A 144179-nucleotide genomic window follows, 5' to 3' on the forward strand; every position below is an offset into this window, starting at 1 on the left:
ATGAACTGCTTGCTGCATGCAAGGCAGCCCTAACCTGAGAGAACCAGATAATGCAGAATGATATCATCGCCACGACGGTGCACTATTCAGAGGGGCATATTGAGGCTTTTATTTTGAAATTGCAGTAAGCTTCATATTAAATGCCCACACTAATCCAGTGTCTAAGAGTGCTTTGGATAAACCAATCACGTCAAGCAAAAATTACTAAATATTTGATGTAAAATTGCCAAGGCTTTTATTTTGAAATTTTCAGTAAGCATCATAAGAAATGGTCAAACTCATCCCATGTGTAACAGTGAATGTGTTAAATCGCTTTCTATAATGCTCAAAACACAAGTAGTTCTAAAGGCCAGCTCAGTCCTCCTCTGTAGTAACTGACAGTTCCACCATGTTGTAGTTCTAACCTTCAGTCTTTGTAGTTCTAAAGAGCAGCTCAACTGTCATGACAATGAAACACAGGGAGAGATGGAATACTAATAGTTTGAAGCAGTTAGTTTTTCTGATCAAAGCAGGCCAAACATATCTTTACCTAAGTGTTGCCAATAGCATGTGGGGTATCATTAGAATGTTTTCTGTAATTGATTTACTCAATTCAGTATATTTAAAATGACTAATAAGTAAGTAAAATAGCTAATAGTTTATTTAAGGTAAAAGTCTTGTCTTAATGATCTGCCTTGCTTGCAAAGGCAGTTCCCTAACCTGAGAGAAGAATATAAAGCATTCTATTTTATTGTATCGCTTACGATGCATTAACCTGAGGGCAATATGAAGGCTTTTCTTTTGAAATATAAACATAAGCTTCATATTAAATGCTCACACTAATCCAATGCCTAACAGTGTTTGGGTTAAATTCCTTATTTACTGGCCTAAACAGCCAGTAGTTCTAAATGGAAGCTCTGTTTTAACTGAGTGTTAGTTAGAACTACAGATATGGTGTTCTGATAGTCCTATTTATTATCATTAGGTCAAAGGTTAATGCCATTGCACTGGATTGCTGCGCAAGCCAGTGCCATAACCTGAGAGGAAAAGATTATATAGGCAGAGACCTAGGCACTGACCTGACAGAGATATTGGGGCTTTTATTGGGAAATTTCCATTAAGCTTTATTTAAAATTGACACATTAATCCTGTGTGTAACAATGGTTTGTAAAAATCAGTTATAAAATGCCCAAAACACAAGTAGTTCTAAAGGCCAGCTCATTCCAGAGTGTCCTCCCATAAATCAGCTGCTCTGGCCTCATGTGTTTCCGTTATGGTAAATAATCCTCTCTGCCAGCTGTGAGTGAGACATCCAGGGAGACAATTCTCTGTTTGAGCCAGCCAGTTTGACTAAAAAGCATTGCAAAAACTGTTTCCTGCTCGGGAACCGTAATACATATTCGAAAACCGTTTGAAGCATATGAGAGGGCTATTTGTCGCCTCACATAGTCCCGCCATTCATATCTCTACCTCACTCACAGTATTAACAGCGATGAGATAAAAAAGTGTGTGCCAAGGTCTGTAATTTTTCAGAAATACATGGAAGTGAATCAGTGAGATCTGTCTGCTACCCTGGCGCATGACTTTGCTCTGAAGCACCTGGAGAGAAAACTGTAAGCTTAGATAATTTTGAAAACATTTGACCGGAGCAGGCACGCGTATCAATGTCATGACCAAGTTTGATACCAATCATGCAATATTTGTGAGCGTGAGGGCGAGTTAAAAATGATTTGGGGTCAAAATGTCGCTCTGACTTCACTCTAGCGGAGCGTGCCTTCACACTCTGATTTTCCAAAATCAAAAACTTTGGGTCGCTTAGAAAGAAGTTGTGGACAAACCATAATACATATTGACGTGCTGTCTTCACTTTAAAAGAGATCACGGACGTATCTACAAAATGAAGTTTGAATGGCGTTTCTACATGAAGTTATGACGACACAGAAAATCCTCAAAAATAGGGTATTTTTAAGATTTAGAGGTTGCTTCGTCCCCTTGACGCATAGATTTCACCTGGTGAGCTCGTTAGTGATTTTGGGGTCGTTTTTTGCTTTTTACGTCGCCATGGTAACTCCAAATCCCACCAGAAGTAATAGCACACCTCCCGGGATCGAGCCGCACGTTTTGATACCACTTTTGTGGGTGGGCTCGCAGCGGTACGAGCCGCATTCCGGGTGACGGAAGAATAATAAATAATAATACTTAAAGAGACATTCTATTGGGTGTAGAACAAAAGCCTGATGCATGTATAGTAGTGACTGACTTGTCAAGTCAGTCGCTCTCCTTATGCATTATATGGGCAGGCCCCAACTAGAAAATTCCTGAAGAAATTTAACTGGGGCCTGCCAAAGTGTGCCCGTCGGTTTGGACCCAGCGTTCTGATGCTAACAATTTGCATCAATGCTAAAGAAAGCTGCAATGTAATCAATAGCATGTGGAGAATCACAAGAATGTTAAGTAAGCTGGACATGCAACATTCAGTATGATAAAGCAAGTGCATTAGCTAAAATGAGCAAATATGCTAATATAAGCATAAATACTTTCAGTAGCATGTGGGGTATCATTAGAATGTTTACTGTCATTTACTTACTCCATTAAGTATACTAAACATGGCTAATAAGTCTGAAAAATAGAAAATAGCTTATTTAAGCTAAAAGGCTAATGCTAATCAACTGCCTTGCTAGCGCAAGGCAGTTCCCTAACCTCGGATAAACAGATAATGCAGAATGATATCACTGCACTGGCGTGCACTGTCCAGAGGGGCATTTTGAGGCTTTTATTTTGAAATTTGCAGTAAGCTTCATATTAAATGCCCACACTAATCCAATGTGTAAGAGTGCTTTGGATAAACCAGTCACATAAAGCCAAAAAGAGCAATTACATGATGTAAAAATTCCCAAGGCTTTTATTTTGAAATTTTTGTTAAGCTTCATTTGAAAGGGTCAAAGTCATCCCATGTGTAACAGTCATTGGATTAAATCAGTCATATAACGCTCAAAAAGCAATGACCTGATGTAAAAATTTTCAAGGGCTTTTATTTTGAAATTTTCAGTAAGCTTCATTTCAAAGGGCTAGACTCATCCCATGTGTAACAGTGACAGGGTTAAATTAGTTATATACAGCCCATAGCAGCAAGTTTTTCTAAAGGCCATCTCAGTCCTCCTCTGTTTTAACTGAACTAGTAGTTAGAACTACAGTGATGCGATTTGAAGTCCTCAGCAGCTCTCCCTGCTCTGGGTTCCGCCATGGTAAATAATCCTCTCTGCCAGCTGTGAGTGAGACATCCAGGGAGACAATTCTCTGTTTGAGCCAGCCAGTTTGACTAAAAAAGCATGGCAAAAACTGTTTCCGCTCGGGAACCGTACATATTCGAAAACCGCTTTGAAGCATATGAGAGGGCTATTTGTCGCCTCACATAGTCCCGCCATTCATATCTCTACCTCACTCACAGTATTAACAGCGATGAGATAAAAAAGTGTGTGCCAAGGTCTGAAATTTATCAGAAATACATGGAAGTGAATCAGTGAGATCTGTCTGCTACCCTGGCGCATGACTTTGCTCTGAAGCACCTGGAGAGAAAACTGTAAGCTAGATAATTTTTGAAAACATTTGACCGGAGCAGCACGCGTATCAATGTCATGACCAAGTTTGATACCAATCATGCAATATTTGTGAGCGTGAGGGCGAGTTAAAAATGATTTGGGGTCGAAATTTCACTCTGACTCTCATTTAGCGGAGCTGACCTTTCACACTCTGATTTTTCCAAAATCAAAACTTTGGGTCGCTTAGAAAGAAGTTGTGGACAAACCATAATACATATTGACGTGCTGTCTTCACTTTAAAAGAGATCACGGACGATCTACAAAATGAAGTTTGAATGGCGTCTCTACATAAGGTTATGATTTCGACACAGAAAATCCTCAAAAATAGGGTATTTTCAGGATTTACTGGTTGCCTCGTCCTTGACGATTTAGACTTGCACCTGGTGAGCTCGTTAGTGATTTTGGGGTCGTTTTTGCTTTTTACGCCGCCATGGTAACTCCAAATCCCACCAAAAGTAATAGCTCCCTTCCGGAACGAGCCGCACGTTTTGATACCACTTTTGTGGGTGGGCTCGAGCTGCACGAGCCGCATTAACGTAACGGAAGAATAATAAATAATACGTATTAAAGAAACATTCTATTGGGTGTAGAACAATAGGTGCCATGTATGCATGAGTAGTGACTGACTTGTCAAGAAGTCAGTCACTGCTCTTATGCATTGCTATGGGCAGGCCCCAATAATACTTAAAGAGACATTCTATTGGGTGTAGAACAATAGGTGCCTGCCATGTAATGTATGTAGTGACTGACTTGTCATAAGTCAGTCACTGCTCTCCTTATGCATTGCTATGGGCAGGCCCCAACTAGAAAATTCCTGAAGAAATTTAACTGGGGCCTGCCAAAGTGTGCCCGTCGGTTTGGACCCAGCGTTCTGATGCTAAGAATTAGCATCGATGCTAAAGAAAGCTGCAATATAATCAATAGCATGTGGAGAATCACAAGAATGTTAAGTAAGCTGGACATGCAACATTCAGTATGATAAAGTAAGTGTATTAGCTAAAATGAGCAAATATGCTAATGTAAGCATAAATGGGTAAGCATAAATTTTAAGCATAAGCTTAAAAACTTCCAAAGAACCATGTGGAGAATCACAAGAATGTTGACTAACATGGAAATGCACGATTAAGCATGATAATCAGCTCACTAGCATGTTGTCTATACTTGACTTACACCATTAAGTATACTAAACATGGCTAAAAAGACAAAAAAATACCCAATAGCTTATTTAAGATAAAATGCTAATGCTAATGAACTGCCTTGCTGCGCAAGGCAGTTCCCTAACCTGAGAGAAGAATATAAAGCATTCTAATATTATTGTATCGCTTGCGATGCATTAACCTGAGGGTCATATTCAGGCTTTTATTTTGAAATTTGCAGCAAGCTTCATATTAAATGCCCACACTAATCCAGTGTCTAAGAGTGCTTTGGATAAACCAATCACGTCAAGCAAAAATGAGCAAATATATGATGTAAAAATTGCCAAGGCTTTTATTTTGAAATTTTCAGTAAGCATCATAAGAAATGGTCAAACTCATCCCATGTGTAACAGTGAATGTGTTAAATCGTTTCTATAATGCTCAAAACACAAGTAGTTCTAAAGGCCAGCTCAGACCTCCTCTGTAGTAACTGACAGTTCCACCATGTTGTGGTTCTAACCTTCAGTCTTTGTAGTTCTAAAGAGCAGCTCAACTGTCATGAGAGTGAAACACAGGGAGAGATGGAATCCTAATAGTTTGAAGCAGTTAGTTTTTCTGATCAAAGCAGGCCAAACATATCTTTACCTAAGTGTTGCCAATAGCATGTGGGGTATCATTAGAATGTTTTCTGTAATTGACTTACTCAATTCAGTATATTTAAAATGACTAATAAGTAAGTAAAATAGCTAATAGTTTATTTAAGGTAAAAGTCTTATCTTAACGATCTGCCTTGCGCAGCAAGGCAGATCCCTAACCTGAGAGAAGAATATAAAGCATTCTAATATTATTGCATCGCCTTATGGCGATGCATTAACCTGAGGGCAATATGAAGGCTTTTATTTTGATGCATCGCCTTACGGCGATGCATTAACCTGAGGGCAATATGAAGGCTTTTATTTTGAAAAATTAACATAAGCTTCATATTAAATGCCCACACTAATCCAAAGCCTAACAGTGTTTGGGTTAAATTCCTTATTTACTGGCCTAAACAGCCAGTAGTTCTAAATGGAAGCTCTGTTTTAACTGAGTGTCAGTTAGAACTACAGATATGGTGTTCTGATAGTCCTATTTAATATCATTAGGTCAAAGACAAGACAGACTGGCTTGCTGCGCAAGCCAGTGCCATAACCTGAGAGGAAAAGATAATATAGGCAGAGATATTACGGCGCTGCACTCACCTGACAGAGATATTGGGGCTTTTATTGGGAAATTTCCATTAAGCTTTATTTAAAATTGACACATTAATCCTGTGTGTAACAATGGTTTGTTAAAATCTGTTATAAAATGCCCAAAACACAAGTAGTTCTAAAGGCCAGCTCATTCCAGAGTGTCCTCCCATGAATCAGCTGCTCTGGCCTCATGTGTTCCGTTGCTATGGTAATGGATCAGCTGCTAACTGTCAGTGTGTTTGAGACAGAAAGGGGGGAAAAAAATTCTATCTTTGTGAGACACCCAGCCAATTAATATGGAAAAAGCACTCCGAACAAACCTTTGCTGCTCAGGAACCGTAATACATATTCAAAACCGTTTGAAGCGTATAAGAGGGCTATTTGTCTTCTCCGATAGTACCGCAATTCATATTTTTACCTCATTCACAGTAATTGCAGTGATGAGACAAAATATTGTGCAGAAACTTTTCAGAAATACATGGAAGTGAATCAGGGAGAGCGTCAGTTACCCTGTCCCATAATTTTGCTCTGAAGCACCTTGACAGAAAACCGTAAATGCTAGAGAAATATCGAACACATTTTACCGGAGCAGGCATGCGTATCAATGTCATGACCGAGTTTGATACCAATCGGGCGATATTTGTGGGCGTGACAGCGATTTCAAAATCACTTTGGGGTCAAAAATCTGCTTAAATTCTCACTCTAAAAAAACGGCAGTTGGTGTCAGTTATGCTCTGCGTTTCGCAGTTGGAAATTTTGCTCGTTTTTCACTTTTTACTTCGCCATCGTAAGTCCGATTCCTTATAAAAATAATAGCACACCTGCCGGGAACGGGCCGCACGTTTTGATACCACTTTTGTGGGTGGGCTCGCAGCGGTGCGAGCCGCATTCCGGTTGACGGAAGAATAATAAATAATATACTAGAAAATTCCTGAAGAAATTTAACTGGGGCCTGCCAAAGTGTGCCCGTCGGTTTGGACCCAGCGTTCTGATGCTAAGAATTAGCATCAATGCTAAAGAAAGCTGCAATGTAATCAATAGCATGTGGAGAATCACAAGAATGTTAAGTAAGCTGGACATGCAACATTCAGTATGATAAAGTAAGTGTATTAGCTAAAATGAGCAAATATGCTAATATAAGCATAAATACTTTCAGTAGCATGTGGGGTATCATTAGAATGTTTACTGTCATTTACTTACTCCATTAAGTATACTAAACATGGCTAATAAGTCTGAAAAATAGAAAATAGCTTATTTAAGCTAAAAGGCTAATGCTAATGAACTGCCTTGCTGCGCAAGGCAGTTCCCTAACCTGGGATAAACAGATAATGCAGAATGATATCACTGCACGCGGTGCACTGTCCAGAGGGGCATTTTGAGGCTTTTATTTTGAAATTTGCAGTAAGCTTCATATTAAATGCCCACACTAATCCAATGTGTAAGAGTGCTTTGGATAAACCAGTCACATAAAGCCAAAAAGAGCAATTACATGATGTAAAAATTCCCAAGGCTTTTATTTTGAAATTTTTGTTAAGCTTCATTTGAAAGGGTCAAAGTCATCCCATGTGTAACAGTCATTGGATTAAATCAGTCATATAACGCTCAAAAAGCAATGACCTGATGTAAAATTTTCAAGGGCTTTTATTTTGAAATTTTCAGTAAGCTTCATTTCAAAGGGCCAAACTCATCCCATGTGTAACAGTGACAGGGTTAAATTAGTTATATACAGCCCATAGCAGCAAGTTTTTCTAAAGGCCAGCTCAGTCCTCCTCTGTTTTAACTGAACTACTAGTTCGAACTACAGTGATGCGTATTTGTAGTCCTCAGCTGCTCTCCCTGCTCTGGGTTCCGTTGCCATGGTAAATAATCCTCTCTGCCAGCTGTGAGTGAGACATCCAGGGGGAGACAATTCTCTGTTTGAGCCAGCCAGTTTGACTAAAAAGCATTGCAAAAACTGTTTCCCTGCTCGGGAACCGTAATACATATTCGAAAACCGTTTGAAGCATATGAGAGGGCTATTTGTCGCCTCACATAGTCCCGCCATTCATATCTCTACCTCACTCACAGTATTAACAGCGATGAGATAAAAAAGTGTGTGCCAAGGTCTGAAATTTATCAGAAATACATGGAAGTGAATCAGTGAGATCTGTCTGCTACCCTGGCGCATGACTTTGCTCTGAAGCACCTGGAGAGAAAACTGTAAGCGCTAGATAATTTTTGAAAACATTTGACCGGAGCAGGCACGCGTATCAATGTCATGACCAAGTTTGATACCAATCATGCAATATTTGTGAGCGTGAGGGCAAAGTTAAAAATGATTTGGGGTCAAAATGTCGCTCTGACTCTCACTCTAGAGGAGCAGCCTTCACACTCTGATTTTTCCAAAATCAAAAACTTTGGGTCGCTTAGAAAGAAGTTGTGGACAAACCATAATACATATTGACGCTTGTCTTCACTTTAAAAGAGATCACGGACGATCTACAAAATGAAGTTTGAATGGCGTTTCTACATAAAGTTATGATTTGACACAGAAAATCCTCAAAAATAGGGTATTTTCAGGATTTACTGGTTGCCTGCCCCTTGATTTGACGCAGACTTGCACCTGGTGAGCTCGTTAGTGATTTTGGGGTCGTTTTTGCTTTTACGCCGCCATGGTAACTCCAAATCCCACCAAAAGTAATAGCTCCAATGCCGGGTTCGAGCCGCACGTTTTGATACCACTTTTATGGGTGGGCTCGCAGCGGTACGAGCCGCATTAACGGTAACGGAAGAATAAGTTACTATAATAATAATAAAGAGACATTCTATTGGGTGTAGAACAATAGGTGCCTGACTTGCTTCGCAAGTCAGTCACTGCTCTCCTTATGCATTGCTATGGGCAGGCCCCAAATATAATATATAATAAATAAAGAGACATTCTATTGGGTGTAGAACAATAGGTGCCTGACTTGCTTCGCAAGTCAGTCACTGCTCTCCTTATGCATTGCTATGGGCAGGCCCCAATAATAATAAAGAGACATTCTATTGGGTGTAGAACAATAGGTGCCTGCCATGCAATGCATGGAGGCAGTGACTGACTTGCTTCGCAAGTCAGCCACTGCTCTGATCTGCTGTTTTGTGATATAGAAGTTAGATTTGTGGCAGGGTTTCTGCAGGTTTCACCAATTCAAATTTACAACCGTTTTAAGACTATTATGAATGAAATTTAAGATGCGTAACACAACAGAAATGTAAAAGAAAAAAAGTTGTATTTTAAATAGAAGCAGTGCTAAGCATTTTTGGACAGAATGCATGTAGCACCATATGAGTTGACAACAGATCCAGTGACAAAGACAAATTTATTGCCACCAACTTGACAATAAATATATATGTGTTCATGATAGAAGCAAAAACCTAGCCAGCTAATTAGCAATAATATGTTAGAAGTTAGTTAGCGAGTCTCCACTGATTGCAACTCAAACAATTGCCTGGCAGAAATGTCCCATGAGACAAATAAACTACACAAAATGAGAAAAAAACAGTCCTGCTATCACAAAGTTTAAGACCTGTGATTAGCATACTTACACTTTGTCTCATGGATTTAAGGCCTTACATTTACTAGGCCTCAAATTTAGACATGAATTTAACACTTTTTATGGACACCCTACAATGATTTCTACCCTGTGTAGAAATTTGTAGAATCTTTTTTCAACATCTATTGTTGAAATGTCATTTTTTTGACACATCTTCAAGATAAATATTCTCAAAGTAGGTTTCAAATAGTGCAAACTAGTAATAGGAATGTCATAGTAACCCACTAAATGTCCCAAAATGATATAGAAGTCATTTTTGTAATGCGTTTTTGCTAAATTACCAAAGAAAAGAAACTTCAGCTCACCTGAAAGCTTCATAAGCAGGTCAGTCGCCGTTTTGGTAGTGATGTCGGGGCTAAAAAGTGAGGCTGTGGTCGGACCACTTGGACTGGATCTCATCCCAACTCCAATACCAACTCCAGGTAGGTCTAGGGAGTTTGTACTGCTGCCGGGTCGGTCTCTGCAAATGCTGAACGGAGAGAGCACGGACAGATCCCTCTCCTGAGGCTCCTCCTTGACGTGGACATGGTTAGAAGATGCTTCGTTCAGAGGGGAGGTTTGCTGCTGGGCCTCGGCCTGCAGTGGCGATGCCTCGGCCGCTCTCAGGTCGTTGGTGCAGCCATCGCCTAGCAGGGATCCCTCGCCCTCCGTGTCGGTAGTGGGCTCTTCTTTCACCTTGACATCGGTGCGGGGGAAGTGCTGGTGGCAGCGCATATGAAGCTTCAGGCTGAAGTGTCGGGAGGAGGTAAAGGGACAAAGTTCACACTGAAATGTCTCGCCTCGATCCTGGTGCTGATGTACCTGGAAGAGGAAGACAGAATCAGGAAACAAGTTAATGGAAAGGAGCCGTTACTGCTCATTCAAACATCAAAACTCCACACTTTTCTTTCTGTACTCATTGCTTTTTCAGCAAATTTTGTTAACATGGCAGGATGGATGGAAGAAAGGATGGAATGATTGATGAATGGATGGATGAATAGACTGCTGGTATGATGGATGGATTGAAAAATTGATGGATTGATAGATATCCATCTAATGATTCATAGATTAATCCATCCAATAGATGGACAGATTAAATTATTGATTAATGGATGGATAAATGGGCAGATGGATGAATGAATGAATGAATGAATGAATGAATGAATGAATGAATGAATGAATGAATGAATGAATGAATGACAGCTAAATGGATAAATTGTTGGGTGGGCTGATTAATGAATGGATGAACAGAAAGATGGATGGATGGATGAGTGAACAGATTTATGGCTGATAGATAAATGAACAGATGGATGGATCTCTAAAAGGAATTTTATTTCTTCAAACATTTATAATTTGGCACCTTGAAATGAAAACACCAAGAAATAAGAAATCACTCAAAACTTCAGCAGGTAGGGAAAAATTAGAACAATCAACGACAGCCATCAGATATTATACTGGCAAACATATTTAAATAACTCTGGTGGCACCAATTTCAGAACATTTGAGATGTAAAAAAACAAAACAAAAACATAAGATCACCCAACCTTCATGTGAGACTTGAGATTGTCTTTGCGAGCACAGCGGAAGGGACACAGTGGACACTGATGGCTTTTCAAGCCTGTGTGAATGACCATGTGTCTCTTCCAGTAGCTCTTGCGTTTGATGACCAGACCACATACAGGACATTGGAAAGGTTTACCGCCATCCTCAGGAGAGCCTGAATGAAAGAGAAGAACACTGTTGGTGTTTGCAATTGACATGCAATTTTTATTACCGGACAAATGCTATTTTATTTTTGCAAAGACATTCTAGTAACCAGAAGTAGAACCAACAGGGTAAAGATGTATATCAGTCTTTAAAAACTGATTAATGGTTTTCTGAGAGTTTCTCAGATGTAGAAATTCTCAAAGATACTGAAAAACCAAACTGTTAATGAAATCAATTTGTGGAAAAGAAAATCCTATATTCTGAAATAATTGTTCTTAACAAAACCGCAAGTGGCACAATCACCCGTAACATTGCAGGAATTAAGTTTCTAGGAACATCTAATTAGTAATCCATAACTTTCTGTTTCCCCAGAGAAATAAATGTGACGTGTCACAGAGACCCATTTCTCTCTCAATCCCCTCTGGCCACAGGGCTGGATCAAGACCCAAGTTTATCTTACCACCACACAAACAGAGAAGGATGATAAGGGAGGTAAAAAAAAGTCATTTCCAAAAATCCTGAAGCAAAAAACATCAACTTGGGGTCACTAAGTACCACCAACAACCACATCTACAGGTTGTTTGGGTGTCCTACCATCACAAACTTTATGAAGAAGTATTTGCTAACTGGAGGAGAGATGAAGTTCACATCACAGGTCTTGATGCTCAATTCTGAAATTTTGCTCAGTGGTTCATGCTACTAATTAAATGCAACCACAATCAGACTTCTGTGTGAACGGTTTTCGATCCCAAAGCAACCTGCACCCATGTGCAGTAGAAGAACGTCACACAACTGTTTACCAAACTAATGGATGTTACCATTTATGGATCGATTTTAAAGTTGTTGATTGATGAGAGCTGACAGTATCGCCATAAGACCGAAGCAAGACATGGATTATCTTAGCACTGAGTTATTCTTTAAATTCACAGTTACAGCATCTGGTTTCGTCTGGTGATGAATTATGATGCATGTTTCACATCACTGACTTAAAAGACGAACAAAATGCGACATTTGTTCTGACTTGAAAAGTTTTCTACATGTAACAGATTTAGTACCACAAATGGAAGTGGCACAAATATATAACTTGATTTGTTTCACAACTTTGAAAATGATCATTCAGATGTAAATAATATTATTGTAATATTATGACTTTATTCTATTAAATAAAAAAAATCTTTGGCTGTATTTGCCGTAGAGTTGACCTGAATTCAAAGTCCAAATTAATATAAGCTGTAAAATACGCTTGTCAAACAAGATGGCGGTCTTGGGCGTGCTGACATCGCTCTGAACTATGCAATGGTGAAAAAAAAACAATCCAGATTTTCCAATAAGTTCATCAAAGACCCCTCTCCATGTTTGACCTCATGGAGTATTGTAGGAGAAAATTGAGAAGGGTACCAATAGTTGTGGTTTTGTTATTTCTAATCAAATTAAATAGGTATAATCCAATTAAAAGTGGGGTCTATCTCAAGGTCTAAGTGTGAGATCTTGCTGCTTCAATAAAAGGTGAATGTATGAGAGAGATTTTTACATTTCTTTATCAGTTGAGCCAATAAATGAGGCCGGCGCTGTATGTAATGAAGTAGGAGAATGCGTCTGTACACCTCATGATGGGATGCATCAAGGGAAATGCCAGCTAGAAGCAAATGGAACAATGAGAGAGAGAAAACTCAGGCATGTTTTAGTGTCTCGATTATTGTTGTTGGCTTCATATCCGGCATCCATTACTGTTTAATTGGTCTTATTAGAAAGAGGCATGATTGCATTACAAATTCTACAAGGGGCCTGTCAGGATGGCTTCATAAGTATTCCAGCGCCGTTTCTTGAAAAACATCTGGTAATCAGTGTTTGGTGAAATTACTGCGCTCAGCCATTCATTGACCTGAGGTGTAAAACCTCGAGACTGCCTATTTGCAACAATAAACCGCCATCTGCGGCCCAACCTCTCCCCGAGAGAGAATCAGGATGCAAAAAAAAAAAAAGGGAAAGAAGCCCTGTTTTCTTAGATTTGAGGTGACTGCAGCAGAAATAACACAGGAGGAGGAAAGTTTGGGAGTTTGGTCCTCAACATGTTTGGAACCGTAGCGTATCAGAGGAAGAAATGGTATGCTGTGACAAGGTTTTACAGTCAAACTGGCGAGGGATGACAGTAAAACAAGATACAAGAGTCGATAATCAAGGTCACATTTTTTCAGTCTGGCGACCAAACGACTACCTGCATTTTTACAGCGCTGCTCGACCTTGACGGCAGCCTGGGTTAGAGCAGGCCCACCCCCACCCCACCCCTACATCCTTTTTAGCATGCAGATCACAGAATATTACATCGATTGCTTCATCTGTCTGAAGTCAATTTGATCCAGCCATTTTAGGTTTGGCGGGGTTGCGACACAATCCCTCAAAAGTGCCCATCAATCTCTCTGAAAGCATTCGGTTCTCCCTTAAGACTACTTAGAGTCCCGAGTGAGATCCTTGTGTGCACCATTGTTTGGGTTATGTGTCTACATCTGAGTGTAAGCTTGCCAAGTATACTGCATGAGCAATACACACACACAGAGAAAGAAAGAGAGAAAGGGGAAGGGAAGAGAGGGCAGGGGGAAAAAAGTGTGCACGCATCTGTATCCAGTCAGTGGAAAGTATGATGTGTTTGGCCTTAAGTCTACTGTGCTGATGAGTGCAGAGGGCTCTGGTAAGAGGGGGGCTGCAGCCAGGAGGAGGCTGCTGAGATGGATATGGACTCCAGGGTGCCCCGCTGTGCCGAGCACACACTGACGACCCCCTTTTGGCAGCAGGCACATCCGAGCGCAAACGAACTGGTTTAGGGGAGGCAGCGAGGTCTCAGTCGGAACCCCCCGTTGCGCCCGCAGACCATTTCCCATACTGTAAGGTCAGCCAGGGCTGTTTTCTCTCGGTTGTGCTCTCTGCCCGGCTGACACTTGAAGCTGAGGCTACACTGCTACTGCGGCGCCGTTGAAGTGAGAGCAAAACTATGACAAAACACGAGAAAACATGTCAGAGAAGTTCAGAGCTGTGCTTTCTCTGGGAAACAGACGACAGTTTTAGTAGGAGTAAAAAAGATTGTCATCATCTTGAAGGTAAGGTCCATATTAGATGGAATCTATCATTAACAACACATTTAAATGTGTTAAATCAATGAATAAACATACTTAAGCAACTCAGACCAAATGACGCCGATTTGTGTTGCAAACACATTTCTTCTTACTGAATGTAATATTAATTATTCTTGACTTGAATCTGATAGAGATGGACCTAAAGATTAGGATGACAGCATTGGGACCTTCCAACTCAAAATCTTCTAGCTCATCCCCACAAATAAATGATTTTAAAAAACTGAGGAAAAATGCAAAAAATAAAATAAAACATTTTTTGCAAAACTTATTTGAATGATGTCTCTATCATTTCCTACCAAATTTCAAATTCCAATCAGTAATGGATTCAAGGTTTAACCCAAATAATTATGGGTTAAACTGTGGTTAGGTTGATATTGTGAATGATTGGAAGGTAGAAAATTCGCTATACCATAGAGACGATCTATAAGGTAGATTCTATCTATTGCTATTCTACGCTCTTCCACAGACTATCTGGAATAGTAATTCCCAAATATGGGGTCACATTTATGTAAATGCAGGGTCTTGAGATTCTCCTGAGACAATAACCTACATACTAAACATAGCTTTGAGAAAGCATGTGTGTCTTATAAATAGTTTAACAGACAATAAAAAAAATAAGACTTGAATAAATAAAAGCAACATATTGGTCAATATATTGGGTGCTGTTGCTGACTGTGTTTCCACTGAACCACTCTTTTACTGACTCAGTAGGAATGTTTGTCTTCTAAACCAAGAGTTGAGATCAAGGACCTCTTACACTTTTATTCTGTGGATCACAAGGCAGAGAGTTTGGAAATCAATGATCTCAATCATTTCAAAAAATAAATACGCTTTAAGCTACGCTATTATATCTCTGGTTGTGTGTTCAGCCTCCACCAGCTGGTAAATTAACATTTAGCCCGGTATATGGGGGATTTATTGTAGTACAGTTTGTCCATTTAACTCAGTATCAGCTTGGACTACAGGGACTGTAAATGAGGGTCAACTTACACTTTAAAGTATTTAAGTAAGTACACAAGGCTTTCGTTTGGAACAGTGTGACTGGTGTCTTTAATAAAATCAACACAGCAGGAAAACAAAGACAACTTCGTTCAGTACGTCACCATAAGAGTTTTAGTAATATAGACTGTGCAGTACTGAGTAAACTTACATAAACACTAGTTTTAGCTTCCACTGAAAAGTGTACTTGTGTAACAGAACTAAGATTTACAATTAGTGCTTTAGAGGTAACACATCTAACTTCTCAGTTGCATTGGCTAACACGGCTAGTGGGCTTGATGCTTAAATAACGCGCTGTGAAGCACTCGGAGATGTACAGTTCCATTTTCAAGCGTGGGACTCACGAGCTTCTTTGTGAAACTACTTCAATGAACACAACAGCCTCTCTATCATTTTGTATTTACTGCAGGCGTCTCCGCTCTGCTGCACACTTCACCAGCTATGGTAGAAAAAGCTAATGAGGTAGCACAGATTATCAGAATACTGGTGGAGCGGAGTAGTTCCTGACCCACATTTAGAGCATGGACATTGGTAAGTCAGAAACAGCCAGCAGACGTCCAAGTAAAAGCCAACAGGTCCCATATGTTTGTTAGCTGAACACAACGTGTCACTGGAACCTTTCAACATGAAAGAGGGCACCTTCACATTTGACAATTTCTCAATAAATGTGACTTATAATCTGAAGTGACATAGTCCAGAGAATACTGGACAGATCTTTCACCAATAGCATTGTCCTGGCGAACTGCCAGGTAGCCACTCCCCTCTGCTGCACCTTTCTGCTGCTCTTTTGAGGTTTTTCACCTATGTGCCTGGAAGGCTAAAAACTATGGTGACCATCATACAAAAATAAAGATGGATCAGCTAAATTGAAGGCTCTTTGAGTGAAAGTTTCATAGTAGAGACAATCCCTTTCAAGTGGGGAATCGCACAGTAAACCAAACTTTACAAAACTTGACAAGCATGCATAATATTATTTAACATTCAGATTACCTGCTTGGTTGTTTGGTTTGCCTCTGCCCTTCGGCGTAGACGGTAACAACAACTCTAAGCTTTTGTCGGGCGTAGTGGGCGTCGGTGCTTTCTGGTTCTTGTCCAGCAGGGGCTTCACGTCCTCTTGGAGGACTCCTACAGTCGACAAAGGGGAACCGTCCTTCTTCTCTGACAGTAGGTTTCCTGCCGCTCTGGCTGCCACCTCTTTGAGCAAGGCAGCAGAGGAGGTGGTAATTGACACGAGCGAGAGGAAGGAGCTCGCCGAGGTTTGGTTGTCCGACACTGTGCTGGCTGCCGATGAGCCTTGGGTCCTCTCGCTCACTTTCTTGGAAAGAGCGGCGAGGGTGGAGCTCGCCGACTGCGGGCTGAACGGAGAGTTGAAGGCATCAAAGCGCACCACATCATCTCCTCGACCACCCCCACCAAGCGCGGGCACTGCGGAAGAGGCAGAGGTGGATGAGGAAGAGGTTGTTGAGGAAGAAGCAACTGCATTCTTGTCTTGAAGCACGGCGTTAGCTGCCGCTTTTAACTTCTGGATTGCAGAATCTGGGGACAAGCTGGAGCCACAAGAGGGGGCCATTTGTCGGCTACGCCTGCCCACACAAAACCGCTTCCATTGGTGGGGGTGACAGAGTTAAAGGGGTCAAGGGGCTCTTGCTTTATGTTGGTGACTGAGGGTGCCAAGGAGGCTGGTGAAGCTGAGCCGCTGTTGTTGGCCAGTTTTCGAGCAAGAGCACTTAACTGTTGGGCATGGTGGGAAGATGGAGAAAGGGTCAAAGGTGGAGCTAGGGCGATCGGAGGGGACTCCCCGCCAGCATTTCCCCTAGATGACCGACCCAGGACCTCTCCACCATCAAGTTTCAGTGAGCCTGCCTCCAGGAGGCGGCGCAGGTTGCTGCTGAGTGGTTTCCCCAGGGCTCGAGATGCTGCCTCGCCATATAGCGACGACACGACAGAGGAAAGAGTGTCCTGGGCCGAGAATGTACTTCCATCCAGGCCAAGAAGTTCCAAAGAGGCACGATGGACGGGTGTCGGGCAACCCAGTGAGCTCTCGCCTCCACAGGTGTCATGATCCACGGAGCCGCCACCGATCCCGGACTGCTCCTCAGGAGAGGAACCTCTGTGCAGCAGGAGCTCGTCCTGCGTGTCGCCAAACGATGACGAGTCAGAGCGCGTGTCGGAGGCATTCCCATACCAGCCTTCCTCCTCCACCGCACCGTCATTGGGGCCCTCTTCTTCATCGCCGTCCACATCTGCAAAAAGACATAAAATGAAACCATTTCACCAGATGTAACAAGCAATTTGTTGGGAAAATAATTTACAACATGATAAGCATCTTTGAGTGCTTAGAAAATGAAATAAAATTAAATGCATTATTATTATTATTAATTGGGTTGGGTGATATGGCTTAAAATGTCTTTTAAGGCATGATTTTTTGATAATAGTTTATGCATTATTGGTGGAAGTGTAATGGATAATTAGTTATTTAAAATAAATTGCCTAAATTTAAATTTCTAGACTATTCAAAGTAAATTTTTTAAATTAATGTCACAGATTGTTTATGGATGTTTGTCTGTTTTGATTAGCATTGTTGGTGGTTTATATTTTGTTTTGTTTAATGGTATTTTCGCTTTGTAATATTTTGGGGGTTTTATTGTATGTACCTCACAGGCTGCCGTAACTAATGAGGGCAGGCCCTATAAAAGCTGGTAGAATCATTGTGCCAATGAATGACTTGAACTGTCAAGATGTTTGGCATAAAGAAAATAAATACTTAGTGTTCCCCAGTGAAAGCAGCAAGGTACGTTTTGTTTTGTTGTTTGTATTGTAAGTTTATGTTTTGTATTATAATATGTGTATATGTTTTAGATTTCACAGTGACTGAGGTAACTGTGTTGACTGTGATGATCATGGTGGATTTTCATCAGAGAAAATAAAACGCTAAATTCACTCGTCAAGACTGGCTGAGTAATTCAAGTGCTGGGGAGCTGCTACAGTAGGTATTTTGTGATGAATGGTACAAATGTACATAATTCCTCAACGTGTCCAAAAAACTTTCCTCAAAAATACAATTGAGACAAAAAGAAGTGGTTTTACTAATTCAGGGCGGTTGCACACCACACGTTTCAGATTGTTTTTTATACATCAAAAAATCATGCATTATTTTCATACCACTCCACAAATTACTATATGTTGTTTTGTATAACATTGAATGATACAATACAGTAAAGGTTGTGGTTTTCATGCAAGAAAATCTGCCAACATGATTTTTTTTTTTATTAAAACCAAACAAAATTTTGCCATTTAGAAACACAAACAAGTTAGTGATATAAAAGTATTCCAGATTGCACACTGGAGAATTTTTTTGTGTAATTGAGTTTTTTCAGTTTTTTTTTTTTTTTAAACACATTTTTCCCACCCTTGGTCAGGAAGAGCCTGGTAAAGGAGTTACCATGACAACGGGTCCTTCTGGGAGGCTAGACAGCGAAGATTAGGGTAATGGAGGTTACAGAACCAGATTAATATTCATGAGCCTGCAGATACCACCAGGGAGCCAATAAGGATAGGGTTAAGGTCACCAAGGGTCATTAATATACACTTCATGTATCAATATTCATAAGCAAAACATTACAGCTTGCCAGACAAGGGCGAACAAAGAAAAGTGAATATTCCTGATACATATTAACAAACCTCCATAAGAATAAGTCAAAAGCACCTAGTCTGGGTGAAGTGGGGTGTGAAATGAGGCCTTTTTATTATGGGTTACTGTACACAATCTCCCAAACATTAAACAGAAAACAATTTGCAGAGATTCATGAGGAAACTATAGCAAAAAAAAAAAAAAGGATTTGTTTTTTTTGCCCAAAATGTCTGAAAACACAAACATTGGTGTATCTGCACACCAAAGCTGGTCTAACCCTGGCGAACTTTACAGCGGCCTGGTGGGTTGGCTCTTTGTTTACAGGGAAAGGAGTTTCCAGGCAACCTGTTGGGATTCTTTTTAGAGCTGCCTGACATCTGGCCAGCACAGCTCACTGAGGTCCACAAGGGTGGCCAAAATCCCAACCCACGATGACCGCTGCTCTCCAGCTGCTACAGATATCAAACACACATTCTCACATATTTTCTCATCTCAAACACATTTACAGTCCCAATATATATGCTGTATTTACAGGAGAAACACTGGATCTCACTTCTGATTCCCTAACTTTGTACACAATGCAGCTTGTGTTAACAGGAATGATCACTGCTTGACCTTTCACTATTAGGAGTCAACATATGAGCTGAATAAGTAAATGCACTGATCCTGATCCTTTCCCATGCTCCTTGCAGCCATTTTACCACCTGAATATGGTTAGCAAGAGTAAAGAGAGGGGGAAAAGAGACAGTGAGTCATACAGGCCAAGCCTTGACCTATTTCCATGTGACATGCGAAAAGCAGTAAGAGTCACTAATGGCTGTAATATGGTTAGAGGGAAATAGCTGGATTGCTGACCTGAGGTTCCAACTTTAAGGCTGAACTCTCTTCCTTCCTGAGTTCACACTAAAATCCCGGGGTTAGGTACAGTGGACCGCGACGCTGTACCACCAGAATCCTGGCTGAGTGCTAAAGTGCACCGATGAACTTCACTAACGTAGCTTCGTGTGTCACAGGCAAGCCACCCCCGTGGGCAAACTGGCATTTTCCAGGGTCGAGGTCTCCAGCCCAACCTCGAAGGGCACTTCAGCTGAGCCTTGTGTTCGCAACTGCTGCTAAGAGTCATTCACATGCAAGGAGAGAAAAAAAATAGAAGCTATATGCAACTTAAATCTGGACCTTTATGCTTCTGGCTCGTTTTGATAAAAAAAAATGTTTTATGGTCTTGTGTCACAAACTTAGTGGATGCAACATTCAAATAGTAAAACTGAAATTAAATTAAAGGACTCAATGTTTTGAATTGAGTAAAAACATCAATTAAATAACATTGATTATTTAATTGAAAATATTTTTTGATTTAATTTTTTTTTTATTTAATTGATTTTGTTTCATTTTGATCAAGAGTGGTACTGAAACAGATTGAAAATTTTGACAGTTAATAGTTTGTTTGCTTTTTTAAACATACAAAAGTCCTAAGACGGAACCTTTATGGCACTTTTCTGGTACTCCAAAAAATCTGCCATACAAGCTACTCATATTCGCTGACAGAGCCACTTCTCTTGGCCTACTGGGGGTTAATTATTTGTTTCAGAAAAGATCTGACTGGATGCTGGAAAAAACTACTTTTGTGGTCAAGTTGTGCTAGAAGGAGGTAACCCATCGGCGAAGCTATTGAAGCCAAAAATACCATCTTTGTTCTAAACATTATGCAGCAAGAAAAGATGCTGATGACACTAATGTCGGCATCAAAAATCCACTTTCTAAAATATTATTTACAGGATTATTTTTTTAAAGCAACTTATAAATGAACAGGTGTTCCTGAAACACTTGAAAGCACGTCCACCAATCTGATTGAATAACCTAAATAACAAATCAATTTGTAGTAAAGCTCATATGTTTATTTCTTCAATGATTTAACAACAAGAAAGACTTTTTAAATTAAATATACAAATTTTTTCAATATATGGTTTTCAATTAAGACATAATTTATTTCGATTAATTAATTACAGACCCTGCAATTAACTTGATTAAAAATTTTAATTACATCCCACCACTAATTTGGATCCTTACAGCTGTTTTCTAAATGTATTTTAAGAAGTGAGTAAATACTTAAAGCTTTTGTTTTCATAATTTCAAATGTTGGGAGAACATGGCATATCATATTTCTTACCAGTATACAGAAAATTAACACAACCCCCCCCCCAGAATTTCACCATGAGATAATGATGTTTTGTTTCCTACAAACTACAACATTTACTGCATTAACTGAAAAATACTAGAAGATTTAGCTTCCCTGTGAATCACCGAGCTAACATTCAGTGGAATAACCACTGTGCTTCTGAGAACTGCTTCACATCTGTGTTGCATGGACCAACTTCTGGCACCAGAGAAAAGGTTTCCCAGCACGGGACGACTGGACTACATTCCACATTTCATCAGCAGTTCTTGGTTTTATTCAGCAACAGTCGGTGTGACCCAAGGTTTCCATCTGGATTAAGGTTCTGCTAAAGGGATGATCAACGTTAACAATGTCGGGAACAAAGATGATGCTCACAAGGAGGTGGGTGTTGTTGTCTGGTTGAAACAACTTTTAGGGTCATTTCCTTTTCAGAATAAGGCAACATACCCCTTAATGTAATTCTATGTACCAGTACTTAAAAACCCATGATACAGTTGAAACCACAGGTTTACATACATCATGGGTTAACGGTGGTCATTATGACCAAACGGTTCAACTGTAGTTTCATCAGACCAGATGACATGTTTCCAAAAATTAAGTTTTTTGTCAATGTACATTTGTAAACTGCAATCTGGCATTTTAAGTTTCTTTAGGAGTATTGGCTTCCTCCTCACTGAGTGATCTTTCAGTCCATGTCAACACATTCATTCACTCGTAAACAACATCTCAAAGAATTGATTCAAGACTACAATTTCTGGTGTTGAGTCTGTACACTCAACACCAGGAGGATCTTAAATGCCTTTTATTTTAAATAAAATAAAAATTGACCTGTAATTTGAAGCTTAATTTCCGGCAGAAAAATATCAGTAAGTATGGCAAGGCCTACGTTGCCCTTGGGTTTACTGTGAATGCAATATGATATGCACTTTCCATGTCTTCTGATAAGCTAAAAGATAATAAGATGCTGTAATTTTATTCACAAAATTCTTTAAAAAGTTTTATCTTTTTAGGAAAGGAATAAGCTGCTGAAGCTCACAAGTAATCAATGATTGCAGTTAAGTTTTGAATTGTACTGAGTTTGGTATAAAAATACACATCTCTGTGAATCATTTGGACTTTTTCATTTTTGAGAATCACACACACTTGAAATAGTTTTAAAGTTTAGCACAATAAAATGAGCTACAATTTAAAATTAAAGTTGTTGTAGGTCTAATTTTGAATGCTTGTGCAAAAAACACATACAGTAGATTGTATAGACAAATTCTTAAACTTATCAGCTTCTCAATAATTATTAAATTTAGGGAGGCATGTATGAAAATAATTGAGAACGACTGCTCTAAGGTTACCCTAACCCTATTGGTTGTATTTTTATGGCATCTCTGCTTAATTTTAAACATTACAAGTTCCACATGCATGATACTCACACATTTGTTTGCTCAACAGTGGTATTACACCACACAACTGCAGGGAAATCCCTGGAGCAGATGTTTTTCTTAAGTGTTACTCTAAGGCAGAGGGGCCCAGAGTCGGTCCTCGAGGGCCGGCATACTGCACGTTTTAGTTCTCTCCCTGGTGGCACCAACAACATTTTCAGCATGTCAGTGTTCTTCTTAGGCCTTCTAATGAGCCATCATTTGATCCAGGTGCGTTAAACCAGGGAGTGAACTAAAACATGCAGGATGCCGGCCCTCCAGGACCCACTTTGGGGACCCCTGCTCTAAGGTTATGCCCTCCCTCTATTGCATTGCTTCTGAGATGCAGTCAAGCGCTTTGCCTCTGGAACGTGGTTGGCGTGGTGACTGTAACCACACACCCCGACCGCCCGCCACCCCGGGTGATGGAGATGCAGAGAAACGGGCTGAGGCGGCAAGCGTCTGCCACTGAAAGGGGACCGTTTAGCTGTGTAATGGCGGGGATGACTTGCATGTTGAGACAAACAGCTGCAGGGTGCTCAGCAGTCGGGATCTGTTATCGCTCACACACAAATGATTCATTGGTGCAGCGCAGAAGGATGATCTTTCTGGGCCACAAATAATGCATAGCATCACTACTTTATAGACAAAGACACCTAGGAAGTCCAGACGGAGTTTATATAAATAGACTGAAGGGAATCAATGGTGACAACAACAAGCCATCTAAGGTCTTAAAGCAGATGTACACAAATCAAGTCATATATGTTGTTCTCCAACATTAATAATACAAAATTGTTGGATGAACCAATAGCAAAAAAGAAAGGAGCTTATTAGATTCCAGTGATTATCATTTTAGAAATGCAGAATATCAAATTTTTAATCAAAGAATTTTTTCTGTGTCTAAATATTTCTATACATCTCTACTAATTTCAAGTGCACCAATATACCTAAAGTAGAATTAAGACAAAAGATACTAGCAAGAATATGTGTTTTGCAGTGAAATATTTACAGTATGATTAGATAGCTTACCATCTAATTTCCATTGATCCACTTTATTATTCTGAGGTTAATTCTGCTACCAGCTGCTATGAAAAATGATATTTTGGGTTGTTAATCAAATATGTTTCAAGATCAATCCACCATGGAGGTTTAAATTAGTTAAAAACCATAAAATACATTTTAGTCATTGTGTTCTGGCAGATGAACCCATAAACATGTATGTGTACATTCTTCCTTAGCTAGGCATGGAAAGTGGCGTCAGCGACCCCAGGCAAGAACAGGGTGACAGTGGGGGGAAGGCAAAGGAAAGAAGGAAGAGATAAAGGGATAAATAAGGGAGGGGCTGATTTGGCTGGGCAGCCAAGAAGAAGAGGCCATTAGCCGATTAAGGTTGGAAGGGGATGCATCAATACTGCACCGATGTCAAAAGGAGAGTCATGCCCATGAGCTAATATAAGAATGAGGGAGAGACCCAGAGACAGAGAGAGGTAGTGTAGGTCAGCGAGTCAGTAAAATCTCAAAGACTGCTGACCGCAAACCGACCGCAGAGCCGTGCAGAGCGAGGCAACATAAAAGACTGCCACAACATACTCCGACTAAAGCCATCACATTTACATGACCAAAATGATTAGCCTCCCTCTCCTGCCAAGGCAGCAAGGGTGACAGTTGTGTGCGGGCACGTTTGTGCTTCTATAGCTGGGTTAAGGGTGTTTGAGCAGGGGGTGAGGACACGGGAAGGGAAGCAGAGAGTATGGAGGTAGTGCCGAAGAAGCTTTGACGGTAATTAAGTGTCCAGCTGAGCCCTACTGGGCCTTGCCACGGCCGCGGGCTATGCTAATGAGCATGCCCAGTGGTCAGGCCTGGCTTAATAAGCGCTCGCTGGACAATATGGTGGGAGAGATGCACCACGGCAGACTCACTTCTCAACAAATGACTAACAGCCTTCCCAAGGAGGAATGTAATTCCATTAATTGGGACACATTGGATAATGCTCACCCCCCTTTCCTTTTTTGCATAATCTGTCACCTACTTGATCCCTTTTGCACTCTTCTCAATCACTTCTCCACTTAAAACTCTTGCTGCCTTTCCATTTCTGCCAGAAAGCAAACAATAAAATACATATTGAACAAATTAAATAGATGTCCCTTCAGTCGTTTTACTGCCATTACAGCAAGAAACTCTAATAATTCTAGTTTATGTTCATGGTTATTTTCACTAGAAGGTAATGAAATCTGACAACCAAGCAATGGATAAGATCACTGAAGCAAGTTGGCATGAAGAACAGTGGGCATTTACTTTTAATTAACTTAGTGATTACACAGTTTAAAGCTTCTTGATAAACTATGGAAGAAAAAAAGAAAACTAAACTATTCACATCAAACATGACATCAAGATACTACAAGGAACAAACCAAAATAAAAAAAAGCAGTCAAATTAAAATCCAATATGTTTTTGACCTCTATTTACACAAGTTGTCTCACTGAGATCCAAGATCTCATTTACAAGTGTTTTGATAAAGACAAAAAAATTAAATTAAATACAGCAACAATTAAAATAATTAAGACATTTAATTAAATGAGGGTAATAAAATGAACTAACAAAATAGGCCAAGTTTCATAAGAAGTTTTCTCTTTTTGTGTTAAAAGAATTTTGAATTGTTCCAAAGGAATAAAATAATAATTTAAAATTGACTGTAAAATGAATGTCCAGTAAATAAACTGAACTCCTGGTACCCTGAACAATCAAATTGATGTTTTACTTTCACACAGTGTTCATCCTGAGGAAAACAAAAATCTCACAACTGTGTTTCTGTCAGGCATTAAATGTTCTGCCAAAAATAAAAAATAAAAAAACACACCAGAAAGCCCCATAAAATCCATTTGGTAACCACAATTGGACAATTTTCAGCTTAACTGGCTATGATCGGGAACAAGAAACATAAAAATCTAATCTTTTAGCAGTCAGTAAACGCACCATACCGTATCTTCAATATCAGCGAGATGCTTAACTGTCAGTGGAAGCAGAGAAGTACATGAAGGCATTTAAAAGGCAAGTATATTTTCAACATGTTGAAACATTTTAGGATATGTATCCAAGGGTCATTAAGTCTGGCTTAGTTTTTAACTTGATAATTGTATTAGGAGGCAACAACAACACAGCTAGTGGCAGATTCATGCATGACAAGTGTAAAAGTGAACATTTCTTCTGATTGGAGCTGGGAGGACTGTTGAACAAGGACTGGGCAATCTGTGAGTGCTTTGGTAGGACAAGAAGGCTGATTATTGAAAAGAATAACAATTATATGAGGCACTGAGTCATCAGAAATCTCCAGGTAATCTGATGGAAGAAGTCAAACTAAAATAAAGGAGTGGTTATTTTGGGTTACTTGGTAAAACCTGGATAAAAGGAGTAGGAGGTTTGCAGTTGTGACATTTCAAATAAAAAAAAGATCAAATAAATAAATAAAAAAATCTGAAAGAAAGTTCCTTTGTAGCTCTAAAACTACTTGGGTTGTTTTTGCCCATTCATATTTTATTTCATTCATATTTTGTTTGAATGAAATATTCAAAATTCATATTTTGTTTGAATGAAATATTCAAACAAAATATGAATTTTGTTTCATTCATATTACAAGACATTGATTGTCGTTTTCGTGATAATACGTCTATATCTGAAATACATTTGGAGCTCAACAAACAAATACAAACAACAGGCTACTTTAATACACCATATACAAAGAGTGGTGCTATTGCACTGACAAACAGTATAAAAAAAGAGCATTAGACCATATGGAGCCAAAAAAAACAAAACACAGTTCAAAAAGGAAAAGCTGATAAGTATCTCAAAAGCTCAAATAATATCTGAATTACGACCCCAAACTCCAGAGGAGTGGAAAAGGAGGTTTCATGGATGCAGAGCATCAAACCATCCACTGAACATAATGGCCAAAAAAAACATATCCCAGACTCCAATGTCTCTCTGCTTGGCTTTCCAATAATATAGCCAGACAGAGATGTAAAGAGCAGTAAAAGCAAATGAGGTGGATTAGCAGCACTTGATAACAGCTGCTGTTACGGCCCTGGGCCTTATGGGATAGGTTGCAGGTGTCTTGTTGTCTGTCTTTGTGCTCCTCCCCTTTACAGGTGCTGCTGATTTGTTAATTTGGAGCACAGAGCATTTAAGCCTGGCTGTCTCCACCTTCTGGGTCACGTTGGTGACCACTCTGCTGTTTGATGCTTGGGATGTTTTGTTGGCAGGCCTCAGCTGCCCTCCTTTTGCACATTTGAGTTTGTCTTTGTTTTTGCACTTCAACACTTCCACTCATACACCGCATCCAAGCATTTGTCTTACACCACTGATACTGACATCCACAATTCATTGTTGTTTTTATTAACAAATATTCCTTATTATGCATTTCAATTACTGCATGGTCTCCCGTTTTTGTTATCACCTTGAGCCAGTCGTAACAACTCGGGGCTCGTCCGGGATGTTATGTTACGCCCCCCAAGGTCTAGGGGTTCAGGGGCAGTAACATAAAAATGTGTCCAGAGAAAATAAGTGGAATGTAAAATGATTTATTACAAAAAGATGGTTTCACAAAACCAAGACACAATACAACTTAAGCCAATTAAAACAAAAGAAAAGGGCCAACAAATTCAAGAATAGTTAAGTGAAAAATAAATTACAAAATGTCCAAACAAGCCAGTCTAAAGTAAACTCAAAACAACCCAAAAGAAAGGACACAAAGGGAGCACCAAACCTCCCAAACACAAGCTTCTAGCTTGTATAAAGTCAGTCTAAAGCAGATTCAAACTACTTAGCAGAACAAGCAAAAACAAAGTAGCTCAAACTACCCAAAGCAGTTGTAAACAGCAAAGGAACAGCTTAACAAAACCTCTTCCTGCTAGCTGCCCCACTGGAGGAATGATTTCAGGAGCCTTTTATAGGAAGCATGTGGGCCTCATCAACGTCTGATTGGCTTGACAATCCTCTGCTGGTCCAATGGAGTAGCAGCTCTCCTGCAGCCAATCAGGAAGGTGTTCTCTCACAGCTGAACCTGCATAAAAAAAAGGAACCTGCACAGCCTCAAGAGGCCAGGGGCGGTAACAGCTGCTGATGTCATTCAGAACATATTAATGTGGAATACCATCTCTTCTACCTGAATATTGAGCTTTTAGCATCATGACAGTTAAACTGTCTTCTGTCAGAAACCTCCTCATATTTGTTCCAAGACTGACTGCTACTGGAGTTGCTTCCTTCCCACAGGATCATCAACAATTCTTTAAAGATACAGACTCAGTGTCTGTAAGTCGGCAACTGGAAATCATCCACAAACATATCATCAGCACATTCTAAGTTGTAATATTCAGAAAACTTTGAATCAAACTCCTATTCTCATTAAACTACCTCCTTAATCTCATCCAACTGTTGCCGTTGACAAAGACATAAAAGATCATCTTTTAGCTGGACTCTGAGGTGAGATGATCCTCTCGGTGAGGATCAGAGTTCAGGCAGCGCGGCTATATATACTCCTGGTTCGAGTCGTACTGAAATGTAGCGCAAATTACCATGAGTGTATTTTCGGCCTTGGCCTCCATGGTTTGTGGGTTCTTTGGGCCGTATGCCAGAGGTGAAACAGGAAGGAGAAGTGTTCTTGGAAAAGAATGAGACTACCCGAGACCTCTGAAATTCCTCAATGCAGATGAAGTGCACTTTAGCCCCCTACCCCACCACCAGCGGTTTATTTTTCCGTTCCTTTTTTTAGCTTCTCATAACATAAGAAGTGTCATCAAATCGATTGGCCCGCTTTAGGGGAAAGAAGTGATACATCTACTGAATCTGCACTTTGCATTCTGAACATAAATGCAAAGTTTATCATTAGATCTTTGGCTTTAATTCCTGTACAAGATGAAATTACGTCATATTAGAAGTGTTTCAACAAGCTACAGACCTAGTATAGGTCACATTTATTATTAGTTAAAAGGAAGCCCATACAATAAAAACCTAATGCAGGTTGGAGTAGATGCCAATAAGAATATTTATTTTTAAACCATCACACAATCTTCAAAATGAACATCTGATATACAGAAGACTTTCTTAAAAAAAAAAAAAAAAAAAAAAGCTTTCTGATTATCCAGCGGCTGAGCTGCTACTGCCTGTTGAGATCAGCTCGGTCCATCTGATTAAAGTTGGATTTCAGCCTTGATATTCAAAATATCTAATGCTGATTAAATTTGTGTCATGAGCACATGACTATGACTGAATGCAGTGACTGTTGACACAATAACCTTTGGTCTCACTTTTCAAGCGTTTTATTAAAACCAAGAAAACTAGCATAATTCACAGTAAATGTTTAGAAAACAATTCACAAAGAATAAAATCCAGATTTTTTAAAATTACTCTTAATAGTTTGCAGCTTTTGCAATCAATTTTTGAAGCTACATTTTCATGTAAGGTAAGGACAGCAGTACTGTCAGCGTCCGAGTGTAAATAGCTAAATAATGTACATAAAATATAATCAATGAATCAATCAAGTTTATTTGCATAACACATTTGAGCAACAAGGCAGCTCAAATTGATTTACATCATAAATCTAAAAACACCATAGTCACCAATTGTGAAACTAGTCACAGACATTACTTTGCCATCATCAAAACACATCAAATATGATCAACGTTCCAGTGGTTATGGTTCAAAAGAAACTAAAAATAGGTGGGTTTTTAGGCTTGATTTAAAGCACAGGTGTCAAACTCCAGTCCTCGAGGGCCGCTGTCCTGCAGTTTTTAGATGTGTCACAGGTACAAAACACTGGAATGAAATGGCTTAATTACCTCCTCCTCGTGTAGATAAGTTCTCCAGAGCCTTGATAATGACCCAATTATTCTATTCAGCTGTGGTGCAGCAGAGGCACATCTAAAAGTTGCAGGACAGCGGCCCTTGAGGACTGGAGTTTGACACCCCGGATTTAAAGGAACTCAGTATTTCAGCTTTTTTGCAGTTTTCTGAAAGTTTGTTCCAGATTTGTGGTGTACAGAATGGAATAAATATTATTCTAACAATTCAGAGGATGGTTCTTTCCTGATCCATCTAAGATGGTCTCACAGGGGAGAACATAGTAACAACAACTCTGACTGCATTTTGAATAGCAAGCCTTTGGAAGCAACAAGAGTTCTCCATTTATTCTGAGGAGTTCAGCGTTGTTTTGCTGTGAAAGACACTCCGCCAATCAAGTTGTGTAGCAACTTCTCTCCACAAAGCAGTTTAGATTTCTTAACTCTGCAGGTCAAGGATCGGGCACAGTGGAGGAATGCCCTCCAGTCCAAACGCGGTTGGTTTAACTGAAATATAGGATTTGTTTTCTCCTTTCTAGGGTCTACTTACACATGCTATTAGACACACCAGACAGTCATTAGACATTTAAAAAAATAATTTAAAGAAAAAAGCCAACACAGAGCTGAAGTGCTGAAATCAGTTCTCATTGTCGCAGCTGCGTGACAAAAGCCACGTAATTGTGTTCTCAGTCTCATGTTCCCCGCCCTTTTTGTCACAACTCTGCTGTCAAACTTTCCTCACCTTGTATGCGAAATCCGCTTCATTTTACCCATACGCAAACTATGTCCAATATTTTCATCACATTCTGAACGACCCAATTACAATCTTTTCACCCCATGTCTCCCACAAAAAAAAGTGATTTGTGCCACCTCCAAGTCTGGTACTAAACTGGATTCATATCTGATTGTTTTCAAAGTGCCGGCAGTCTAAACGGTCATATCACATTTTATCCAGCTTTTATGTCATTGATGTGAGACATGCATCATAATTTTGCACCGGAAAAAGCCAGATTCAGTAAATCAGGAAGTAAACAATGGATGAAAATTATAATTATGAACTTATGAAAGAAGTCTGTGTTGGTGAAGCACATCAGATCACAATCACACCACTCTTGGTTCCGACTACACATCCAAAACAAATTTATCTACAGAAATTGCAGTTATTGCTCCACAAAAGCCATTGCTACTAGCTGTAGTCTTTGTGTTGTCATGATATTGTGACAATACTGTTGCTGAATAAAAGCGATCTATGAACTACTCTGTCTATTATTACTTCTATAAACAACGCACTGCTGTGTGATCTCTATGTTCTGATTCTGCTCATGCGGGTTGCTTTGGGATCATAAATTGTTCACACAGAATTCTGAGTGCAAATGAGTTTAATTAGTAGCACAAATGTCCACATCAAAAAAACACACACACACACACACAAAACAACTGAGCATTAAGATCAAATAAGGCTTATTGGGTTTAAATAGAAGATTATAGAGTTACATGTTTCCTATACAATTATTCTGTGACAATTTTCATATTGTCCCATACCTATGTTACACAAATTCATTTTATAAATTTCATGTGGTTTCAAACAAAATTATTGTATAAGGCAAGTCAATAAAAAAAATGTAAAAAAATGTGAGTTTGTCAAATTTTCCCGCTGGCCAACAAAGCATCCATTGTCAAAGGAGATGTGGATGTTGCTCCAACGTTCAGCAGAAGACAGGGTGCATTCTTTAGAATGAGTGTGAAATGAACAGACTATCTCCCCGCTGTGGAGCTGTGCAAGAAAGAAGTGAGAGACAGTAGGAGGGTGGAAGGTTGCCGCGGACAGTGTCCATGTATTGTTTGAAAATCGTCCTACTGGTAAGGAGGGACGCTCGGCCCTACAGCGGTCACACAATCAAGGTCCAGTGGGAGGTGAGGACAGACTTGGGAGATAATTCGGCAGGTTAATAATGCAACATTAACAACAAATAAATACAGCAGGAGAGAAAGTGGGAAAAAGAGCAAGGAGGACAAAAAGCGTTTTAGTTGAACAGACTTGGCAGAAGGAACTCAACCCTGGGATTTTGGCTATAGTTAGTGAGGACGGGGTCACTATTAGAAACTGGTCCTAGTGAAGCAAGAGAGAGCTTCCAGGCCATCACTTAAAAAAAGAAAGGAGCGAGCAAAAGGGAGAGGAATTGTTGTGGCACAGCAGGAAATGCTCACTGCTATCTCATTTACATGCAGGTCCAGGGAGAATGACGGTGGGATGGTGGGGGTTTTGAGGGGCTTTTTCCATTTCCAATCTCCATGTTAAATGCTAGCCAGGGCGGCTGATGTGAATGGGAGGCGCTGTTTGCACCACGCTGCCCCTCTCCTCTCAGTTAGACCAATACCTGCCTTCCCATTTTCATGCTATAAAAAAGGGAATATTGCCATAACTGTTCAAATAGGGATATAGAATTTATAGCCCTAACAAGCAGCGTATGCAGCTGTTTACTTTACAGTCTGCAGCCAACCTCCGTAGGTCTATCTGTTCTGTCATAACCAGGTTGTGACCCGAGGCTGCGGCATTCAAAGCCATCCTTCACCCACTGAGTCTGTTCTGTGGCATAATGATTGCTATGACAACCATCACTTAAAGCCACGGGTAGGTGGAGGAGAGATGTCAGCTTCTCGTCTACTCTTCTGATGATCTCATTTCTGGCTGGCAGGTACAACAAGGTCAAACCACTGAAACTGGAAAAGTGGCTGCTTGCTACATGCAAATGACAGAAGCCAGCTTCCAAACAATTACGCTGACCGGTCCGAACCAACATAGGGGAGTGAGGGGGAGTTACGCTTTGAGAATCACAAGGTGGGTGGGGGTGGGGGTGGGATTAGGAAGTAAACAAAACAAAAAAATCAGGAAGTGGGGGAAGAATTAGTTGTCGAGGGAGGGATGGTCGTCATTGTCATTGGCCGGCTATGAGTCCACACGATCCGGCCGTGCGTGCCAAATGGGGTTTTTTAATGTTTTTTTTTTCGGGGAGGATTTGTCCTAATCTAGAAAACCTTCTGGAGTAAGCGCAAACACATCTGCCGCTGACCACTCCCCTGTAGAGTACGAGGGATTAATGACATGGCAATCTGAGCTAACATGGCCCCCATTCAAAGGACCCGTGTGGTGTGGGAAAAAAAAAACACAGGCAATTACCGAGCCGGGCCGTCTGATTCACATCTTCCTGTGGCCGTTTCTGATGTCAACTCTTTTAGAAACTTCACATTTGTCCCCCTTTGTTTGCTTATATATTTTAAGAATAAAAACACATGATATATTTCTTCTTAAATTCAAAAAACAGTGATTACATAACATAAGTAGCAGAAAAAAAGAAACTATATGAAATGAACAAATGTCCTTGGAAAGTAATGAAAGAGGAAGAATGGAGTTACAGTGCTGGCCACATTTATTAGCGTTCTTTACAATGATACTTCAGAAGCTCAAATTTATTCTTTTAGCAAAAACAATCTACGGAAAAGGTCTACTGAAGAAACAAGATTTTTTACTTTTATGTAGATGGGCACCTGGGAGTAACCAACTTAAGGTTTACAGGAGGAGAACTAAGTTTCTACCAGAAATAATTTTTAATATCAGACTTCTATTTTGTTTCTGGCCATAATCATCTTCTGTCAAACTCTCACAATAATAATAAAAAAAAATAAAAAATCAAATCTTTGTATCGTGCTCGTTTTTTGTTTTTCAACCTTGTTCTATTCTACCATCATGAATGTAAACGTGGCGTTTCTAAAATGTCAGCTGGAATTTTAACTGTAACCTTATGGTTTAGTTTGATCACACTAAGAATGAGCATTTCAACAACAAACGCTCCTGTTGGGGTTTATTTAAACAAAAAGATGAATATGCAGATAACTACCTCAAGCCCACTGTTAAGTACAATAGAGGATCTGTCTCTAAAAATAAAACCAGAACTAAAAATGAAGTCGTCAGTGGGTCTGTTTGTGGAACAGTGATCTGATGATCCCCGGTTACTCCAGCTTCCTCCTACAGTCACAAAACATGAATGTTAGTTTAACTGATCTTTTTAAATTGCCCTGAGGCGTGTGTGAGTGTGTGAAAGGTTGTTTCACCCAATGACTGCTGGAGACAGAAACCAGCTCCCCCATGACTCTGCATTGGCAAAGTGAATAATTCAACTTTGTCGACAAACTTATGTCGACTTAAAGAAGCATTTTTCCATATGTAATGTAAGTGCTTTTACATTCAGGTTACCAAACTTAAACCTTTAACTATATACAGAAGCAAATGTATATTTCAGTGGTTGAGAATGTGTTTCATCACTATAACTGGTAGTGAATAACATAAGATGATTTAATATAACTCTCTAAACAGAAACAGGTTTAAAAGTGGAGGTAAGTGGACCAAACAGGGCTGGTATGAATGCGTGCTAAATCTCTTTAAACGTGGCGAGCAAACTGCTTCCCTGCATCCTGGGGCTTGAAGTTCTTTTAATATTCCCTGATACCCTCAGGTAGAAGTAAAACATCACAGTACAGATGAATCTTAAAATGAAACTAAAGGGGAAGAAGAAATAATTTAAAGTAAAATATAATTGAAGACCTAAAATGGAAAATCTTATTTCAGATTTGAAGAGTGGGATTCGGATTTCTGAATTTGCAATCTTACTGATTTTAAGAACCCTTGGGAGATTAGTAAACACAGTCCTACTGGCAAAAGGGGGTTGTACAAACTGTTAACAGCAGGGGTTCCAATCATTGGGTTTCCAGTAATTCTGTGATTTTTTTTAGGCCACTATGAATCAGATTAAGCTTGGATTTTTGTAAAATACTCTGAAAGAACCTACACACCTCCCTTAAAAGTTACTGTTAAAGAATTCATTTTAGGATCCAGTCCGTCTTTGTTTTATTGTAACAGCAGCTCTGACTGCAGCATGCAAAGGAGGAGTTAACCTGACAATGAATCAGTCGAGATGTTTACCTGCATTTTCAGCATCAATAACTGACAGAGATGACATCATATAGAGGATTTTAACTTCTCAGGAATTTTGCACTCGAGCCAAAACAGTTCCACTATCCGTTTAGAGCTGATTTATTGTTTCCCTGGAGAGTGCCTGCTGCTTTATGAACACACACTGCTCCGTCTGTAACAACCCTCCGCACTTTTAATCTCTTCTCTGAACTGATTCCCGATTCTGTCCCTAAAACTCCAGCAGGGGAGGTGAAAACGCTGAAAACTCCTCCATGCCGAGGAGAAAAGACGGGGGTCGGCTGAGGCCCCCCCACCCCTGAGCACCGAAGGGAAACCGGAGCCAGGCTTCAGGAGGGAAAGTGTGTCTCTGTGCGCACGAGAGCACTGCTGCCCTCCTCTACCCACACAGGAAGTGAGGTCATCTCACTGCACTGCGCTGTGGAGGGAGTTCTGCGAGGGCGACAAAGATCAACATGTTGGCCGACCTCCATGCAGATCAGAGATACGTGTATAAAAGCATTAAATCTTAATTTTTCATGCAAAGTTAGTGTTTTATACAGTGAGGAGCAGAAAGTAGGAGAGTTTTCACATCTGATAATCCAGTAGACTCGGTCTGATTGAGGACCAAAGTTATTTATTACATTCTTAGCTGATGCAGTTTTCTTTCACACTGCTCTGTGGAAAACAAACCAAACCCTTTGAAAAAGCTGTGGCGGCCAGGCTGGCCCAAGCCTTTTTGGGACCCTAAGCACATTTTCATTTGGGGCCCAACATGTCGGCACCAGATGCTTCAACATTCCTACGCTGCTCTGTTAATTTGTGTGCAGCATACCTCTTATCATTGGCATTGTTTGTAATTAGCTTACATCATACAGATGTTCTTACGGATATTGATATTAACTCAACATTAGCAGCTAACTAAAAACAATTATTTGGATTTTGAAATGCAGAGTGGTATTTAAGTGTGGCATAATATTTTAACTATTTGAAAGTATCACCAGCAGAAAAACACTGAACTTACAGTAAGCAAGCTAAGACGTTTAATATCTTATGTTTCCCCAATAAAGGCACCAGCAGCAACAACAGTAATAGGAAGAGATTAACCTGTAGCTTGTGACGCAATCATAAAAATCTATAAATGGCTTTTCCATGTGTAATAGTATTTAGTTTGTATTATTCAATGTTATCCTTAAAATATACATGGTGCTGCAACACAAAACGAAACAACACAAAGCCTATTTGACCACAACTTGCTTTTTCAGAAAATGTAAACAGAAATGGAGCGTCTTAAATAGCGTTTTGAACTGGCCTCATGCTATTATTGCAAATTATGTCTGATCATGCACCAGAACTAAAAATGGAGACGTCACTGGGTCTGTTCGTGGAATTTATGTAACAAAAGCATTTAAGACAAAATACACACTGTTGGACTGACACACCGCCTCTACCACCAGGTTTAGCAGGTTTTATGGGTGAAACTCCAGGACCAGAGTTCACTTTTTTGGTCCACCTCACAGTTCAATTGGCATTTACACTTCCCCAAACTGTCCGGACTTTCTAGGCAAACAAACTAGTAGGATTAAAGTGGACTAAACAGGGCTGGTGTGAATGCACTGTAAGAACTGAAGCCTGTCTTAATGATGCACCACATCCGCAGCCTGCAGGGGATTCTAATCAAGGAAGTTCTTTATCTCTCAGAGTAATTTTAATGCCTTTAGTGATGCAGAGGCAAACAATAAATCCCATCCATGTTCGGATCAGGCGTCTGGTACGACCGGCCGGCTTCAGCTCCCCAAACCAAAGCTTCCTCCTACTCCTCCGCTGCATCCTCCTCCACTCCTCTCATGCTCTCCATCCCTCACGCCTGTTAAAGGCTCGTCCTGCAGGGCCTGGATGCACTTGTGTGGTACAACAACAGAGAAACCGCCCAAAGCTCTTAACAGCTCTTCCTCTCCACTTCCTCCCTCCCTCCATCTCCACCGGCCCCTCGCTCCCCTCTTCCACTCATGCTCTGTCTTTCCCAGCTGCACCGGCGAGCTGTTCCGTATGAACTGCTGCCAGCTGAAAGCCTGCTACTCCTGTGAGATTGCTATTACTCAGTGCAAGCAGGGCTCTACGTAGCCAAAGGGCTGCTCTCCGAGCTGTAGATCTCCATGTTGTGACTTGTCAACACGGGGGGGTAAAAAAAAATCGTTATCGAGACTGAGGCACTTCCATTCCACACAAAGGAAAAGGGGGTGGAGGTCTGATGGTGACCAAGCAGAGACGCAGGTACTGGCCCAGTGGTTTCAGGTTAGACTGATCTCTGATCAGTAAAATAATCTGCAGGCACATAAAGCAGACAGTGTGAGCATTTTCTGGTTTCCTTTTTCATCGTTTCTGGAATCTGAACTGGACTTTATCCAGCACCCAAAATGTAAGAGAATAAGTGCAGTAAACATAAAAACACCTTAGGTGTGGACAATATTTTGTAGTATTGTCATGATAACTCTAAAAGTGATGAATAAAATTTATGGTTCTGCATTCCCAGAACCAAAAGAGGAGAAGCAACTTTCAGCTTCTCTGCATCTCAAATCTGGAACAAACTTTCTGCAAAACAGCTGAAACACTGAGTTCCTTTAAACCAATGCTAGAAACTCCACCTGTGCAGAGCTGCTTTTGGACCAAAATAATTAGAACACTGACCAGCATATATGATGTGTATTAATTATTTTAATGATGGAAAAAATGTAATGTGATTTTCACAACTGTTAACTGAATGATGTTTTTATGTTTTTATGATGTAAAGCACTTGAACTGCTGCTGCTACAAAATAAACTTCACAGATTGATAACACAAATATATATTTATAGATATATATATATATATATATATATATATATATATATATATATATATATATATATATTTCTTTTTAGGTAACTGTATGGCTCTGACAGCAATTATAGCACCACAAACACTGCTCTTTAAAAAACATTGTCATTTGTAATATGTTTCTTTAGGACACCAGTCACATGAAGAAGTGTGATTTGTATCACTAAACCGCACACAGTAACTGCGCATTTTATCATATTTTCAAATTTTGTGATTTTATTGAAAATTTCTTTGGACAGTGAAAAAATAGTAAAACCAACAATCCCCAAAATATGGTCTTTTTTGTGAATAAAAACATCTGCAGTTTAGGTACTGTTGTTCAAAATGTTTTTAAATTATTATTAGCTGCCCTCTCATCCATAGTGCATGTATGATGATTCAGAGTTTTTGTATCCTTCTTCAAACTGATACTTTTATTGCAAAGGATTCTTTTAATCCTCAGCAATCTAATGCCTTAGCTAATTGATGTAAATAAGAATAGAAATTATGGATGTACCTCAAATTGAATGCAAAGACTCAATGAAAAGGTGAGCTTCAGGATGTGAACACTTATTCAATCATTTCAATTTTTTGTTTTTATTTTGAACATTTTCTCTTCCATAGTTTTGTTTTTCAGCTGAATAATAACTGAAATGTCAATTTTCAGAAGAAAAAAATACTTTCCTCTTCTGTTATACAAGATCCACAAAACTGCTGGGAGGGCAGCACCGTATGCTCTTGATCAAATGAAATTGATTCATTGTGCAGCGCGGGTAAGAAGTGACGGCAGGCAAAAATCAGAAACAATGTGCCTGTAATAAAGCCAGTAGCAGCAAAATCTGAGAAAATACTTTTGACTGTCTTGTAATAAGCACAATTGGAGAGGAAGAATGTTAGGGTATCAAATCCAGCACATCATCCACTGGGATGAGGCGATCACACAGAGCAATGGTTTGATGATGCTAAACTTCACTTTAAATGGAAAAAAAAAAAATGTTTCCCAGATGCCTGATGTGCAGCTTGTTGCAAAAGTGTTAATACCCACCAACTTTTATCTTATTAGGATTTTGTGACCAAAACAAAGAAGAAAATAATTGTGAAGTGGAAAGAAAACGACACAAGGTCTCGAAATGTTCTTTTTCCACATAAAAAATCTAAAAAAAAACCAAACAACAAAAAGAAGTGTGAAGTGCATTTACACTCTGATCCCCGTAAATAATTGCCTTCAGAATTCCCCTAAATAGTGAACAGAGTCTACCTATGAAGTTTTGTGAAGGTTTGTTAGAGAAAATCAGAGAACAACCAGCTTCATGAAGACCAAGGAACACAGCAGGTAGGTCAGGAAAAAATTTGTGGAGTCGTTTAAAGCTGATTTAGATTAGAAAATAATATCCCAAACTTTGAACATCTCCAATGTCTCTGTTCTAACCATCATCGGAACATGGAGAGAGGAAGAACCAACTGCTAAACCATCCAAACATGGCAGAACACCTAAACTTATTAATCAGAGAAGCAGCCGAGTGACAACCCCACAGTAACTTTGAAGAAGCAGCAGCAATCCTCTCCTAAACTATTTACAGTTCACCCTACAAATCAGGCCTGAAAGATAAAGGAAGTCCTGTTGGAGGTTTGCCACAAGCCATTCCATTTACTATGTGCCAAAAACAATGTAGAGGACACAGCAAACACATGTCAGAAGGTGTTCTGGTCAAATGAGATTGAAAACAACTCCATGGACTCCTGACACACACCATTCCCAGGGCAAAACACAGCGGCGGCAGTATCAGAACAGAAACTAGTGGGAGCTGATTGAGAGATAAATGGAGCCAACTGCAAGGCAGTGGTTGGAGAAAATTGTTGCAGCAAAAGTGGACACAGCTTTTGCTTCATCTTCCAGCAGAACATCAACCCTAAACATGCAGCCAGAGGTATGACGAAATGACACATTTCTGCTAATCTGCTAATGGGATAACAACAAAGTTAGCTGAGAACTACAGGACAAATAGAGTTCTACAGTATATGAACTTTTATTCACGGGGTAATTTGAATTAAGCTCTTGAAAGACTCAAATTAAATTGCAGTCATCCTAAGGCAGATATGTTTTGAATTGAAGTTAGAATTTTAGCATTAGCAACTGGATGTTTTGTTGGTAATTGCTTTAGCACTAGCAGAGCTAATGTTTATGATTAGCACTTTAGGGTTAACGCAGCTATATTTTTAGCTACCAGTGCTCAACAGTGGATTAAAGCAAATTCAACGGAACAGAATACTCAGTCTGAATGTTTATTGTTTCAACATGACAAAAAGTTAAAATTGCAGTCAAAAGGTATTAACAGTAATTTTAATAAATGTGGCTAAGCAACTACTACATAGATCACAACATAAACGGAAACTCTGAGTTAGATTTTTTTCCCATAACATAATTTTATAATGTGGTTAAAGAGTTTCTATAAACAAGGAGCTTTGTGTAAGAATAGGAACTGGCCTATTTTAATTTAAAATAACCAGGCTTTTATGCAGTTTTAGTTATGTGCATTTGTTTCAGATGCCACCTGATATGTAAGTTGATGAATCAGGCGAAGTGAGAGTTGTGAAGCAGGGATCCTGCACTCCATGCTTACAGAGGGGATAAACTGGATGATTATGCTAAATCTCATTTACACATGGAGAGAGAAATAACTACATTCATTTAATTAATTGCCAGTTTTGTGTCTTCTTAATTCATTAAGAACCTTGTCAGCATGCTGAAGTCAAGAAAAATTTAATTTCATGTTGCTCATTAATTTCTAGGGCTTAGTTTGCAATGTGAGAAATTCATAATGATCCCAAAGAGGGGGATTTCAAAAGTGGTACTCCACCTTTGACTCTCCAAGTTCTCCAAAGGCACATAAAATAATAATACGTTTCCAGGATAAAGCATATATACTTGGAGAATAAACAACTCAGATTTTTTTTTAAAACAAAAAAAAAATAAACAGCTTTACATTAAATGTCATTCAAAATTTGTAGAATCCATAAGTAGGAATGAATAATATCGGTGTTTCTCTGTAAATGTTAGAAGCATCAAAACATGATTTTATTGATTTGTGCATCAGGTCAGTAGGACTCAGGGAAAGAAATGTCATTTTAAAACGTCCTGAACCAGATTTTTTAAAGGGAGAAAATCCTAGTTCTTTTTTCTTTCTTCTACAAACTCTTTACAGATTTCCTCCTCCCAACTGCTGCTGGCAGACAAACCAGCAATGCATCTGTCCTCGTGAAAAGTTTTGACTTGGTGCCGTTTGTGGCAGAGTTGGAGAAATTACTTTTCCCTGTGAATGTTTGGCCACGCAGCAGGAAAGAGAAACACAATCTATTATTATTTGTTTCCGACTTTGCAAGCACCTGAACTGTGAACGAGTCCTGCTGGAAAGAGAAGTTTGTTGAGTCTTTTCAGATCTAGATCACCCACTGATTCCTTGTGTGAAATCTGGGGCCAAATGACTCTAATAAACATAGGCAAAATATCCCAAACTCGGCTGTTTGTAGCACAGCAGCAAGGAGGTTAGGAGTTTGAAACCTGGAATGTGTTTGAGGTTTTTCTTGCATGTTCTCCCCTGTGCTTGCATGGGGACCACAGAGGAGCTTCCTCCTACAGTCTAAAAACAACTGTTAGGTTCATTTGTCACTCAAAAAAACAAAACAAAAAAAAGTGGCAGGTATGAGTGTTCATGCAGGTTTGTCTCTCTGTGTTGCACTGAGATGAACTGGTGACTAAATCTGTCGCAATAAGCAATAACATGATGAATTAAGCTTGGTCCTTTCCATTTTGATCATTAATGTTTATTTAGAAACATCCTAATCAAATTCATTTATGATTTTGGTTCTAAGTGGTTTTTATTATGTTTTTATTGTTGTGTCTCACTATGCATAGTCTCTCGAAACAACAATATTATTGTTTAATACTTTTTAAACAAAATTACTGGCTCAGTAATTATCAAACAATTAAAAAGTGGTGTCTTGAAAGTCACTCAATTTCCACACAGGATAGGCCATACATTTCTGGTCTGTCCTACAAATGTATGTAAAGATCAGATGGCTCGGAAGCATTTAGGCATTAAATCTGTGATGCTGTGGGCCTGATTCAGTTCCAAAACAGTCCAGAGAACCTTGTTATATCACGAGCTCTATGAGACAGGAGAACAGTGTGAATAAAAATCTGATGGCCTCTGCCAGTTAACTGAAAATGGGTCACTACTGGGTCTTTCAGCTGCTCCTCTGTGCAGCGAAGAAGAGGAGGAGGGCAGAAAAAAAGAATAACAGCAAAGAGGGGCATCTTGGGGTCACAAAGTCTCCAAAATAATTTATTCTGACATTTTTTACACATCTTTATCAGGGTGCTGAATGATAACAGTCAAAGGAACCAATTCCAGTTTTGTAAAATAAAAATGAAGCCGGTTAAAACCCCTTTCTTCAAGTCAATTATTTGACCGTTTTACATTCATCTTGACTTTCAAACACAACAGTAAGTTTTTTTCCCTTCCCAGTCCTTCATTTTTAAGTGCTGTAAAGCCTCCACGTCTGTGTGCCTCGCCAATTGTCTGAAGTAGAAAATAAGGTTAACATTTGTGTATAAATATTGATCCTAGCCCTGAGGCTCTGCTACTTCTATGAAACCAGGCCCATTAAACTCTGCCCAACAAACTGTTCATTCAAACAACTTTGTGTTTTCTGCAACTATGAAGTAAAAAAAAAAAAAAGACCAAACGATGGGATGTAATTTGTCAGCTGAATATGAACACTAATTGAAAGCAGTTTCTATGTACCCAAGATGACGTGCGGTTAGTTAAAGACGCACAGCGTTATTCCCTTGACCTGCAATGCATTTCCAAGTTCAAGGCTGTGTTTCGGTTTCTCACTTGAGCTTTGTGCGATCGGACCTGCCAGCACGCGCCCCCAGCCCCAGTCAGCTTAGGGAGAACATAGCAGCGGTGAGGTGGAGGATTCTTGGCAGAAAGAGCCCCGAACATTTGATGCCAAGAGGGAAATGGAAACCCTTCTCTCATTTTCCCTATAATCCAATGTTTTCAAGCCCTAGCCCTACCAAGGTCATTATAATCATAAAAAGTGGAAGGTAGCCAGTGACCCACCATTACAGTAAGGTAGAGAGCCACCAAGTCTCTCAGCTATTGGCAGACGGGGGGGAAAAAAACCCTTCAATTCAGTCCAGAAATGATGAACATCTCTACATTTTAAATGGAAATAATCAGGAGGGATGAGAAGGGAATAAAAGTGTTCCCCTGGGTATTCTCGCTGACTCAGAGCGCCGGTCATAAAACTGGAACTTAAAAGCATTTAAACTAGTCCCTAACTTTTAGGATGGCGTAGTTAGACTGAGAAATTATATAAACAATAATAAAGACCAAGGTCAGAGTGAATGCTGGGTTCCTCTGTGGCACCAAAGGTCATATGTGCTTGTCAGAGTGAAGGCGCCATACTGCACTGTGACCTCCATTGCCAGTTTCTGTACCCTCAGACACACCAACACACACACAAACACTCGGAGGTTTGTTTTCATTTTCACGTGAGGATGACATCCTTAAAGAAAACTTTCCTCATCTGTAACAGACATCAGCAGAGCAGGCAGGGCATAACAAACAGTCTACCTGGGTCAGAGACAGCATATCCACAGTGCTAAACCCAGTGTGTTAGCTTGGCCTTTTCTTTTTAAGAGATTTCCTAAACTTTTTCCAAAACTTGGGTGTCATGATAACAAATTTCACTTGACGATAAATTGTCTCAGAAATTATTGCGATAAATGATAATATTGTCATTTTGAAACCAGGTAGTGGAAAGGGGTTCATGTAACCCCTTTCAACTACCTGGTTTCAAAATTTCTGGCATGTTTACCAACTCAAATATAAGAGTTTTTAAGACTTTTTTTAAGATTATGAATTCATTTTAAGGTCTGTATCACAACACAAATGTACAAAAAATTTTATATTTTGGCAAAGACGAACGTTGTCCAGCCAACTGGAAAGAGAATTTACACTTACCAACGATAGATGCGATAAAGATAGCTACATAGCTATCAAGGGTATGTTAGCAGCTAGTTAGTGGTAACCTCAACTGCCCCGCGTCACAAAACACAATAAAGATGTCTGCATGTAATTCAAACTTTTGCCTGACAGAAAAGTACCATAAGAAAAAACAAACTACATGGAATATATGAGATTAAATAGTCCTGCCAAGAGAAAATTTAAGACCTGTGATTAATGTAATTAGGACCAACTTACAATTTTCTATTCAATTAGGAAATAAATTTTAGGTATATTAATTTAAGTCTTCAGGATGCGCAAACATCCAACAAAAAGCTAAAAGTTAACAAAAGCATGCCTTCTCAAAGTTAAAAAAAAACCTAATTTCTAAGTAACATTTAACACTGGAACTCAAAAAAGCTTTAACTATCCAGAATAACTAAAAAAAAAACAGCCATTATAAAAATGGATTAAGTCTTTGTAACCAAAACTGCATTTCAACACATCAAAAAGGCCAGAGCAAGAAGAAAACAGGAAGCAAAAACAAAAAAACTTCCAACAAATCCATACTGTTCTGTGATTGGAGCACAGGCCCCATTTCAGGCCCTACACTAGACTTGCAAACGATATGTGGATGTGGGTTAAAAAGTACTGGTCTCATCTAAGCAGAGAATACATCTCTATATTTGTGATATAATCTTCACTCGTAATGGGAAAGAATTATATCACCAATTCCAACGTGTCTCTTTGCCCGGCTTTCTCACAATGCAGTCAGAGGAGTGGCAAAAGCAAGTGAGCTGGATTAGCAATGCTTGCCAAAAATCTATGGTATAATCTAAGACATGTTACTGTGAAACTTAGTGTCTGCTGCCTGGATATTGAGATGTTAGCATGTCAAGACAAGCATAGACCAGACAACATTGCATTGATTTCCTTCAATATTGGCTTTCTCTTGCTTCGTTTTCCCAAATATACACAACTTTGTGTTTGTATACCATATGAAACATATTTATCTCTATTTGGGGCTAATTTATAAGATAACCAAGCAGAAACAAGTGTGTATTTTGTAATAGTCTTGTATTAAAACCCAAAATATTTCTGTTGAAATAATACTTCTTTGTTTTCTTTACAGGATTAAAAAAAATAGACCTATAAAGTTTTCATCTTTTTTGGATAATCTATCTGATCAGTCTTCTAGGTAAACAATTAGATACCAAATCGTACACATCTTATGCCTGCTATAGGATATCTGCAAAAGTATTTTACAAGCTATGCAGATACACAGACAGGCATATAATGCACCAAATATATGGGAGGGAGTTGCTTTCAAATTGCATGTACACAGCCTCAAAAACAAACTAACATCTTAACAGGAACAAATGCATGCCTAATCCAGACACGAACCTCACCTAACCCAGAAATGACATCCTGCCTCATTAGGACCAGGGCATGAATACGGCTGGTGTTGACAAGGTTGGTGAATTAATGGAGAAAGGTCCCAGAGATGTAACAAAAATGAGCACACAGCTTTGCTCCAAGAGTAACACATCACAGTCCCACACATTTAATGACTACAAATAACAAAAAGTAGACAAATATCCAACAGGCGATGGAAAGAGATCCAAAGATAATATATTATATGGTTTATTTGTTACAAACGTAGTGGAAAAACAACAAAATTCAGAAGTTGCTGAAGCGTAAATCAGTTGATTTAATGCTTGACAGATGATCAGCTGATCTGAAGAAAAGAGCTGAGCTTTTCCCAATCAACTATTGCCACATCCAGTTGTGAAGATTTTCACAAAGTGAAGAAGTCATTTTCAGATTCATTGAGGTGTTTCAAATGATCAGACAAACCACAAAACATGCAAGAAGCTCCTATGAGTGAATATAATACTACAATAAAGTCTGATATCAGAAGGAAAAGAAAAACTGAACATATTACAGCGAAGTTGCTCTGTTTTATCATTATAAAAAGTCATGTTCTGTGTGAGAAAACATCCAGGATTTGGAAAATGTTAGTCTACAAACTCTACAGCTAATGCGGATTGCTAGTATAAAGTTCAAGAGGGATCAAATTGTCAACTTTGTGATCATTTCTCTTTGTTTTGGTGTTACTGAAATCTTCCTGCTGCAGAGCGGTGTAACATAGGCTGCTCTCTCTCATACTTTTGTCAAAACTGAGGGTGAATAATTTCAGGAAACATATCAAAATGCACTGAAAATGTATAATAATTATAATTAACCCACATATTCCTGACTCTTTACTACATCCCAATGTCCCCTGCACACACATTGTGCTTTAGCATCTCAGCAACTAAAGCTATACATCAGGTATGGGTAGCTAAGTGGCAAAAAATTATTATCTGCATGCAGAGAATGAATACATGGCACTTGATTTAGAATATCCAGCCAAATATTGCATCTAAGCAACTCCATAAAGCTCCGCTATAAATAAATTTAATGATAGCAATTTAGCAACTAATAGAAAATCAGAGCTTTTTAATCCAAATATTAAGAAGGACACAACTGTTATTTTAAAATTAGATATTGGTAATATGCTGACCCCTATATTTGTGGAGAGAAAAAAAATAGTGAGCTTTAATCTGTTTTATCTGCTTAGTTTTATGTATACAAAGTTCAGGCCTTTAACCTAGAGGATTTTTACTGTATTTGTAGCTTTCTAGTCACATAGAGGCAGCTTCAAGTCTGGGCTGTTTTTACAGTTCTCATTTATCTGAAACATAGAAAAAGTCATTTTACTGTTATTTCTAAAACAGATGCATTATGGAAAAAAATGTTCAAAGAGTTCAATACAATGATGTTTGATAAAGTGTTAAAAGAACTTGAAGAAAGAAATCATACCAAAGTTAACAAAGGAGACAGGTGAAGGCTGATATTCTGGGATCTTTAAGGGCCCTCAGTTTACTTCGAAACCTAAAAATATTGTGACATAATATGATAAAATAATTGCTTAATTTTAACATTTTGGGGAAATATTGTCATGAAGTTTAACAAATGATCTTTGCTTAATGTTCAACTTTTTAGTTATCAAAATTAAAGCTGCATGACATTTAATAAAAATCTTGCAGTGGTGATAATATTGGTAAATATTGCAGTGGTGATGTCTGTGTTTCCTTCACTCTTTCAGCATTTTGGGCAATGTTACTCATCCCCAGTGTGAGCATCTGCTCCTCTGAGACTCTGTCCAGCTGGCTAAATATTATATTAGCATGTAAAATTAAAGCTTAGAACACTTGGAACATATTAACCGACAATTTTGTGATACTATTGTGCGAACTGTTATTGTGATCAAATGTTCAGCTCTAGTCAGAAAAAATGTCAGTTATCTACCTAGAAACAGTAACTTTCAACAGCCAAAAGGCCATGTTTGTACTGGAAACTTTAACACGTTCCCCATTTAAAACAGAAACAAATGCTATTTAACCTAAAAATAGGTATTCAGGTTGAATTTTTTCACAAATTAAAGCTACAAATTAGAACTTAAGATATTAATTTTTTCTGATTTTTCATTGAACTTATCTCCAAACTCAAATTAAACAATTAAAACTTCAGCAAAACCCCTCAGCTGTGTTGCTAACAGGAATTGAAATGGCTCTTAGATTTTTAAAGCACTAACCTCTACAGGTTTCTGAACCAGAGCATAAGACCAAATGGTTTAGTTAGGGAGTTTTTGGTCTTTGCGCCACAGGCTCCTGTTTCATGTGAAATATTTCTATCCAGAAATATTAAAGGCTTGAAAAGAAAAGATTACTATTTTAGGGCAACCTAGGTTGTGGTCTATCAATAAATGCCTACTTTAAGAGAACGAAAATCAACTAAAATAAGTATAGACAATTCAACACTTTACAAAATTCAGTAATTAGCCACTAAACCTCTGAACCTATAAAAGTCACTAAAACACACTCAAAACAGAGTTCTAAATCAAGACTTTGATGCCAGATGGTATTATAAAGACTGCTATGGTTTATTTTCATTATACATCAAAACCAAGCTCTGTGCTGTGAAGCCCATTCATGTGACTTCCCACACTGTCAGTCACTTCCACTCAGACCACCAATCACTGCACCTACTGTCCACATCTCTGCCTCATACCAGCTTCTGCAATTTTCCCCCAAAGTTCACCCCCGGTCAAACACCTGAGCTGGGCACAAACGAGCAAAATGAGCTGCAATGCAAAACATCTGGAGGGATGTGACATTTATAAAATAAAGAAAAAAAAATATCCAGCTGAATCACTTAATTATTCATGAAATTTGCATATCAATATGACTAATTGAGCTGTTTGCCTACGCGTGCATTCAGCAGAAATGATTAACAGCATAAAAAATGTCACTAATAATGGCCCCTAAACATCTAAGGAATCCTCCAGCGGCCGGAGTACGTTATTGCAGCATTTCATTATATATATATAAGACTGATAAAGGCAGAATATCGAAGACAGTAAGGGTCAAACGCACAAAAGTAAGCCAACCACCGACTAAAATAAACTCCTCGGAAAGTATAATGGGGTTCTGCTGCGGCACAAGCAGCGTATCTGAGCCTGAGTGCCGTTTCCTTTTTCTAACCGCGTTATTGATCGGAGTCTGTCTGCAATGAATGGCTGCAAAGGGAAGGAAGGGGGGAAAAACCCTGAACTTCAGGTGACCGACCATGTCTCTGACACTGCCTTCATGTAGACAGGGAGGGGTAAAAAATGTATATATGGATTTGGGTTTAATAAAAAGAATTTTTATCACTTTTCAACAACAACAAAAAAATTAAAAGTCGACGACATAAACAAACGCGAAATGAGTCGATTCCACGAGCTCGGAGCAGCAAAACTGAAGCGAAAGTTAGCCGTTTATAGCCGGGGAATTGAAGTTTACCGAGGGGTGCTGCTATATAGCGCTGAGGCTAACTGAGAACACCGGGGTGATCAGGGGAGCCAGACTCTGGCTCGTCTGATCCGGCTGACCCTTCATTTTATTGCGGCCAGACTCCCAGATCCTCCCCCTTTTCTCTACCCGAGAGACCGAAGACGTTACCGAAACCGCTCGCCCGTTATGCCGCACACTACCGCCCCGACACATACGGCAAACTGACCGCAACCTTTCTAGCGGTAGCGGACCTCTCATCGATTCTGCTCTTTATTAAAGCCACGTATCGTTTATCCACTCACTGCCTGGCTAACGTTACCCATTTGCCAACAACATGGCTGCCTCGCTCGGACCTAAAAAAAAAAAAAAAAAAAAAAAAAAAAAAAAAAGGGGGGAGAAATAACCTACGCCGAGCCTTTTGTCTGTTTCACCTCTATAACCCTAAACTACTGCGCAAAACACACGGAGAGCGGCTAAAATCGCACACGTCGAGCGGAGGACTTACGTGAAGGCAGGCGCTTGGGCTGCTCCTGCTTCCTCCTTGGCATTTTCCCCCCGCTTTTAATCACATTCTCGTCCTTGTTTGGGGATGAGGAGAAAAAAGGATTTTTCCCATTGAGACTGGAGGCGCCAGTGATGGCAGGGACTCGGTCGTGCACCTGGCTTTGCTCGGTTTAAAGTGTATTGTTCAGGGGGGGAACGGGAACACGGGCGGAGGAGGTGCCGCTCGCTGTTGTTGTTGCCGTGTCTTGACTATGGCTGCTCTCGGTGCAAGTGTGTCTCCGAGCCCCTAACTAACACTAATGCAGGGATCAAAGGGCAGCAACAGCAGAGCAGACACACGCGCGTGGGCAGGCACACACACACACACACACACACACACACACTCGGCACACACGTTCACACGCTTCTCACACACACGCATACACGCGCTCTCCCTCGTGCGCGCGCGCACGCATTGGAGGAGCTCGCCCCCGAGAGCGGCGTACGGACAAGGTGCCCCCAGGCTTTCAGTGCGCGTTGCTGAAAAGAAAATATAGATATTTGAAAACACAAAGAGAACCATATTGATGGAGTCGAATTGCATCCAGAGTCCTGTCATTTTTCGTAAGGAAAAACAAAAATGAAAATAAATAAAGTGATGGTAGTTAAATTATGCAAATGTCGCTAACATTTCTGACTCCTTATTACACAAAGCAGAGATTAAGAGAATTACTTTATTGTTCAGCAGGAAAAGATGAATGCGTATTAATATGAGGAAAATGCATCAAATAATTCATTTTTCAAAATTCAGAACAAAAGTCTCAAGACAATTTACAGGTCCATCTCAATAAGGCAGAATTTTCTAAAAATATGTTTTTCAGCAATTCAGTTCCAGAAAAACATATATCGACTTAAGTGTTCATTTTGATCATTTTGACTCACAGCTAATGAAATCCCCATCATTTTGTTAATTTTTTCATTCCTGTATTTAGCCAGGAATGAAGAAGACACCATGGAGATCCAGATCTAATTTTCAAGAGGGACCTGGGCAGAAATATGCAAAACACAAAAATTTGTATCTACTTTCTACTTGAAAGTAGATAAAAATTTAAATATATGCATAAGTTTAAAACAAATTACAAAACAGTTTAAAAGCAATGACACTGATTGATAGAATCACACTGCATGTTTTTTTAAGAACCATTTGCATTAACTACTGCATCGGTGTGTCAAGGAGGTGATTAACCTGGGCCTCCTGTGAAGTCTGAAGGAAGCAGCCTCCAGCTCATCTGCTTTGTTGAGTCAGGCCAGATTGTTGGGCAACAGTGATACTATGGTCATTAAAGCTAGTAATGGTACCCTTAGTTGTGCAGGCAAGTCCTGCTGGAAAATCAAATGATCATCTCCATAAAGTTTATCAGCAGGGTGGAAATTTTCCTTATGTCTTTGAACATAAGAAAAAAACCAAAAGAGTAACATCAACAAAGGACATGGTTTACCATATCATTCCTCTCTTTAGAAACTACAAATTGAACCTAAAGCAAGTTGGATTCTGTTCCTCTCCTCTTCTCCAGAATCTGCGATCTTAATTTCCAAATTTACTTTCAATCAGAAAGAAGAATTAAAAACCAATGAGCAACAGCCTAGTCTTTTTTTTCCTCTTTGGCCCAAGAAAGATGCCTCTGAGGTTGACTTAACACAGGATGCAGTAGTTGCGGTCTTTCTTCTGGATAAGTCTATGTCACAAAACTGCTTTTATTAATTTTGCTTGTCCACCATGTTTAGCCAGAGTTTTTCCTTCCACTTAACTTTCTATCAATTTGCTTGTATGCAACACTCTGAGCACTCAGTTTCTTTTGGAATGTTTGTGCCTTATTCTTCTTGCAAAGAACTGTCGAGTCAGCAGTCTAGCCAAAAAATGGTCATAACATAATTTTTTCTTTGAAAAACTTTGTTTTGCTGGTTTTACAGAAATACAGATCACTAAAATTATATTAAATCTATACAATATATATATTATTCTTTATTTTCCAAATGAGTAAAATAACTGGCATTTGACAACATTGTAATGTGTTGGGATGCACCTGTTGATACACAGGCAGAAATGGTTCTTGCATGAAGTATGACCAGTCCACGTGCAAATTTAGTTTTTTTTTTTTTTTGGGTGTCCACTGCAATGTATTCCTGAAAATAAGCAATGGAAAACTAGTTTAGGTCAACATTGACATGACTCCCTCCCAAAGTGCTCTGCCCACCCCTGGGTTGTGCCTTATATGTTTTTATGACATTTTTATTTTATTTAGTGTTTTTTTCATTTAGTGTTAAAATGACTGTATTACCTAAATCATATTTAAGGTTTTGGCTTATATGTACACAATTTTTCCCGTGCAAGTTGATTTAATTTGCATTTGTATTGATTTACAAAGTTGAATTAAAAAGAAGAGCAACACATTTAAACTGATATTGTTATTCAGAAATTATCATCTCAATTTTTGCAAGGTTAGAGAGGTGACAAATCTATCAAATCCAAATGCACCACAAGGTGCAGTTATTAGTTCACTATTTTTTCACTGAAATACAAATGATTTGTCATAACCCCTTCCTCTGATTGTTTCAACACAACTGATTGGTATTGGATTCTATTGCAGGATTGGTTTGAAAAGTCATGTCTCACTTAAAACTCTCAGTTGTCTTTTACTTTTGGTCCCTATTTTTGATTGGTAAGAGGTGAACCTATCAACAAGTCTCAACAGCTAAAGTATTTCCAGACGCAAGTGAAGATCTGAATCAGTTCTGCATATCTTTGGACTAACCAGAAGAAATAGAGGAGCTTTAAAAATCTCATGAAATTTGAAAACCTCATAGTTATTTCTAAATATTTAACATGGCAAGGCTGTTTTAGTTCCACTTAGAGTCAGTTGTTCGGTGAGTCTTGGCCCATCCAGTGGGAATTGTGAGGTGGGGTTAAGTGAAACATCAGAAAAACAAACAGCCAATGTGTTATTTGGTATTGTATTGTGTTTTCCTATTTATTACTTTGTCTATTTTGCTTTGTTGTGGTTTAATAAGAGTTAACTTTATTCTGTTTTAGTCATTGTAACCTATGGAATCATTGCAAATTAGCTTAGTTTCTAAAAAGTGCATAAAAGTGAGCAGTATTTGGTCAAAAGTAACACCCAATATAAAATCTAAATAATTTAGCAAATAACACTGAACTTAAAGCTTTATTTTATTGAAGTGAACCTCCCCCTAGGAATCCTACACCCTGGGCTTTTCTTTTAAAATCTGCCTGCTGAGTTATTCCTAGGATTATTCTATAATAAGAACAGTTTAAAAAAAAGAGAGAAGGGGACATTGTGTGGGAATCTGTATTCAATCATGTGATAGCAATAACAGGTGTCCTTATCAGAAAAATTTCAGACTATTATCCAAACCAACGCAGTCATCTCCTCATCAAAGTTGCGAGAGAGAGCAAAAACTGGCCAGAGCTGAATCCTCCTCCCTCTCAGCTGGGTGTTGGGGCTTTTTCACAGCGCAGGCTGTCCCCCACTCCCTGCTGTTGGACTCCTCCAGGCTGCGTTCTGTTGGCCTGCCGCGTTCTTTCACACCTCGGCCGCGTGTGAGGAGAGCTGTGTCTTCATCCCTCCATCCTTCCATCCTCCAGTCCTCCTCATGCCATGCCTTCCACCCACCCCCACCCCCAGTGGAGGCGCAGGAGGCTCGTTACCGTGGCAATTAGTGAAAAGCCCAAATTAGCCCTCTTGGCTGTCCACAGGTGACAAAGACACTTTGCATTTCTGCTAATTAGGAAACAGAACAACATGATTAAATGGGACCTATCAGAAGGAGAGTGGACAAACATGTTCCACAAATAGCAAAAAGCGATTTGTTATTGCATCTCCTGCGTGAAATAATTAAGACATCCCTGTAAGGGTTTTCAGTTTTGAAGAGGATAATGCTGGGCGATGATAGAGAGTATTGTAATCATCTTTTGGTGATGGTTGTGTGGTTATGCAAACAGCAGTGTTTCTCAACTGCACCTGCTGATGGACAATCTGTTGACAGGTGCTCTGACTCAAGCCTGAAAGAGCTGATGCATAGAGAAAGTGGGAAACTGTGACATTTCTTCTCTCCTTACAGATCAGTTCAGTTTTTGCACTGCATAATATAAATGGAGACATTATGTAATAGACATTATATTTGGAATTATATACCCTTAAATTTGGCTCAAAATAAAGTCTCATGCAAAATTGCGTTCGATCACACCCCCTTTTCACATTTGTGTGTGATAGAGCAATACAAAGTACTGTAATTATATTTGTGTAGTGGAAGGAAAAAATATAAAGTATTCAACTTGTTTAGCAAATAAAATCTCAAAAGTGTGGTGTGCATTTGTATTTCAACCTTGTTGAATCAGTTCTTTTCTCCTTTTGCTGCTATTACAACTTTTTAAGATGTGTTTCTACTAGTTTTGCACATCTGGAGAATTTGTACAAAGTAGTCATTATAACACATCAAGTCAAGTTTATTTCCAAAGCTCGTTTCAGCTGTGATGCAGTTCAAAGTGCTTCAAAAGCAGAAAATATATAATTGTACCATTTTATGAAATGTCATAATTAAAATCATCAAAAATATTCAATGTCAAATATGTTGATCAATGTTCTAGTTGTTTTTAATCAAAGGCAACTATAAACAGGTAGGTCTTTAGTCATGATTTAAAGGAACTCGATGTTTTGGCTGTTTTGCACTTTTATGCAAGTCTGTTCCAGATTTGTGGTGTGTAGAAGCTGAATGCTGCTACTTAATGTTTGGTTCTGATTCTGGAGATGCAGAAGCTGGAGGACTGATTTTTTTAGACAGACCTGTTGCATTAATCAATGCCACCAAAGATGAACACATGGATGAGTTTCTCTAGGTCTTGCTGGGACATTAGTCCTCTAATCCTGGAAATGTTCTCCAGGTGATAGAAGGCCGACTTTGTAATTGTCTTTATGCGTCTCTGCAAGTCTGAGTCCTTCACTACACCCAGATTTGGGGCGTGATCTCTAGTTTCTAGTTATAATAAAGTTTCTTGCTGACTCTGAATCTTTCTTCTGCATGTCCAAGGATTATAAATTCAGTTGTGTTTCTGTTCAGCTGAAGAAAGTTATGGCACATCCGTGCATTAATTTTTCTAAGCATCTGTACATATGAGTATGGTTTAAGCTAAACCAACATATTGCAACTCCTGTTAAATGTTGAGGCTCTTCACATCAACTTTCCACAGAGCTGATCACTAATGATCCTGCTGATGTTCTAGCTTACACTAATTTAAACGCAGTTTAGTGTAAAAGTGTGAAACCTTTGCATTTGTTGCGACTGTTTTCTATGAACACATGGTTCCGGCTGATAAGGCTAAAACCATAGTTTTTATTTTGGTGGTGTTTTTGTTCCCTGGTGAATTCGGTCACCATGGGGAGAGGTCAGGGTCTGGTCTCTGACCCTGACAATGCCAGTCAGCTGAGGTAATGCTCGCTACAGGACAGTCTACTGATAGTTGCTATGGAAACAATAACATGACCTCACTCAGGGTTGAACCTAAAGGTCATTCCTCTGTGCTCCAGGGATGAGTGCACCGGCTTCATTGCCAGCGGTACCTCTCAAGCTTCACCGACAAAACATGAAAGTACATCCAGTTCTATGCAAAGGTCTTGAAGAATTTCTTATAATGTTATATTTAAATGAGCCACTCTGTCTTTTCATCTTTTAAAGTGGTCTCAATTGATGGTTCTTTGGGCTTTATGAAGAGCTTTCTAAGAACTTAAAAATTTAACTGCATTTTTGCTGATTTCAGTGAATGTTTAATTATTAAGCAACTTAATTTTGACTAAAATATTATTATGTCAAACTGAAGGGATAAACCAGTATCATTTACGTGTTGTAGAGAATTTAGAAAGGAGTCTGTTTATCTGACCAACCTGTAAAAATAGATAATTTCTTTCCTTCTATCAAAGAAAACACAGTTTGATGGCAGCAATTTGACATTATGGTGGCCCAGAAGGGTCAACAAAATACATTAAAAAAAAAGCAAAATACAACAACAAAAGTCACAACACTACAGCAAAGTTCACAACATAACAGCAAAAGGCCACAACATAACAGCAAGAGTCACAACAACAAAAATCACTGCATAACACAACAATAAAAAAAAATAAAACGCAACAATGCCCACAACAGAAATACCACAGCACAAGAAAAGTTATAAAACAGTAGCAAGAGGCTACACACGACACAAAAAAACCCAGAACACAACAAAATTTTACAACAACAAAAAGTCACAACACAACTACAAAAGGAAAAAATGCAACAATGAAACTTCCAAAACAAAACAACACAACAATAAAAAAAATTGCCACAACCGAAAGACCACAACACAACAAAAGCCACAGTACAAGAAAAGTTACAAAACATTTGCAAGATGCCACAAGACAACAATAAAAACCCAGCATACAACAACAAAAGGCCACAACACAACAATAAAAGTCAAAACAAAAGGCTATGACACAACAGCAAAAAAAACCACAGCACAAAATCGAAAGTGTCTTGCGATATACTGGCGACTTGTGCAGGGTGTACCCAGCCTCTTGCACAATGACTACTTTAGATAGGCACCGGCCCCCTTGTGTTGCAGAATGTAAGTTGATAACATTGCTAGCATGACTGTGTGTTTGCTGTTTCTACATTTACATTTAGTTTTTACATTTTGACCCTTCTGCGTCATCGTAAAACACAGATGATCATCTTACGGATGGATATATCTCTCACGTCTTGAGTCAGGACCTTGCTGCATTTCTTTTTATGTATAAAGAACATGATTTTCAGATAAATTTCATCAAATTTCACATGCCACAGGTTGCCAGTTTGGGATCATCGTCTTGTTGTTGGAACACCAAATTGTGTCTAATTTCTAAGCATTTGACCCAAACTGTAGTGCTTTGTTTTAACTGGATGGACCAATGAAGGTTGAATTTCAGCTAAAATCACCACCTGGATGGTTAAAACTTGAGGATAAGAGTTTACCTGAAGGCAGGCGCTTGGGCTGCTCCTGCTTCCTCCTTGGCATTTCCCCCCCGCTTTTAATCACATTCTCGTCCTTGTTTGGGGATGAAGTTTCTGAAGAGAGGAATGATATGGCAAATTTTCCAAAGATTGTTACAACATCTTTTTGGACATTGTGAGGGTTTTGCATAGACCAGCCAAGGAGACGTAAAATAATTTCCAAAAATAATGTATGTCATACTTTATAGCAGCTCTACCTTTTATATTTATCAAGTTTGCACAACTGCAAGCACAGTCATTCCTCCTATGTAAGAAACTTTAGTCTCTGAATTGGAGGATCTTCACTTCCCTCCAGGCCCTTCATGCAAGACCTCTGGCCCAGATCACTCAGAGCAACTTAGGCTCCTCCTAAATGAGTGTGTGCGTGTGTGGGTGTGTGTATAAGTGTGGATGTGTGTGTGTGTCTTTGTACAGCCGGGAAACTGTTGAAGGTCAAAGGGCAGGAAGTTGGCCACCTGCCTCTGTCACACTGTTAAAAGTAGCTGAGCTGAGAGAGGAAGTGGTAGCAAGAGACACGACAGCGACTGAGAAAGTTTTGTAGTGTATGTGGGATGTTTTTTTTATCTATTTTTTGATCTAGTTATCTAATGGACAACCTTGGGCCTGCAAAAACCGAAAACAAACTTTTTCTTGTGATAATGTCCCATTAAATATTTTAATTTCCTCTATACAGAATCGCCTAAATGAGTTGCAGAATCAGACAGCTGTGATAGGCTTTAAAGTGTCCTGAAACCACAACTGAAACACTAGGTACAAGGATGTCTTCAGTGGTACTTGCTAAAGGTGACAACCCAACTTGCACCCTGCATAAATGTGCCAACCGAGGACAAGAGCATAGAAGGCCAGAGGGCAAAAACGGGAGTGAACCACCTGTTTCTGTCACACTGTCAGAATGGAGGAGGATGAGTGCAAACAGGGCGAAGTGTGTTTGTGTGAGTGTATGTGTTGTGGATGTTGTGCAGGAGGGGGGACAGGTGGCGCACTGGACAGCGCTGGCACAGTCCACCCCAGGATTTATCACTCAGCGACAGTCACGCCTGGGCAGGGGACAGATGTTTCTATTTACCCCAGGGCAACATCTGACTGGCCGAGCCTAACGTTAGCCCAACCAGCCTTTAACTCTGATAGGACAACCCCTGAGAGGACCGAACTGAAGGAGAGAAAGAGAAGCAGAAGGATCCACGCAGCTCAGCCCCCAAGGCAACAAAACATTTTTGGTCATTTTTCTCCAATCCATTTCATCCTCCACTGATGCACCTGAAACTCATTTAGCCTCCAATAACTCTTGAGTCACAATAGGGAATGCTTTTATTTTAAGAACAGAAAATATGGAGATGCACAACAAAACCGTTCCAGTCAACCTTGAATCTGTTCTGCATTCAGTGGGGAAATGGTCATAAATGCTCACTACTTAGTCTAACATCTTAAAACTCTAATTTCCATGGACTGCACCTCTATGGAGTTGTATTTGTTGTAACCTTTCACACAGGTCCTCATCATTAGTTCTCTATGTTTTCTGAATAAATTTGTTCGGAGGAGTCAGGGTGAAGTTGGTCCCAACTATCAAGTTGTGGCATTGATTGTTATTTTCTGACAACAACTTCTACCAGATCTACCTGGCATGTGACACATCAAAATCGGTTCTGGAAAGGACAGAACTATCTAATATTCAACTTTCAGAACAACCTTCCTCAAATCAGTACCACCATCACATTAAAAATAGTGGATTATGCTTAAAAGCCAAATCTGTGCCGTTTTAAATAAACTCCACCAGTTCAGAAAAGAGTAGGGGTTCAACGTGAACTCAATGTTTATTATATAATTATTAAGGATATATTGGCACTAGCAATATATGATATTGATAAATATCAGTTATTGGGCTTAACAGCAATATTATTATCAGATATTAATACATTGAGGCATTTCTAATTGTTATTCCAGTCTTGAAAAAAAAAGTTGAAATGAACCTTCTAAATAAATACAATATTCAAGCCTATGATGATTTAAATTCCAGACTAGAGCTGTATATGACTGACTGAATTACATTTTAGTATGAAATTCTGCCCCTGGTTTGGAAAATGTTAGAAAAACTAAAAGAGGTCCAGCAATTCTTGCTAAATTGTACAATATGTTGTAGCTCTATGGGATCTACATAGATTACAATTATTTTAAAAAATCCCTGCGAATGCCATGTCTGCCACCTGCTCTAAAAATCACATTGTATTTAAAGCACCAGAGCAGCAAAAATAATCCACTTAATTTTGTCCATCACTTTCGGCTTGGCTGGTTTCTTGCGTGTGTTTTTCTATCTTATAGTGAATTATTTGTGAAGGGAACAGTGATATTTTCCTACTATTTAAAGATTCAGATCCAGTTTAGATCTGTCTGAACTGGACTTTTTGATTTCGCACCTCTTCATGTTTGGGTTGCATGTTTGTTTTATCCCGTTCTATGTGTAAGAGGACCCCTGCTGATAAATATCACTTTATGTTGTAATGAAGTGGGCCGAACACTGATATCTTTAATGTGTTACCAGTCTCTGCTTGATTCTATTGCCATGGTGTAATAGGCTATTGCCACTATCGCCATTTGGATTAAGTTCTATAACACTGCTGTTAAAGCAACTGAGGTTTGCATGAGCGCCGGCACACAAATGACACAATGAGGAGGGGGTTGACTATGAGAGCTGGTTGCTCTGGTCGATTAATTTCACATTCAGCACCTCCTTTATAATGTGTCTCTTCCATTTGTCTTAACACTTCTTTATTATGATCAGCTACAGCTGCTGTTTTTACTCTCAATGATGTGGTATGAAAGGAGGGAGGACGTTTCTCACCATTTGATAAATAAGGTACAGAGGTGTTTATTCGTTTCATTTTTTTTTGTATATGGAGGAAGCAGGGCATTGCTCTGTGGGTCCTTTGTCTCCCTCTTTCCCCAGGCTCCACCTCTCCCTCCGCCAGCCCTCCAATGAGAGCGCCTTCAGGTGTTGACCTTATCGGGTGCAGGTCAGAGCCAGGTCAGGGATCTGTTGCTTGGCTACCATCAGATAACAGGCTCAGGCAGGCAACAGTGGGCAGCTCTGTCATTCAGGGTTTGTCATGTAATCTTGTTCATTTGCAGAACAATTGTCTGGACCCAAGAAAGGCTATCTGGCCCATAATGTTGTAATGAAGCACATTAAAATATTAAAACCAGCCATGCTGAGCATTGGCAGCTCCACTTGGCACATGGCTTTTTTTTACAGTCATGCCAACTGTCGTGCAGCAACATGAACCTTCTAAATACGCTTGTGTGGCTGGCTGCATTCAAATTTTAGAGTGCTAGAGGATGTAATTACTTGGCTTTTGTGAAATTTTATTTTACATCATCCTTCAGGGATTTGTTTTGCCAACTTAGAATATATTAATGCATAAATTTGATATGACAGATATGCTAAGTACTACAATAACAAGATCGGATAGTCGCAGTAAAATAGTGGCGTGAAAATGTATTCATACAGCTATGAATTTATTTTTCACCTCACAACCACAAACATGAATAATTGTGAAGCAGATATAGTGTGGTGTTCATTTGTATCCAAGTTAATACTTTGTATGGCCAACTGCAGTCACAGACACAAGTCTTTAGGATTTGCACATCTGGAGACATTTTTGATGATCAATTTTTGTAAAAGAGCTCAAGCTCAGACAGACTGGATGGAGACTTTTCTATTACATTTTTTCATTGTAACTCTGGTTGAATATTTGGGATCGTTGTCCTGCTAGAAGATGAACCTCCACCCCAATTTCTTTTGAAGCTTCCTACAGGATTTCTTGTCCTATAGTTAGCTTATGGTTGAAACAGTTAATCAGGTTAATCGCATTGAATCAATTATGGAAATAATTGTCACCTAATTTAGTTATGGATACATTTTGCATTTAAAATAAAAATAAAAAAATTCAAAAATCTTTTACCCAGGACTCCTCAAGTGGAATAGATTTAACTTCATCCGGTTCAAATTCTGTGAATAGAAAAATCTCCTGTTAAGCATGTGCTACTTTCAAATAAATAATTGACAGATTAAGAGTATTTCTTTAGCTGCTGATGCATATTTTGCTACAAATTTAAAATAAAGGAATCATGTATTTTAGGCAGAAAAATGTTTACTTTTTTATTTAAAATGGTTGGCAGAATGTGCCAATTTTCAAAATTAGATTAATTGATTAATAGTCAGAATAATTGTTAGATTTATTGATTACTAAAATAAGTGTGTGAGTTGCAGCCCTAGTTCTAAGATAACAAAACATGAAAAAGTTTAATATAGTGTGAATATTGTATTTATTTAGAAGGTTAAAGGTTCATTTCAACTATTTTTTTTCAATAGTGTTGTAAGATACTTTAAAGATATAAATAATAAAAACATAAAATCTTGCATAGCTATTATTCAGTGATGCATTAACTGAAAATCTTTTATGTGAAGAAAAATTAATTCTCAGCACTGTACTGTGAGAAAAATAACTCAGTTTTTCCTAATCTATTTATGCATGGATGTATTTTCTGCTACTGGACATAAACAAATGGTGAATACCTCCAACGTGAGTCACTTAGGAATACAGGTGGGGAGTCATCTTGTTTTCTAACCTACAACCTTTAAATAGAGCGCAAAGAGTGCTACAGCACTCAGTTTGAACAAGTGGAGGGAGACAAGAAGGAGGCAGGGAATGAAAGAGTAAAAAAAAAGGCGAAAAAGAGAGCGAGAGAGTTGTTGCATCTTCACACAAACATGGTCTGTTCTCCCACTCTGCCATTCCGCCACCTGGACCGAGCTATGTGGGAGACTGCGCCACACAGTGATGAACGACACCAAACAGAGCAATTTCTGTTCACACTGCGGGTCATATGGAGTGAGACGGGTTGACACAGCATCTGTGTCATATCACGGGTTGACACCTGCATTTTGTCATTGTCACCCGCTCAGCCGTTGAGGTTAACTGTCGGGTCCTGCAAAAAGAGTGGCCCTCTGAGGAGCGGGAGACCTCAGACGGATAGACATAAAGAGACATAGATAAGGCACGTGGCAATTCATCCACGCCAGTCCTCCAACATGGGATCTCGTCTGTTAGATTGGCGTGTCGTGAAAGGAGGTTCTCAGTGGCTGGGCGCTTGCCAGCTGACATTCCACGGAGACAAATTGAGAGAGAGGCTCCGGCAGATTTATCGGGCCATTGGCTCGCCTCAAGAATTTTCTTGTAACATGGCACTCCTGTGAAAAGGGATAAAGAAATTAGTGTAAAACTGCCTCGCCACGAGGAGGCACTTAGATATCTGCTAAACCCGCTAACACGTATATATATATGCACTGCTCCTGTTCTTTATGTAATTGCGCATGGATACATGATGGATCGGTGTGAGCTTCAGTCCTCTTATTGCTATGAATATTCAAGAGGGTGAGCGAAAGAACATTGCTGTATTCCGGCTGTTGAGTCACAGGTCCTCGGTGGCAGGAAGCACTGCTGGTCAAATGACAGAGGGAGAGAATGAGAGAGAAACATGGAGGGTTGGTGGGGGGGATATGAGTGAGTGTGAGTGGGATTTGAAAGGAACTGCTTCTGGCTGTCTTGGATATTTATTCCCCTGCAAAGCATTGATGTGTTTGGAGAAACAGGCCAGATATGTTCTTAATGTTAGAGGGAGAGCTGTAAAAGGTGCTCTGAACACATTTACTCACCTCTACGGTGCTGTCGTTAAAGGGATAGTTCACATTTTTTTTAGGGTAGTTTTTCTTATAACATTTTCAAAAATTAATGATACCTCTTTAAAGTGTAACTAACCCCCAAATCAACTTTTTTTTTTTTTTTTTTGCTAATAAACTCTAAAGAAGTTGTTTAGGGTTCTATCTTTATGCAGGATTTCTGCAGATTTCACCAACTCGGATTTAATACTTTTTAAGATCTTTTTAAGACTATTGTGAATGAAATTTAAAATTTGGTAAGACTAGTGCTTGACCTCCACGTGTAAAATCCACTAAACCTCCATCGTCAGAGGTTGTGTCGCACCAAATGTGGCTATTAGATTAGTGCTAATAGTTTTCCGGGGAGCAAAGCTGTAACATAACTGGGGTCTTTTTGTGGCTCTTGGCAGCAGTTTTATGCTTCTCACACTGACTATGGCTACAGCCTGAACGTCAGGCTGTAGCCAAGTTTTATAGCACAAAATGTACGCAGCATCATTTGGATTGGCGAAGACGAATGTCATCCAGCTAACTGGTGATAAATTTGTTATTCCCCATGGTAGATGAAGAAGAGCTAGCAATATACCTAACAAGAGTACATTAGCAGTTAGTTAGCTCTAGCTGCAACCACCTTGAGTCACAGAATGCAATGAAGATATTTATGAGTGTCTCAAACTTTTGCATGCCAGAGTGTTGCAAGAAAGAAAACTACATGGAATATAAAATATTAATTAGTCATGACAAATATTAAGACCTATGCAAGTAATATATTTTATGTATTTAAGACATTTTACTGCTTTACTTTTAAATACATCAATTGAAGACTTATTAATGATGTCCAGACACCTGTTTGGTGCAAATTTTGATATTTTCATGTAAATTTGGTTAGCTCTGTAAAATTGTGCATAAAACCCTCTCAGTTCTGGCCTCCTTCAGTTGAACAGCGTCATAGAGAAGAGAATGTTTGGTGTGGGAACCTCAGAGTTTTATCTTCGGTTTTTGCTGATGAATGTTGATGTTTTCACATGTTTGCTATATTTGCATTGTGAAAGATTCATAATTTGTTCAATTGAAATAAGACAAACTAACTTACAAGTAATATTTTGCATTTTTAAGTCAATAATTTCTTAATATTGATCCAAAGTACTTCTTCCACAGGCAGATTATTTCACATATAACACAGGAAAAAATTATCCATATAAGTGAAATAATCTGCCAGTGGAACTAATGCTTTTTACCAAATGTGCTAAGATATTTGCACTACAAACCACAAACACTTGGTAAGATTTTGCTTTTTTGCAGTGTGTTTAAAGGTTCACAAAAAAGGCACATGCACAATCAACAATAACATTGACATCACAGTACAATACAGACAAAAGACCTACAGTTTGGTCATGGGCTCTTCTGAACCAGTTGTTAGCGGGTCAGATCAACCCCTGCACAAAACCTTTAAGAAGAGGCTTACATAAAAAATCCCAAACTATGAATTTAAATATAAAATTTTGACTTTTTTTTCTAAACTACCAGGAAAACAAGATTGCAAAGCCTGAATTAATATTTCATAATAACAACACACTCTATACATCATGAAATAACACGCATTAATCATTAAGCACCCATGTAAGCATCACTGTTGGAAAATCACTCCTCAGCTTTGCATACAATAGAACCCTAATGTCATTCCCCATATCATTTGTCAGCATCTAGAGGTTATCTGCCAAGTTGATGAACAGAGAGATTGGTTATGAAACACAAGGTGTGACAGTATGGCAATATGTTATAGTATGCAGGCAGAGCTCATCAGGAAAGAGAGGACGAGCGGCTTTGTTCCAAATGTCACGATGCATATTTATGGGAGCACTGGAGTGGCTCCTTGTATAAGCACCATTCACCATCTATCAAGCTAAAACCACTACAATGCTGTCTCTGTGACAACTTGGTGGGATGTTGTTGGGTGACAAAGTGATCACTCTGGCCAGTCTGCTCATGGTTCAAGACAAATTTACTCGTGACATAGATCGTAGTTTTGATTCGTGGTCTTCTAATAACAAGAACCACCATCAGTCAGTGTTTTCCAAGTGATGCTGTGGTAACAGGTATTTCGAAACAACAAGACTTGGACTTTGTCATTCCTTCTGTTTCCTCATATAATATTACAGATTAATTTGGTATTCCACTCAGAAATCCAACACTGCAAAAAATACAAAGTCTTATCAAGTAACTTGGGACTAGATTCTAGTTCAAATAACTGCTACAAACAGAAAAAACAATTGCAAACTCTCGCCACAAAACCAAAGTGCTCCAAACCACTAGGGGGAGTCGATACAGGAGATTATTTCAAGTCAACAATTTTTTAATATTGATGACAAACTGCAAGTTCCATCTCCTGATTATTTCATTTATGTAACTAGTGGTTTCTCGTCAATATTAAAAAATACTAAAGAAATATTGACTTAAAGCAAGGTTCTTTATCTTGCTGAAAAGTTAATTGTAAGTTAATTTTGTCTTATTTCAAGTGTATTAAGGTATTTTAACTGGAAGCTAGACAAAAAACACTTGGTAAGATTTTACGTTTTTGCAAAGCAATTAGATTAAATAAGTTTTTATTTAACATTATGTGTTAAAACAGTGACATTATGAAATTAAGGTTATTATACAGTGAGCACCACATACTAGACCAGGCCTAATTCCTATAACGTTGTTAAAAACTCTCATTCGTTCATGGTCAGTAAGTGAAAAGAGAACAGGAGCTCAATTGTTGCTCCTTTCTGCTGAAGATTGAGACATTAAAGTGAAGTGGGAGAGGATAATGCAGCATTGGAGGGTGTCAGACAGAAAGCAGCATAAGCTCCACCAAGCTTCCCTTCTCCACAGAGGAGGATCTCAGGAGAGTTGTGAGCTGGCTGGCTGCGCCTGGGCTACACAGCACAGGACGGGCCGTCTGACTGTCTGGCTGCGGTGCGGCTCCTTGGGGAAAGAACATGGCTCCAGGGCTGTAGCTGATTTGAGATGGTCTCAGGACCAAACCTCAGGGGATGCCGAGCGAGCGGAATCGCTCCTCTGAACCTCTCCTTTCAGAGGCGCTGGAGCTTGGTGGCTGTGAAGAGACGGCCTTTTATCTTCACTGTGAACAGCTCAGTGGATTTCCTCCCAAATTACAGGGAGTGATTACATCCCACCTAGTCTGCCTCACATCCCCCCCTCTGTTCTCACAGCTTTACCCCCCATCTCTGCTCCCCCAGGCTAGCCAACCACCGTCAACTATCCAATCTCACAGCTGAGTCATTAGGTAGAAGTTGAGCGATGTGTCACTGGCCTGGAAATAGTAAAAAACAAAACCGTAGGGACAGTCTTTGCTCTTTAAATTTTCTCTGGTTAGCAGTAAGATAATGGGATTCAGTCATAACATGTGTAATATGTGCTTTTATTGGTGTCTACAGCTAAAATTAGAGCAGGAGAGCTTTGAATAGATCAGATGATGCAACAGACACAACACATAAAGCACTCTGCAAGAGTATACATACTCATCTATCTTTATTACAACCTTAAATGTAATTTTTAGGGATTTTTATTTAGATGAACACAAAGTAATGCACAGTTATGAATTTAACTGTTAGTTTAATTTTTTTGTTAAAGGTGACCTATTGCTGTTTGTTGAACAGATCAGTATATGTATATGAGCTATGCTAATTATGTTACATTCATTGCACAAAATAATTCTTAGATAATGAGATTTTCATTTGGTCAGTTCTCCTTTCAGGATAAGCTGTTTCAGAGCTGCTGTCACTTTAAATCCAAATAAGCAGTAGCTGGTCATGGACTCCCAACTCAACATTTACTCTCTCATATGAAAATGGCAGCAAACAGATGTGCAATTACACATCTTTGAAAAGCAGAAGAGGAGCCTCCTGCACAACCAACAAGAATGCAGCAAGAGGTTTCTGGATGATAATTCAATAACCAAACAATTGTCTTTTCCAGATGTTTTTGCACAATGCATACAGTGGTAAAATCAGTTGACCAAACTTGTTTGAACTCAGTCTGGGTTGCTAGGTAACGGCGCAGTTCCTGTTAATTTTGACTCAACAATAAAGGTGTTTTTTAAAATGGCATGGGTTTTTGTAAGCTTGGGCTGTTTTTAAAAGCAGTTAAGATCCAAATGGAAGAATAAAAACATGCAAAATCTACATTTTGAACAATAGGTCCCCTTTAATTATTGACTTGTGGTGGCTGAATGTGGAGGCACACCACACTTTTCAGATTTTGATTTGTTAACAAATGTTTGAAAATTCTGTATCATTCTCCTTCCACTTCACAATTATGCACCACATCTGTCTTGGTCCACAAAGTAGTAGAATAATATATATTAATAAATGAATTTCAGCATCAAACCAGGCAACAGAGGCTTCCTTGCCCCAGTTAGATGGCAAAAAGGTTTCCTATTACTTCCAAGCTATTACCTCCATACAGTAAGGGATTACACAGACAGAAGAACAGAGATCCTATGTCTGCCAATCAGTTTTTTTATTTGAAAACTCCCCCAAGCTTTTTCCATTATCTTCTCCATATCGAGCTTGACCTGAGGAGAAAACTTGCCCTCACCAGGGTCAATGAAGTCTAGAATTTCTCCTCATGTTACTCCCCCCTCCACCCCCCGCCTCAACCCATATCCTGAACATTGCTTTAGGACACAAGAGGGATGTGCCCCCTCCACCTCACTCTCCCTCACCTAAAGCCCTGACCTGTTTCAAACCAGTCCTCCCCATTTTCCTGTCCAAAACAGCAGCTCTCATGGCGATAATCTTCCTATTTCACCAACCCGTCCCCCAGGGTCAAAAGGTATTTTTTTTAGACAGACACAGGATTTGTTCAATCAGCTTACAATGCTGCTATGATATCATGATTTCTAGATGACTGCCTTTTTCTAGGTGGTTAAAGTGTTTCCCAAAAACAATACACTTTGTTTTTTCAGAGGTTGGGCTGCAATGGTGGAGCAGTTGGTTTGCAGCAAGAAGGAGCTGAGCTCTTTCTACATGGAGTATGCATGTTCTCCTTGCACATGTGGGGTTCTCTCTGGGTATTCCAGTTTCCTACCATGACTGTTAGGTTAATTGGTCTCTTAGGTGTGAGTGTGTGTGTCTGTGATGCACTGGCATCTTGTCCAGGGGTAACCAGGCTCGCCCAATGACTGCAGGAGGTAGACACCAGCCCCAGCATAAACATGCATGGAAAAAAAACCAGGCAGGGTTGCCAGATCTGAAAGTTTTCAGCCCAAACAAAATATAAAACCTGCCCAACTAAAAAAAAAATCCAGTCCAGTCCAAAGCTCGACCTCTAATCTATTAAAATCATGTTAATAGTGCCATATATAGTTATATATGATCAGGTATGTCCTATAGATTATCAATTGCATTTAGAAACTTTATTCATAACATTTTTGGCTTCCCTTTATTTTATTTTGACCAGAGCCAGATTCCATTGGGACTGCAAAGGACTTAAATCTTTGAGCACAACAAGACTTGTTTTTTTGTGGTGCTACATCCTTTTAAAGGGGCAGTATTATGTAAAACTGACTTTTTAAAGGTTTACATCATGTTGTAATACTCATCAAAAAACATTCTTGGAGTATTGCCTTGATTCTTCCATGCACCTTTGAGAAATCCTTTAATCTCTTCCTCAGAGCTGCAGTTTCTGAACCTCTGCCTCAAAGAGCACTAATTCCCCACTGAGCTCCTTCAGACTAGCCAGGAACAATTAGCAAACACCTGATGAAACAGTGCATCTGCTGAGCTCATTACAGGAGCTACTTCCTATGATCACTTTTTAAAAATGAGCCAAATGTTCTTAAATATTTTGACAACTTCACCACAGCTGTTTGTTTTTCTCCTAGCTCAACATGTTTAAAAAAAGACCAATTGGGTGTGTGATGCTGTCCAATCTGGAAACACTGCTAACAGGAATAAACAGTGGATGGATGTTCAGAAGTGGCTTTGGGTAAGAAAATGAAGAACAGTACAAAACCCAATAATGCTTTTTAGTACTTTACCCTGTTATGTGAGCTGTGAGTTGTGACAGTAAAATCCTCTTTGTGCAAAAGAGATGATCATTTTAATAATAATTCATTTTTCTTTTACAGTTCACTGTTTCTTTGTGATGACTAGGAAATCATTCAAGGCCAAGCCTTGCCTCTGAGTTGATCATTTATCTCATCAGTTGATGGCTGTAACAATGACACATTTCTGAACTTGATAGAGAACATTTTTGGTCCAAATTATTATTAAAAGATTAATAAAACATAATTTATATGTTCTCTTTTATTTACTAAGGTAATGTCATGGGTTTTTAGAAGCTAATGTTATATGAATCAACATGAAAACAGATCACAGCCAAGAGGAATAAAATACAATCATTCTTCTAATTTTATTCCTAGTCATTAATCAAAGCCCCTTTTTTTATTGATCATCAGGAGTGATCACTTACAGAAAAACAAGGTTTCTGACACTGCTGATCTGGAGCACAAAAGGGGTGGTAACACAATGCAATGATCATTTTCAAATTATTTCTTATTGTGTGATTCAACAATAAGAAATCACACATCTCCATCAACCCAAATTGGAGAGTAGCAGAAGAAGAAAGTGAGAAAAAGTGGTCAGTTTGTCCTCCAGTAGCCTACTGCTGCAGGGACAAAGCTACAGAAATAACCCAGGATAACCTAAACCAATTTAACTATCAGCTTTATCAAAAGGGAAAGTTTTAAGCCTAGTATTAAAAGTAGACAGAGTGCCTGCCTCTTGGACTAAAACTGGGAGCTGGTTCCACTGGAGAGTAGCCAGAAAGCTAAAGGATCTACCTCCCATCTTAGTACTTTTAGAAACTCTAGGCACCAGAAATCCTGCAGTATGAGAGTGAAGTCTCTGTTCAGAACAATCAGATTTTTGATGGATGACGGAGCTGATTATTGAGGGATTTATTTGTGACAATGGAAATCTTAAACTCTATTCTGGAGCCAATGAAAGAAAGCTAAAATATGATCTGATGGAAGATTTGTGCGTCTTATATTCAGATGCACTCAACAGTTTGAAAATTATGGTAGAATAATTGAGGATGATGGCATGGTGGAGCTCTCCAGTTCAATTCTCCTTTGTACCCTGTGCTTCTGCAGGTTTCCATTGAGTTCTGTGGATTCTCCCACTGTCTAAACACATGGATAAGATGTGTACCCTGCCTCTTAGTCCAGCAGCAGAAAAGCTCCTGCTCTTTTATACCTTTTATAACCCTGGACAGTAGGAACAATATAGTGGGTGCATAAAATTAACGACTAGACTGTAAATAATTAAATTCTAATTGGACTTGTTTGTTTTTCTTTCTGTTACCCTGAGGTGGCTTTTCTATTGTATCAATACAATATAAATAAACCCATCAAATCTAATTTCAATCCACAAGAAGAAACATACTACTGCTTTTGCGCTGGAGGGTATGTTTGGAAAAAAATGCAAAGAGAAGAAAAAAGGTCTGACATTTTAGATTTGCACTCCCACACGCTTTCATATTAAATAATGTATAGGCAGAATGTGTGGCCATCATTGACATGCAATCTGCGGTGAAATGGGACGCTGTATTAGCCATTATTTTAACCCACAGAGTCAATGATTACAATTAACCTCTTTTGAACTGAATGGCTTACTGTAATAATTTTTTTCTTTGCTACTATAGTAAAAACAGGCTTATCGCAGAGCCACTGGGAGCCATGATTTATCTTTGTAGGATCAGTTTAAATAAATGTTTTACATATACATTTATAAATTGGAGCTACAAGCTTCACATTCAAGGTTTCACATCGGTTGCTCTCAGACATGTACACACTCCATCCACTTACCTTTAAACCAATACTTCAGTCTTCATCGGTTGGAATCTTCACAGAGCATGATGCTGCCACTGCCATGTTTCATAGCTAACTTGTTAAAAGGGCAGTATTATGTTAAGCTGACTTTTTTGAGCTTATTCCCTCATCAACACATACCTGGAGTGTTGCTATGATTCTTTGATGCACGCTTAAGAAATCCTGTCATCTCCATGGCAACCATTCAGCTGTGCAAAACGCCTGGGTGGACCTATCCCCACCTTCGAGGTGCTGCTCCTCCTCAGAGCTCCAGTTTCCAAGCTTCCCCGCTTTCAAGCTTCCTCATCACAGAGCATCCCTCGCCCATCACTCCCCCACTCAGCTCCTTCAAACTAGCCGGCAACAATTAGCAAACACCTGGTGGGACTGCGTACCTGCTGAGCCCATTATACAGGCTAGTTCTCAGTGTAATGCTGGTAAAAGCTTTGTTAAAATTACTAGCGGAGCAATGTCGTGACGACTTCCTGAAGGTGTAGTTTCAGGAACTTTTGATTTTAATGCTTTTTAAATAAAAATTGAATTCATCAAATTTCTTTTGAGCCCTATTAAATACACATAGCATTTTTAAAACAACTCAAGGTAACATAGTTACTTAATTGTGCATGGTACTCAGGGCCTGGAAAACACATAAAACTGACCCTTTATTCTGACTCTTTGAAGCAAAATTTAGCAATTTCTGTGATAAATATATTGATCGCAGACATGAAGTAAAGAATAGTGAATACTGAACTTTTTTTATTGGGGATTTTTATTTTTTTAGGTAATTTCCTCTAACATGTTTTGTTTGTTCTTCAGTTGAACTGTAAAAATATGTGACATTAATGCTGGAAAAGTTCAGCAATTGTTTATTTATTTTCCTCCCCACCAGGGTTTTTTGTGGGCTCTAGTGTCCCTTATATGACAGTAGGCTGACAGGAAAGAGGGAGCGAGAGGGGGGAAGAAATGCAGCAAATGTCGCCGGGTCTGGGAATCAAACCCGCGACGGCTGCGTTGAGGACTCAAGGCCTCTAAATGTGGGTCGCGCTATCCCCTACGCCACCACAGCACACTCCCAGCGATTGTTTATTACAGTTTATATCTTCTCCCATGGTGTGTGGACATTTGAAAGCCACTGTAAATTTTAGGATGGATTTTAATTTAATAAATAATCCAGAGAAAATTATGGTGGGTTGGATTTATTGTATTTCACAATTAAATAAAAAATATTTAGATTTATTTAAGCATAAATAAATTGAAATACTTGATGTTAGGTTGCTAACATCTACGTTCACTACACCAAAACCAACACTGTCTTATAACTTGAGCCAAGAGTAAGAATATATAAAAATAAATAGATGTGAGTGGACAAAGGTCACTTTTTAAAGGCAAAGAAAAGAAATGTGATTCTCTTTCTTTCCAAAAAATTTCCCTCAAAGCAAGAATCAACAAATGGAACGGGGGACAAGCGGGAAGAAAAACTCTTCATTGAATATTCATTAACCGGTGCCTAGGTGTATACATGGCTCTTAACCACTCTTGTTTATGACTTAAGGACTTGTAGTACTGACCTTAGTTTAACACAGCAGCAGATACCAAATTAACCTCTAGCCTCCATGAAACTAGCCATGCCCTGCTAACAAGCAACCTGTCTAGACACACAAGAAGTACTTTATGATTCCACCTTTCACAATCCCCCCTCTTTCTCCAGGTCTCTCTCTCCCTCCTTTTTCCTCTCTCTCTCTTTCTTCTTTGTTTCACTAGTACCTTGGCTCTCCACCTTTCTGTCTCCACTAACACAAACTGGCACATGCTCTTGCCCTCTATCCTCTTCTATCGTTCTCCTCACCATTTCATCCTTGTTTACCCCCCTACACTGTTTTTCATGTACCTCCCAAGCTGTGCGGTGTTTGGGTCATGCACTCAACAACCTGGGTTTATTAGAGAAAAGACTTCCCTTTATTCTTCACAGAAATGCTCTCAGATACCATAATAAACAAAACTAAATTATATCATTGTTTCTTGGAGGTTAGGTTTTTAGCATTAAAATGAGGAATCATATTGTAATGACATTTCTTTAAAGATAGTTTTACATTTTTATGTCAAAATGTAAGAAAAAATATTTTCCAAGCCCATAAGCACTGAAAATGTGATGGTCAATCAATCAGATAAGTCTTATATAATTTCACTACTACAGTAGTTTACCACTGCTGTAGCAGTGAGATAATCATTATTATTATTATTATTATTATTATTATTATTATTATTATTATTATTATTATTATTATTATTATTATTATTATTATTATTATTATTATTATTATTATTATCCACAATATATTCTAGATGAGTAAATTTGAGGTAGGATTTAATGAGCATTATATTCTACAAAATATAAAGTTATTCTTATGTTTATTTATCAATCCTATTTAATGTTCTTCCTATTATTCTTTATTATTATGTTTTTACAATAATTTGAAAATAGTTATGACAATTATAAAATCTACACAAGTTAAAATTAAAATAATGTTTTTCAGTAATTTAATATATTTTACTAAATCTGTAAAATCTGTAAAACATCCAGCAGGACTTGTTAGTGTCCTGCTGGATGACTATGATAACAATAGTAATATATTGTAAAAATCTAACCCTACACTTTAAACAAACAAAATTTTTTTTATCATTTTGATGATGTCTTTGAGATGAATGTTCTTCTGCAAATGAAGCTATTTTTGTTTTGTTTTTATAAAAATAACTATTTTATCTCTATTCTAAATACCATCTCATTCCTTCTTTGTCTTCCATGTCTGTCGTTTATTCAAATCTCAACTAGTTATGACTATCAAGTTTGTTTGCATCTATGTTTTGTAAATCGTGGATCTAACCGTGCTTCGCATCAACTTTGCTTTTTGAGATGATTGTCCTGGCACGGTTTCCGTACTTTATATGCACCTGATTGGTTGGTTTCGCTGCACGCCGAACACAATCGTTTGTGAATCGTTTAGCAGGTAAAAACGTTAACCAATATTTCGCTTCTGTTAAAAAATTGAAAGAGTTTGTGATTTATTAAGCAGCTCACCTTTAAGCCTTAGTACTTGTTTAATTTACTTATTCGCTTACCAACACTTTCATGTCGTTAGCTGTGGACTCTCATTTACGGAAGAGCTTAGCCTTTATTAGCAGCACAGGCTAGCTTTAGCACGCCAATACACTATTAAATACTGTAGTGGTTCTTATTAAAATAGCATCTGTGTATCTACTTTAGTACTATTGTTTTAAAGGCATTTCTTGTGTGGTTTAACATGTACACATCGCCGAATATGGGTGGATTACCTTTAGCAATGCTAATGTTCATTGTTGAGATAAACAAACCTTTACATTGTTTGTTTCGACCCAGTTTAGGTGAAGATGAGTCTCAGAAAACAAACCCCCAGTGACTTTCTGAAGCAGATTATCGGCAGACCCGTGGTGGTCAAGCTCAACTCGGGCGTTGATTACAGAGGTACTGCAGGTGCCATGCTGAAAATCATTATTATCCTGATGAACAAAAATGAATGGAATAGTTCTCTTCCATTAAGTGAAATGCAATCTGAATAACTGCTGCTGTTTGTCGCTGTGCAGGTGTTCTGGCCTGTCTGGATGGTTACATGAACATCGCTATTGAGCAGACAGAAGAGTACGTCAACGGGCAGCTCAAGAACAAGTATGGAGATGCCTTTTTGAGAGGAAACAATGGTAAGGAAGTATATATATTTTTTATAAATAAAACTGTATACAGCGACTTTTGTAAGTGGTGTCAATGAAAAATACATTTCCTAGTCAACTAAGTTTGAATTAAAAATGGTCAATTTTATGAAAACCAAAAACATTTTTGTCCATCCATAATGTTAGCTTTGTGCCCTGGTCAAAAATAAGATAAATAGTATTTTTTGTACAGTCCTCTTACATTATTATTATTTAGTCTAGCTGCCAATATGATGCAATTAAGTGGATGTCCTCTTAGAAAGCTGTTTTTAAGGGGACGTCCCAGCCACAAATACAGTAACTGATGAAAAGCACTTTTGATAGTAACACATTTGAGTCTAATAGTTTGAGGATACAGAAACCTTGAATACATTTTTTATCTTGATTTAAACACTTGGTTAAATTTGTACAGAAAGAGGATGAAAAACGTGTTTTGTTTTTTGTGTTAAAGCATCCAAACAGCTGAAAAACTGATCTAATTGAGATCTTACACTATAGATTTACAGGAACCAATATTTTTAGATAACTGAGATGACTTCAACTAAAGCAGAGAAATAGTTTGACTGAATTCCTTCTGTCCCATTTTGACGTTAGACTTTATCATGACCTCTCAGGTTTATAGATGAGTGAAGCCTTTCCAGCCTATAAATAGATGGAGAAACTAATCATGTACGGTAGTGATACAAAACATTCCAATGAAACTGTAATATCTTAATTAGTCAACTGTAAAACTGAGCTGATTAAATGCTCATTTATATTATTTACCAGCAAACTTTGATGATAATATTGTGACTAGATGAGAACCAGAGAAGACTGACGTAACACATCTCTGGAAACATTCAGTGTTTTGAATGTTTTTATGCAAGTTTTAGAAAGTAAATATGGTATGTTGTAACAAAGACTTTATTTTTCTTATTTTTAACATGAAAAGTAACACATTATGAAATGAAAATCAAAATTTCAGAATCTTGGGGGTATTTTCCTTTATTATTTGTTATTACCAAACATTACAGATGTATCTATAATGATAAAAAAAAATGCTTCTGCTTTTATTGTGTTTTGTCTTTAATTCAGTGCAGCATGTTGATGCTTCATTTTACCTTTGTCTGAAAGAGGCATTTTTCTAGTTTAAAATAGCTTAGATTTGATTTCTGTTATTGTTGCTACAATGCTACACACTCTTTTAACTACAAGTTTAAGGATTTTACTTCAGATGATTCTTAACTGATGTCTGCATCCTCCCTTCTCTGGCTGTGTTTCCCAGATTGTAGTTGGCTACAGTGTGATTCAGTCATGAATGTGAATCATGCTGGTGAGGAGCATTCAGTCTCTAGGTAGGACTATTTTAGTCACAGTGGAGCAACTGGTTAAATGTAGATTTAAGGTGTGAGCAGAAATAACAACCTACCTGTCTGCTGTTCAGCACAGCAGTCAGGACGAGCAGAACTGTGATTTTAATGTCGGGCAGTCTCAGCGCTGAGGGTCCCACACACATTTTGTGGTCGGCTTCAGGAAGTAAAGGGTGGGAGTGACTTCAAAGGCGAGAAAGCATCAGGAATCAATTGTTGTTTAGAAGAGTTTTTATAAAACAAGTGCTTTTTTTGTCTTTTGGTTGGTCTTTGGTTGGGCCACCCAAACCGGCTGCATATTTGGGGTAACGGCAGGAATGTTGTCTGTGGTGAAAACGGAACTGAAACGAGACTCTTCTGCTGGTTTTGAGCTGTTCTTATGGAAAAACACTCTTTGAAGCAAAATCTTGTTAAATTACTAAAAGAATGTTTTAAAAGCTATAAACTTGTTTTTTTTCTTTTCTCCTGCAGTTCTGTACATCAGCACCCAGAAGAGGAAGGTGTAGCAGAAATCTTCTTTTTTTATTAATGTTTATTTTGTTTTAGAGAGTGACTTTTTTTGTTTTTTTTTGTGGTTTTGTAAAGTTGAAATGTTCTACAAATGACATAAGTTGATAAATGACGTATTTCATTTACATTTTCACACTGTTATGACAATAGAAATAAAATTATGTTGAATGGATTTGTGTAAAGTTGTTTGTGTTTCACATGAACAGTAGGTGGTTATATAATTTTAATAGTATAAAATAGAGCTTTAGAAAACATTTTTTATGATTTGCTATTACTGGAGAGCTTATAGAAATTAAAATCCAATAACTTTTATTTTTGGTAATTTCTTTAACTGTAGCACTCGCCAAATGTAAAGGCACCCCAGGTAAAAATGAGTAAAAATCCTTGAATATGTGAAATCAATATCCATTATCCATCCACAGAAACTAGTTAAAAGATTTTTTTGGACATTACGTTCAAAAAACCTGCTTGTGTGAAAAGCCAAATGTTACATTTTCCTACAGTTTAACAATCAGCTTTAGCAAGAAAAGCTGATTCCTTGGTGTACCTAACATCCACCAGGGAATGATAGATGAGAAGTTCCTAAAAATTCAGATCTTAAGTTAATTATAGCCAGAGGTGGGCATTGACTAACTATATTTACCTGAGTAACTTTTTGGAAAGCAAATTTTGTTACACTATCCTTTATACTTTTGCTTGAGTGATGTTTTTATAAAGTATTGCTACTTTTGAGTAAACTTTCTGAATATGCACTGATTAATTTCAAAGTATGAAGAAAAAACAAGGAAATGTATGAGATACATTTCTCTTCAGTTGTCTTACTAACAGCTGAAGTAAGACTTATTGTTTTTGGAAAAGATTTATTTTTCTAACATTTTTTACTTGCTGTGTTTCTTGGTACTGGAAGTACTTTACTCTGTTTGGACATGCAGCATATGTGCATTATCATCTGCAAATGTCAATTACACAGTTGAAAAAGTTCTGCCTGAATCTGTTATTTTATAATTATGTCATTTATATTTTTCCCATTTTTGTGTTTAAAACACCAGAATGTGTACATAACTACATTTTTGTCTGGCCTTTCAATTTTAAATCAGATGTTCAGATCAGTATTTGAGTAGCCTTTAAATTGGATAACTTTTTATGAGAGTAATTTCTTTGACCGTTTTTACTTTTGTGGAAAAATTGACTACAATTTTTGGCCACTGTACTCAAATCTGATTATAACAGCACAAAATGCTTCAGTTATTTTTTAAAAGCAATTCTTTTCCCCTCTAACTGTACTCTAAGGGTAGGGTAGAGGTTTTCTCATTGTCAGATGATTCTGCTGCAATAAAAGATGAACTTATTATATTCTACACATCTTTACCCGAGCTGCCAATAAATGCGGCTGGCACTATAAATAACACCCTTTGGCGAATCGTTGAAGCAAGCAGGGTCATGCACATTTTTCCCACACTGCCTGGAACAGATTAGAGCATAATATTATAATTTGTAATCCATAATGTGCCAGTTTTATAACTGATCTCTCTCTTTTTCTGTCCGGTAGAGACCATAATGGAGCTGTCTCTGGTATTGAGTTTTTACGTAAAAACCCAGAATTTCTTGTTTGAATCTTTTACCTCCGGCCTCAATCTGAGCTTTTCTAATGAAACCCAAAGTGGTCCTGCAGCTTTACTTGATCTGTGCATACACATGGACGGAGTTCCAGTAACGTGATGTGGAGTTGGGAGTAAATTGTCGGCCAGGTAGCATGATGGAGCACCGCGGCATACTGGAGTAACCTGTTGCTCTTCTTAATGCACCATTACTGACAGATCCAATATGTACCTGTGATAGAAAGCATTTCTCAAGCAGGCAAATGTATATTAGAGAATAACAAAGAGAGCGACTGCAGGACTAATCTATAAATGGTGCCCCCTGCAGGCTGCATTAACATGTAAACGGATCTGTTAGATCGACTTCCTTTGCCCTCTGCAACAGCTTTCGGAGGTTTGGTTCTTTTAAAACGACTCTGAGCACACAGGGCCACCTTTTCCTTCCTCCTTTCTTTTTTTCTTTTTGTCTTCGACTCTGCTCAGGTTCTGTTTGCTCGGTGGGGTTTGGAAATCAATGCAGCAGCATATGCAGGGATTCATTTCAGCACGGCCCATGGTTATTTCGCAAATAAGTTCAAAAGCAGCATCACCTCATTACACCGAGATAAAAACATTTATAACAAATATGTGATTTATTAGATTGGTAATGAGAGGGAGCCGCATTGTAGACGCAGCAAGGGCAGTTAATTTCCTTCCAAGGGTGGATATATATTTTTTTCTTCATTTTTTTCCATTTTTGAGAGCCTTGTTTTCCAACCTGTGCATGCGCACTCTGGCCCCTGGAAGGAGACAAAAGGCTGCCAAGGTCAGGCCTGATTTGAGAATGAAGGACGCGTTATTGATCAAACTCCGCCGAGCTGCAGCTGTAGAGAAAATGTTAGGGGGTGGAGGGGTGATTGGGCTGCTGTATACACACACACACACACACGCACACACACACACACACACACACACACACCCACACACACAGTGGCACTGAGTGATAGGTCCACACAAAAGGAAGTGTGCACGCTGCAACACACAAAGAACCATTATGGCACCTAGCGAGGGGTTAGCGCAGACAAATATTTACCCACTGGAATCATAATTGAGCTGCAGGCTGTGTGGCCTCAACGGGAACCAAATTATTATGATTCACACAAATGACCTCGGAGAGGATATGCAATTCAATGCTTGTTTTTGGTAATTAAAAAACTTTTATTGCAGCTATTGCTTCAGCATTTTTTAGTAATGTTTTCTATTTAATCTAAAGCACTGAAATAAAATTAAAAAAATAGATTGTTTTGTTGTTTTGTTTTGCAGCTTGGTGCGTGTTTCCTTACTTATCAAGGATAGTTTGTGCTGAGTTGGGGTCTCCGCTCCCCTCCTGAGCGGGCTGGAGGAGGAGGATGCTGCAGTGGTTCACTGCTGACGTGCGGAGGTGAGTGATGGAGCGGAGAGGACAAAAGAGGATAGAATAGGTGACAGCCTTGTTATGTTTGGAGAAAAAAGCAAAAAAAAAAGGAAAAAAGAGGGGGGGGGTTAGCTTTAAGTCTTACAGCACCACCATCTGCCTGAGACACAAAACTGCAGGAAGGAAGAGGTAAGAGGAGCGGAGGAGGATGTGACCCTGACTGATCACTGCAGCATGACTGTCTAGCCTCTTCACAAGGGATCAAAGGATGACAAGGACAACCGGTGGTGGGTTTTATGTTTGGCTGTGCTGCGTTCCCATTTGGACAAGGACAAATATCTGCCTTCTGTTAATGCAGATCTATTCAGAGTGGATATTATCATAAAGATGATTTTTACCAGGCTTTAAAAAAGGAGGATGCACACATTTATATTGAACAAATTAATCTTCCTCCTGATTTGTTTTCTGCTTTGTACAGCATTTACAGTTTTTATATTTATTATAAAAGGACATAAACGTGACAAACATTAACTATGTTGTGTCATGATTTTATAGGCCATATTCAATTGATGTCAGAATTTACCAGGGAGAAAACTTTTAACTTCAGACCTGTAAAGAAGCTGGTTAGAACCTGATCTGTCTCTGGTTGAGGTGAATATTAAGAAATTAGAATATAATCCAAAAGTTAAATTCCTTTCATATACAGTTATATTGAAAAAAATTGAATAATCTGATGAGGCTCATTTGTCAAATTAAAAGTACCTTTTGAAAAGAAACCAGACCAAAAATACCTTGTAGGATTTTGTGTTGCTGCATTGATTCTGTGTATCATGAATTCCCCTTTCTCTTTTGAATCAAGTGTCTTCAGTATATAACTCTTATTTGTTGGTTATGAGCAGCTGTTTGTTGTTTTGTGATGCTGACTGGCTTTAACCTCTGCCTGACAGCCTGTCATGTGCTCAGGACGTAAACGATGGCCGTGACCTCTCATTTTGTGCCTTTGCTTTCACATCCTGCAGTCTGGGTCAGAGGTCCGGCTGGGTTTCAGCAAGATAAACAAACACCTAAGGAACAGTGTGGCTGTTAAAGCAATAAAACAAACCCGTCTTTCTATTTTTAAATAGATTGAATCATCGGTTTGGACTCGTATCCAAAAATAAGGGGAAAAATCGCCTTCGATCTTCAAGCCTTGTCTGTGTGTTGCCCTTCTTTGTTTCTCAGAATCCTCAATCCAAGTTAAAATCAGATGGTTGTTTTGATCCTAATTGAGTGTGAAGGCCTGTGGTAGCCAGAGCTGCTGTGCAACTCCTAGGCTCTTTATTTAGCCCCTGAGGACGCTCAACCTCAGCCAAAAATGTGACCCTTGACCTTGTTATCTGGAAAACTTCTATTCCCAGCACGGACAGGAGCTTCTGTGATTAATCTTGGCTCTGAATGGCAGCTTGATGCAGATGGTAAGGTTAGAAGAGGGTAACTAGGTGCTCCTTCTGAAGCAACAGAGCTGTAAGGTTTCACTTCACATTGTTGTGGACATTCACTGACTCGCCAAAGACTGAGGCAGGAAGAGACTCGAATGTTGCGCTCCACGTGAGTCCTTGAACTTTGACTAGAAAAGACTTTGCAGCTGTCCCACAATAGTAGGCTCTATTTTGGAAACACACGGAGTTGCCTACGAATGTTACCCGTATTGTCTTATTGACCGTGACCTGACCCAGTTCAGCCTGAAGGGCCGGGGACACAAAGCATCACAAGCACACTTCTCAACACAGAGAGTGAGAAAAAATGAGTTTAAGTCAGGGTTGTATGGCGGTTTTCTTTGCAGAGAAAACTGAATTAATTTTATTGGTATAAACAGTTGAGAATCCAAATACAGAGTAAAATGTTGCAATGTTTTGCAAACTTAGTGGTATCCCTTAGTGGTCTAGTTTCTAGTTCAAGTATTAGTACATTTGAAACAAAACTAACTTACAAGTGACTTTTCAGCAGTGACTTAATATTGACAAAGAGTAATTCTTCCATTAGCAGTTGATTTCTTTTATAAGAACACATATTTCCCATACTATAAGTGAAATCATTTGTGGAACTACTACTTTTTCATCAATATTAAGGAATTGTTGACTTAAAACAAGAGCCTATGTTTTGCTGAAAAGTTATTTATAAGTTAGTTTAGTCTTATTTCAAGTCTACTAACATATTTCCACTAGAAACTAAACCATCATTCCTGGTAAAATTGTGGGTTTTGGAGTGTAGTGCAGGAATATGGAGGAGTCGTGTAAGGTTTTGCAGTTGTCTTTCATTTTTCTTTATATGGTGGATTTAGTAGAGGTCTGTGTGATGTTCAAACCTTTAGATCTTGGCTTATAACCAAACAGTACTTTAAAGTTCTATACAACTCTCTCTCTCTGATTTGTCTGCTGGTCTTCTTGATGCTGGTTCACTAATTTTAGACACAGATGAATTTTATTTACTTATTCAGTAACTTGTCCTGGATTTTATTTTGTGGTATTCAAGTAAAGTAGGCTGAATACAAATGCATGCCACATTTTTCAGATTTTTCTTTATTTTCCTTCCACTTTGCAGCTATGTACTTCTCTGTGTTTAAATCTGTTTCGCATTAAAGTTCATGGTTGTAACATGGAAAAATGTGGAAATGTTCAAAAGTGGTGTGGGTAGTTTTAGAAGGCGTGGTAAATTAACCTTGAGATGAAGTTGTTGTTCAGGTCAAAGTTGGACCCAGAGAAGTTACGCTTTGATGACAAAACATAGCAGAACACTGAGGGCTCTTTAAAGAAATGTAACCTCTAAACATTTCAATAAATTAGAATTAGATTATTATTGAAAAGTCTATTTATTTCAGGAAGTTTAACACCAAGTGAAACACATTATATAGATTAATTAAACACAAACTGGTGTTTTCCAGCCGTTATTTATGTTAATTGTGATGATTTTCTGCTTACGGCAATGAAAATGTGATATTTAGTGATCTAATAAAGTAAGAGTGCAATTGTTTTTTCATCAAGCAGTAAAAAGAAAAGTTTTGCATTGTTTTCTAAAGGATGGGATGCTAGGTTTCCTTAACATTGCAAAAGAGAAGACCTTTCAACAAAACTTTGACCAGAGAAGACCAGACATCGAACACATTTGAGCTTTAATTAATTAATAAAAAAGAAGGTTGAACAAAAGAGCTAGCATTAGCAGCCTTTGGATTCATAAAAGTATGAAATTCCCATTCGGTTGCCTGTGAGTGAGGCTGAGAATGAGGTAAACATGTTGCTTAATAAAACATCAATCAGGCTTGCTTCAGAATCTCTGCTGCCTGTCCTGTTTATCAGCCAAGTCTCACCACTGTGCACAGGAGATTTGCATGAAGTACACGGTAACCCTGCATTCAGGCAGTTAACCTCCATTACGCCGCTGTTCTGAATGCCAATTTGTCTGCCATGCAAGGTATTATGGAGTGTTTCTGGCATGCACCCAAAATAGTAATAATGGTAATGCACGAGTCTTTTATTGTTGATTCCTCTCAGACCAACGTACCCGAGCGTCTGGCATGTCACCGGATGAAATGATGAGGTGCTGGAAGCATTGAGGAGTCTGAAAATGCTTTTAGCATCACATTGCGGAGGATTAATTCTGCCTTGTTGAGTTATATGGTGTTTTGTTCTGTTTTTGTTTCTGAAAGTATTTTTAAAGGAAACCAAAGGTGGTCAGACACCAGCGTCAAGTTGTTTCCGGATCAGCCACCAATGAATGATTGGATAAATAAACACAGAGCTGTATGCCTTAAATATTTCTATTGATAAAATGAAATCATGGTCAGTGTCAGATTTAAAATGAAAGTGAAATCCACTAAAAGAGATGTAAACCCTTTAAAAGTAGGAATAATAAAAAAATATATATATATTTTCTTTAAAGAAGCCATTTTTAATAAATGAGAATATTTCTGAAAGGTTCATTTATTCCAGTAACTCACTTGTCTCAGTGAAATATTATGCAGATTAATTTTACACAGACTGATGTTTCCAAGCCTTCACATCTGTTAATTCTAATAATTCTTAAACCTGATGAAAACACAGCATTTGAGATTAGAATATTACATCAGACCAATGAAAAAAACACAACTTTTGTACTGTAGAAATGGGGTAACAGCCCAAACTTATTTATCCCCCCTGGCAGCTTTAGATTTAAAGTTTAAACTTGAATTACATTTGTGTATTAATTAAACAAGAACATAAACATTTTATTGCCTAAAATGCAGCGACATACTGTAGCATTCCTTACGTTTAGTGCATGTTAGATCATTTAGCAAAGAATGAACCTGGAGCAAAAGCAATTCATTAATAAATTAATTAATTCAATGAATTGAATATTGGCAATATTCAATGAATTGTGAAAGGTGCTTAAAATTAGTTGTTTTGTTTTTACAAAAATTTGAACCATGTGAAGCTAAGTCTATGCCACTTGAGGAGTTTTGGGTAGAACATTTTTACCAAACATACTTGAAGCATATTTTTGTTACCTTACTACTCTGAGTGTGTTCTTTCAGCAAATGGCTTTTTGTAGAGCCTGTAAACTCAATTAATGATTAATTGATGACTAAATTAGTTGACAATTATTTCAACAATTGATTCATCATGATTAAATCAATGAATAATCTCGGCACGTTTTTAGATTTTCTTTTCCTACCAAAAAGCACTTCTGGATGAAGCATAAAAAGGCAAAAGCAAACAAAACATTTAAAAATGTTGAACCCAATGAGACTCACTGTTAAATTCACTGATAAATTTTGCAAGATGCTCAGGTTTCTTTTGAGTCCAAGCTGCAGCAAATATTCTGACTGTAAGCCAGTGTCACACCACCTCTTTCCACGAAGTGATATTATGTTTTTGGTTGTTTGGACATGGGGAATGTCTGACTGGAAGTGCCACTGTGGAAATGCTCGAGCAGCATGTGTGTGGTCCTGGAGTCCCGGAGGGAAGCTCTATGGTTTTTGCCTGGGTTGGGGCTCAGGGGTGCAGCCTGACAGAAGAGTTACGACTTCAGCCCATCTCTGGCCACCATGGAGGTCATAATGACTCTACAATCCCACGTTTTAAATGGCAAAGACACATTTACCCTAAAACAAAATCACTTCTGAAAGTGCAGACACACTAATCTGAGTCAGGAGTTTCTGCTCCTGTTTCTGGTTGAGGGACAGCAAAAGTGTTAAGTTCATGATATAAATTTCCATTCAACACTCTGGGAACAACAGGCCATTAAAATCAAAGTGACTCTCCGCAGCGTTACACACACAGGCTTTTTTTTTTTTTTTAACGCCAGTGTGTCACTTTGAGAGCTTTTAACGACCGTCATGGAAAGTGAAGGAGGATTTCTGCCTGTCTCTCTCTCGCTTTCAAACACACACACACGCACACACACACACGCACACACGCCCACACGCACGCACACACTTAGAATATAGAAATGTAAGGGTTGCAGGAGCAGCTTTTATAGGCCAAATGCATTTAAAGGTATACGACCCGAATGATGAGACATCTAATAAGCTTTTATGAAGAGCCAAACGTGATGGGGAGGAGGGCTTTTAACTCTGCACACAAAATTAAACTTGGGACACTTTCTTTCATCATTATTTTTCTTTTTGTTTATTGCGACAGCTGATGTCATATGCTGCTGAGCATAAGACCATCTAACCTTCAGATTAACCGCGTAAAGTGGAGCTGTGATTGTCACTGCGTTATCTGGGCCACCCCGCCCCGCCCCCCCGGCTGAAACGTTTTTATGGTTTAAACACCTCCGCACCCCTTGTGCCCTCTTGTGGCCGGTAAGGGTGGTAGCGTCCGTCCCAGTCAGCCACACAAGCCTCTTTCTCCTTATTTTAATTGACCTGGATTTGTGCCTTTGCTGTGCTGTAAATGAAAAACCGTGAGGTGCCTTGAGACTAAGAATCTTGTCAGCTTGGCCCTGCAGCAATTCCCACACCCCAAAATTGGGTCTTCCCTTTTTTCCTCCTTCTTCTTCTTCTTCTTTTTTTTTTTAATACAAGATCTCCTGTTTGAAGCTGAGCAGAAATAAAAAATTCAAAAGACCTAGGTGCTTAAAGGCCTTGCAATAAATAATTAAGAAATATGCATTTTGATATAATGGAGAAGGGAGTTTTTATATGTTTGGATTTAAATCAATAGGAAAACCATTATGGCAGATATTTGCATGGAAAGGGAGGCTTGAAAATGAGTTTGACTTGAATCATTACATCTCTAAATAAAAATGCAGTAACACATTCAGTTTAGTTTGAATTATTTTTTTAAAGCAAGCAAAACCTCTACAAATAGAACATGAACTCATTTTGGTCCCGTGGTATGAGAAGGAATATAATAATGCTGTCAGTGTCTCTACTTTCTTTAAGTGCATATCTTATTATAAGATTATTCCCTCATCAAAACCATACCTGGAGTGTTGGCTTAATTCTTTCATGCATGTTTGAGAAATCCTGAAATCTCCCGTGGCAACCATTCGGGGGTGCCCAAACGCTTGCTTTCACAAAGAACCGCCTTTGAGCTGCAGTCTCCAGCTCGGCTTCTGCCTCATGGAGCTCCTGTCCCCGTCTCCGCTCCTCCAGACTAGCAGCAGCAATTAGCAAGCACCTGGTAGTACAACACATCTGTTGAGCTCATCATACAAACTACTTACGGTCCAGTTGAAGTCCAGAACTAAACTGAGAATCTGGAGCAAGAATCAATTTGTGGAGAAAAATGGGATAAAAAAAAAATAAAATGTTAAATGTTCAAGGTTGGCAGAAGAGGTGACACTATGTTCTATTTTTATTAAATTGAGACAAAATGTAAAACATTTCACAGTGTGAATACTTTGTGTGAGGAACAGCTGTCTTTAACGTTGTCCTGTTGGGTTTTCTTGTTCAGTACTCATGTTTGACAATGAACCACACTTCTTTTGTTAGATAGCTGTGTTCACTTTATTGCCAACGTTCCAGTTAACAACGTCTTCACTTCTTTGTTTTATTTGAACAATGCAGTCTACACACACGAACTTGCTCTCACTGCCCCCAGTGGACAACAGCAGTACAACATGCACATAAACAGAAAGTGACAGGATGCAGAACTTACAACTGTACCTTTCAACGTAAATTAGAATGCATGAACATATAACACAAAATAACTTAAAGACAAGTTAAGATGAGAACATATTCTAACACCCTCCCTTGTTCTCATCTTCTTTACCTTCAAATACTTAATGTCCAAAAAACCATCCTTTGAATTTCAGGAATTTTGCTTTTGGTGCAGGTTTGGTTAAGATATCAGCAACCATATTTTCAGATGGGCAGTACACCACATTTATTTTCCCTTCTCTCAATGCATCACGTATAAAATGATACTTCACATCAATGTGTTTGGATCTCTGTCTGTTCACAGGGTTCTTACACAATGCAATGGCCCCTTGGTTATCACCATGAAGCGTTGTACAGCTGTACTTTTTGCTATCAATACCATTTAAGAGTTGACTTAAATGTAGACTTTCTTGTGTAGCAGCTGTTAACCCAATGTATTCAGCCTCACAGGTGGAAAGAGCCACAGTTGGTTGTTTCTTGGATTTCCAGGAAATGGCTGGACCTTGTGACGTTAAACTAAAACAATAACCTGTGATGCGTCTGTCCTCTACTGAGGATGCCCAGTCAGAGTCACTGTAGGCTATGAGGTTCAAGTCTTCATTGTTTTTCTTGAAACTTAGTTCATAGTCACAAGTACCTTTCAGATACCTCAAAACATGTTTAGCATTCACTAAATCCTCTGTCATAGGTTTAGCTAAAGTCTGGGAAAGTTTGCTCACTATCCAACTGATGTCTGGTCTGGTGCAGGTCATGGCATAAATCAGACTACCTACTATCTCACGATAGTCTGTAGGATTCATTATTTTTGTTTCATCGCAGTCACGATTTTCTTTGTGATCAAGTTTTAGTTCGCATGGGGTGGATCTTGGTTTGCAGTCCAACATTCCATATTTTTCCAACATTTTTAGGATGTACTTCTTTTGGCTCATTTTTATTTCATCTTCTTTTTGTTCAAAATGAATGCCTAAAAAATGTGATATTTTGCCTAAGTCCTTCATGTTGAACTTTGATTTCATTGTTTCTTTGAAACTGTCCAAAACATCAATGCTGTTAGCAGCAATGATCAAGTCATCCACCCAAATGAGCACAATAACCGTGTCATTTTCTGTTTGTTTTCTATACACACAATGATCAACTAGGTTCCTTTCAAAGTTGTTTTGTTCAAGATGATCATTCAGGAGTTTGTACCAATTTCTTCCAGATTGTTTTAATCCATACAGAGATTTCTTTAATTTATACACACATTTCTGTCCTGTTTTTGTTTGTTGTTCAAACCCCTCGGGCTGTTCCAAGTAAATTTCTTCGTCAATTGGGGCATGCAAGAAAGCTGTTTTGACATCCATCTGATGTACTTTAAGGTTGTTCTGAACTGCTATCTGCATTAATGCTCGCACTGATGTTATGTTAGCTGTTGGAGCAAAGGTTTCATGGTAGTCTATACCTTCTGTTTGGCTGTAGCCTTTTGCTACATACCTAGCTTTGAAAATCTCTTTTCCTTCCTTTTCTTTGAGTGTATATACCCACTTCCCTCCAACTGTGTTCCTACCCTCTGGTAGAACGCTCAGTTCAAATGTTTCGTTTTCTTTAAGAGAGTCAATTTCGTCCCTCATTGCCTGTCTCCATCTGTCTGCCTGTGGTGACTTCTGAGCCTCACTGAATGTTTGAGGGATACCAAGCACAGCCCTGTAACAATGATCAACAGTTATTTGTGTTGCATCTTTAGTCTTAGGATCTAATTGGTAATCTTCAAGGTATTTTGGGGGTCTTTTCTCTCTTTTTGGATAACGATCTCTTTGCTTCGTTTGAGTTTGATCACCATCAATTTCACTCCTAGTGAGATCATCTGAAAATTCTGCATTTTGAGTTCCTTGAATAGTAAGTTCCTCTTTGTCACTTGGGGTGACATTTTGGGTAACATCCTGGGTTAAGGGTGTTACATCATGTCTGTTTGCCTGCATCGTGTATCTATGATCCTGGATCCCTTCATCCCAAATATCTGTCTGTGTCTGTTGGTCAACACCACTTTCTTTGATGAACCTTACTAGCCTGTGTCTGGAAACTTTTCTCTGTGGGTGGTACACCAAATAAGCTGGGCTGTTCTTGCTGTACCCTAAAAACAGTCCCTTTTCCCCTCTTGAGTCTAATTTCTTGTGGTGGTTGTTGTATGAGTAACACTCTGATCCAAATACCCACATGTTTGAAAGATTGGGCTTTCTTCCTGTCATCAAGAAATATGGGGTGTTTTTGGTTCTGTTATTATAACATCTGTTGCGAATGTGGGCAGCACACTGAACAGCATATGGCCACAGTTCTTTAGGTAAGCCCTTTTCTGATAACATACACCTTCCCATTTCAAGAGCGTTCTCCACTGTCTCTCTGCTTTTCCGTTTTGGTGTGGGGAGTATGGTGACGACGTTTCATGTCTAATGCCTTTATCTCTGAGTAGTGTTTGAAAATCATTACATGTGTACTCGGTACCATTGTCTGACCTAAGACACTTAACATTACCATAGGGTGCACAGTCTGCCAGAAACTGCTTTGTTGCCTTAGTCACATCACTTTTGTTTTTCAGAAAATAGACTGCAATAGATCCTGAGAAGTCATCAGTAAAGGAAATCGCATATCTGTGTCCTTCTAAGCCTGTAGGGTCAATAGGTCCTGATAGGTCAGTATGAACCAACTCTAGTGGCTTGCTCGTTTTAACATCTGACTCTTTGTTTCTGCTGTTGATAAATTTCCCTTCTGTACAGATGTTACACTCCATTTTACTGTTGTCAGTGACTTTCATTCCCTCCACCACATTTTGTAATTTCATAACATCAGCCATGTTACAATGTCCTAATATTTCATGCCATGTTTTCAGATCACAAGCTAGCTTCACTTTATCTCTGCTCATCATGTCATTTAAGTTTTCCTCAATGCATCCTTCATTATTGCTTTTCATTCTGAGGTAATACAGTTTCTCATGAGCCTCAATAGGGAACACAGTACCATCTTTACTCAGCAGTTCATTCTGCCCATCTGTGAATGTTACACTGGCTCCATTGGCTGTAGCTGATGTCACAGAAAATATGCTCTGTGGGTAGGATGGGATGAATAAAGCATTTTTCAGAGTAACTTTAACATACCTCCCCTTTGAGTTCAACAGTTCAATCTGTGCATCACCACGCTTCAGTGCAACATTGTTCATCTTCTTTCCATCTGCCAGTTCCATGTAATGTCTACTTGGGTCAAAAGTCTTGTCAATTCTTGTGAACAGCTCTTCATCAGTGATAATGTGTGATGTGGCTCCACAGTCCACCATTATTCCATTAAGTCTGATGTTGTCAGACAGAAGATTCCGGCTGACTTTGAATACCATGGTCTGGTCCTCCTCATGGTTGTCCTGCATGTCTGAAGTCTGCTTGGCATCATCTTTCCGTTTCGATCTTCTTCTGCATGTCTCGTCACTGTGGGTTGTGCTTCTGTGGTAGCTGCACCATTTTGGCGCGGTCTTTTGGCGGCAGTCTCTCGCCATGTGCCCGCGCTGTCCACAGTTGTAGCAGTTTATTGTTGTCATGTCCACTTTCATTACATTATCTGACTTCGGTTTGCTTTCAAACTTTTCTGTCTCTTCATAGCTTCGAAGTCTGCTCTTAAACTGAGCGAACGTCAAATCTTCAGTGCTCTGTGTTGTGTGAATAGCAAAAGGTTTGTATGATTCTGGGAGTCCCTTCAGAATCATTGCTATTATTAGTCCGTCACTAATAACCTCTTTTGCATTTCTCAGAGACGTTATCGCTTTTTCAGCACGTAAAACATAATCTGTCACTGTTTCGCCGGGTTCCTTTAGTAAGGACGTGAGCTCTGTGTAAAGGGCGATGATCCTGGGCTTACCCTGGCTGGCGTAATGTCCGCGTAGTATCTGCAGAGCTTTCTTCCCATCGTCGGCGGCATCTCTCATCACCAACGACAGGCTCTTATCATCGAGGACCTGGATTAGTTCCGCGTAACATTCCGCGTTTTTCTCTTCGTCTGGGTCCGCGGTAGATAGGATGGTGTCTTTTAGGCCTAGCGTTCTTAAGTAAGCGAGGAACTTTACCTCCCAAAGTTCGTAGTTGTTTTCGTCTCCGTTGAAAACTAGTCTGTCCCATCGTCCTCCCGTGCGGTGCCTGGGCCCATAACCTGTTGGGTTTTCTTGTTCAGTACTCATGTTTGACAATGAACCACACTTCTTTTGTTAGATAGCTGTGTTCACTTTATTGCCAACGTTCCAGTTAACAACGTCTTCACTTCTTTGTTTTATTTGAACAATGCAGTCTACACACACGAACTTGCTCTCACTGCCCCCAGTGGACAACAGCAGTACAACATGCACATAAACAGAAAGTGACAGGATGCAGAACTTACAACTGTACCTTTCAACGTAAATTAGAATGCATGAACATATAACACAAAATAACTTAAAGACAAGTTAAGATGAGAACATATTCTAACATGTCCATTACTGAAAATCTTTCCCCATCCCCTCATGAATCAAATACATTTTCAGGCCGTATGATTTTACTTGATGACTCATCAGAGGTTTCACTCTTCACATTAGAGCCTGGTGAGAATTTTATGGCCTCCATATTGGACGAGGAGTGAATACGCTGCGCAGGGCGGCAACAGAAACCCGTCCTGTCCTTATAACTCATTCCCCCGCGATGGCGGGAGATGGATTGAATCGTCTTCGCTCCGGGCCGGCCATGCCGGAGCTGAGGTGTTGTGTCTTTAAATGAATGTTCGTCCTAATTAAGCATCAGCAGCTCCTTGGACCAAGGGGAGGCAAGACTTCACAGCCATTAAATCAGGACAATGCTTTTTGTGTCACTGCCTGGTGCTGGCGTGACTTGCCCTGCTTCCCCTCCTCCTGCATCTCTTCCTCCCTCCTTACCCTCCTCACCCCCTGCCAGTCTCACAGCAGCTACGCAGCCTAAGGCTCCAAAAATAAATGATGGCTTCCCAAGTGCATGGTCAAGGCCAGGCGAGTTGGCAGGACTGGACGCTCCTTTGAAATTCGTCTCACAGGTGGGACCTCTAGTGGTGGATTTGGTTTACTACAGTTTTATTTCAAGATACCCAGAGAAAGGGAGGGGAAAATGTTTGAAAAAATTGCTCATCTCTGGCTGTGCAGCTAAAGATTATTGTTGAATACTGGAAAATTTTGTTTGCATGCAGGTTTGTCTTCTTGTATTAGCCCCATTATCAATAGAAAAAAAGGAGGAGTATCTTTTTTTGTCAAAAATCTCAGAAAATTCCCAAAAGTGGAAATGTTTTGACTATTGAAACTCAAAAATTTCCAAGTTTTTTTTAAAAGGAAAATTTCTGAGATTATTCTCAAATTTTTCAAATTTCAAAAATAGTTTTGACAGAAATAAAAACATTAATTGCTCTAATATGTTGTATTTTATTGTTGTTTTAAAGCAAAGATAAATGTTGGTTGAGTTGCAAACAGAATTAACTGCACAGGTGTCTGTGATATTTTCTTTTGAGACACTGGACTTCTTATCATGGAAGATCAAAAAACTCTTAAGTTTTAAGTTTTGTTATAAGTTTTAAGTTTTGAACTAAATCAGGTTTGAGTTTTTTTAAACCGTCTCTTATTCAGGTAATGCTTTAAGTTTCATTTCCCATTTCACCAACTACACAGTAATGTTAGCTAAGGACAAAAAAAGCTTTGAAATTAAAACTGGATACATATGATTCAAATCAAAACGAAGGCATAACCAAATTAAGCAGCTGCTTGAGGCCTCCAGGCCAGCAGGGGGCTATAAAAAAGACAAATATCAGACACAGAAATAGAACACAGAAGGCAATAGAACTAGCTCACATTTAAATTATTTGCAAAGGTTCATTAATAACTCATTTAAAAGAAGTCAGAACCAGAAGACCTGAGTGATCTGGAAGGTTGGTACAACAAAAGATTTTTAATGTATTTTGATGCTAAGCCGTTTAGGGATTTATTAACTAACAGAAACATTTTAAGAACTTTAAAGCTAAGTTGATGCGTGCCATTTGTCTAGTTTTAGTCAAAATGTGAGCAGCAGCAATATGGATCTGTCTGACTGATATTTTATTAAAATCTTTGAAGTTCTGCCTAAAATAATAGTTCATAAATTACTGAACGGTTTACCACTGAAATACGTTAAAGATTTTCCAGACCTCTCAGGTCTTCCGGTTCTGGTCGGCTCTGCATCCCCAGAACCAGAACCAAACATAGAGAAGCATCATTCAGTTTTCATTCTCCACTAATGTGGAACGATCTTCCATAAAGCTGCAAAACTGCTGAAACACTGAGTTCCTTTAAATCAAGGCTAAAAAAGGCGTTTGATTAGAACTACTTTTGATAAGTAACAGGAACATATGAACTGCCATAGTTTTCATTTACTTTGCTACTGCAATGTAATGTTTTTGCTTGTTGTTTAATTTGCTTCTTAACAAAGAGAAGCCAAGGCACATTTTTGTCTGACTTAAAATTTCCTTTGCAAACCCCCCAAACAAGCAAGGTTTGAAACACTAAAATTCAACATGTTGGTTTTAAATATTTGATTATAAAACATTCAAGAACGATTCATGCACCAATAAAAGCAGATAAACGTGCAATAAACGCACACACACCATCTCATACTAACGTATGTAGCACCTCTTGTGCCCTCTGAAAGCCCAGGCGTGCGGCGCTACAGAGTGAATGAAGTGGCTTCCGGGGAAGTTCTTTGCTCCCCTATTAATTTTACACACTCCGAGGGGGCCATATATATATTTTATCCATTTAATTAGTTCTGCTGTCTCTGAGTTGGTCCGATCTATTTTACTCTCCATGATACGGTCTGGTCCGGTCACTCATGGAAATTCATCAACTATATGCATTGCATCTCTGAGGAGTTCTCAGAAGTTCATCCATATTCAGACTCTTGAGTTATTGTCGTCAGAGTCAGATACAGTGAACTGCCGTTTTCAGAGAACAGAGGGCCATTTTTACTCCCATTCATGTATAGCTTTTTATTGACTTTGGCATCAAACACCATGAATAATGGCTCAGCCTCCTTAAACACAAATAAACGTTCACAGACACACACAACTGGCGAGGGCCTGCGGCGTTTTAGCTCCAATACTTTGTGCAACATAATTCACTACATGTGCATCTTGTGAAATCTAATCAACCCATTTTAATAGATGATTTATTCATTTTAGCAAAACTTATACAACTTTTATAGATGTTTTCCTTTTACTGTTCTGTGTATGTGTTGCTCAGTAAACGGCAGGGCTTTGCATCGCTGGACGGGCTGAGTGTCCACTAGGGGGCAGGCTGACACTAAACATTAAGCAAGTCCTGTTTGTGGAGAAATGAAAGCACACAGATATTCATCCAGTTTAAAGTTGAAATAATGTCTGTGCTGGTGATAAATATATTTTTAAAACGAAACTGAATTAAAATAAAGTATAATTAATTTGATTAACAATATAAAAAATTAAAATGGTATTAAACATAATAAGAAACAGCAGATTAAAGATGTCTGACTTTGAAAGTAGGGTAACTTCTTTAGTCCATTGAGAGAAAAGAACAAATAACTACATACTAATGAATGCTGTTTATATTAACAAGAAAATAGCATTTCTACAAACAAAATGTTTCTGATTTACTCCAAAATTAACATATATATAATATATATATTTATATATATTATTTACTCTAATTTTTGCCTGTTCTTTTGCTTTCTTAACTAAGAAAACAGCAAAACTAATTTTCTCCAATTTATTTGTTTTATATTTTTAAAAAAGACATGCTAAAATTCTCTGATATATTAAACTGATGTCCCAATTAATTTTAACTGCTCATGTAATGCCGAGTCTAAGAGAATCATATTTGACTTGAAGTAAATTCTAAAAGTTACATTGAATTTAAATAATTATGTGAAACACTGAATATTTGCCTTTTTTATTTTTGTATCTCCAATAATTAAACAAGATTCCCTCAATATTCACAGCAAGATTATTGAAATTATTTGAACATCTGTTATCCTAAAAAGCAGTGTGGTGGAAATGTTTTATCAGCTGGTGTTTTCAGAATATAAAGTCTCTTTTCTTATTTTACTGAAATAAAGTGTTTCTTCCGTCTGTATTTTTAACTTCCCATTTGCATTTGGTTGGAAGGTGATACCGGAAACCAGCAAGAAGACTGGTGGTTCTATTTCTAATGTCAAATGCAATTCACAAAGTGAAAAATAAACATTTAATTGTCAGTTTATAAATATTGCACAGTTCTGTTTAAGACACTTCAATATTTTTTGTTCACATTTTGCTTTAAACTCCCTTTGAAAATGATGCTGATCGACGTCGGTTAGGCTTTCTGACGATCTTCCTACGTTTTTTTTTGGACTTTAGTGAGTTTTCCCACTTAATTCTAATCTATTTTAAAGGAATGGAAATTGGATATATATGAGAGAAATAGAAAGTAGGATTTTAATATCTGTCTGTCTGTATCTATCTATCCATTTATCAAAATACAACCACAAAGTTGATGTATTTTAATATGATGTTAAGTGATCGACGAACACATAAAGTTTTTATAACTCAACCATGCTTTAAGCCAGGGGGCTCAAACTCCAGTCCTCGAGGGCCGCTGTCCTGCAGTTTTTAGATGTGCCACAGGTACAAAACACTGGAATGAAACGGCTTAATCACCTCCTCCTCATGTAGATCAGTTCTCCAGAGTTTTACTAATGATCGAATTATTCTATTCAGCTGTGGTGCAGCAGAGGCACATCTAAAAGTTGCAGGACAGCGGCCCTCGAGGACTGGAGTTTGACATCCCTGCTTTAAGAGTTGCAACAATAAATAAATTCTTCTTACTATTACTTACTATTTCTGTGTTGGACTATATGTAAAATCATGAATACATAATTGCAAGGCAGTAACTGCAAAAATACAAACTTTTCCCAGGTATTTGTGGTTTATTTTCCAGTAAAAATATCTTATTACACTTCAAATACAACAAACTAACTGAGAAGCAACATTTTTGTAAAACACAAGAGCTTTTGTTAAGTAAATAATTCCTTAATAAAATAACAAAAATTATTAGCTGAACTGGCAGATTATTTCATTTAAAGCAGGACATTTTTCCTTAGTGAAATTATCTGTTAGTATGGCTAGTACGTTTTTTATTATTCTTAAGGAATTCTTGATTTAAAAAAGCTCCTATATTTTGCTGAAAAGTTTCTTATCAGTTAGTTTTGTCTCATTTCATGTGTACTAAGATATTTGTATAGAAACTAGACCAAAAGTGCTTGGTAAGATGTGTTTCCATATGTTACTCTATGGATTATAAAAGATTTTTGCTCCTTGAACTGGTTTCCTAAACCAGGATTAGTTCATTATTTATAATATTGTTGTTTGTTTTTAGAGGTTTATAAAGGAAGAAATAAAGCAGTAACAAATTTAAGGTGATGTTTTCAAGCGTTGAGTGACAGCGTCTCTGTTTTTCGTTCTTCAGCTTGAATTTCACCTGTGTTTCACACACACACCTAGCAACAAACAAGCCCTATACGTGTGTGAATGTGTGTTAAATATATGTAGTGTGTTACAGGGTGCTAATACACCACCCAGCAGACAACACAGTGAAGTCTTTAACAAGCTGTCAGGGGCCACAATATTGTTCTCTCCTGCAGCAGTGGTGCCATGCAGCTCCAGGTCGGGACACTCTGTGGTCCAACACGCACGCAAACACACACAAAAAGCCGGGTCTGCACTGGACTTCGCACTTGTAGCCCCTGTGCACACTAAAGCAGCTAATAGGCGGCAGTGTTGTAGCTTAATGGAAGTGCAGAGAGAGTCCTGCTGTTGAGGTAGATAGGGCCCTCTGGGCAAAAACACATTAACCCATTTGGAAGGCGTGAATTCTGGATGGTGTTATTAGCAGAGAGTCTGAGCACCTTGAGCCAAGGCCGCTCTAATACTCAGTTTGAGTTCTGTGCTGGTGTGACACAAGGAGGAAGGCAGTGTGAGGAGAATAGAAATTCTTGTTTTATACTCGACTGTCTCTACCAGAGGAAGATGCCTGAACACAATCCAACTCTGTGGTGAAAATCAACCGGTTAGAGGGGAAAAAAAAACCTTCACTCAGGACTTTATTAGCAGGAAATGTTTAAAACTGCAGTCTGTAACTTTTATGAAAAGTAACTTCATAAACAGTATTGTACGAGACTGATAATCTGTGAAAAAAAAATCAAGTTTCTCTGCCTTCTTTCAATTCCCTCAATGCTAACTACAAACAACCTACCAGAACTAGGAGGCGGGTCTTAGAGCTGTCAATCATACTCATGTTCGCCTGCTCATCTCCTCTTCTCTGCGTGTCAGCAGGGAAACACCTCAAAAATCTCCTAAACATGCAGGACAAATATCTGAGGACCTGGATTAAAGGGGAGCTGTTATTTCATATTTCCATTTTGGTTTCTACTGCCCCCCAAAATGCCCAAGTGCTTAAAAAAGCCACCCAGCAGTTTTTTTTAATTTTTTTTTTTTATGGCATTGAGCAAATGTTTTTTGCTGTCTTTAAAATGAGCTGTTTTAAAAACCTCCTGATTGTTGAGTCACATTCAATGGGCACTGCACCGTTACCTAGCAACCCCAGCTGAGCTCAGCCCATTACCTAGCAACCCAATAGGAGTACCAGCACATTTGATCAGCTGGTTTCGAAACTACTTGTGGCATCCTTGTTTGTTGTGCAGGAGGCTCTACGTTTGCTTTTCAAAGATGTATAGTTGTATAATTGAGCATCTATTTGCAGTCATTTTCACATGAGAATGTAAACATTAATTTGGGGGACATGGCCAGCACCAGCTTACCTGGATTTAAAGTGACAAGATGCCCTAAGACAGCTCATCCTGAAGGAGATCAAAATAGGTAGAAATGAACAGAATAAAATCTCAGTATCAGAGAAAAACTTTCTGCAAAAACAGACCAATCCTAACCCATTCTAGGAAGAAACACCTTTAAGATACACTGGTTTAAGTTAAAGGATATTCATGTGCTAGAACGGTCCAATCAAAGTCCAGTTGTAGGTCTGGTTGAGAATATGTGCCAAGACTTGAAAATTGATTTCCACAAATTACCTTTGTTCAAAAAGATTAATTCTTGGAGAAATCTAGAGACAGAGCAGTTATAGTATTGTAAATGTAGAACCACATTTACAATACTTTGCAAAGTATTGTAAATATGGACATAATTAAAGTCTACAAGGGATTGACTCTGGGGAACTGAATATGAATTCACGCCACACTTTTCACACTTAAAATAGTGAAAAGAAAAATGTAAACCATTGTTTTCTTTCCATTTCACAACACTACTTTGTGTTGGTTAAGAAGATAAAATCCTAACAAAATACACTGATGTTTGTGGTGGCAGCACCCAGAAAATGTGAAAAGTTTCAAAGGGTATGAATACTTTGGCGAGCCACAATACATCCTTAAATTTGCACTAAACGCTTTCAAGAAAAAAAAGACATCATTATGCAGTTAATTCTTCCCAATTAGCCAATTAAAACTAATTACAGTTAAGCTTCAGCACAATAATTTCCATAATTAACCATTTATCAAATCTCCGCCCTACAGTATTCCTCGTATATCCAGGCAGAGAAGAGGAGGGATTTATCCGATTTTTCCTGACTCTGAAGGCCAGGATCCGCAGATAAAGTTGGATTTAATCCCCCTTTTTTGCAGATTGTGTAGTTAAATCATCACTTAATATTAATTTTTGGGATATTCTGAGTTTAATGCCACTTGCACAGGATGCCTTTGCAGCGGTAAGCTCAGGGTCATCTGGGCTCTGTTTCTCTCTGCCACACGCAACGCTCTTACTTCTATTGTACCTCAGCATTATCCACTTTTAGTAAGATTCTCCAGTTTCACGGTGTGAGTCAATTTCGTCAAGTTGTACATTATTAAAGGGCAGAAATTATTCATTGAATATTCATTATTTATATTTGTACAAGGCACTTGTCCGCAGGGAGCAGGTCTCATTTTCAGCCTCGTAGTTTGTAAACAGCCAGTCACAGAACTGACAGTTCTTCTGATTTCAGGAGACAGCCCTGCTTATGGAGAGTGATGCCTACCTTGAATTCAAATGGAAAAGCTGATAAATTTTTAATATATATTTTTTTTAAAGCAGCATTTGCATCGACTCGCTCTCCGAATCCTCTGCTGCCGCTGGTGTCCCTCTCAAATGGACAATTAGGGCGTGCAGGTGAGCTTCAAAGTGGAAATAATGGTGAAGAAGAAGGAAAAAAAACACATCTAGGCACACACTGGGAAAAGGATTTACTTGCTTTGGAAAATAAATGGGAAGAGGAATGAAATAATGCAACTTAGCATGACCTTTTTCCAACTGAAGAAGAATTATTAATGAGAGATTAAATAAATACATTGAGGTGCCAAGAGGAATGAAATGTTCCTTAACTACATCCGAAACATTCAACATAGAATAATGTTGAAAGAAAGAGCTTAAAAGTGTTGACAAGAAATTGAATAAATTAACCAAACCTATGGTAGATCATTTCTGGTGGAGCAGCATTGATTTTGTAACAAAATACAACATGCTTCATACTTTGTGTTATCCACAGTAAACTAGTGACAAAAGCACTGAAATAAATGCTTCAGTACATTCACTCAGGATTTAGAAAATTCCTCCAAGTTAAAAAAATGGACATAATTAAACTCTTAAGTAAATTCTGCTTTATCTTCTTAGGGGTCAAATCTATAAATAGTAATATATCACATTCTGTTTTCCTAAAGAATAAACATGAGGAAACAAAAGAAGATTTTTTTTGTTCACTCCTCCAAAGGGGGAATATAGAGGAATATTTCATTATTGCAGTTGTGTGCTGACCTTTTATATACATACATATTAATCTACATATCTTCAGACAAAGCAATAACTACTTTGACACTAGTAACCAGTGGTTTGGGATACTTGCAGACAAGAATTTTCATCCCATCTTATCAAATATAAATATGTGGAATTTAACTTTGTCAAACCAGCATTTGGTTTTTATTTATATAACACATTTTAAAGTGCTACAAATGACAATAAAATTATGAAAACTTATCCATCACAAGGTCTTCAAAACAAGAATGGAGTTTTTTTCTTTTTAAAAACTCATGGTCTGTGGCACCTTTAGGCGGTCAGCTGAGAAGAACGCCTTCTCTCCCATCGATATTAACTTTGTGTGAGACGTATGGAGACAAAAAGAGACAATGGGAAGCCAGTGAAGAAATTAGGGAATTGTTTTGCACCATTTTGAATTTAGCTTTTATTTAAAATTCCAAACAATAATCCATCCTCCAAGCTCTCCATGTGGGATACAGTGGACATCTTATGTCTATTGGGGTCTGGGACCTAAATATAATAATAACAAACCCTAACTTTAAATTTGTTCATAGAAATTATCACAAATTACCTGACAGCAGAAAGGAGGCAGATATTTATACCATATATGTGCTTTAATAATAAAACAAACAACGTCTCAGATGTCCACAAACAAGAAATGACCTGGGAGTATTTAGCAGAATCCCATTTTACTCGTTGCTCCTCATTACTGGCCCTTAACTCAGAGTTTCTACATAATAAAATAAGACATTCTCCTTGTCTCTGTGTAGAACTTAAAACATCATACTATCAAAACCTGGTGGTGGTTGGTAGTGTGATGGTCCAAAACGAACCCCCAAGATAATATAAAATGAAGTTGTTGCAGTGTCCTAGTCAAAGTTTTGACATAATTCTGGTTGCAATGACCTTAAGCAGCATTTAAAAAGCAAAAACCATCCAATGTGGCTCAAATAAAATAAAAACTGAAGTTATTATTTTTGGACCTAAAGAGGAACGATCTAGAGTCAGTGCACAGCTTCAGTTATTACAACTAAAAACCAGCGATCAGGCCAGAAACCTGGGAGTAGTGATGGACTCTGACCTGAACATTCAGAGTCTCATAAAGACAGTTTCAAAGTCGGCCTTCTATAACCTGAAGGACATTTCCTGGATTAAAGGACTAATGTCTCAGCCAGATCTAGAGAAACTCATCCATGCGTTTATCTTCAGTCGTATTGATTATTGTAACAGCGTCTTCAAGGTCTGTCCAACAAATCAATCAAACAGCTGCAGCTGATCCAGAATGCTGCTGCTTGCGTTCTCACTAAAACCAGGAAGATAGAGCACATAACACCAGTTTTAAAGTCTCTCCACTGGCTCCCTGTAGCTCAAAGAATAGACTTTAAAATACTGTTGTTAGTTTATAAATCACTGAATGGTTTAGCACCACAATACATTAAAGATTTGCTGCTGTTGTATCAACCTTCCAGAACTCTCAGGTTCTGGTTCTGGTCTGCTCTGCATCCCCAGAACCAGAACCAAACGAGGAGAAGCAGCATTTAGCATCTATGCACCAAAAATCTGGAACAAACTTCCAGAAAACTGTAAAACAGCTGAAACACTGACTTCCTTTAAATCTCAACTAAAAACCCACTTGTTTAGAGTTGTATTTGAAATGTAATTAATTACAAATTTAATGACGGAACCTAACTTAATGTTGTGTTTTTATTGTTGATTCTATGTTGCATTGTGTTTTTGTGTTTGATTTGATGTAAAGCACTTTGAAATGCCTTGCTGCTGAAATGTGCTATACAAATAAAGTTTGATTTGATTTGATTTGATTGTTGACTAAAACAAATTTGAGCAGAAGAGTGGACCAAATTGTACATCATATTTTCTCAATTTTGATGTAAAAGACTCCCTGGCATTTATACATACATACCTGATGTCGTTTGTCAGTAAAAAAAAGCAAAACAGAAAAGAGCTAAAACATTGGCTGTTATATTTAAATGAATTATCCCAGAAAGAGGAATGTTTGGCAAACTTTTGCAAATCTGCACAAGGAGAAATCATCAGTATACTTTAAATATTTTAGATAACTTGAAAACTTAATTTCAGCTATTTTGTAACAACTGCAAACAATAAACTACATTTTTGCTTGCATCTTTATCTTATTAAAAATGAGTAATTATTTGAGTAGATTTATTTTTTATAAACGGATATAAAAAAATAAAATAAAAACATATTAATGGATCAAGATTCCACAAAAATGATGATTTATCAGTTTCAACACCACATAGAGAAAACGCAAAACCCTTATCTAAATTAAACGTGGTAAAGCAAACTACAAAAACTCCTTGTTGTGAGAAACCTTCATGAAAGACAAATATTATGTTCAGTCAAGCATGTAACTTATTTGTTATAATTGAGTGTATTTGATCAAATAAAAGCCTCATCAAAGACAAAACAAAGGTTCTGGGTGCAACTTTTATCGCAGGTCGTTCCGCGTTAAAATAACTCGGAGAAGACAGACGACCCGCGTCTGTTAGCCTGCACCTCCATGGCTGACGCGTCTGTTCAGCTGGCGAGTTTGAACAAAACCCCTTTTCAAGGGGAATAATGTAGAACAACATCATGTCAACTTTAAAATATATTTATATATTTCTTTGTGCTCGCATTAATTTTAAAGCAGCGTTTTAAAGTGGAGCAAAAGGGAACGCCGCGCTCCAGCCGAGTTGGATGGCTATGCAAATGAACGAAGCAAATGTCAAAACTGCATTGAAGAATTGATGAGGACAGAGAGCGCTTGTCTTGATTGCGAGGCATGTGGATGACTGAGAGGACAAGTGAGTTTCATTTTTAAAGGAAAGTTTCACGCTGCTATCATGGCAGCCACTGTGACTTGGAGATAAATTTTAATGCCCCCACTCTGACGAATTCTGTGTCACTCTCCTTCTCTTTTCTCTCTTCTTTTTCTAAGCGCCCATTGCCATCTCCTTCCCCAATATACGATGACATCCGAACAGTCACATGTGCATGTGGCGCACCAGGACCCAGAAAGCCTCTGCACATGGAAAAGAAAGATGGAAGGGGGGGAAATCTTTATAAAAGATTCATCACAACTGTCTCTAATCCACTACTGCATTGTCAAGGAGATGTTATAAAGCACACATTGTAAATGGATTCTTCCTTCACTGACTAAAGTCATTTCAGCAGAGGGATGTGGAGGGGTGGGGGTTGCTGGGGCGACAGGGGGCATCCTTGTGTGGCACCAGACAAGTACATAGTGTGAGCAGATGAACGGCGCTCTCTGGGACTGCATTACTACCTGTCCCCAGTGCTGCGCTGCGACTCTAATGTACAAGCTGGCCACATTCTCCTTGTCAAGGCCTTGACGTGCACATCAAAAATTACCCGAGCTAAAGTGACAGCCTACTTTCCTTTCCTTTCCCCTCTCTACAGCCCACACTAGTCTCCAACCTGCCGCAGGAGCAAGCTTTGAAAGCCAGCTCTGCCAATGCCACTGCAGCGGCAGGCACTTTATTTATTCCTCACCGCAGGCATGCCGAGGTAAAACAATATGGATGGCACTGTGGAAGCTCATAATATTAGCTTTAGCTGTGGGCTCCGGGTCATAAATATCACACGGCCTCATGAAGGAAAATGATTTTGAGAAGAACCAAGATTTTGAGCAAAGGTCTAAAATGAAACCAAAAGAAATGGCAGATGGGGTGTCACCGTCTTCCTTTCATCTTTTATCAAATCACCCTTCCATCCTTGCAGCGCAAAGTGACATAAGTCTCTCATGCTTTTAGTGGCACTTTGAAAAATAAGACCTCAGTGAAGCAAAAATAATCACCCTTTCCAACACTTCACTTCATCTGCTGAAGCTCTTCGCTCCTCCATTTCGGAGCTTCTTCACTCGCATACGATCATATTGGGGATTACTTATTTATTTTCCGCCTGTTGGAGGGCTTGTAATAAGAAGAAAGTGACAAGACGGTGAAAAGGGAGCGACATCCTGCCACTAACATGCATCCAAACATCTGCGGAAGATTTGACGCGTTTTGTGCCGCTTTGATCTGTTTTGCTGTCTAACTTTCACTTTACCGAAATCATGACGCTTTATGATCTTTTTATCGCTGTCATTATGTTGATTTACCTCTGCATGCCCCTGTTCCAGTAACATGAGGGCATGTGCTACAGGGTTTGGCTGCTGAGAGGTATATTGACATGTTTTCAAAGAGTCAGGCGCTTCCTCCTGAGATTTGTTCGTCAGTGAAAGAACAGACTGGATCAAGGACAGCCGTACAGACTCTTTGGTCTGATCTGAAATAAAAACATCTTGCTGTTTCTCCCAATCAATACTCTTCTATTGCTTGGATCTCAACTCTGTTCTGTTTGACACGTCCCCAGACCAAAGCAATTCACTCTGTGTTTTATCTCTGGTAAACTAAAAGAGAATGGAGGAGATCAATTGTTCTTGAACTTCACTGTATAAGGTAAGCATTGGTAAGCTACGTTAAACCAAATCGGTGTCCGTAAACTGATCAGCTTCACAGCCTGAATCCTTCCCTCACTGACCAATAAGACACTTCATCTTTGAAGAAACCCTGAAATTGAAATTGATAATTTTGCCATTTTCTTAACTGGTGACTCTGAAAATAAAGCCTGAGCTCCTGCAGAAAAGAATCTTAAATGTGACCTATGACCTTCCTTGAACAGTTTAGGATATGTCTATTTGCTCAACAAAACTTTTTTTTTGCACAAAATCATTCTTTTATAATAGGATTTCAGTCTGGTCAGTTCTGCCTATTTTGAACTGATTTCAGAATGTTTTAGAGCCTCAACTCCCCATCTCAACATTTACATTCTCATGTGAAAATGGCTGCAAACAGTTGCACAATTGTACAACTACATCTCTGAAAAGCAGAAGTAGAGCCTCCTCCACAACCAACAAGAATGCAGCAAGTGGTTTCTTGATTCTTGTGTTTTCCAGCAGTCGTCGTGGAGCAAACACAGCGGTAAAACCAGCTGAGCAAATCAGCTCCACGTGGATTGCTAGGTAAAGGTAGAGTGCCGGTTGAATGTGACTAAACAATCGGAAGGTTTTTGAAGTGGTTCATTTTCCAAACACAAAAAACATTAACTTACTACCAAAAGAACAGCTGGGTGTGTTTTTAAGAGTCAGTTTGATGCTCCTGAGCCTAGAAACACTGCAAAAACTGTTAACAATTGTCAATGCCTACACAACAACCGTGTAGGTATTGTCCATTACAAATGTGTACAAAACTTTGACAATATTCTCTTAGTGTCAAAAAGCACCTTTTCATAATTGTGATTTTTCCATTAAATAAGAAATGCAGTTAAAATTACAAATAAATACGTTTGTTCACAATACGCCATTAAAGACATGCTGCATCATGATCCTCCAAATATATCCCGCCATCTTTTCTGCCAGTTGTAACATCTCCTTGCTGATCATGTGACTCGTCTGATATGAAAAATCGTTTCATTGCGGTTTTTCAAAATACACTGAATTCAATACCACCAAAAATTTACCTCATCCTAGCAACAAATCCTTTTTATCAAAAAAACATTTTTTTAACTTTATTTGGCATACCGTTCCATTGAACAAATTAATTTTCGAAAGGTCAAATTGCGCAATAGTACGATCATTTAAGACGTAACTTTTACCGTATTGAGGGCCAAATTCATTGTTTTTGCATTGTACAAAGAACATGGAACAATAAATGGAGACTATTCATTCTTGAAATGTTAGAACTTTTCAAATCAACAGCAAGATGGTTGTAACTTCGACACACTTGGGTGTTCTAACAGGACAAAGATCCCGATTACGTGTCAAGAAGCTTTCTGAAAGAGTGTAAACTTTCATTGTATTTTGGTCAGGATAATCCTGATTATCCTGGTGTGAGCTTTGAAAAGTTACAACCTGAGGTTGAGTTAAATATAAACTGGTATCATTCCTTCCTCCCTCCGCCTCTTCTCTTGTATCCCCATCAGCGCACAGACAAGGCTTGCACGGGGTCACTGAGGGCCTCTGCCTCATCACTTTAACTAAATTACACAATCCTTCGCTTCGTCGTCTTTGAATCCCCACATTCCTTCCTCTCATCTCACCCTCCTGCACTTGCATCTGTGAGCATCTGTGTCCCCAACTGCTGCACAATTAAAGAGAGATGAGCCGCGCTGTTAGTTTACCGGGAAAAAAAGCGCTGAAAAAATTTAATGTAGTTTGTGTGTCAGCATCAATTTACTGCACGCTAAAACTTTAAAAGAGCAGATGAATAATTTGAGAGGAGTGCAGAGAGGAAGAGGAGTGGATGTGGTGGCAGCGAGGTGATAAAAGACAAAGATGGGATGTCGAAAAGAACGGGAAAAAGAAAACATCTGGAGCGAAGGTAAAGAAAGTGACATTGTTATTCATCCGGTCCTCTGTCACAAGCTGGGCGTCAAAGATGCAGAAAAAGAAAACTTCAAGCAGTCGCTCTCTCCTGGGTGAGTTCAAACAAAGTAAACAACTGGTTTACTCTGATGCACACTTTAGTCTTGCTCGAGGCTAAGTTGCCTTCCTGCTGCAGCTGGTAATGCGGCACATTTTGCCAGCAGGGGACAGCATGAAAATTGTTGCAAAGATCTCGCAGTATCATAAGAGCGCGGCACACAGGAGACTAAGACTTGTTGTTATTTACATAAAACAGGCAGTCTGCCTTTCATAAGCAAACAGGTAGAAAAGACACAAAAACAGGTACAACATGGTTCAAGTATCATCCAAAGAAAACCTTAGAGATGTACGCACTTCATGCATGCACATGTAAATATAATTATTTGAAGTACAGAAAAAATCTTCAGAATAAGAACCCACAGATTTCATATGATTAAACAAAATCTATATTTCTTAGAGATGAATATTGAAAGATAATTTAAACTTCCACCAAATTATTAAAACTGGTAGAATGATGCCCAAATGTTTTACAAGGGCCACGTTGAAAGTACTCAGGTGTCATAATTTTCTTAATTATTCTTATTTTTTTGTATTAAAAATACAAAAATATTTTTAATATGAATTCTCTTTTTTGTGCCTGCCCATCAAAAAACTTAAACATGCAATATTTTAATGAAATGACTGACTTTGAAGATTTGTGTAAATCTGAAAAGGGGTCCCAGACATTTGGACACATGAAAAGAAAATGTGTAGTTTTCTATTTTATTGGTTTATCCAATGTTTCTTGTTTATTCCCAGCAATAAAACTGAAACTTGTGCAGCTATTATATCAGTTCTGGTTTAACTTATGTTCGTAAAATCTTTTGTTTAGGCGTTACATGTTTGGACAATTATTCCTTCCGGTGGTCGATGCTGTGCAGCTGGGAGGATTTTTATTCCTACTTTTTTTTTTGCTTTTCAACATTTGCTTTAAACCGCAGCAACAAGGTTTTACAAGTTAGCACAGCTGATTATCATCTCAAAAGGTGTGAAATATTGCCTCTGCAGCCTGGACATTGAACTATTAGCATGCCATACATCCAGTGTTCAGTCAGAGGCTTCTTCAGATTGGTAGCAAGACTGGCTGCTACTGGAGATCATTCTGGTCCCACAGCATCACCACGATGTCTCTTTGATGATTGAATGTAAGTTCCCGTTGGGATAAATAAAATATTGTTTAATTGAACTGGATCAAAATAAAAGCAAAGCATTCTACCTAATATTTTTCATTCATGATATAAACTTGTGATGAAAAATGTCATCCTAAAAAACGTCCATCTGCTTCAGCTCCATATGCTGGCGGGTGAAATTTGTACCCTTCTTGAAGTGCAATCTGGGGTCACACAACATGATTCTAAGGGCCACAAATGGGCCCCTGGAGGGGCTTTTGATAACCTTGCTTTATGCAATATCTAGCCATATTGGAGACCAATCTGCACAGTGGAGAATCAGCACTGAGGTATTATGTTCCTCCAAAAATGCCAACACACCAAGTTAATGTAAATCCAGACTAAAATCGATTTGTGTAGAGCTGCTTTTGATTAATTATAACTAGACAATTGTTTGATTCTGGAGTGGATTACAAGTTTTTATTACTTATTCTGCCAGTGTAATGTAATGATTTCATTATGTAAGGCGCTTTTGAAAAACAATAAATAAAAAACAAGACTTAATACCTATGAACTACACATAACTGATCTAGATAACCTTACATATCCAGAAAAAGGAGGGGGAAAGTTTTAGAAGCATTTTTCCAGATAATTACAACTGAAGTTTTATTATTTAACTCTACTTTGAATTAAATACACATAAATTGAGGCATATCGTCAGAAATGACATGAAGAAAACTGTCCTTACTGAGAAATATTTCACTTGATTAAAACTTATTTGTGCTGGAGGAGACATCAGTTAATGTTTTCACTTGTGCAGAAGCAGCATGTTTACTGTAACCAATTAAAACTAAACCTCCCAACAAACAGAGAACCGTTTCCACGCTGAACAAACCTGCACATTACTTTCTGTTTAAATATACTTACTGAATAAGATATGGGGGGAAAATGAACCCATTTCCCCTCATGTTACTTTTAAATGCAAATTGGGTTCTTCATTAAAATGTGTGGCTAAACTTCATTAGCGGCAGATATTGATTTTTAGGCTGTGACGAGCTGATAGCCCCTATAGGCACGAGAGAAGGTACAAAGGTTTGTCTAAATGCTAACTGGTAGTACGTGGCTCGGGGCTAGCTGGGAGTTCTGGCTCTGAGAGCTGCAGAACATCTGGAGAGGTAACATTTACATAAGCTTCTCTTTGTACATGGGAACCTTCATTAACATCACGTCGCTTTGAACTTAGGAAAGCTCACAAAACCAAAGTCAGGAATTGTTGGAGCTGTGTGCTGGTTTTCTTTCATTTTATTGAATCTCATCTCAGTTTTTACCACTTTAATTAGCATTAAGCCAGCTGACAAAAAACACAAACAAAAGAATATTTTGGCTCCAGTGACTAACTAGGAAACACAGTGTGAAAAAATGTTGGGATTCCTACCTTTTGTGATAAAAACCATTTATTAAAGTAACAAAAACAACTATTTATGCTACTAAAGACAAACAAAATGTCAAGGTTATGCAAATTTCTATAGCTGAAACAAGATGTTTAGGGTGTTTTAGACTCAATCTGATTGGGGACCAAATTTGCAACATTTGTTGCATTTTCTGCTGGTGTGGTTTTCATTCACATAACACTGTGCCAAACAAGCTAAACTAATAAATATCTGTCCCCCCCCCTCGCCTGTAGTAGCGTTGCACCAAGAAATACTGACGGAAACAACACAAAAACCTCAAGAAGAAATTAGCGCAAGTTTCTTTTTCACAAAATGTAAATAAAAATGGAGTAGTGTCCATTAAAGTTGTTGTTCATCATTTGTATAATTAATAGAACCACAAATCTAACAGGTAATACATTTTGAATCTAAACACTTTTCTTGTGAGTAAAGCCAACAAATTTTAACTCTGTTTGGGTCAGAGTGTGTCTGTGCACACAAGCTTTGGCTGCTGATGTTCATGGGAGGGTAAACATAGTAAGTCTAACCTCCAGCCGTCTGTTGGGAAGCAGTGAATAAATGATAAATAAATTACACACAGAACTATTGTACTCGAGCTTGCTTTGCAGACAATTACAGTTGTTTACACGCGTGTTATGGGACCTGGCTGGAAAAGCCTCACATGTCTCTCTGTAGCATGTTGTGCTGACTTAGGCCACTGATGCTGGGGATAATTTCAATTATTTACAGTTGATGTGTGAGCAGGAGGTACCTCATCCATTGCTTTTTAAAAATGTAAAGCAGGACATGTGAAAGAAATAACAACAGACAAGGAAACACACACTCACTTACACACACACACCGAGGCTTTAGACCAGAGGAGCATCCAGATGATGAAGAGCAGATGTTTTTCCAGCCGGGGTTATGCTCCTAATGCTTCTATAACCCTCAATCCTATAAAATCACCCCTCCCATTTTTCTCCTCCTCCTCTGACTTTTCCTGCGGTCTCCGTCCGAGTCGTCCATTTTTCTTCAGAGCAAAGACAGATTAGGGCCTAAATCCTCCGGCAATTTGGGTCACGGCCTTTTGTGTGCTCCGAAACGGCAAGGGGAGAGACACACAGCGGCGCTCCATTTGCCAGAGATCAGGGGGTTAGGCCAGCCGCTGATTGAGGGAGAGCCACAGAGTTCGGCCATGTTTGGAAAAATAACGAGATTGAATTAGCGGGGAGTCTATGCCGGAGACCCGGGAGTCAGAGGAAGGAGGTGGAAAAATGGGGGAAAAAAATGGTAGGAGGCTGAGATAGGATGCTGGGAGGACTGGTCAGAAAAGATACAAACAATCCCAGCTCATCTACTTTTTGAAACTTGTAAAAATGTCTAATACTGCATGGTTGCTTTTGCCAATAGAACAGCATGCATTACTCTCTCAACACATTGCACCATGCTGGAGCATACAGAAAGAGATTTTTAATCAGTCTTTGGAGCAACTCTTTGAAATGGACATGGATAAAGGTTAACTTTCTGATTGGTGACTCCTTCCTGTGTCCATCTAGGTCAGGAGAATAGTAGTTAACATCTCTGCAGACTGCAAACATCCTGGACAAACTGTTTAAAGTTTTTCCTTCAGGTCAGTGCTACAGTAGCCGACCTTCCTGTGCAGTTCCCTTTCATTCTCATCTCCCTTCAGGGCTCCAGCAGGGATTTCACCCATTGTCGTTGATTTCTCTGGTAGTTTCAATTGGGCCAATCATTGAACAGTAATTAAAATCTGACCAAGAGGAATGTTGCAGACATTTTATTGCTGGCAAAGATGTGGGATGGTGGGATGATGGTTGTTTTCAGTACATGCAACATTCTGTCTGCTAACATTTGGCCGCCCCAAATGTTAGCGATTTGCTTCAAACTTTAACAGAGTGCTCGCTGTTTCTCATAAGCCTGTTTTTATGCAAAACCAGAACCTTGTTCTACGTTTTTCTTTGTACAGAGGCTCTGGAATCTCTTTACCCTGTGAGAATTTGAAAACCAAAGTCACATTCCCTGATCGTGGACACAATTGAGGATTCCAACAATTAATATCTTATTGAAAGACTTGTTTTCAGTTTAATACAGGAGTCTGCTTTTGTTTTCCTCAAAAATATCCTGGTAACACGGTTCCCAGGCCTTTGGACTGTTGATGTCACTGTTTTGTGAATTTGCGAAGGCATTCAACTGTGTTCTTCGAGCATATGTGATCTCTTTCTGTGTGAATTTTCTTTATCTGAATAAATGGTGTAAAATTACTATAAAACAATTCATTTTAAGGATTTTTGCGCGTTTTGACGACGGGAACTAGGAAGCGTGGAAGCCGCTATTTATTATCCATTTCATAAATGTTTAATATGTTGCACCTTCTAAGCATAAATTGCATTGTGTTGACGGTGTTAAAATCCTTCTTGATGTATTGACTGAATACTTTAAAAAGTAATTATCTGTAATCTTAGCTGAGTAAATAATCCTGCTTTCTGAAATAACTTTTCAAGTTGTTTCCACACCTGAACTCAGAACAATGAACTCTGTTGCCCTTATTCTTTGTGAGCAATGTTTTCTCTCCTGGAAACACTCCTGGAAACATGTGGTGTTTTGGTAGGGTTGTAGATATGATGCAACAGTGTGGAAATTTTCGGAGTTTCAAAGCACACAGACAGAGCTGCTACCTTGTCCATGATAATAATGATGTTGGTGTTGCTGTCAGTCAAACCAGCATTTCTGGAGAGAACTACAGAGGCCTGGAGAGCTGAGTATTTAACTGTAAAGTGAAACAGCAAAAGTTATTACCATAACTTTCGCTTTTAATTCTGGTGCAGATATCTATTTGATTCACACACACTTATTTATACTTCTTCTAGGAGGCAGGGTGCAGAGTGCACACTGAAGTCAGAAACCTGCATCAACGTTCAGTGTTAAAGACTCGGAACAATGAGTTGAGGATGGTGGGACTCAGGTCAATCTTGGGTTATAATACCAGAAAAAGTCCAAGAATCTGAAAGCAAACAGTTCTGGAAAACATTTGACAGTTTTCTGACTATAATGTCAGTGTAGTGATTTGAGTCTTTCTGTGTGTTTATTTTGTTTTCTGTGTTTTGTGGAGTGTCTGTGTTGTCCCGTCTACCCCTTGATTAGTAACCTGTTTCAGGTTTCTCTTGATTGTTTCCCTGTGTATTCAAACCCACCTGTGTTTCCTGTTCTTTGTCTGCTCCTTGTCTGGTCTTATCTAGCCATCTTGTCTTTTGTCAGATGTCTCTTGTTGACCAGGTGCTACCCGTTATGAACCTTGGCCTTTCACTCATTCTGTGCCGCTTGGATTTTGGACTTTGCATTTCTGACAATTTCATTAAATTCATCATTAATTCTTCATCTCAACCTGGGTCCACAGCGTCTTCCTCACAACCTTCAACACATTTCATGACAGTCAGGTGCAAAAGATATTACCTGAACATTTTGTGATTTGCAGACGTTTTAACTCACTCTGAGTGAAAAGTGATGAATCCAGGAAGATTATTTGGGATGTACCACCTCCTGTTTCTATTTCTCATGTAAGAAAATTATGGATTTCTTTTAATTTTTCGAAATATCATTTGTATAAACCTCTTTGATCTTTTGAGATACAAAGTTTTCTTACGATACTAAAATAACTGCTCAGTTGCACTTAGATAAAAAAAAGAACTGAAGGGAGTCATCTACTGGAGGTAACATATTAACTGTTTAAAATGCTCAACAGAACCTCACTTCAAAAACCATTAACTACAGCTCTTAAGATAACATTATTATTTATGGCTTTTTTCTTAATTTTAACCTCTGTTCATATATGTGTAAAGAAAATAATTAACAGTTTTATAAATTAATTTCTAAAAGCAAAGTAGCAAAATAGATGGGGTATAAAACGGACTGTAAATATTTTTTCATGCACTCAACCTCTATTTCATCACGTTGAGGTTATCATAGCGCTTTTCTCAAAGGTTAAAATATCTGAATACTAAACATACTTCTAAACATGTAAGGAGGTTTTCTACTCATGTGAGTTTTTCTCCCTCCTGTAACTGCAAACACTACAGATTACAATGTGCGGTCAAAGTATTAAGCAGCCCCAGGGAGCTGGATTATGAAATAAAAAATTTCCTCCCCCTCCTCCCCTGACCGCTGCCCTCCCCCTCAAACCCTCCCATCTCATCACCACTGCTCACTCACCACGGCCTCCTATGATTAAGGGTCAAGCGTGCCACCTCGTCTCCAGGCCATCATTAAAAACGGAGCCAGCGAAGAGAACGAGAGAGAGTTAGAAAAGACACCCTGGCACACAGGGCTAATGAAAGCCATGAATCACTGTGTGGTCTTTACAGAACATATTAGTGACATCATTAACTCCGCTCAAAGGCCAGAGCCGGGGTGAACAGGCGGGTCGCTCCGCCAGCCTTCTGCCACTCGGCTTATCCTCATTTGGTAGTCACCCATACTGAAAATCTCAGGTCACGTTAAAAAAAGTATTTGGAGTTGCAGCGATCATGCTGCTGCTTTAAATCTTGCTCTCCTTTGCAGCCTGACGAAACAGCAGACATGTCAAGGAAAATACAGGAAAGGCAGGGTAAATCCTGGATTTACTGTTTCCATTACAAATGTGCTCAAAACTGTCAACATTCAGCTTATGTTGAAAAAACACAATTTTGCAATTACAGCGTTTGCATTAAATAAGAAATGCAATTAAAATCACATGTGAATAAGTGTGTCTACATGTGATGTGATTACATCCTAAAACCACTTTCGATTCTCTTCTTTGTCTTTTCTATTCACAGTTCCATCTAGCTGTTCATCACAGGACTTGTATGATGGGAACAAAGTGTTTCCATTGCAGTTTTGTGAAATACACTATTTTCAATACAGCCAAAAAATCACTCCATCCTAGCGCAAAAAGATTTTAACGTAAATCTTCTAAATTATTTTTGTAAATTAAATTAGTGCAATTTTATGGTCAATGGACAGGCAGCTGCAGAGACACAACCATTCATACGTAAAGGCAATTCAGAGAGACCAATTAACCTAATAGTCAAGGTTGTGGAAGGAAGTTGGAGTTCCTACAGAGAACATGCAGAACAAACCAACTTTATGCCAGAAAACCCCAGACTGGGATTTGAACCCAGGATCTTTTCACTGCAAGGCAACAGTGCTACTAACTCTGACACTTTGTAACTAACTTTTATATCCCATCTCTTTTAAACATTTTTGTATTTAAACTTTTAACATCTCATAAAACTGGCAGACTGAGTTTTATTCTTACAGTATAAATTTCCACAATAGCTGCATTTCCACTGAGTAAATTTATGCAAGTATGAAGTACAAAAATAAATTCACTTAATGAAAACATGCCAATTTCAATATAAAGTAGGCACAGCCCTCCTTGGACAAAGCCCAGTTGGCTCTATCAGAGCTCTCACAGCATCACACAGTTTATCAAAAGTTGAGTTTGTCATTCAAATGTGTTGAATCCACAGTTTTTTTGACTTTTACAGGAAAACAGCCTCATACGTACTTGGAGCTTGTTACACAATGAGAGTAAGATGTTGATGTTTTGCGACTTACAATGTTAACAAACTTATTAACGGGAGATTTTATTTGCATTTCTTTTTAAGGCAAGCCCTGCAATTGCTAATTTGTGTTTTTAGCTACTGGCAGCATATACATGTGCTGCATTCGCTGATAAGAAAAATAACAGATTTTTCACTTTCTGACTGACCGTTCTACATTCAGGGCAGAAAAAAAATATCAGTGAATTTGTGAAACTAATGAATTTTTCTGCTGCAAAAACAAAGTCAGAGACAAAATACAGCATGAATTCCAGTCAAGATGTTCAACATTTATAGAAAGGCTTGGCTCATGGGCATATTAATGTGTCTGAGTGCAGCTCACAATCTGTGCTAAGATTTTAAAACAGGTACACAGGTGCTCTCTCTCACTGTAATCTGACTGAGCAAGTTTGGGTCAGGGTTAAAACATAGTCAAACTTGACTGGCAGCTATGAGTGCAGGAAAGGTGGGCTCAATCCCAACGCATGTCAAATTTTTTACATTTTATTTATAAATGTTTGATTTTCCTTACACTTCACATTTATGTTCTACTTTATGTTGGCCAAGCATGTAACATCACAGTGAATGCTCTGAAGTTTGTGGTTTAAATTGACAAGATGTGTGAAAGGTTCCATGAAAACAGGTTCAGTTTAGCAGCTGCATTCTGCTGAATAAGTTGACAAAAAAGGATAAAACAGGAAAATACCAATGGAAAAGACCAAATACTGAACACAAAATGAGCACAAAAACGGCAGAGCCTGAAGAAAAACCTGTAAGCAGCTCAGAAAGTCTGGAGAAAATAACTAAAAGAACGGAAGAATGTCCTGCTTCTTGGAAGTAAAGTGTAAAAAAATAAGAGATGACTCAAGACTTTTGCACAATGCTGTATTTCTGCTTCTTTGAGCAAACAGTGGACATATTTTAATGGATGTGCTCCTCTTAAGCTGCCACTTCCTGTTTGAACAAAAACAACTCTCCCTCCAGACGCCCTGCAGCGGCGGCCCGTGGCTACTCCTCTCAGGCAGTGACCTTTTCACACAGCCTCGGGACAAAGTGGCTCTCCCGGCTCGCCCCGGAGCAACGTCCACCCCCACCATCGGCACAACTCCTCTCTCGTCGAGTTACCCGGGATCTGCTGGTGTTTACTGGCAGGAGCTGGAGCCCCTCAGTACCCTGAATCAGAGCGGAGCCCTCAGTGCTCTGGGAGGCGGCCCAGGCCTCATTAGGAGCTCTATGATGAAATGAGCTGAAAGGCCCCAACTCAGCCAGCCTCAGCCAGCAATCACAGCAGCCTCAACTAGTAAGGCTCATCTCATGGCCCCATAGGCTTTAAATCATGGATAACCTTCTTGTTTCTCTCACTATCTAACTATCCGCAGCCCCCTAACTCGCTCTGTCTCACTCAAAACTATGTATGGCTTGACTTTTCCCTCTACAATGCGCTCCCCCCGTAACCCCTTATATCTCTTCCCCTCCGTCTGCCTCGATTGGCCCTCACTCTATTACTGCTACTGACAGACCACACTGTACTGTGCATTACAGCTCTGCTCACTGGAGGCATCAAAGTTTAACACCTACAACTTACAGCTCTCAGTCACATCTCATCTCACATTTTCCGTGTTTCTCGCTCTCGGATTGTTTCGCCAAGCTTTTCATCATTCGCTGTAATTGCAAGTCGTCTTTTTTTCCCCCCTTTTACTCTTCGCTTCGCTTCTGTCTGTCTTTTGGCCTCCGCTTTTAAGTCACTCTCTTTTCTCTCCCTTTTTTCAAATCAAAGTATGATTTTTTTTCCCACTGAACTTTTTCAAATTTTAGAAGCTTTTCTACAGTGTAACGTTGCTCTGCACGTTGTTTTAAGGTTACAGAACGTAAAAATATACCTGATTATGTGCGATTAGGTACTTAAATGTATCTAAAAGGTTTGACTATAACAATCAGCTTTACTGGGTAACTTCTTCAAGTGCAGCTGTTGCAAGTGTGGTGCACCTAAAAATGTCACTACATTATTTTGGTTGTTTTGAAATATTTTTCAGGCAATTTATTCATTTTTTGAATTATTTTTTATATAAAGAGGTTAAAAAGGGGTTAAAAATGGTATTTTGTGTTGCAGCCACTTGTTGTGACATGAATTGTCTGATCTGTTGAACTATTTTAGATGCAAGTGAATGAAGAAAAGGAAACACTCAAGCATCTCACTATGAAATGTGGACTGTGATAAAATATACTATAGTATAAAAAATAAAATTAAGTGTATTAATCAAAATTAACTGGTACAATGTAAGGAGTCAATGTTATTTGACTTGTTAGGACAAGTTAATCTAACACTCCTCTGATTGATTTATTGATTGATTTTATTGAAATGGAACAGTGCATATTAATGCAATTAACTTCCAATGTTGTCATAAATATACAAGATTTAACAAAATAACAACACAAGATACTAACTTTTATGTAATTTAATACATAAAAATAAGAAATACAACAAAAATAAATAACAACCATATATATGCAACTAAAGTTGAATCATTAATGTTTCAGTTGAGCTACAGTACTGCCTGTGAATGTACACATTTATGCTTTGCATGCTCTGAATCCAAGCACTGACTCCCTGGGAACCAGATTTAAGTGTTTAATAGAAAAAACGGACCCTAAGCAGAGCCATATAACTCTTGCAAGCTGAAGCAGAGCAGCATCCCAATAAGATGACATTGAGCATTACGCAGTTTCCTTAAACATGTGTTTGAATAATTAAGAACCACTTAGTCCCGTGTGAATGGGTGAGTGTTGTGGATCAGCTACACCTACGGAGCCATGAGGTCAGCATGGCTGGCAGAGGCAAGCATTTAAACTACAGCTTCTATAAAATTCATGAAACGGAAGGGTATGAATTTTTCTGATTTCTTCACGTATGTTTCAACACACAAGAAGCTGTGGATAATTAATGTCTGTCGCAATGCTTTATTTCTGCAGGCAAAACATCTCTCCCCCCTGCCCTCCGCTCCACACCGCGTATTAAAAGCATAATTCTATGATAAAGCCAGTTTAGGGAAACCTAATGTTATATTAAAGCGGAGTTAATCTATGCAAGAGGGGCCTTCTTACCATACATTATTATGCACTACAGAAAGCTTTAATGTGCAAAAAAGACCTTTTTTTCTGGCCAAGAGTAGACATTATATTACTACAGGTTAATAAAACTTTGGCTTTCTTAATTTTTCATAGTGGTTAGTGCATATGTAAATATTTAATGAAGCCTTTATGCTCCAAATATTCCAACAAAAAGGTTAATAAGCTCCAAGATGGAAGATAGGGTATATAATCGCTAGCCGGTCCTACAGAGAAAAGAGAGATGTTGGAGAGGTAATAAAAGAGCCCAACAGAAGGAAGAGCAAAGGCAGCAGAATGACACTTTAACTGCTTTGTGAAGGGAAAAAATATAAGGAACTAATTTAAAAATTATAACCAGGTCCTTTTATTAAAGAAAGATTGCCTGTCTATTAGCAAAACATACAGTTTTAAAAACTATTGACAGTCTGATATCATGCACAAATTGCTCAAATCCACGAATATTTGGGATCCCCTGAAATAATGCTTATAATATAATGCCAATTATTCTCACAGTTCAGCCAGAAAAAAAAATGGCTCTCCAGGATTAGCTGCTTAGCTAACATCAGGTGCTAGCATGTAAAGTAGCATTGCATCTTGGCATTTCAGCTTCTCTAGGTGCATTTTATTTGGAAAATTATAGAGTTATAATTATAGAAGTATAAAATGTGCAAAAAGGCAAAATTTCTGCAAATAAATGTAAGTCAAGTTCCACAGAAAAATCCACAAAACCTTAAGTGCCAGTAGGTGGAAGTTCAATGTACATTACACCAAAATTAGCATACCATTAGCCTCTTCAGATTGTATGTGGACTACATCCAATTAAGTCTAATATTAAATCTAAAATACAAGGAACGAAGCTTTGAACCGGATGATTCTTTTTAAATCCCTGCATTTACGTTTACTTTTTGTAACTTCCTGTAGGCCTCAAAGTGGACTATCTACAGATAAAAAAACAAAAACAGAAAAAAACAACAACAGAACCTTAGTAATTCTGACAAAAAGTTATTTTGAGTCATCTTTGGCAGTTCTAAACCAGGATAAAGGAAGGTTGAAATAGAAATGTTAAAAATGTCAAGAATCAACATGAAGTCAATTTTTATTTCTTAACATTTTGGGGCTTTTTTCCATGCACTGTCTGCTTCACAACTTTATCCTTCATCCTAGCAGCTGTAATCACATGCGCATGGATGACTATGCAATAAAAGCAATGATATTATTTAGCTTTTCTGCAATATCTACATTTCTTACTGAGATACACAACCTGAACTCCTCCATACTGCTAAAAGATTAGGTCATTCATCTAAAACCTGCATGAATCCTCGTACTTGTAAAGGTGAAAGCAGATTATTGTTCAAATATATTGGGATTGAGTTATTTTAGGGATTTTGTGGGACTAGAATGCTGATGTAATGATTTGAATCATGTCAACACATATTTTACGCGACTTAAGAGAAAGCTGAACATGCATGATTGTTTGGTGAAACATTTATTCTATTAGTTAAAATTTAAAAACATGAGTTTTCCTTTTTTTCTACAATTGCTAATATCTCAGAAGCTGAGTGCATCATTATACTATGATTATTAATCACCACTGTAGGAGAAAAGGTCAAAAAGCCTGAATTATGGTAACTTAAATTCAAATTCAAAAATATTTTTCTGATCCCAAAGGGAAATTAAATCATGAAATGCATTAGTTTTTGCCTATTTTGTGCCTGGGTAAGATTTTTGTCTATATGTTTTGGAGTACTTGCAACTTGCAATTACTGAAATCGTAAAACTCAGTACATTTTGTGAACAGCCAGATTATGTCTATGTAAGACTTGCATTTTATTTTACTAACAAACAAACAAGCCCCTTACACCAAAAAAATCTACATAACCACACGGGAAACCCAGATGATAAATTCATTTACCTCATCTCCAACCCCTACAGTTCACTGAGAGTCCTGTCCCATCTAAAGCACATAGCTCTTTCCTTAATTAACACGCACAGTGGTGTGTTGCAATATCAAATTAATATTTCAGTCCCTGCTTCGTTTTATGGTCTCTACCATTTGAATAGGTCTTAATAGAGAGACAAGACATTCCCAGCGACCACTGTCCCATAAAAAATGCACAAGCCACTTAAAACCAATGGCCAGTCACAAGGAGACACTCGGCCCCTCAAGACAAACCGCGACTTCTTCCCTGATGAGGGGAAAGCAGGCGTATTTTCAGCGCCTGCTGTGGAAAGTAATGCCCTCCTCTCAGCCCACATCTGCTCTGAAGATTGGATGAAATAGTTTGATAGTGAAACATTAGCTACTTTTAAATCTCATGCCTGGTGAGCATTGCTCAAATGTAACGCACGGTTAATAATTAAAGTGCCCTCTTCGGCGTGGTATTAATCGTCAGGCCCGTCTGATTCCCCAGAAAAGAAATGCTTTGGCTCGGAGGTTGCTTAAGCATGTTTGAACTGAGCACTTGGCTGCAGATGAATGATATGTGATAAAAGGACAAATAAACACAGAACATGCTCAAAAGTTTACTGAGGTAAAGTAAACATGATGGAAAGTTTAAGCTAGTATGAGTTTAAGTTTAAGTTAGAACCCTCCAAAATGATGCCGGTAGTTCAGAGACAATCGTTCTGACTATAGACGTTTATCTCTCTGTTACAGCCTCTCATCTTAAGTGGTAGCACTATGACAATGCACTTGTCCAACATTATGGCATCTCAAAAATGCTTGAAAGAATGCAGATATGCAGAAAGTTCAAATTTTTTTTCCTTTTCTTTTTCTCTACCATCATCACCACCAGATGGTAATGTAACTATGCAATTCACAAAACACAAATGGACTTAAACTTTGAGAATGCAAAGGTTTTTGATTAGGTTATGATTTATATAAATACACTTAATTAGGGGCAAACATGCTATAGTAAAGGTGTTCATTGCCCTAAATGCATGTAGTTGAGCTATTTTACGAGCAAATCTGGCCTTTATATGTAGTTTTGAATTAAGAAAGAAATGCACAAACTGATGTCTGCACACATTTAATATCTGCAAATGGCTTCACGAATTTCACCATTGAGTGTGTTTCCAGTTGTTAAGAAATTCCAGACTGAAAGAGCTTCATTTCATAGGACATTTTTTAACATCCATCTTTTCCTACAGTTATTTGCAGAATCTCCCTAATGATTTAATATCTACTGAACCTGCAGGTATTGGTAGAGTTCCTGAAGGCCTTTGACCAGCACTATAACTTTGCTGTGATACTTGGCATCAAGTCAGGGATAATACCTTTGACAAGAATAATGAATTAGAAAATATATTTATATAAACACACTGTTTTATTAAGAAAAAAGGAAGTACTGAGGGAAAGCATTGCTTAGAGATGCTTTAGTTGCAGAATGTATGACAATGTATCGAGGCCATGCCAAGAAAAAAAATAAACTATAATTATAATATGAGAATAAATTTATAAAGTCAACATAGTACAAGACTAAGGTTGCAATAACATAAGAATAAAGTCATAATATTTTGATATAAAGTTATAATAATATGAGAACAAAGTCAAAGTAATAAGAGAATAAAGTCAGTTTTTCCAGAATAAAGTCACAGTTTTTGAGAATAAAGTCATAATATTATGAGAATAAAGTTGAAATATGGTGACTTTATTCTTAAATATTATGATTTTATTCCCATAATATCATGATTTTATGCTTTATGCTTTTTATATTTTCTCAGCATAGCCCTAAAGCTCCATTGTAGGAATGTGATAATGTTTGTTTTGTTTTTTTGGGGGGATAAGAGATGGAGCTCACAGGCTACAAGATGTTTTCTGTGACTTTTATCTAACTTTAGCCTCAACGTGAAACATTATTTCCTCTTAATTGCCCATAATAAGAGGTTCTGACTGTATACTACAGAGGACAATAGTATAGAAAGTCTTTGAGAACGGGAGCTGCTGATGATTGAAGGATCGTGGGAGGAACAGATCCAGAGATGAAAGGAATGTGGGATGACAGGACGAGACAAGCGAAGAACAGGACCCCACACAACAGGGGGCCTGAGAGGCCGTCTGCGGCGGCGCCAGCTGACACGCAGCTCCACCGCTGCTGCTGCCAACACCCCCATTCCCCCCCCACCCACCTCCGCCCAACACACACAGAATTAGGGAGACACAGAGCACAGTATGAGCAGACAAATACACCTGTTCAGGAAGAGACAAACGAGGCGGCAGACGGTGAAGAAGAAAGTTAAACCTTCTCTGGATGTCAGGTGAGATTTTCATCCATCGACTGGCAGAGGGACTCATAACCACTAAGCTTCTGGATAAAAGATTCAAGTGGATTCTAGTTTATAATTAGCTGCTTGCTTGGCCCGGAGTTGGTAATCACTGGTAGATTTGTGCCACTCATGACAGAGAGTGTGTGTGTGTGTGTGTGTGTGTGTGTGTGTGTGTGTGTGTGTAACTGGGTAGAGTGGGACAAGGATGGTTAACTGTCAAACATAATTCAGCCAAAATTCAGAGAGAAACTGCACAGGCTGTAGCTCCCTCATCAGTTATTAGTAACCCTAGTAAAGATGTTTGAAAAACATTAAAAATAAATTCCCTGTTTTACTGCAGCAGCTTAACCTCAAACTGACTTCTCCTTTTAGACAAATCAGCCTTTAGTTTAGAAGAAAAGGAGCTAACAGATTTGTTAGCATGTGGCGCTAGTCATATTTATGCTCTCAAAGACAACAGATTTAAAGTGGGAATTAAACAATGAAACAAACAATCAGTTTTATTTGTACAGCACATTTCAAAATGCCCTACTATGAATGAAATGAACAGTTGGTAGTGTTATACAGAACTGGGACTCATCAGAATCAGATGCATTATTGTGCACATGTATTTATTTGATAAAAAAGTATAATTTTACAGAGAAAGCTGACCCATAAAACCATGACAAGTTTTGTTTTCCTGAGGAAGATTCATTAGAAGGAGATTATTAAAGCCAAAACTCCTTAAAAACTCCAGAATGTCCTCAGATTAAAGCACGTAATTTGGGATTTTAACGCTGCGATTCAAAGTAAATCATGGGGTCATTTCTCATGCTTTTGTTGATTTTGTATTTATTATTTTTCATGTCTTTTGTTTGTTCAAAGAAATTTAGTGTTGTTTCCACATATAAAATTATGCTTTGCTTTTTTGTGTGTCTACAACAGTAAAATAAATCTCTACAAGCTAATTATTGCTTGGTTGTTAAAGACTGAAACCTATTGTTGGGTTTGCCATTTACAACACTCAATGAAAGCTTTCTTTTGTTAGTTTAATATTTAATATTTAATTTTCCTGCATTCTCTTATGTAAGTAAGTAAGTAAGTAAGACAATGTAAATTAGCACTGTTTTTTGCATTGTGTAGTTAATTTGGATTTCTCAAAGCACGAGCATAAACATAAGCCAGCAGGTTGCATCTTTTGCAATCAGAGGGAACAAAAAAAAAAAAAAAGATGGTGGGAAACAGGGTTTGATGTGGCAACAATCACACCCAAAGCACAACCTCTTGTTTTCCTTCTGTCAGGGGAGAGGCCAAATGTAATCATCTCCTCATGCAGAGCTCATTATGAGCATAACCTCTCTGATTTAATTCACATCAGGTCAGCGCAGTGCTCAGGCTCATGCACAGCGGCACCCATTAAGGTCCCCGAAGGTCCGCGAAAAACTGCTTTGACGGTGAGCGAGTCAACAAACGATCGGCGGGAGCAGGAGTTCAGAAAACGCTGATGGAAATACAGGAAAGCGTTGAGAGTGAGAAGAGAGAAAGAGAGAGAGAGAGAGAGAGAGACGGAAAGACAACAACTGACATCTCAGGGAATTTCACAGGGATGGCTAATCCAATGTGATCAGCGGAAGATTTTAATATTTAAATAGCCAGCAACGCACCAGAAGTTTCTAATTAAATTATAACTCATGCTTGAAAAGCAAAAGTGCATGTGTTGTGGGAGCCTAAATAATTCAGCCCGCCCTATATCTCGTCTTTCTGTTAACCCAGAGACAAATGGCACTTGCTAGGGCTTTTAGATGGGGGGCTGGCACTGTCAGAAACATGAGCAGCATCAGCTAGTAAAGGGCCTCACCCATCAGGGCCCAAATCCAAACTGACTGGCCTCGCTACAGAACAGCGTCTCTAACCTACAAATTAATTTGGTTAATTAATTCATTATTAATCACCTTAAAGGCCACACAACATTGGCACATTGTGGGAAGATGACAGGAAAAAAGCTTCTTCCTAATGAATCAGGGATGGTAATGAGACAACTATGTTCTGGTTCCTCTCACTAAATCATCCTACCTGCTTCCTCCTCTTACAAGTTTCCAGCCAAAAAAAGAGAAAAAAGTATCAGAAAAGAGTTTATTAATTAAAACTCTGTTGAAGGATATATGAGAAGCTCACAATATCCATGAGAAGCGTAAAATATTTAGGCTGCTAACATTCATATTAATGGCAAAATTACACATACATCTCTGAAATTAAATTAGAATTCGACCCAACATTGATGGCAGGCTCATGTCAAGCATATAAATGTACTTATGGCTCGAGGTTAGAATATCTCTCTTCATTCATTATATTTTTTTTCATACCGCCAGGTATTTTCGCTTTTGGCTACTTTGGCCTTGCGGCATAATTCGGAAAGAGAATTAAATTTTTGATGGGACGTAATTAGACAGGCTCTTTTACCTGAAATTCTTCCACACTGTTGCGTGCTCCTGACTTGGCGTGATGGCGCCATGACTTATTGAGCGGCGCCAACTGTTCCAACTTCTGCTCAGGAACAGAGCGATCTCAACAAGGCTGTGAGGAGAACAGACGGGACTCTGAAAAACAAACTCAGGCGCAACAAAAAAAGTCAATCGGTCCACAAAACTGGATCTTGTCGGAGAAACAAAACTCCGGAGAAACACAATGAAACATGAAGAGGACTACTGGACATCACGAGTCATTCTGTGCATGAAATTCTTTAATTCTTTATACTTTGACTCCAAAGAGATGGACTAGACTGGACTAACAGATTACTGGGTAAAATCTGAATTGTATTTTGGGGTGTCTGACCTTGAAAATCATCTTGGGTTCTAAAACTGAAGTGGACAAATCTAAGAACACCAACACTCAGTCAAAGAGTTTCCATAGCAACATCAGGTGAATAAACCACAGGCCTTCAGGAAAAATGACCTTTCGACTCCTGGGACGAAGGAATAGACGTTTGGTGGGAATAAAACAAATCACATCAGCAGAATAAATCAAACTGTAAAGCACAGTGATGGTGTACTGATGACTCAGAGTTTGTTTTGAGGCTCTCTGACGTTTTGAGGATGGATGCCAAATCTGTCTGACAGATTGGGTCAAGCAAGCAATATGACAGTATATTAGAGCCATTACAGATATAAAAAAAATAATAAAAAAAATAGTAATTATCTGCCAAAAAACCTGAGATTAATTCAACATATTTTCTCAAAAAAACATTGAAATTTTCTGGGCTCAAAGTAAAAAATGTTAACTTTTCGAGCTCAGGAATTTTGAAGATTTCTGAGATTAATCTAAAAATGTCAGAGTTCTTCCTTCCAAATATTTTACTTTTTGAATCAGAAATTTCCTTTTTTTTGTAGAATATTTCTGAGATTGAGCTCAAAATTTCTGAAATTTCTGGCTGAAATTTACTTCTTCTTTTTTTCTATCTCCAATGGTCAGAAAATAATGAGTTGATGTTAACAGTGTTTAAAAATTATTTTCTAACAATCTGAATGAAAATGATAAAGAAGAAACTGGTAACTGATCATTGACAGGAAAAGTTTTTAAGCGTTTTCAAAGTAAAAGTCTGCTTTTGAGCCAATAACAAAATGAAAATGACGTTTCAGCTCATGTCAGTTTAGCTTTAGCATGAAAAGTAAAGAATTATTTATCTTCGAGTCACATTTATAGATCAATAAACATCTTCATGTGAACGTCTTTCTACCTCTTACTTGTCAACCACAATTTCATGTTTTGATTGAACGTGGCATCCAATCCAATTTATAAAGCAAGAAACTAAGTAAAAATAAAGTAAAAAACAGAAAAGATAATGTTCAACACAATTCACCCAAAAGATCAAACAACTCATGCTGCGTTTAACGCCGGGGAAAAGAGATGAATCTTCAAAAAGGATTTAGAAGAAGACAGTGAAGGAGCCTGGCCTGCACACAGGCAACCGGTTCCATAACCTGAAGGCTCAGGAGATTCAGGCTCGTCTTTGGAAAGTCCAACAGCAGCTGGCCTCATTTTGGCAACTTGTTCAAGATGGAGAAAGACTTGTTCTTAATACTGAACTGATCTTTGTTTTAAATCTAAGGTCGGCATCTAGTGTCACACTCAGATTGGTGGCAGGGGATTTCCAAGAGTCACACAGTGAAGGTCACGGGGTCACTGCTTCGGTTCGGCCTGTCGATCTAAACTCTAACATCCACCACTCACATCCAGCTCATTCACAGCTGCTGGCAGTTTAAGTTTGTTATTTTCCTTTTCAAAAACATCACCTGTTTTTTTTTTTTTTTTTACCTGAATCTGGTTTGTTATACAGATATAAGAAAGTATGTTTTCACTAGTATTGCTTGTACTTGCTGTTCAAAAGGAGTAATGACATGAAAAACAAATAGGTTACAAATATCTATTTATAAAAAAGATTTTTCATACTTCAACCTTGAGACAAAGTGAAGTGTAAAATAAAAGGCAGTGTTTATTAGACCCTCAAATTAAGTTTACTTTTTGGTTTTTAAAAGTTAATGTGAAATGTTTTTCTTTTCACAACTGGTTTTATGAGAATTTTTTCCTCACAGTATTTGTTTTTACTAATTTAAATAGTTATTACAGACTATTTTTATCTGAATACTCAAGTCAGAATAATCTATAGATTACTAAAATATTTGTTCACAACAGGTGTAATCTCATGACAGAAATTGGTTGGGTTTGAAGCCACTTTATGCTAAAAATATATATTCCTGTGCCAAAAGTCACCAAAAACATTAGTTTAAAAGTTGTCAGGCACTAGATTGAAAAGGCAGCCAAAAAACTCATCTAAGAACTTTTCAGGAGTTTCAGAAAACTTGAGAGATATTGATCGGGACCAATTTAAAGGAAAGTCTGCTTCCTTGGGTACAAAGTATGAGGAAATCGGACAAAACTCGAAACTCTCGCACAGTACTGCATTCCCTTCTGCAACACCGCATACATACTAGTGGATGGTGTAGATGATCTTAGATGATGAAATAAAATCATCTCCGTCTCTCCACTCTTCTTCTTTTCTTCTCTGCCTGGCAGCGTGTCAAAAAGCAAAGGAGAATTTCATGTAGCGGGTAGATGCAGACATGATCTGTGTCAGCTCTGATGCAGGGAGGCAAAAGAGTGGACAAAACCCTGTAAAACTATGGAAACAAATGCGTGTTTTATCCTCTGGTTAAAGAAGAAATTGGCTGTACAAACGGACTAAACTTGCAGCTGAAACAAACTTTGGGATGTTTATTTTACAACTTGGCAAGCACTTTGAGTTTGTGCAATAAAAGCCACTTGGTTTCTGTTTCTTTGTGCCTGCAGTTCATACAGGCCTTGGCCTCAGTCTTCTCAAGACTGATGTGAGCCAGTCACAACACATAACTCTGATTACAACTACAAGCATGAAGTCAACCCCAGGGGTCTGGCTGTGTTTCTGACACCCGAATACTGTATATGTATGTGATTGTGTGACTTTGTGAGCAGTTCTTTGTGATTGCTGCTAAGTTTCTAATTGTTCTGATCATTAAGAAATACCTTTCAAGGGGCCTCTGTTTCACACTCAAGGCCTGATTAAACAATGCATGATATTTCAGTGACAAGACTGCATTATTAATTCATTGCAAACAGTGGAATTTGGGTGTTTTACTTTGAAAAATGTTCAAAACTGGCGGCCTGTAATAAAAGCACTGAGAGAAATTCCAACTCATTAAGATTTAATCACAAAATTCTCTTTTGTATGAAATACCCAATATATGCTGTCAGAATCAATCAGGTGTCCAGAAGAAGGAAGATGACATGCCAAAAGGATGGGGAATATGTCAACTGTGGCACTTGCTGTTTCTTCTGGCTGTCAAGTTGCTGGTGTTGCCTTTAAGCGCAGAAAGGATGTGTGACTTCACTGCGCTGCTTCTAAATGCTTGGGGAGATGAAAAAAAATGGCTTCTGTTGTGAAAGATTTGCCTGACAAAAAAATCAGCAACGCAGGTTGTGTCATTTGGGTGTAGGAGATGTGTTTAAAGCCAAGGCTGCCGGGTAATGAGGGTTCTTTTGGGATTCTTTACTCATAATTTTATAAATTACCCGATGTCCCACAGATATGTGCCAGCACACTTGTCTTCTAAACCTTCAGCTCAACTTTCTGGAAGTCTGATGTTTGCCCTCATATGTAAAAAAAAACTGCCTGTAAAGATGCAGAACTTGATGCTCAGACAGACAGAAGACACACAGTTGTGCTAAAAGAACTCCAACTTTAGGACTGAATAGGGAAAAGAAGCAAAAGCTGCACAAAATACGGAGCAAATGCATGAAAGTTTTTTTTTTTCAAACGAAAATTAACCCTTTTTCCTCCATATTCTAATTCCTTTCTGGTTTTATTTACTGTCCTATAAATTTCAAAATTAGAGTTTGAAATATGTGATTATAGGCCACACATTTGTCACGTGTATCGTGCCTTACTGCACAATTATACTAGGAAAGTAAAAATTATCCTGCTTTTTCACATTCTTACAGACAAAAAAGTGTGGATGCATTTTTATACAGCCCCCTTTTCAATGAGCCCCTAAATAAAATCTAATGTAGTTTAAAAATGTTGGCGACACCCCAGTTTTAATACTGATTGAAAAAATATTTTAATGTAAGTCAGAGTTTTTAAATCTTGTTTCAACTTGACTAAGACCACCATTAAAAACATATCTAAATGAAACTTTCCAGGTTAAATAAAGCCCAACAAATAGGAACAAAAATAACATTTACAACATTCGCGACATACATTTATGTGTATTTCTTATTTGTAAATGTACAGTATAACAAAATGCCAGTACTTGACAACCATCAAAGGCAATAGGAAATGGCACACATTCCAGCTCTGTACGTTCTGCACTTAATTAGACTCTTAATTGAAATTTTGAGCCTTAGGCTTCCCTCATGATTAGTGACATTTTAATAGTAACATTTGTAGAAATTTAATATCTCACCAGAGAAAGAAGGGCAAGCACCAAGGGGCTATAAGTGACAATTAGGGGAAATTTTGTTAATTGGCTGTTAAAAATGCTAAAAACAAGTTCTTTTTCATTTTTCTAAGTGTTTTTTTTAAGAAGCAGGAACAGACAGAACTTTTTCTTTTCACTCAGAACCAAAAATATAAGGAACTTAAACCAGCTCATCATCCTCATCATTAAAATACAGTGTTTAGTTTTACTAGTATTTATATTTACCACATACTTCATCACTTATTTGCAGCTTGTTTATTTTATTTTCTTTTATGAAAGTGTGGACATCGCGGGCTGCACAGTGGTGCAGTTGGTAGAGCTGCTGCCTTGCAGCAAGAAGGTCCTGAGTTCGATTCCCGGCCCGGGGTCTGCATGGAGTTTGCATGTTCTCCCTGTGCATGGTGGGTTCTCTCCAGGTTCTCCGGCTTCCTCCCACAGTCCAAAAACATGACTGTCAGGTTAATTGGTCTCTCAGGTCTCTCTAAATTCTCCCTAGGTGTGTGTGTGTGTGTGTGTGTGTGTGAATGGTTGTGTGTCCTGTATGTCTCTGTGTTTCCCTGCGACAGACTGGCGACCTGTCCAGGGTGACCCACGGAACGTAGCTGGAGAGGAACCAGCAACCCTCCTGACCCCATTAAGGGCAAGGGTGAACAGAAAACGGATGGATGGATGGACATGAATATATATACTAACACAAATAGTGCTTAGCTGAATTTATTTACAGCCAAATTCAATTTTATTTACATGGAACCTTTAGTGCAACTAAAACCCTGCACATCAAGAGCAATGAAATAACTGATAAGAGTCATTAAAAAGAAAAAAAAAAACCCACAACAGACACAAATAATATAAAAGAAATGAAAGCAATAAAATAATCTAAAGGAACAGAAATAATTAAGATGCCAAGCTCTAGTTAATTTATGAAGCGAGGAGTAGAGGTGGGGCTTCAAAATGCACCGTAAATCTGGAGATAATGAGAAGCTCTCATATGGATCAACAGAATATTTAAAAGTTTTCAAACTGCAACAAGAAATGCACAAACATCAAAACATTTCAGAGCAACTAGTTGTTTGACCTTGGTGTATAAATGTATGATGCTTTAGAAGACCATTGAAAAATGAAGAGTAAAAGCCCATTAAGACCCTTAAATACCAAAAGCTGGAATATTATATTGGTCCTGCAACAAACAGGAAATGTGAGTAAAACAAATAAAACAAGAAGCTTCCGTTTTACCAAGTAAGTAAAAGTTTAACCAGATATGAGCAGCGCCACCTTCAGTGAGTTCTGATCCAGTCCTCAATGTTGTTCTGCCATCCTGACAGCAGCTTCACTGCCTCTGGAGGAAACCGTAAGCACTCTGCCTGTGATGCCATCAAAATGGAAAAGGGGAGACGTGGCTGCAAAAAATGTTTTACTGCAACTAGCTCGGCCGTAATTCTCCATTTTTTTTTTACTGCAGATCACTTTTTTGGTTGATGTTAACATCCGGTTTTGATTGGTTTATAAACTACTTCCTGCGATAATTAACAGATTATTTCCAGAAACTCTAAAAATTGAGTTAAAAATTAAGTTGGAAGTTTTCCATAATGAAAAATCCATCACATAACTGATTTGTAAACTGAGGTAAAATGTTAGTTATTTAATGCTGCACTTCACTGGAAATAATGATAACAACATTTACGGTAATAATTAAAATCTACTTTAAACAACACTGCAAAATTGTCAAAAACGGATCAAATTAAAAGATCATATTATATTATATTAGATTATATTATATTATATTAGATTAGATTAGATTAGATTAGATTAGATTAGATTAGATTAGATTAGATTAGATTAGATTAGATTAAAAGATTTTAAATGAAAGATCAACCATAAAAACAGATCTAATCCGTTTAAATCTCAGCTTGCTGTTAGGTTTTGGTTTAGGAGGTGGAAACTGAAACTACTTTAAAGTCAGGATGATGTAAAGGGCAAATACTATATTTGTTTAGCACCCAAAAGTATATACGTAATTAAATTATAATCAGACTCTCAAGTGTTTTTCAAAGCAGATAATTAGTAAAAGAAGTCGCGCCTTTCTTAAAAACACAATTTTTAGCTTACTTTTAATAAAGTTGTACATTAGTAAAACCCTATCGCATAATTTAATATTTTCAGCATCCTGCTGGACTTTTGTTGTCATACTATTTTTCTGTTTGTTCGGTTGTTGTTTTATTTTTTCACCTGGATTTATTTTGGCATGTTGTCAGAAACATTTGTTAGAATTGACACTGTTAGTATTTGTAACACAGCAAACTTGTTGCAACTTGTTACAGCAGTCTTCTTTCAGGAAAGCAAGAATATTCATGAGAAAATTGGGAAATTTGAAACATTTCTTAGACAAAATACAACTAAATTAAATATTTCTCGTAGTAAAGTGCGCCACTGCTTCCTGATCATGTATGATACTGAAAGCAGATAAATACTTTAACTAGACACCAGTCATGATAAAACTCAAGATTGAACAAAGCAACAGTAAAAAAGACCTGAAAGCTGCAAAGAGCTGCTTTTGGTGAAGTCATCTAGAGAGTAAACATTAACTCTGCTGTACATTTATGATTTTAACACACATATTGTAAGAATTTAAAGAAACAGTGTTGTTTTAGGCCATCCAAAAAACATTCACAATGAATTTTAAACCCAGATGTTACACAAACTGCAATCCTTTACCCTGACCTGCTTAACCTCACTGAAACCTTCAGCTATAGGATCATACAGCGCACAGCGGAGGCTATAGGTTTAGAACAGCCTGCAGCTCTATGTTGGTGCTTTTGCCACAATATGGACTGCTGATCTCTAATGGCTGTGCTGGGCTGTAATGCTGCTTTCAGAGAGTGGAAAAAGAGAAAATAAGAAGTAGTAATCTTAGAAAATGCTGACCTCTGAGCCACAGAAAGTAGGTGCAAAGTGTTAACAGCTCCTCGGCTTGACTCCTGGTTCCCTTTTTTAAGACGACCTCTGGCCTATTTTCTCTGCAGACTCCAGAAAGCAGCCTTCAAGTTATCTTCCTCCTGTGGTCACCAAGGCTTTTTAACTGCTCTCCTTTTTAACTGCTCAGGGCCAAAGAAAACACAAAATATCAACTTTTTATTTTATTTCATCAAATTTTTAGAATGGAAAATTCAAATCATCAATTAGTAATTTGAATATAATTTACAGATACGATGTATTTTGAAGAAATTCCTCAGAACATAGACAATTCAGTCATATGAACTTGTAAAAGTTCAGCATTGATAAATGTCTAAATTATTGTTTTGGGTAGGAATTAATTCTGACAAGGCTTTTTCTTTTAATTGGTAATGAACTTGAGTATATTTATCAGTTTAAAGTCACCTCTGTTAAGGAAATGTTCATTTTAATAACCTGGGACTGATGTACGTTATCCTGGTAAAAAACGGCCCCTTGTTCTACGCTTCACTTCGTACAGAGCATCTTGACCTTTGTCTATTGAGAAACGATTGCTTCCTGGAGGCGTGTTTTAAGTTTTCAATTTTACACAATCATTAATGTTTGGCCGTGATAGTATAAAACGTACTGGGAATTGCCTGCACTGTAAACAACCTTCCTCCACTGCGAAGAGAGAAATCCGGACCTGAACAAGGCAGCTGTAAATGTTAATCCAATAAGTGCGGCAGGCTAACTTCAGAAAGTCATCGCCACCGTTCACAACTTCTCTTTCTGTTTGCTGATTGGCAAATCCTACCGTGTAAATCTAAGTTAATGAGAGAAATACCAGACGGAGCACTGAAAGGAAATGAGAATCAAGTGGATTTTTGTAATGGTCAGGCTAAATGTGCATCCACTTTTGCACTTTTCTTAGTAATAAGTTCAAAAAAACAAAAACATCTGAATTTAGAGTCGGGGTTCTTTTGTTTCCCAACTGGCCCAATTAACTTCTGTAAAAAGGTAACACACACATAGACCCAAAGACCAGCAGGCAGGAAAATAAACCTTTTGAAGTGGAAGTTCTTCTTGTTCCTAGAGTTTCTAATGATTGACTCAGAGACAGAGTTTTCTGTTCCTCCTTCCTTCTGTGCTCACATTCCTCTCCTATAGAAGAAGATTTCAGATGAACCCACTTTCTACTGTTCAGATTACGCTTAAAATGGCTCTTTATTTGTTAATGTTTATACCTGGTTTTCCTCACCTTTAGCTATTTCTCTCGATATATTTCTGTTGGCTTAGGTTGCTGGAGGACATACTGGCAACTTTCCATCTATGTAGTAAATAATGTTGCTATTGACATAGTGTTGTCTTTTTGTTTCTCTATTCATAGAAAGTACTCCTGACCTGCAATAATTTCAGCTGTGCTTTATTATTAACCTGCCACTTGTAATGGCTTCTTAAAAAGACATTACAATTATTTTTTTTTGGCTTTTAGTTATTCAAATGCTATTAGCTCAGAATGTAATAAGAGAGCTGAAACTTTTTGGATTTTGAAACAAGAGATCAATCTGTATGTTTTAGCAAAATTAAAAATCTAACTTCACAAAACACTGGCAAAGAACAGAAATTGCAAAGACATTAAAGAATTAGCAGCTAGGTTGTTGGCAGAAGAAAATGAGTGACAAACAGTCTGTCAGCTCAGAAGTTGTTGTTACCTTGTCACCAGCATGTTGTGTCCATCCCCACCTCTCTGCCTCCATCACACCCCTGCAGCCATTAACACAGGCAGGGTGCAGCCGGAGGGAATTGGCCTGCATTAGTACACACCAGTTTACTGTCAATATTACTGGTTATTTGGACCATGACTGCAGCGTTACACAGGGCAGTGGGAGCACCGGCTAACAGACTACTGATGTACTGCTGTTGTGAACTCATCAACCACCGCTTGTGTCCAGGCGTCCGCTTATTAACATCAAACCTGAAAACATAAAACTGTAACGGACTGGATGTTCTGTTTGTGTGGGAAATGTTTGCATGCTTTTTGCTTTTGATGTTCCTGACACGCTTGAACATAATCTCAGGTCTGTTCGTCTGCAGAGCTGTTGTCAGCCATTTGCCATGGCAACGGATGAGGAAAAATGAAGAATTTGAGCGGCTTTGAGTTGTTCTTCTCCTGTTCTTCAGAGTAATTTTCCCTTTGCTGTGAAGCACTGCTGTCGCTGTAAGATCTGAAACTTCAGTAATCAATAAAAACTCAACTAATTGCCTCATTTGTCGCCATACCCAATAAAAATATATAATAAAGTATTTGACAAACAGCGGTAGTTATATAAAATAGTTCTATTTTATAACGTGAGCAGCTGATCAGATACTTCTGGTCATAGATGCTGATTATTTCTTTAAAACTGAAAAAAAATTATTTTAAATAAAACAAATGTTCAAAGTGACTTTTCAAATTCAAGTTTTTTTTTCAGTTTGAGTTCTTTTTTAATGTGTTTGTCAGTTTTGAATACACTGTATGGCCCCAATTTAGCACCTTATTTATTTTACAATTTCTATAAAATGCAGCTTTACTTAAAGCTGAGAAAACTAACGCTGTTTTTATATGTAAACTCTGAATACCACCTAGATATAAATCGATAAACAGTCTTGTTTCTGTCAGTTCTTTCAAGTTGCAAAAGAGGACAATTAATTTAACAAAAGCAGAAAAAGGAAATTAAACCATCTTTCTGCTGAATACCAAGGCAATCAAGACCACACGCACGCTCATGGAGCTTCTGATTAAGACTGACTCAGTGCTTGCACACCTCATCAACCCTTTGAACAACTCCCAGGAGGAGACAGACCTCATTATGCCAGAACCAAAACAATGACACCCAGCGTAAGCCGTGACTCTTTTGCTGATGGCCGAGCCGGCAAGACGGAGGCGGCCTTGGATCTGCAGGGTGAAGGCTCGCACCAGGAGAACACAGAAACCTGATGTGATAGCGTGCCTCCTGGGCAAGTATTATTCCAACTGTATATTATTAGCAGGGTGCATTTTCTAATTAGCAACAGGGCAGAATAATGAATACAGCTCCATTAATCAAAAGGTAATATATGTAAAAGTACTGTTTTATGGCCTCAGGGAGGAGCGAAAAGGTAAGAGAGAAAACACAAAAAAAGAAAAGAGATGAAATTTGAAAAACAGTTGGCTCGCTGGATTAAAACTCACTCTTCATATTCATTTGCACACATTATTTTATGCACTTCATGGAGGTTGCTCTGTGGAGCCCAAACACAAGGAAGGGGAACTTGAGTCAGCAGGATCGTTCTTTTCTGTTCAAACTATCACAAAAATTATAATGTAGTCAGTGAGGAGTTCATTAATGGTTAGACTCTTTGTCTTCCTCTATTTGAAAGTCTGTAAAAGGGAAAGACATGGAAGAGAGGATGCTTACGGATCATTTAATTTTAAATACTCTTATTTAAGCAGGAAATGAAAATTTTAAAATAAAAATTATATTTGAGTCATGAGTGCATCATCATCCAGCCCACTGAGGTCAGATGTTTTAGGCAGAAACTGCCCACGAAACATCCAACTTGTTCTTTTCTTTACCCTGTCTACAACACTCAGTTTACCTGCCAAAGTTACATTATAAGAGGTATTTATACCATATTGAATCAACAGTCTTTATTATTAAAGCTATTTAATCCAATTCAACCTAGAGATGTGCGTTAAAGAATAAGGAATATCTTATAACGCCAAGCAAATACAGAACTAGTGTCACTCTGGAAACTGATACCAATACTTATTTAAACATTATATATCGTCATATTTCTGACCTTTTCTGGTTTTTCTTTTGAATTATTTAGTTGAAACCCAGGGCAGAATTGACATCAAATGTATACGTGTCTTTAAAATACTTCAATAACATATTTACATGAAAAAACAAAACAAATGTGTGTATATTGTTTTCAGTATGCACAATATATATTTTTTTTCAATAAAAATATATAAATTCAGGGCAAATCAAAGCAAAAATCTTTTTTAAGGTATAGTTGAGAAACTACAAAGCAAAAATTTCAGGATGGTATCTAAAACTAAAGAATCAATTTTATCATGCTGGTATCGATCCAATACTGATAACAACGTGGCATCGACATTATCAACATTTTGAATATTTCAGACATTCTGATCACTCATGACGACTCACATATCTTCTTTTGCCAAACATCTTTGTTACTTCTGAGTGATTTTCTTGTTGGCTACCTTTCACTTTTACTAAAATATGTTTAAGTAGTGTTACTTTTTGAGTACCATACTGACCTCTGAACAATCATAAATAAGTTGTTATCTGGAAAATGTTTGACATTTTGACAGACTAGAATATGTTAGGAACTCAAGACAAAGATTTTTTTTATTTATTTATTTTAGGCTCAAAATTGATCTGTCCTGGCTATAATTAACCCCTTAATGATCACACATAAAATCACAAATGCATTTTGCAATTTGAGTGTTACTTATTGTAAGTATAACTAATCTGTGCAGATATTGGACTACAGTTTATTTGAGGGTTGGAGTTGAAGACAGAGGGGATAAAAAATCTGAGTTTGTGAAAAGATGAATAAAGGCATTGAGAGAAATATATTGAGAAAGAAAAAAGACGTCCGGTTGCCTCTGTAGGAAATATTTGAGAAAGCATTTAAGTGATCTGATGCTGCTGCTGTAACAACATTCCTGCCTTGTCCTGGCTGCTTCATGCTCAATCTTCAGCTTGAGCCTTTTTTCATGCATTTGCACCTTGCAATCCGAAGTATGGGATGCCATCAGCAGGCAGGGCTTTTAAATGTGTCTTCAGATATAAATAAGATTTCTGAGTGATACCTGCAAATGCATTTTTTCCGCCAACCAGAAGCAGGTCCTGATGTATGGATTATTTATTTTAGTAAAACATAAAGGTTATCTAGATGAACTTGTAACTTAAATTAATGTTATTTTGTTGTGTTCCAAAACTAATGACAGAAATTCTAAGTTGTATTTTTATGTTGCATTCATTTCTATATATATATTCTTTTAGGTTTACAAGCAATTTGCAGCTATAGAATTTCAGGTCAATCAAATACATAAACATTGCATAAACATACATTAGTATTTAAATATTTTTTAAAGTATAATGTTGCATTTGTACACTTGTCCTTCAAAATTTGAGAAAGAAAAACGAAACAGAAACAGTTTCAGCTGTAAAATGTGAAATATTCAAAGTTTGCCAGCTCCAGCAGAGTGAAGATGAGTTGAAATTTTCGACGGTAAAACAGAGAGCTCGTTTGTGACATGCATGAGATTCTCTGTGATTTGACATGTTGTCTCAACCATGATTTGTTGCCACTCCCTGGGGAGAGGAGTTAAAAGACTCTGAGTGAGTCAAGGAAGACATACACTTTAATCATGTTAGCGAAGTTTCATGAAAATTTCAGATCAAGACGCCAACATCTGCTCTCCATTATTAATCACTGTTGTCACCACAGAGACGATCCCGGCAGCATGATACACTTGACTTCTGAAGTTACTGACTTTCCACTGCAGCACAGGTATTAATGCAACGTGCTCACTTGTGCAGGCGCTCACTCAGAGGCAAACACACAAGGCCAGCCAAATAGTTGAAAAGCATTTGAAACAACATTAAACAGGCTATATTAAATAAGTAAATTGGACTGCAACAGAGTGGGATGAGTGATAAAGACAGGATAAAAGAGAATACAATAAACATCTTTGCCTCACTTTAACATCTCGCTCCTCCCTGCACTTTAAAGCAGGCCTTCTGTGTCTGTTTTCCCATTCTATCTTATCAGTGGCATTTACCTCCTAACGAGGGTAATCATATCGGCAATATCAAAGTAGCACTTTTGTCATGTTGCGTTAGAGTCCCTCCTCCTCTACCTGCTTACACACCTCTGATCAGTGATTGTTTGCGGAGATACAGAGTGAAAGACAACTATTTATGTATAAAGGAGAGCTCATGCTGTCATCTGCTTGGCAGTTAATAATATGTAAGCAGCTTCACGCGTCCTCACAACCTGCATCTCTTCACTTTCTACATTTATTTTCTGTTTTTTCTAAAGCTTCACCGAGGCTGTCTTTCAGACCCTCTTTTCATGTGGACCGAGTTTATCCGATCAGACTGTGAAACAAGCCGGTGAAGGGGAGCCTGACAGCCCCAATTAGGGAGGACAGAGCAGTGAGCCCCTTTCTAAATGCATTACTGCAAATAAGTCTGTTCCGAGCAAAAGAGTTGGAGTGAAAGGCATGGACAGGACTCACTGGGTGATTTGTAAACAACTCAATTTGAAGGGCTTCTTTTCATGCAAACAAAAATCATGACAGATCTATTCTTCATGAGTGTTTTTTTGCTGAAAATAATGTAGATTTAAATAGAAGCATATTCTGCCTGGTTAGTATCTGATAGACATAATTGAATATTTGCATTCAGAACCAAAAATAGATGTTTTTTAATAATGTTAATTAGTATTCTCTTCAATTTTCTTTTTTTTTTACAGTTTACTTACAAAAGGTTAAAACCCAGACATACAGGCCATAAGATAGCCTCCAAAAATCCAGCTGGTCCTCTTCTCATGGAAAAAAAAAATCTATCTATGATGATAGAAAGTCTAAATAAATTCGTGACCCCTTCATCTTAATTTTAATCTGGTGAAGTATGAGTGGAAAAAGTACATATTACATGTCCACCAGATGGCGCTTTAGTCCTTCAGATCTCTGGCCTTTCTGTTTAAACACACCAACTTGAAGAAATGAATAGGTTAGGGCCATGTGAACCTTTGTTTCACTAATTTATAAGGCGTCCTGCTTTATTTATTGAATACATAGAGAAATTAATAAAATACAGTCAGTATGTACCAAATGTTTGGTACAGTTCCTAAATAGGCTACTTACAAATTATGTTCTGTGTGTTAAAAACAAAATTAACATGTCGTTAGCTGCTGTAAAGTTTTACACAAATTATTTTTGATGAATTTTAGGATGCAATCCAGAAACATTGCTTAAATAGTGCTGAATTTTTGAAGCCACCTGTCTTGGTGGTTCAGAATAGCTTGAAAACAATCCACAGGTATCATAAATTTGACGGCGCACACACCCGCATAAAACGCACAGAAACCCCTCACTTGGCACTTTTTATGACAGCACATTAGACCGCAGCGGAGTGAGATGCAGTGCAGTGAGAGCACAAAGCAAGGAAACAATATTAGATCGATACGCACGCGCCTCCGTGCCTCTCCGAGGTGTGCGGGGCCTCAATGCCCAGCGGTGCTGCTGTTCTAACACGAGCTTCATTACCGCGCCGCCACACAGGATCTCTTTTCAGACACAATAAGAGAGGGGAATGTGGCGAGACAACGAGGAGCAACACAGAGGAAGGCCACTGAAAGGCCTGATTGATCCTCACTAATGTTCGCATTCAGGAGAGAGATATCCCATCACAATCACAATTATGTCAGAGGAGCAGAAAAGACGACCACACACACATTTGATCTAATTAATCAAAATTTTAATTTTATTGGGATTTTACGTGACATATGGACACGAAGTAGTTCCAGTTTTGAAATGGAAGATTATACATCATTTTGAAATCACTCCCCACCAGCTTTGCTGATCCAGAGACTCAAATGTTTGCCCATTCTTCTTAGGAAAATAACTTGGAGTCCCTGTGAGCATCAATTTTCAATTTTATCCTTTCCAAATGTATCTGTCTCCTTCTATTTGACAACTATGCACTATTTTGTGAAGGTCGAGTGACTGCAATGTGACAAAATCTGAAAAACATTAAGAACACTAAGAGCACTTTTTTTTTTTTTTTGTAAATCCACATCAGAATGACCTTCAGGGAATATGTGGTTGCAAATCATTCAGTGTTTGAAGTCAAAAACTCTGGGAAAACATAAATCTGTCAAATTGTTTATGGGTTTCCTCTGGTTAACAATATCATGCACAATGTCCAACCTCATATTTCACCTTTAAATCTGCTGCCCTTTCAATCTCATTTTCTCTTTTATTTGCTTTTAGTTTAGCCTACTTTAATTGAGATAGAATTATCAATAGATGTAATCTCATTTTTATTATTGTTGTTACTGTTTCTGGATTCACAAGTTTAGACGATATTTTCCACTGACATAATATACATAAGCAGATACAAGATATTTTGAGGCAGATAAGCAACACTTTAAAAATGTAACACAAATACAACAGAGTCATGACTTGCTTGAATCATAAAGATGTATTATGAAAAACTACTCTTAATCGGCTCACAGGTAAAGATAATTTAATAGTTTGAAAATTATATAGCTTTTTTAGGATTTTTGTGGTTCTGTTGTCAGTTTTCTTTGGTGTTTATGCATTTAGGAGGCTTCAGAAAATATCACAGATCCATTCAAGGATTAAGATTGAGGTAGAAAGGGCTGTGCAATAAATAAAAAAAAATCATATTTCAATTTATATTTCATCTCCAAACGAGCTCAGAAAACTTATTAATGTAAAAGTTTGTGGCTATTTCCCACTTTCCTTTTGAATTCTGTAGTTTGGAAAGGACTGATGGACTTTAAAAAGCATTATAATGTGGAATTTGTAAATAAGTGGAAGTCATCTTCTGAATATTTATGTCACCTTGATACACACAGACATGTGGGAGAGACCAAAGCAGAGCTGAAAGACAACTCTGTTGTTCTGACTGCAGCTGGGAGGACCGGGCCATCAGTGAGTGATTTGGGATGGGATGTAGGTCCCACTGTTACACTGGCAGCTTATGGAGAAGAACAAAAACAATGGATCTTTTCATGTTTCTAAAAGTTTCCAGTTACAATAGAACAATTAAAAGTTTGGAAAATTTGAAAAAGAGTTGCCATAGGTTTCTGAACTCAGTTTAAGGCACGGATTAAGTTTGGCAACATAGCTTAGCCACTTGCAAAAATCCCCAGTTTTAGTAAAAATTTGTTATGGTAAGTGTCTTGTGAAATATTAATTTAAATATAATTGATTAATCTATGGATTAGAGAAAGTCTTGCATCTACATTAAACTTCTGGAAACATTGTTATCCCTGCGAGGATAGAACAAGTAATGTAGAAATGGAATGTGAGTTTTAAGTTTACATTTAAAATTATTTTATTGTATTAAATGTTTCCTGTTTTCAAAATAATAGACTTTGAGTTTTACAAGCCCAAAATTACCCTGACTTTATTTTCACTTAGACATACAATATTTTGTTGTCTGTAAACTCTTTTTGCTGTTGTAATTTATTTAAAAATATAACAAATGTAGAATACTTTGAGTGGTTGAAATGACATATACAGCACAGGAAGAATTAAGACCTATAAAAATTAATAGGTTTCTTGATTTTACCATTTGCTGTTTTGTGTTTGAATAAAATCAACATATTTTTTTAATTCTACAAACTATTGATGACATTTAAAATGAATTTAATGTATAGAATAGTGGTATGCATGTTAGCATTTAACAGATGTGGAGTCTGTGATGGTCTCAGCTTTAACAAATGAAGTATAAGATTGAACACTTTTTTAGGTGTTACAGTGACTGTAAATTATTGACTTTAAAGAAGAACATATAAAAGAATTACACTTATTTTGTTCTTTATGTCCACTAAATGCACTGTGTTCACAAATTCAATAAGTAATATACTTCAGTAATTCAACCCCAATGAAACTACAACAATTATAAAGAAAATCATTTAGGAGGCACTTTATGGTTTGCCATCCTGGCTCAATTGGAGCAAAGCATGTCAACGGCATTTATACTTCAAGTCGCGCACTGCTCCTTTAAAGTGAAAGGACGTAAGTCAGAAAGGGAGGATTCTTATATAAGCAGCTTCCTGATTACGGGTTGGTGCTTCAGCACAGCGACAGTAACTGACTAAAAGACGGATATTCTGTGGGAAAGACCTGCCTCAGCCCTTCACGCTCCCTTGCTCATCGCTCAGCCACCCAGGGAGCCGTGTCCTTCATGGGACCTCCACCTCACTCTGCCCCGATAGTGCTGCTCTACCTTTTTCCATGCCTCCACACTGAAACCAGCATGAAGAAAGGCAGTGGCTTTGGTAATTGGTGATCAGGGGACTTTGTGACGCATTGGGGACATGGCCCACTTGATGATGAAGGGGCCAAAGGGTAGGAATTAAACGTGAGGTGTTTGCGCAGTTCCTTAAAAGTTGAAGATGAATGTTAAAGAGTCAAGCAAAAGGTTTGGTCCTACTTGGTGTTTTAAAAAGGTTTGGTTTTATAAAATGATATCTGCCTAATTGCCACTGCCATTCAGAAGAAGCAATCACAAAATTATTTTCCATTTTTCAGCGTAGCACAAAGAATTGTTGTCTGAGTGCAATGGTGAGGCTTTACTTTCACAAGCAGAGCATTATGACTTTCATCATGATACTCCTCTTTATACAAATGAATGTATTAGATATTGCTTTGGATTTATTTCAAAGGTATTGAACTTAGACACGATAAAGATTGGAGAACAGAAAGATGGGAACATACATGAAGGCAAAGAAGGGGATAAGAGTAGAGGAGACTTGTGACATAGAGAAACAAGTCAACACCCTTGAAGTCTGCCTTGACCTGCAGAAACAGAAAAAACGAAACTTAGAGACCATAACATCAAACATTATCTTATTAACAAGATCAATAGATAATACATCTGAAAGATTTTGCAATAATTTCACTGAACCAACCCAGAAAAGCACAGCATTCTGGGGAATGTAGGTAGGTGACATACTTCTGCCTCTCAGCCTCCCACGGCTAGCTAACCAAGGTGGGTGGTATAAACTCACTCACTCAATCTTTGGTTACCTAGCAACAACATGCTAAGTAACTTGCACAGCAGTAGTTTAAGGTTTTGCCACCATGCCTCATAACTGCTTAAACAGAAACACCAAAGGCAGGAGTAAAAAATGTGGAAGATCTCTCCACTAGTTTCAGATATTTAAAACAAAATCAATACTTATTGATATCAACTGATATGAAATGCTTATACCGGAATATATTTTTTAACTACATTGCCCAGCACCAGTTACCTGTGGTTACCTAGCAACAACCTGTTGAGTAACTAGCGCAGCAACACTTTCAAGTTTTGCGTCTATACCTCATAATAGCTTAAAATAAAAAAAAACAATGAGGTGGAGGGAAGGAAGAAAATGAGTCCAACAGCTGGAGAGGAATCTGTGGGTCAGACAGAAAATGTCACATCACCAGGTTGGTAATATTTCAGATATTTAAAACAAAAAAAACAAATCAATAATTATCAGGATCAAGTGATATGAAACCATTATATTGTGATACATTTTTCAGACCTGACTCTAAACAGAAAGAAATCCTCTAACCTGAAATCCCTCATCCTGCAAACCAAACCCCTCCTCTGGTATTTGGTTTGCTCCTCTCTATGCTGAAACAAACAAATATTTGTGAAGCAGAGGACAGAAGAGAAATGGAAAGCGGTCTGTGTCAACCCTTCAAATGAACAAGCAGCTGTCCTGCTGCAGGAGCTGAGCAGAGGCGTTGAGCCGTGTGGCCGGCCCCCTGCCCTTTCATCGCTGCCTCTTTCTGGCCGTAAACAGACTGAGAAGCAGGGAGGCTGCTGTACGCCGTTTTCTAAGCCCAGGCTCCACTGAGGCTCACTAATTACAACAATAATGGAGCCTGATCGCAGGTCCTCACAGGCCATGTCTCCCAGTAAACCACCTCTGTGTGTACTTGTTTCATGCGTTGGTTTTTCTGTTGTTTGACATCAGCACGTAGCTGTTCTCTGCGCTGCACTTGGGGGTTGCCCGGGCTGGGTTAGAGCATGTTAAAAAGCCCCCACAGCTCCAGCTCCGGCAACAGGGCCCGGCCAAGCGTAGTTAGGCTTAATGAGCAGGCGTTAGCGTAAACACACGGCAATGCTGTGGGGAAACAGGCAGGGTCAGGTCAGGGAAGTGATGTTACCAGTAGGGTGGCGAGCACATCAGCGCTGGGCTCCTGATTAGTGCTGATAAATAATGCAGCGAGCGAGGATGACTGGAGGACGGGATTGGCTGCAGCGGTGTGAAACTGCATAACGATGACAAGCGACCTGTGTGAGGTCTACTGATAAATCCTGAGACTGAACCAAAACCATGACAGTATTAGAAGATGACCTTGTTTCCTCTGACTCATCGTTGAGATCACATCCCGGCGATGCTGCTACCTGAGCACGCGAGCTGGTTCACTTAGACCCCATATGCTGCAGCAGACGCCATCATTAACCCTTGTGTGTCATGCATGTGTGTTTCGTTGTGGTGGACATGGCTGCAGGCTACAGCCAGGACGGCTTCACACTTGTTTATGTGTCAGTCAGAGAGGCAGTGGAGTGCAAAGGTCAGATCCATTATGTAGGATTGAGAAGGAGACTCTGTGCGGAAAAGGTGGAGGGGTGGGTGTTATGTGTTGCTATGGTAACGTTGAGTATGAACTTTGCTCCCTGTGAAGTTCAAGAGAGAGTAAAACTCAGGGGCTAGCACACAAGCGTATTAAACCTCTCAATTAAGAGACACATGAGGAGCGACAGCACTAGTTAGATAAAAGAAGTGACTCATCACTCCACAATGGGCCACGAGCTACAGTAAATTAATTATGAAATGACTTAATTAAATAACAAAAACAATGATAATAATTATGATCAGTCACTCAATCAAGTTTATTTGTATAGCACATTTCAGCAAAGAGGCAACCTTGCATAATAAAAACACAAAAAAACCAAAAAGTCACAAAAACATTATTTTTTGTAACAGATGTTACGTTTTATGGAGTACCATCACTGAAAGCGTCAATATACAACGTTGATCAAAAGTAACTCTACACCGAATCATAACTCATAAATCATAATGATAATATTTGGACAAAGTAAGTTTAGTTGGAATTGTTTAAACAATTACATTAAGATTGACTTGAAATATATAAATTAACTGAGATTCTATGGAGAAACACTTTGGTTAAAATTAATATATAAAATGAAATTATATATTTCTAATGTTATTTGTTATTTATGACTACGTGTTTTGTCTATTATGACGTTTGATGCTGCCTTTCTTGATCAGGTCCCCCTTGTGAAAGAGGTCCTGATCTCAGTGGGGTTTTTTTCTAGTTAAATGAAGATTTAACAAAATAATAAAATAAAGAATGTAACTCGTTATTAAAAAATGACTAACAAAAAAAATACTGAACAAAAAAAGAGACTTTATTTATTTATTTATTTATTTATTTATTTATTTATTTATTTATTTATTTATTTATTTATTTATTTATATTTGTGATTAAATGCACAAACTTCCAGACATTCAAAAGCAACCTCTAGCTGGAAATATTCAAATAATCAGTATGTGACTTATAACTAGCTTGTAACACGTGTCAAAGTCTTTGCCAGATAGCTAAATCCAGTACACTATGACTTTTTCTGAGACCCTGCATACTATAAACTCTAGAGGGAGACATAAATAGAATCTTCAAAATAGCAGTCGTGTGCTTGAATATTAGTTTGTCATTGAAATTAAAGCAGTTTTTCTAATTGAATCAAATCCGATTTATTATATAGTACATTTAAGAACAACTGCCTTTATCCAAAGTGCTGTACACAAAAACAACAAATAATGATTCAAACATAAAAATAAGATATAAACAAAGAATGAGATAGAAAAAAGAAAGCCAACATGAAATGCTTTTTTAAAAGCCAGTGACTATAAATAAGTTTTAAGAAGTAATTTTTTTATTTGTATATTGCCAATATACATCAATGGGAAAAGTTGTTCAATATTATTTAGCTTTAAGAAGTACTCATCAAATGCAGAGACAGCTATTTATTAATATTTTAACAGTTTGTTAATGTGGTTTATCAATACATTTTGCCACAACAGGCCCTTTGAGGATGTTCATGAATTGATATGGCCCTAAATGAAAAAGTGTTATCCTAATGCAGCATCAGAAACTTCCGGGTCGCTAATGGTCCTAAAGCTAATGCACAACATCTAGCTCAGTGGCTTTGCCACTTTCCAACATTTTAACAAAAGTATTACTCATAAATTTAAGAAACAATTTAAAAAGGGCCTTTTGGTTTTAATAATAATAATAATAATAATAATAATAATAATAATAATAATAATAATAATAATAATAATAATAATAATAATAATAATAATAATAATAATAATAATAATAATAATAAACAGCCTCCTCAAATGTGAGTAGCTGCACACTGTAACATAAAGAAATGTCATGGGCAGAGAACAAATGTTATGAAAAAGTCCCTCTAGAACAAAAATGACAACTCAAGAAGTCCATGCAGTGTGAATTTAATCACAAGTCCAGCCCAAAAC

The 144179-nt window shown here is 38.3% G+C and overlaps 1 protein-coding gene and 1 pseudogene across 2 annotated transcripts; one reads left to right on the forward strand and one right to left on the reverse strand.

Moving 5' to 3' along the window:
- Positions 1–9598: 9598 nt before the first annotated feature.
- Positions 9599–49113, reverse strand: LOC122829211 (annotated as a pseudogene).
- A 23052-nt stretch (positions 49114–72165) lies between these two features.
- Positions 72166–75041, forward strand: LOC122829814 (U6 snRNA-associated Sm-like protein LSm6). 2 transcript variants are annotated; one of them, XM_044114670.1, is made up of 4 exons: positions 72166–72274; positions 72664–72768; positions 72888–73001; positions 74831–75041. In XM_044114670.1, exons 2-4 carry the CDS (start codon positions 72675–72677, stop codon positions 74863–74865), a joined length of 243 nt encoding a protein of 80 aa, XP_043970605.1. In that variant the 5' UTR covers positions 72166–72274; positions 72664–72674; the 3' UTR covers positions 74866–75041. The 2 variants fall into 2 exon arrangements, with proteins under 2 accessions (XP_043970605.1, XP_043970606.1); XM_044114671.1 differs by having other exon boundaries at positions 72186–72274; positions 72669–72768.
- Positions 75042–144179: the final 69138 nt, after the last annotated feature.

The sequence above is a fragment of the Gambusia affinis genome, linkage group LG04, assembly GCF_019740435.1.
Source record: "Gambusia affinis linkage group LG04, SWU_Gaff_1.0, whole genome shotgun sequence".
Taxonomy (NCBI): domain Eukaryota; kingdom Metazoa; phylum Chordata; class Actinopteri; order Cyprinodontiformes; family Poeciliidae; genus Gambusia; species Gambusia affinis.

Bases quoted from the DNA above. Each gene is read 5' to 3' on its own strand.
- LOC122829814 (XM_044114670.1), top strand. From the start codon at position 72,675: ATGAGTCTCAGAAAACAAACCCCCAGTGACTTTCTGAAGCAGATTATC. The intron at 72,769-72,887 runs GTACTGCAGGTG...GTCGCTGTGCAG, and splicing joins CTCGGGCGTTGATTACAGAG to GTGTTCTGGCCTGTCTGGAT. The intron at 73,002-74,830 runs GTAAGGAAGTAT...TTTCTCCTGCAG, and splicing joins CTTTTTGAGAGGAAACAATG to TTCTGTACATCAGCACCCAG.